The sequence below is a fragment of the Camelina sativa genome, chromosome 4 (genome assembly GCF_030686135.1).
Source record: "Camelina sativa cultivar CO46 ecotype springtype chromosome 4, ASM3068613v1".
In the NCBI taxonomy this organism is placed as follows: Eukaryota; Viridiplantae; Streptophyta; class Magnoliopsida; order Brassicales; family Brassicaceae; genus Camelina; species Camelina sativa.
Genome location: NC_141883.1, coordinates 3210503 through 3351600, shown reverse-complemented (window position 1 = coordinate 3351600; position 141098 = coordinate 3210503). Strand labels below are relative to the sequence as shown.

General features: G+C 35.3%; 14 protein-coding genes, 4 long non-coding RNA genes, 1 other non-coding gene and 9 pseudogenes across 29 annotated transcripts; 16 read left to right on the top strand and 12 right to left on the bottom strand.

The window, feature by feature from the left end:
* Positions 1–4626: 4626 nt before the first annotated feature.
* On the top strand, positions 4627–10715 carry LOC147945286 (protein neprosin-like). 2 transcript variants are annotated; one of them, XM_087509833.1, is made up of 6 exons: positions 4627–4844; positions 5152–5245; positions 7766–7936; positions 8024–8077; positions 8956–9083; positions 10468–10715. In XM_087509833.1, exons 2-6 carry the CDS (start codon positions 5201–5203, stop codon positions 10475–10477), a joined length of 408 nt encoding a protein of 135 aa, XP_087365959.1. In that variant the 5' UTR covers positions 4627–4844; positions 5152–5200; the 3' UTR covers positions 10478–10715. The 2 variants fall into 2 exon arrangements, with proteins under 2 accessions (XP_087365959.1, XP_087365958.1); XM_087509832.1 differs by having other exon boundaries at positions 10407–10715.
* Positions 10716–23861: 13146 nt separating this feature from the next.
* LOC109132623 (putative defensin-like protein 60) lies at positions 23862–24342 on the bottom strand (annotated as a pseudogene). Its single transcript, XR_015596139.1, has 2 exons — positions 24254–24342; positions 23862–24113 (listed from the first exon to the last, which is right to left on the bottom strand). The product of XR_015596139.1 is annotated as a putative defensin-like protein 60 (transcript).
* A 15201-nt stretch (positions 24343–39543) lies between these two features.
* Positions 39544–40302, top strand: LOC104779711 (uncharacterized). Its single transcript, XR_015596479.1, has 2 exons — positions 39544–39720; positions 39861–40302. It is a non-coding gene; the product is annotated as an uncharacterized LOC104779711 (long non-coding RNA).
* Positions 40303–42881: 2579 nt separating this feature from the next.
* On the bottom strand, positions 42882–43120 carry LOC109132432 (putative defensin-like protein 56 pseudogene; annotated as a pseudogene).
* Positions 43121–49303: 6183 nt separating this feature from the next.
* LOC104779709 (phosphatidylinositol 4-kinase gamma 7) lies at positions 49304–52457 on the bottom strand. Its single transcript, XM_010504107.3, has 2 exons — positions 52033–52457; positions 49304–51877 (listed from the first exon to the last, which is right to left on the bottom strand). The coding sequence occupies exon 2, from the start codon at positions 51608–51610 to the stop codon at positions 49658–49660; it is 1953 nt and encodes a 650-aa protein (XP_010502409.2). The 5' UTR covers positions 51611–51877; positions 52033–52457; the 3' UTR covers positions 49304–49657.
* Positions 52458–53954: 1497 nt separating this feature from the next.
* LOC104779708 (pentatricopeptide repeat-containing protein At2g03880, mitochondrial pseudogene) lies at positions 53955–56147 on the bottom strand (annotated as a pseudogene). Its single transcript, XR_015596483.1, has one exon. The product of XR_015596483.1 is annotated as a pentatricopeptide repeat-containing protein At2g03880, mitochondrial pseudogene (transcript).
* Positions 56148–56242: 95 nt separating this feature from the next.
* LOC104779707 (sm-like protein LSM7) lies at positions 56243–58123 on the bottom strand. Its single transcript, XM_010504105.3, has 6 exons — positions 57788–58123; positions 57441–57480; positions 57261–57342; positions 57082–57153; positions 56621–56673; positions 56243–56472 (listed from the first exon to the last, which is right to left on the bottom strand). Exons 2-6 carry the CDS (start codon positions 57441–57443, stop codon positions 56383–56385), a joined length of 300 nt encoding a protein of 99 aa, XP_010502407.1. The 5' UTR covers positions 57444–57480; positions 57788–58123; the 3' UTR covers positions 56243–56382.
* Positions 58029–60625, bottom strand: LOC104779706 (protein COLD-REGULATED 15B, chloroplastic-like). The gene is made up of 2 exons (XM_010504104.3): positions 59841–60625; positions 58029–58516 (listed from the first exon to the last, which is right to left on the bottom strand). Exons 1-2 carry the CDS (start codon positions 60053–60055, stop codon positions 58159–58161), a joined length of 573 nt encoding a protein of 190 aa, XP_010502406.1. The 5' UTR covers positions 60056–60625; the 3' UTR covers positions 58029–58158.
* A 604-nt stretch (positions 60626–61229) lies between these two features.
* On the bottom strand, positions 61230–62961 carry LOC104779705 (uncharacterized). Of its 4 annotated transcripts, none has more exons than XR_766524.3 (4): positions 62634–62961; positions 61977–62511; positions 61627–61735; positions 61230–61536 (listed from the first exon to the last, which is right to left on the bottom strand). It is a non-coding gene; the product is annotated as an uncharacterized LOC104779705 (long non-coding RNA). The 4 variants fall into 4 exon arrangements; XR_002037649.2 differs by having other exon boundaries at positions 61977–62177; XR_015596482.1 differs by having other exon boundaries at positions 61977–62182; positions 62634–62917.
* Positions 62962–65046: 2085 nt separating this feature from the next.
* Positions 65047–66176, bottom strand: LOC147945285 (tetraspanin-13-like). Its single transcript, XM_087509050.1, has 2 exons — positions 65616–66176; positions 65047–65439 (listed from the first exon to the last, which is right to left on the bottom strand). The coding sequence occupies exons 1-2, from the start codon at positions 66174–66176 to the stop codon at positions 65152–65154; spliced, it is 849 nt and encodes a 282-aa protein (XP_087365176.1). The 3' UTR covers positions 65047–65151.
* A 473-nt stretch (positions 66177–66649) lies between these two features.
* Positions 66650–68111, bottom strand: LOC104779703 (protein GOLVEN 6-like). Its single transcript, XM_010504102.3, has 4 exons — positions 67688–68111; positions 67461–67531; positions 67311–67368; positions 66650–67013 (listed from the first exon to the last, which is right to left on the bottom strand). The coding sequence occupies exons 1-4, from the start codon at positions 67794–67796 to the stop codon at positions 66871–66873; spliced, it is 381 nt and encodes a 126-aa protein (XP_010502404.2). The 5' UTR covers positions 67797–68111; the 3' UTR covers positions 66650–66870.
* A 7248-nt stretch (positions 68112–75359) lies between these two features.
* On the top strand, positions 75360–75460 carry LOC147945284 (small nucleolar RNA R71; annotated as a pseudogene).
* A 3832-nt stretch (positions 75461–79292) lies between these two features.
* LOC104779702 (uncharacterized) lies at positions 79293–81081 on the top strand. The gene has a single exon (XM_010504100.3). It carries the CDS (start codon positions 79293–79295, stop codon positions 80838–80840), a length of 1548 nt encoding a protein of 515 aa, XP_010502402.1. The 3' UTR covers positions 80841–81081.
* Positions 81071–85349, bottom strand: LOC104783501 (uncharacterized). Of its 3 annotated transcripts, XM_087509830.1 has the most exons (6): positions 84840–85349; positions 84166–84224; positions 83035–83123; positions 82031–82929; positions 81598–81944; positions 81071–81505 (listed from the first exon to the last, which is right to left on the bottom strand). In XM_087509830.1, exons 3-6 carry the CDS (start codon positions 83042–83044, stop codon positions 81400–81402), a joined length of 1362 nt encoding a protein of 453 aa, XP_087365956.1. In that variant the 5' UTR covers positions 83045–83123; positions 84166–84224; positions 84840–85349; the 3' UTR covers positions 81071–81399. The 3 variants fall into 3 exon arrangements, with proteins under 3 accessions (XP_087365956.1, XP_087365957.1, XP_087365955.1); XM_087509831.1 differs by lacking the exon at positions 84166–84224 and having other exon boundaries at positions 84840–85306; XM_087509829.1 differs by lacking the exon at positions 84840–85349 and having other exon boundaries at positions 84166–84833.
* Positions 84914–86382, top strand: LOC147945283 (uncharacterized). Its single transcript, XR_015596481.1, has 2 exons — positions 84914–85048; positions 85885–86382. It is a non-coding gene; the product is annotated as an uncharacterized LOC147945283 (long non-coding RNA).
* A 296-nt stretch (positions 86383–86678) lies between these two features.
* On the top strand, positions 86679–91749 carry LOC147945282 (uncharacterized; annotated as a pseudogene).
* A 1830-nt stretch (positions 91750–93579) lies between these two features.
* On the bottom strand, positions 93580–95970 carry LOC104779701 (D-aminoacyl-tRNA deacylase). The gene is made up of 9 exons (XM_010504099.3): positions 95626–95970; positions 95372–95552; positions 95154–95296; positions 95000–95063; positions 94778–94830; positions 94453–94508; positions 94288–94362; positions 94013–94201; positions 93580–93927 (listed from the first exon to the last, which is right to left on the bottom strand). The coding sequence occupies exons 1-9, from the start codon at positions 95860–95862 to the stop codon at positions 93840–93842; spliced, it is 1086 nt and encodes a 361-aa protein (XP_010502401.2). The 5' UTR covers positions 95863–95970; the 3' UTR covers positions 93580–93839.
* A 550-nt stretch (positions 95971–96520) lies between these two features.
* On the top strand, positions 96521–98670 carry LOC104779700 (uncharacterized). The gene is made up of 7 exons (XM_010504098.3): positions 96521–96911; positions 97008–97114; positions 97400–97479; positions 97578–97719; positions 97811–97960; positions 98064–98265; positions 98349–98670. The coding sequence occupies exons 1-7, from the start codon at positions 96830–96832 to the stop codon at positions 98444–98446; spliced, it is 861 nt and encodes a 286-aa protein (XP_010502400.1). The 5' UTR covers positions 96521–96829; the 3' UTR covers positions 98447–98670.
* Positions 96652–96724, bottom strand: TRNAV-UAC (transfer RNA valine (anticodon UAC)). The gene has a single exon. It is a non-coding gene; the product is annotated as a tRNA-Val (tRNA).
* A 200-nt stretch (positions 98671–98870) lies between the features above and the next one.
* Positions 98871–100128, top strand: LOC104779698 (cytosolic sulfotransferase 13 pseudogene; annotated as a pseudogene). The gene has a single exon (XR_015596480.1). The product of XR_015596480.1 is annotated as a cytosolic sulfotransferase 13 pseudogene (transcript).
* Positions 100129–101197: 1069 nt separating this feature from the next.
* On the top strand, positions 101198–102433 carry LOC104783500 (cytosolic sulfotransferase 12 pseudogene; annotated as a pseudogene).
* Positions 102434–103328: 895 nt separating this feature from the next.
* LOC104779697 (cytosolic sulfotransferase 12 pseudogene) lies at positions 103329–104529 on the top strand (annotated as a pseudogene). Its single transcript, XR_015596478.1, has one exon. The product of XR_015596478.1 is annotated as a cytosolic sulfotransferase 12 pseudogene (transcript).
* Positions 104530–106831: 2302 nt separating this feature from the next.
* LOC147945281 (uncharacterized) lies at positions 106832–107914 on the top strand. Its single transcript, XM_087509184.1, has one exon. The coding sequence runs from the start codon at positions 106832–106834 to the stop codon at positions 107912–107914; it is 1083 nt and encodes a 360-aa protein (XP_087365310.1).
* Positions 107915–108282: 368 nt separating this feature from the next.
* On the top strand, positions 108283–108801 carry LOC104783499 (uncharacterized). The gene has a single exon (XM_010508647.1). It carries the CDS (start codon positions 108283–108285, stop codon positions 108799–108801), a length of 519 nt encoding a protein of 172 aa, XP_010506949.1.
* Positions 108802–112535: 3734 nt separating this feature from the next.
* LOC104783498 (cytosolic sulfotransferase 11 pseudogene) lies at positions 112536–113072 on the top strand (annotated as a pseudogene).
* An 8659-nt stretch (positions 113073–121731) lies between these two features.
* LOC104779695 (protein COLD-REGULATED 15B, chloroplastic-like) lies at positions 121732–122956 on the top strand. Its single transcript, XM_010504094.2, has 2 exons — positions 121732–122050; positions 122431–122956. Exons 1-2 carry the CDS (start codon positions 121842–121844, stop codon positions 122750–122752), a joined length of 531 nt encoding a protein of 176 aa, XP_010502396.2. The 5' UTR covers positions 121732–121841; the 3' UTR covers positions 122753–122956.
* Positions 122957–131303: 8347 nt separating this feature from the next.
* LOC104779692 (ACT domain-containing protein ACR5) lies at positions 131304–134044 on the top strand. Its single transcript, XM_010504093.3, has 8 exons — positions 131304–131464; positions 131627–131765; positions 132039–132111; positions 132200–132245; positions 132322–132504; positions 132594–133220; positions 133319–133423; positions 133518–134044. Exons 2-8 carry the CDS (start codon positions 131762–131764, stop codon positions 133848–133850), a joined length of 1371 nt encoding a protein of 456 aa, XP_010502395.1. The 5' UTR covers positions 131304–131464; positions 131627–131761; the 3' UTR covers positions 133851–134044.
* A 2532-nt stretch (positions 134045–136576) lies between these two features.
* LOC147945280 (uncharacterized) lies at positions 136577–138324 on the top strand. The gene is made up of 2 exons (XR_015596108.1): positions 136577–136860; positions 137105–138324. It is a non-coding gene; the product is annotated as an uncharacterized LOC147945280 (long non-coding RNA).
* Positions 138325–141098: the final 2774 nt, after the last annotated feature.

Genomic DNA, 141098 nt, shown 5'->3' with positions numbered 1-141098 from the left:
ATAAGTAATCTTATCGTCTCAATTCTAGCTACTGGTGCAAAGACCTCCTCGAAATCAACTCCATACTTTTGTACATAGCCTTTTGCAACAAGTCGAGCCTTGTATTTATTGATGCTTCCATCTAAGTTTCTTTTGAGCTTAAAAACCCACTTCAACCCAATCGGCTTTGCTCATATTGGCAGGTCAACGAGATCCCAAGTATTGAGTTTCTTAATGGAAGTTATCTCTTCTTTACACGCATTTGTTCATTCTTTAGTTTCTTTAGCCTCCCAGAAATGTCTTAGTTCGTTATTTAAGCAAAGTAAGAGTACTTCTCCTTCTTCTACTGCAAGGAGAGCGTAATCTTGAAGATATTTTGGTGGATTACTTTGTCTCTGTGATCTTCTAAGAACAGGTGGTGATGCTTCATGATTCTTTTCACCACCATGCTCAGGTTCTTCTTCCTCGTGAACATCCTGATCTCCATTATTTCCAGATTCATGATCTTCATTATCACCTGATTCAACTTCACTTACTGTATGTCTCATATCACCCTCGTGATTCCCTTCTCTCTCTTGAAGACCAAGGTTTCCGAAACTATGAAGTTTGATTCTAAAGCTTCCATCACCATCTTGCTCAGAGTTGCTATGATTCCAGTTCAATCCCTATGTTTCATCGAAGACAATATCGCGGATCACTACTATCTTTCTTGTTTGTGGATCAAGTAAGCGATAAGCTTTGGAACATGGTTCTGTTCCTAGATGAACAAGTTCTCTCGATCTGTCATCTAGCTTCTTCAGAGTTGGACCCTCAATTTTAGCATGTGCCACACAACCAAATACCCGAATGTGATCAATATTTGGTTTCTTACTGCAAAAGATTTCGTATGCTGTCTCATTCTTAAGAGTTCGTGTCACCATTCTATTCAAGATGTATGTAGAGTGTCTTATCGCTTCTCCCCACAAGTAATTAGGCATACACATGTGCTTTAGGATACTTCTCGCCATCTCCATCATGGTCCGATTACGTCGTTCAACCACACCATTTTCCTAAGGAGTGTATGGTGCAGTGAGGTGACGTTTGATACCAGTCCTTTCACAGAACTCGTTAAACTCCAAGGACACAAATTCTCCTCCTCTATATGTTCTGAAGGTCTGTATTCTTGCAGATGACTCTTGTTCAACCATTGTTTTAAAGTTCTTGAACTTTTGAAATGCATATCCTTTCTCTTTAAGCAAGATTGTCCAAATATAGCTAGAGTAGTCGTCGATGAGAACGAAAATATATATGTTTCCTGCACCCGTACTCGGTGTTATAGGTCCGCAAAGATCTCCATGTATGAGTTCGAGCTTCTTTGATGCACGGTTAGCGGTAGATTGTGGGAATGCTTGTCTTGTTTTTTTCCAAGCAAGCATGAGCTACATACCTCCTTTTCGACAACAATTTTGGAATCCCTTGCACAAGCTCCTTTTCTATCATTAATTTCATGGTTCCATAGTTCACATGTCCCCATCTCGCATGCAATTTGCTTGATTCACTGATGCTTGTAGTATATAACAGTCGTGAATTGTCTCTTAAACCCATTCAAACTTTGTATAGTCGATTCTTGGACATTGGTGCCTTAGCAAGCAACTTTCCATTCTGATTGCGCATGATCAAGAATTCTCCTCGTAGTCTTATATCACATCCTGCCTCTGTACCTTGTCCAAAACTTATAATGTTGTTTTTCAAGTTTGGGATGTAGTAAACATCCTTTATTACTCGAGCTTCTCCATTTAGGTCCATGAAATCAATGGTGCCTTTCCCTTTAATGTCAACTTGTGAATCATCCCCAAATCTTACATTTCCAGAAACAGAATCATCAATTTTATCAAAATATCTTCGATCACCAGTCATATGATTTCTAGCTCAATTGTCAAGATACCAGATATTGTCTCCATCGTTGTTTGTTTCAAATTCACTTAGAACACAATGTTTCTCATTGAGATAGACCACTTCGTGCATCATTAGTCCGTCTGCTTTCTGAGTGTCAGTGTCATTAATTTCTTGAGCTTCCTACAGTTTGAGCATTCTATCAAGACAATTAAACACGAAATGACCTAGCTTGTCGCATCTAAAGCATGTAATCCTTGAAGCATCTCTCACAACATTAGAACATCCACAACCTCTTCCTTTGTAACCTGATCGTCCTCCTCGCCCTCTGTTTCCACTAAAAACTGATTTTGATTCTCAAAATTTGCATACATTAATTTTCTTTGATCATCTTGAACTTCTTCTTCCTGGGCAAGTCATTCTTCGTAGGCTTTAAGACGACCTATGATATCTTTGAAAGTCGTGGTATTAAGATCTAAAACTTGTTTAAGAGAGGCGACAATATGTATGTATTTCGTCCGGGGAAGACACTGCAGGAACTTCTTTACCAGTTTTGACTCTTCGATATTGACTTCTAGGGCTGAGGATTTTGACGCAATTTCAGAAAGCTTACCGGTGAAGTCATCAAATTTTTTGGTGTCTTTCATCTTTAGCTTCTCAAACTCTGACATTAGTCTTTGTAGTCGGTCGTCTTTGACTCTTTCTGCTCCAACATGTCTTGATTGTATTGCTTCCCATATCTTCTTTGCCGAGTCTAGTGTCCCAATCTGGTGAACAAGATTGTCTTGTATTGATTGGAGCAATAACGCAACGGCAACATTGTTTTTCTCTTCATCGTGTGTGTCTGCTTCAACAACTTCCCACACCTTATTAGCTCTCAAAGCTCTCCTCATCTTTATTGCCCACACCGTGTAATTTGTTGAGTTTAGCATAGGAAACGTAGTGGAAGCGAACGAACCAGAGTTGGAAGCGCCGTTGATGTAGATCGGAAGCGTCGGTGGTATAGATCTGAGAAAGAAGACGAAGGTTCCAATAACCACTCTATTGTGCCTATTATTTGTTTAGTCATTTTCTTCCCGTCTTAGCTTAGTTATATCCTAAATGGTTAATTCTAAGACAAGTCTAATGTAGTTTAAATTAAATCATAGTGGTCAAGGACTAAACAAATGTTACAAACCACTAAATTGATGATTGATTTTTTCCTTTCAACGCTTATTTTTAATAAGTTTTTTATACAAACAAAAAAAATATAACTCAAATGTTGTTTTAAACAATAATATAATTTATGATATTATTGTTAGTTAAACCAATTTGGAACTAAAGATTGATATTATGAATAGATTTGTAAATCAAAGAGCTTGATAATAGATTTTTTTATTGTGTTGTACTTTTTTTTATTGAATTAGTAACTGATTCAATAATAAATATGTATTATTATAATTTTATTTTCAATAAAATTTTGATATTTTTTAAATTCAGAAATTAAAATATATATTTATTAGTACAAAACAAATAAAAATATGTACTTATACTAGTTATTAATAAAATAATATGAAATCCGCAATGCCAATTGTTTTTCACCAATTAAACATTATTTTATACCACTTACTTTGCATTAACCCCACTTGTCCCGCAAATACATTTGTCCCGCAAATACATTTGTCCTGCATGTACTGCAGTTAGACCGTACTCCACTATCAAATCGTTTGTCCCCCATTGCTAAATCCGCGGTTACCATTCGGACCCTAAACATCAGGTGTTTTTTGAAAATAAAATAACAATATCTGGTTACTTGTTTCTTTCAGTTTTAATTTCGTTTACCATCTCGTCTTAGTATGCCCTATCTTTTGCTTTTAAAATTAAATAAAACTTTGTTTACATGATTAATAACTGAACTGAAAGTATCCAAAATTATTTGAAAACATTCAAAAATTCATAATATCCAAAAATACCCAAAAATATCCAAAAATAACCAAAATTTTCTAACATATTCAGATTTTTTTCTGTAATAACCGAAACCGAAATATACATTAAAATATTTTTGTTCTAGATTGGTTTTCCGTTCAAGATTTAAAACCGAAAGAATCCAGCCAATTCTAAAAAAAATCGAATGGATATTACATTCAAGATCCGAAAAATCAAAAAAAACAAAAGTATTGAACCGATAAATAATCGAAGATCCAAATGTCCAATGCTATAATGCACCAACTTTAAATCGTCATTAATTTTTTTTTGTATATAACACTTGCCGTATTTAGCTATGTAGGCTCAGTAAAGTTTAACAGTACTACTATTTTGCAAAAGCTAGCATTTACCAACTAACCTATTCAGTTAAAAGAAATAAATAATGGTTTTCTTTCATATAAATGAAGGGTCCACCAAATAATAGAAGAGTGTCCGCAGGTTTCTATTTTTGGATATGTTCTGAAATTATAAAAGAATGAAGAGTGTCCGCATGTATTCAACGTAATAAAGAACGTCACAAATTTCGAAAAACATTCTTGTTTTTGGGTTGTGAAAGTGAATTCTACTATTTTATGTCTCCTTCTTCGCATGGGTAACCAAGAAAAAAATAAAACAAAATTCGTAGCATCACCAAAACCAAGAATGACATTAATATTCGCATGAGATACAATCATATATTTTCCTTTCAATATATAACTAAAATCATTTCGTTTCTTCCCTAATCAAAGCAGTCTCCTCTCAAATCTAATAACCACAACTAGTTTGCCCTAAAAGGACAAAAAAACAAAACTCAAAAGAACGAATAGCTAATGTATGTGTGTGTGTGTGTGTGTGTGAGAGAGAGAGAGAGAGAGAGAGAGAGAGAGAGAGAGAGAGAAGGAGGAAGGAGACGGACAGAGAGAGAGAGAGAAGGAGGAAGGAGACGGACAGAGAAAGAGAGAGAGAGGAAGGAGACGGACAGAGAGAGAGAAGGAGGATGGAGACGGAGAGATTTTTAGTGGGAAGTTCATAGATCTCTAAGATCTGAGGTGGGTTTAGCGAGTCATATCTCTTAAGTTCTTTCTTTTTTTTGTGAGTCAGAACATTTTCGTTTCAAATTTTTGATATAAAGAGCGTAATCTTCGCAATTTGATGTAGAAACAAGATCCGATTTTACAAGGTTAGATTTTAGCACTAGAGAGAGTCTTTATATTAGTTAACTCAACTAAGCTTTATTCTCAATTTAGGGTTTGCATTTTATATTAGTTAACGACGTATGATTCTGTTCATAGACGTTACTATGTAGTTGATATGCATTGCCTCAAATGGAAATATAATGTTCATTTTATTTTCCAGACTTTCTTCCAGGCAGTACTGTTGAAGAGAAGAAAAAAGCAAAATCGGGATGTCTTTGATTAGATGGATCGTAGTTTTTTTAGTCGTCATTAAGGTAAATGTTTTTTTTAGATATAATTCATCAAAAATAATCTTAATTTATAGTTCTTTACGTATATTTTTGCTGTTAATTTTTTTAAATTAAATTCCAAATTTGCGGGAAAAAGAATATAAGAATGAGATATGGTATTATAATTTTTTTTTTAAAACTGGGCCTGAGAATATATTATATACATTTGAGATCTAGAAACGAATCTTTAAAGGGAAAAAAGCTTAAAAATATTTTATTTGTTTTTATTTTGGACAAAAAATGCCTTATTTTTTTCGATTGGAAAAATAATACCTCATTTAATTAATTGATGTTGATTAATACCTCAAATTTTAAATATTGTAAGTTTGATACCTAACACATGTATTATTATTTGAAAATTATAATTTTATCCTTAAAAAAATTATGTTTTTATTTGTTTTAATTAAAACTGAAGAAAATAATTGAAACAAAAAAAAAAAAGTAAAAAAAAAAACAAAAAGGACCACGATTACATCGGGAGTTGACTCGGTCATTCTCCATTGATGCTCTCTTCCTCTCTCTCTCTCTCTCAAATCGGAAGTAGCTGACTCGACGGTGGTGGCTAGGTCTTGTACAAACATCCCCTTGATCAGATTTTCGACAATCACGTTTTATCCCCTTGGTAGTGAAGGTGAAGAGGCTTGAATCTAACTTGTTTCTAGAGTCATCATCACCAGTCACCGACAAAAACAAAAACCCAAAAGAATTGAGTTTCATGATTTGCTTTCATTAAGACCCTCAGACAACAAAACCATGATCCAAATCGGACAATTGGGAACACCCATACAACAAAACCTTTAATCCAAATCAGACAAATCGCTAGTTCATATATATCTATTGTTTTGTTTTTACTTGTTAGATCTGTAATTTTTAGTTTTCTACTTCGTGTTCATGTTTTTTATAAAAATTTGAGAGAAAACAGACCTTTAATTTTTTTTATGAAATCTAATTAGGGTTTTTGGTGAAGAAATTGAATTCGAATCTATAAATCGGTTCTTAGAAAAGTGGAGAGGATGAAGACGAACTTCTCAGTTTTTTTTTTTACTTTTTTTCAATTATTTTCTTCAGTTTTATTTAAAACAAATAGAAACATAATTTTTTTAAGGATAAAATTGTAATTTTCAAATAATAATACACGTGCTAAGTATTAAACTTACAACATTTAAAAATTGAGGTATTAATCAACATCAATTAATTAAACAAAGTGTTATTTTTTTAATAAAAAAAGATGAAATATTTTTTGTCCAAAATAAAAATAGATGAGATATTTTTAAGTTTTTTTCCCGTCTCATACCTAAAAATAATGATTATGAAAAACGAACTGTTGTATTAATCACTTTTCACTTATGTCTTTAAATATAATATGTAGTTAAAAACTTAAATATATATATGGGAGAGTTACTATAATGATAAAACTTTGATTTTTTTATATATGGTTTTGTCTTAAAAGTTAAATCATACAGTTACAATTTTTATATTTAAATGTCATAACTGTTTAAGATTTATTTTTCTTTCAGAAATTTAGATGTTTTAATTTTCTGTGTGTAGTTATTGCTTCATAGTTCATAGTTTACCCCCATAACATTAGTACATTACTAACAATTTTAAATATGTGTGAAAATCATAAAATATTAAATAACAAAAAACAGAGAGAGTGTTCATTTTTTTTTTTTTTTGATGAGACCGAGTAGACATAAGAAGCATGCATATCCATTTTTATTGTCTGTTTCTGTAATTATTGATATTATGACTTGGAAATACAGTAAAACCTCTATAAATTAATAATGTTGAGACTAAGACATTTTATTAATTTATAGTGATATTAATTTATCTATAAATTAATAATTATTATTTTATAGTGTAAATTAATAATTATTAATTTATAGATATATTTTTAATTGTTTATTTTTTTAAAAATTATGAATTGGAACAACTATAGTAAAATAAGATTAAACTTTCGGATGTTATAAATTTTATGGTTTAGGAATTGAACTTGTAATATTTAGAAAGCACTATTTACAATAAATTACAAATATTATAGACAAATTGACTTATACACATGAGACACATAAATTCAAATCTATGAATAATAATATCAATTCTCCTATTTTAATAATCTGTCAAATTATCAAATTGTAAATGATGCATATCTAAAAATTAAAACTTTAAATTTAATTATTTGTATGACATGTTATAAAATATTTTAGAGATATCATTATAGGTTGAAAATACAACATTACAATTGTTCTATAGAATTGAGCTTTAGGAGAAACATACACTATTATATCAGTATATATATATATATAAAAAAATTTACATAATTATTAATTTATGATATTATTGGGACCATATTTTATAAGGAGATTTCGAAAAAATTATTATCTTATTATCTTATCGAATATTGTTAATTTTTACACTGGCCCGACTTGGGACCAGCAAAATTTATTAATTTATAGTGTTTATTAATTTATAAAGTATTAATTTATAGAGGTTTTACTGTAATAGCATGCGGTCGTAAAGGCAAAAACACCGCTGAAACTATATGGAGCAAAATGTACGATGAACGTGTGGAACCCAACCATAGAATCAGAAGGCGAGTTCAGCTTGTCTCAAATTTGGATAACTTCAGGAAGTTACGAGACAAACGATATTAACAGCATTGAAGTTGGTTGGCATGTAAGTTCAAAATTTATGATTTTTTTTTTTTTAAAGAAAATACCTACACAATGAATAATCTGTTTTATAACATTTTTTTGTGTGTAGGTTTTACCAGATTTGTATCAAGACAATAAGCCAAGACTGTTCATCTATTGGACGGTAAGTAGCTAAATATGGTTTATAAAAAAAACTTGATTTTCAATTTTATTTCATCTGTTTTACATTAAAAATAAGAATTATTTTTATTATTCTAAAATTTAATTAATGTTTTTAAAGTTTTTTAAAGTTTTTTAAACCATTTTGTATGAACTATAGAGTAATACTATACCTTCCTACGTTTTATATACAAACACTATTAGGCCTTGTTCATGTATTCATTTGGATGGACCATCTAAATGAATCATTCAGGTATTGTTCATTTTTGTCAAAAAAAAAGAGCATGATCCAGAATCATTCACATGGATCATCTGAATGGGTTTTAAAATTTTAGGAAAAAAATTGAAACTCATTTAGATAATTCTAGTTGGACCATTTGGATGAAAATGGTTCATAAAAAAATAACAGGAGAATTATTGATTGACCATCCAAATAAACTATTTTTTATCTTGTTTGTTGGGCCATTTGCCATTGAAATGAATCATTTAGATGTATCATTTAAATAGATCATCTAGATGGAAATAGTAAATGATGAAACGAACATGGCCTTATTGTATCTGGATAATCTCAGTGTGTATACTACATAAATAAAGTCCCCTTTTTAAGTAAAACTTAGTGGATTTCAAAAAGAAAAATGTGCATTCAAATACAGTAAAAGAAATCAAATTAAGTATATAAGTATATAGATAAATATTTTATCTGACACTAGCTTTTTTTATTATTATTATTAAGATATGAAAACATCTCATGTTTGGCTATCTGCCTATCTTTTACATAAATTTTCTTTTTAATGCATATAAAATAAAGAGTGTTAGTGCATTGCTTCTTTATAAATATTTAATTATAACTTTACTAATAAAAATGATATCATTTTTATTCAGAGCGACACATACAATTTAACTGGATGCTATAACCTTCAGTGTCCGGGGTTTATACAAATTAGTAACAAAATTATTCTTGGAGGAGCAATTACCCCTGTATCTGCATTTGAGGGCAAACAGTTTGGAAGGTTAGTTCATTTCTTGTTAAAACTTTTTAATGTTACGTAACAAATTTTACATTTCCAAAAAATAATTAAATATTAGAATAAAGTTGATGGTATATCGTGAATTTTATCAAGAATTTGAAATATATGATAGTTTAAAGAATTTGAAATCTACTTTCTATATTTTTTTTAAATGACACTTTGTCCTTAATTCATAACAAAAAAAAATAGAAAACAATTTAAATTTATTTGGTTACTTAATTTTTAAATATTAATCAAAAATTAGAATTAAGATTTCAAGATTTAATTAATATTATTAAACAATGAATTATTTTATGTTTCGTTCAATTTTTAAATGTATAAGAAAAAAACCTATTTTATTTTAGGTTTTCACTTAATAATTATTTTATAAATATATTTAACACATAATATTTATTTTTAAATGGATTACGAATACAAATTATAAATTTATAAATTTAGTTTTAGTTATTCTGATATTAATTACTTTAGTTTTTGTTCACGAAAGTGTCTTCAATACATCATGATCTCACATGTGACATGTTGCTAGCTACCTTCTTTCTTCCAGTTTCTATGGACATATTTTCAAATATTTTTGCTTACCCTATCTTTCTTATCTATGTTGTGCTCCAAAATTTTATATTTTCATTTTATCCTTATTTTGATTTAAATGAATGAAATCAAGGCCATGAATGGATGCTATTTTTAAATTCAGTTTTTGGATTTAGTTTTTAGTTTTTAAATTTTAGATTTTGTTTTAAATTTTGCAATTAGTTTTTTAATGAAAAATCTCAAAAAAATGGTTTTTGGTTTTTGAGAAAAAAATTTCGATTGTGTATAAGATTAACCAAAATATATGCCAACTGTAAAATGCGATATAAATGAAATATAAGTCAATAGTTCAAAAAATCTATATTTTTAAGAAGTTAGATTAAATTGAAATAAGTTTACTATGAAACAACAAATAATTTTTTTACTAAGTTGAAAAATATGTATAAATCTATATTAACTTAGTAAATCTAAAGAGGATTTATTAACGAACTTAGTAAATTTAAATAAATATATAACATTTAATAGGGAAAATTACTAGTTTGACCAAAATTGAGCAGTTAATTGCTAGATTAGCTCCTAAAATTTGAGGGTCAGTTGGGTTAGTTTCATACCGAAAATACCCTTTTTTGCTTTGTTAGGAAAAAAAGTCAATATTACCCTTGGTTAAAAATTTCTTCAATTTCGTTTTTTTTTAATATAAAAGTCTGTCATACAAGTAATGGCAGATTAATTTGTAAGTGGCATATTTATTGTCGATGACAGTTTTTTTTTTGGCAGAATTATTTTAGATGGCAGATTAATTTGCAGAGTTTGATGGCAGATTTGTTTTCTATGGCAGATTTATTTGAAGTGTGTAACGACAGATTTTTTGTGAACAGCAGATTTTCTTAACGCGACAGACTTATTTATAAAGTCATGACAGATTTTCATTGTTTTAGTCAAATTTTTTGGAATTTTGTGGCAGATTTTTTATGATTGTTGTAACAGTTTTATTTTTCACTTAAAAAATCTGTCACATTGCGACAGATTTATAAACGTAAAAATAATTGCTAGTTTGACATCTAGTGGTGACAGATTTTTTAAAAGTTATGACTGATTTTTGGATTGAAGGAAAAATCTGTTGTTTGATAACAGATTTTCGAAAGTCTTTTTAAAATTGTTATATTGACCCACATGCACAATATACGTTATGGCAGATTTTCTTATGTTATGACAAAATTTTTTTTCTTACTAAAAAATCTGTTACTTGATAACAGATTTATTATATATGAATACAATGATAACAGATTTGTTTTTTTGTTGATATAGTAACAGCAAATTTATTATCTGTAATGACAAATCTATTATTACGAGTTTGATAACATATTTTTTTATAACAGATTTTTTTAAGGGTAATGACAGATTTATTAGTGCCTTTTGTGACAGATTTTTTTTTAAGTTAAGCGACAGACTTTTGTAGCAGTTGCCATATATGGCGAGAATCTAGGGTTTACCTTATTTTTTCTCTTTTGTATCGTGCCTCCCCTCCCCCCATATCGACTGAAATTTTTTTTCTCTTTTGGGTTCATCTTATTTTTCCATAAATTCCTTCTTCCTCCTCTCCAACGTGGATTTAATCATGCTTTCTTTCCTTTTGGGGTTCATAATCGACTTCTCTATTATTTTCCTTTTAAGGTGGTTTTTTTTTCATCCTTTCCTTCACGTTTTAGAGTGATTGTTACACAACCAAGAGAATATGAAGCAGGTGATTCTCGTTTGTGGTAATTGGATCTTTGACAACAACAAATGGTTTTTTGTTGTTGATAATGAAAGGGGTTCACGAATTCTACAATGTAACGATCAAAGCAGATTTGATGATTGCATTGAAATAGTATATGAGGATTACATGCTGGATAACAAGGTATTTGATGTTGTCTTGAGTTACAAGATCTCGAAGAGGTTATTGCAGGATTTACCCAGTGATACACCACCAATTATTATCGATAATTCTCGTCAGTTGCACACTTTTCTGGGACAATTGGAAAGGCTTACAGGTCGACTTTGTGTTGAAGTGAAGAAGAAAATACAGACTGATTTGAATCACAAAGGTAAGAAACGAGGAAGAGATGAAAATGATCAGGCTGGAGAAGAGTATCTTGATATGGCCAGCGACACAAATGAAGAAGAGATGGATGAAGATGATAGTAGATTCGATTATTGTGATGATTCTGACGGAACAGATTCTGATGATGAGAATTTTACCGTGTATGGAATTCCACCAGAAGAAGAGGATCATAAATTGCCAATGAAGAAAAGGTGTTCATCTTTTTATATTGAAGAAAATAAGGAACCTGTTGATGTCTCAAAGGTAGACTTGTCTTCTGTGAATTTGGCTGTTGGGCAAATGTATGATACAAAGGAGCACCTAGAAACACAGTTGAAGATACTAACCTTGGTACAAAGGTTTGATTATTTTGTTTACAAATCGAGACCAACACTATTGATTGTCAAGTGTTGGGTTAAAGGATGCAAGTGGAGGGTAAGAGCTGCAACATTAAATCACTTTCCAAAGTTTGAGGTGCGTGTGTTTATTTCAGCACATACATGTTCTGTAACAGAGCGCTCTACACGTGTCCGACAAGCAGATCATCATATTCTAGGAGAGTTGTACAAAGATTTTGTTGGTGGAGTTGGTCCCAAAGTACTGCCAATGCATGTTGCTGAAGCGTTAAATAAACGCTTTCAAATCAAGGTATAATTTTTCCATTTATTTAGCATTATTTCGATTATTTTGTTTAGCTTTAGCATTATTCCGTTTTTATTTCACAACAATGAAAAAAAATATTTGCTGATGATAGATGGATTATTGGAAAGCATATCGAACGTTAAGGCATGCTCGTGAGTTGGTCAGGAGTAGTCCAGAGAGTGGTTATGAGCAGCTTCCTACATATTTGTATATCATATAAAGGGCAAATCCTGGAACTTTTACACAGCTTGCTGTTGATGAAGCTCAAAGATTTAAGTACTGTTTTCTAGCATTTGGTGCAAGCATACATGGATTTCCGTTTTTGAGGAAAGTGGTTGTTGTGGATGGTACTTTTTTACAGGGAAAATACTTAGGGACACTACTGACAGCAACAACTCAAGATGGCAATTTTAGAATTTATCCAATTGCTTTCGCCGTGGTTGATACAGAGAATGATGAATCATGGGAATGGTTTTTCAAGCAACTCAGCTGTGTGATACCTGATGATGACAGCATTTCCATTATTTCTGATAGGCACAAATCAATTGGGAAAGCTATTAAAAAGGTTTATCTGAAGTCTAGTAGGGGAATATGCACATACCATATGTACAAGAATATTTTGGTTCGGTTTAAGGTTAAAAAGGCGGCAAATGCTTTTAGACTTATCGACTTTCAAACCACATTTGATCAACATCAAAGTTCTCTAAAGGGTCAAATGCATCACAATTTAACCTTGTTATCTCAGCAAACTCATTTAAAGAAAATCTAATTGGCCTATTATCGATCAAAGACCAAACCTCATGAATGTTGTTGATTCTCAGCTGATGTGTGAGTAGAAAGTGAACTCTCTGTGCAGCCCAGGTGTATTCCAATTCAGCAAACTTTATAAACACTCCAAGAGATGAGTCCTTGAGTTTATCCCACACGTCCACCCCTAATCTTTCTCTCAAAATTCCAATTTTGGACACAAAACAATTGTGGTTCATGCTCCTATGTTGGAGAGGCGATTTCCCTTCTTCATAAAGTAGAGGAGGATATTTGATGATATTGCTTGATGATGCCATTCCTAAACATACAAAAAAAAAAACAGTTAGGATAAAACTAAATCATTCACAAGTTGGCAGTTTTAAAAAGAAACAAACACACACAATACTTATATAATATGAAAGAAGCTAAAACATAAGAGGAAGTAACGAAAGGGGACCCAAAAAAGTACAATGCATCATTCACAATGTGAGTTCTTATTATATATTACCGATGAAAACAATCAGAAAAGTACAACATACCAAATAAAAAGCTAAATGAACCTAAAAGAAGCTGGACGAATACTAAACTGGGTTTCCTTTAAATTGTGCTTGGAACTGAAGATCTGAATCATCAAAAATACAATAGAGAAATTAAACAGTGAAGACAAACACTTATCATGTTCACTGGACCAAGCCTATCATGTCTCTGTTATGTTTTTGAAAATAGATTTGACGAAAAGCAAACTATTCGAACTGTTGACTTCAAGATTACTAGAAAACCAAACAATTCAAAATTTTAGTACTACTAGGTAAAATAAGTCGGGTTGATGGACTCATCCGTATTCAATCCAACAATAGAAAAGAAATCAGTGTGGGTCTAAGCGGAATTAACCGAAAGAATTGGCGCCTCCTATGGGCGCTCTAAGTTTTGAATAAACAGCTATGATGAATGAAACAGGGGGAGGAGGGAGAGAACTGAAAACATACCGGATTTATGAAGAACCACTGACCAAAGCTATTGGTTCCACGACAAAATCAAATCAGACTTCAAAAAACGAGCTTGAAGTGGAAACCAAAACTATTGAATAACAAGACCCAAAACAAAATCAAGGTTAATGTACAATTTCAATCAACTGAGTAATCGGTCTATAAAGGAAAAAACATAACACTTACCGCCGGACAAAATCGAACGCCACCGGAACCGAAAACGGTTCTTATTTCGCCGGCGGAAAACGAGAGCCAACTACTCTCCAAAATCAACCACCCACCGAATCCGAATATCAACAACCACCGAATCCGAAAATCAATCACCCAAAGTGGCCGAATTTTGAAGAATACGGTATAATAGTCGTTAATATAAAATTATGTAGGATCAAAACTCGGGAAACTGGTGGCTAAGTTTGGGATCCAACCATTCATTGGTTGGATATTGGCCAGCTGCGATTTTCGCAAATTTAGCATATGCAAGTGACGTTCAGTGGGGTGATGAGATCGTCAATTCAAAAAGTTTCGGTCGACACACTGCAACACAGATGGGATCGGGTCACTTCCCCGATGAAGGCTTCGGCAAAGTTAGCTACATTCGCAACTTGGAGATCGTAGACAACAACAGATTCCAGCCAGTTCAAGACGTAACAGTAAAAGTAACCGACCCTAAGTTCTATAACGTCAGAGACATGTTTAGAGATGATTGGGTACATACATTTCATTTGGAGGGCTAGGGACGCATTCAGGAGTTGCTTCTCTAGCATTTAGTTCATTTTCCTTTTACTTTAGTTTCATCATTTTTTTTATCATCTAGATTATTTTCATATTTTTATTTTCGATTTAACATTAAGTTGTAAAATAAATGTTGTATATATTTAATTTGAATCATGAATTAATTTTAACTGAGTGAAGCTAAATTTGGTAACATTGTTGACAATTTGGTGATCTCTTTTCAAATGTTGATTTCTTTCTTCAAACTTATGGTTAAGGGACGTCAACAGAATACCCTGAGCGTGAGGGGATTTAGGAGAAGAGAACACAATGTTTATGAGCTGATCAAAGCACCAAAAACATATTCTTTGATAAAAAAGAAATGATTTATTTCTTATCTTCCAAATTAGTTAGGCCTCCATCGCACAGTTACAGAGATTGCTTATACAGAGAATTAAAAAGTAGAATCAGATCTATTAAACTCCGATTAACCGCAAAAATCAAAGGTATGATGGGGGAGAGATGAAGCTTGAAGAAGAGAGAAATGTGATTCACATTAAACTCAAAATAAAGTTTGTTACAAAGTTTAATTAGAAATAAATGTGATTTTAGTCTTTATACTTAGACTAATTATATGAGCTAGGTAATTGGATTAAACCAATACTAGATAACCAGTAATCTCAACCAAACCATGATTTAATATGTTCCTCTTAAATCTTTATCCTCAAAGTGTCTGGTTTGGAAGATAAAGATTTGACAAAAACATCTTCTGTATTAAGCTATGGAACGGTCATGATTGTAGAGGCTTGGTAAGGACGTCAGCAAGTTGTTTTCCTGTTGGAACATGAAGGGCTTTAAGAATACCTGCTTTTAGATGATCACAAACCGTGTGGCAGTCAATCTCTATATGCCTCGTCTCTTTACATGTTGCCCAATCTGCATCTAAGAAACCAATCAAGAAAATTTCTGAATTCGCTGGATAAATTAAACCTTGTCTTGGATTTGCCTTGAGATAACGCAAAACCTAGTGTGCAGCTTGTAGATGAATATCAGTTGGAGCTGAGATAAACTGACTAAACTGATGTACTGAAAACGTGATATCAGGTCTAGTAATAGTCAAAGAGAGCAAACGACCACTAAGCTCTCTATAGGATGTAGGACTAGGCAATAATGTTCCCATATCTTTTGTAAGATGCATGTTCAGATTCATAGGTACTGAACTTGGTTTACAACCAAGTAGACCCGCGTCTTCAAGAAGATTTTGAGCATATTTTCGTTGACAAACTGAGATCCCTTCTGATGATCTTGATATTTCCAAACCAAAGAAAAATCTAGCCGGACCTAGATCTTTGATCTTAAACTCAGACTTCAGTAATTCTCTTAAAACTTCTAAAGCAGCATCATTATTACCTCAATAATGCTCTTAAAGCTTCTACAACAGCATCATGTATAGTTTTAACACCAAATCATGTATATTTCATAGGTTCATGGATTTGATATGATGAGCATTTTTTGAAATTAATACGTGATTGTATAAATTTATAAAGAAAAAGTTATACAAAATAATATGTACTAAGGGTCAATCCCTAGGTTTAATACAAAATCATTGTATTTATATCACATATTGTAACATCCGTGTTTCGAGATTATATTTTGGGTTGTGTTTATTAAAACCAAAAGATTGGATTTTAATTAATTTCGGTTTAATTAAATCCTCATTTAAAGCCCTAGCATTCTTTGTGACGCCTCCTTCTCTTTTTTGTGAATTTTCGACATTGGAGTCTCAGAGAAAGAGAGAGAGTAGCCATGGGCATATTATCCGAACCCAAAACCCAAACCCGATCCGAAGTAGGTGGTTCGGTTCGGGTTCGGGTAGTGTGTAAAACCCGATCGGGTTTAGTACTTCTGAAGTTCGGATACCCGATCGGGTTCGGGTAATATCCAAACCCGAAGTAAGTCCCGAACTAATCCAAATTAAATGTAAAAACGCATTTTAGAGGATTCGAACCCTCTACCTTGAGCATTTAAGAGTGCATCTTAAACCACTATATCATCTTAGTTTCTTTAACTTAACATAAAATGTAAAATATATATATATATGTGTTCTAAAATATATAAAAAAGATAATTTTTTTTTGTTCATGGTTTGATTGAATTCGGGTATACCCGAATTATCCGAACTCGAATGGATAAAACCCAAACCTAACCTGATAGTATAAAAAACCCGAATGAGTTCTATATGTCTAAACCTGAAAACCTGATCAGGTTCGGGAACCCGAATGCCTAGGACTAAGAGAGAGAGAGATCCTTGCTCGATTTGGTTTGAAGGAGAAGGAGAAAGAGATCAACAAAGTTTTATCTTAGAGCGAAGGAGAAGGAGCAGAATTGTTAGAGTTTGGTAGAAAACAGTTTCGACATATTAAATCGTTGTCAAAGTTTTGTGAGACATGTTTTCTCATACGCGAGTTGGGACCATCAGGGATTGTAACTGAGATCGTGATCTCCTATGGTTTCTGATAGGCACGAGATTTTGTGAGAAGCTTCGTGACGTCTCGGGCTAGCTTTTTATCAGAGGGATTTGATAGTTAACGGATGTTTCTGGACTGTTACAGACGCAATGAGAGTTTCTCCTGGTTTGTTTTTGTTGTTAGAATCAGCTTGATAAGGTGAGTGCGGGACCATGAGCTTATCTAAGCGATTGTGTTGTATGACTTTTTTTGTGTGATGATGTGTAGGTGTGGTGAATGTGTTATCTGGTTTTCTATTTAATGATTGGTTTGTTATATTTTATTTGTGGTTGTACTCCTAATTTGCTTGTGTGTATAGCTCGTAGATGGGAAGATCGCTTCACTAGGTATTTCTTGTAATACTCATGCATCTCGTTGTGTTTGTGGTGCACGTAATGTGTAGCGTGGAATCATGGCGATGAAGAGGAAGATGATTTAGGGTCTTGGTTGTTGTGTTTTGTTTATGTTATTTTGTTGTTGGAACCTTGTTAGAAGTATGCTAGGTTGCTGGTTTATATTGGTTAGGATGCTAGTTTGGTTTATATGTTTCCGTTGTGCATGTTGATGTTTGCTTTATATTAATTTGCTGTTGGTTAATTGTTTGGGTTGTAATTAAATATTATGATGTATTTAATTAGATTATTATTATTAGAAAAACAGATCGGATCGTTTCAGTTTGGTATCAGAGCCCTTACGGTTCTAGGGAGGTTAAGTGGATTGGTGTTAGAGTGGTTTATGGGAATTTAATTGATGGAATTGTTTTGCTGTTGCTTGGTGCATGATATTGTGAATCGTTGTAGTGTGATGGAAATTGATTATGAGTAGTTAGTCAATTTGAGTGAGTATGAAGTCCTACAATCATCCTCTTTGAGCCTTCAATGAGATTCCACGGTAAGTTGTTTTAAGTGTTGTTAGTTGTGTAGTGTTTTTAGCTCACGAGAAGTGCAGTTGGCTATTGAAAGTATTAGAAAGAGGTGGATCGGGAAATACCGTTAGCAGTGACTTGTGAAAGTGGATGTGTTGCTAATGGATTTCCGAGAAGTTAAAATGGAGATTTATTATGGATTCTTTTGGGACTTGTGTGTCATGTGGAAAAGAAAATAGCTCGGATTTCTATACATGGAAAGTTCCCATAAATAGAAAGTTTCTAAAAATGGAAAGTTATATGGGAGTTAGAGCTTGGCTATTTATGGAAAGTACGGTTGCAAACAAATAGAAAGTTCTATAAATAGTTAGAACTTCTCTATTTTTGGAAAAGGTGTATGTAAACACCCGAGTAATTGAGATGTTTTAGAGTTGGCCTGAAGAGTGGTCATTGTGGTGGTGATATTCCAGTGAGAGAATATGGTGGTTAGTAGGACACTTGCTATGTTTTACGCAAACCACGAGAGGTATTTCCGATCGGGAGATGCTTATAGACGTTATGACTTGTTTGCTCATGAGGGGATGATTAGTTCTCCTGGTGCACCACGGGCTTGAGAGGTTGTGACCCTGAGAGCAGCAGAAGAGATGATTAGTTCTCTTAGGGGATGGTTAGTTCTCCATAGGGGATGAGTAGTTCCCCTGGTACCGAGATCTCGAGGGTGACGATCCGAGAGTGAGATAGTATGGCTCGAAGACGACGGTCTGGGAATTCCGGCGATGCAGTTCGAAGGTTGCGAGCTGAGAATGTATGAGTGAGGGAGCAAACAATGTCTAGAACGTGGATATGAGCATAGTGACGGGTGTAGACCTCAAAATTCGGGAGTGATATCGAGTTTTAATGGAATATATATTGTTGTACATATAAAATATATTGGATGCTAATATTTAATTTAAGTGTATAGTAAACTAATAGCAATAACTTTGGAGTGGGTTTATACCCCTGTTCAAAAACGCGGCCGCGGAGGCCGCTTAGGCGCCGGTTAAACGCTCAGTGGCGGACCTCCGCCGCGATATTGCCCAAATTGGAGTCAAAATCGGAAAACAAAAAAAAGGAAGAAATTTTGTCTTTTTAGCCTAGAACTATGCTATATCTCAGATCTACAACTTAGTAATCAAAACCAGTTGAATTAAAAGTGAATATAGTCAAAAACAAGTTAACAAAATGACCAGCGACCATGGAATAAGTTACAGGTTTTGCTGAGGTCGAATAGGGAAGATGATTTTGAAATGACTATTTTGCCCTTCATTAACAAAATTGCCTATAAGTACCAACTAAAACCGCTGGACTAAGCTTGAAACTTTGTTATTTGTTACACTTTTAGCATTTTATAGATATATCGAAATAAAACCCTTAAAACTAGTCCCCGATTTAAATCCGATTTTTCGATTAATCGTTAGGCCCTCACGTCCTCACTCACCATCCGACTAACGCCTAGCGATTTTCAAAACAGGGTTTATACTATTATAGTACACCACGGATACACCGCGGATATATGTTTCTAGCATTATGTATATGATATTTCGTTATTAATTAGATAGTACTGTCTATAGTAGTCGGTTTGTCGTTCGGTATTGAAGCCAAGTTCAAAGTACATATTATATAGGGCTGGGCGTATCTGAATACCCAACTTGGAATCCGATCCAAAAATACAGGTTCAGGTTAGGTACATATATTCTAAATAACTCTATTGGATTTTATACTGCTAAACTCATGGGTTTGAGTTCAGATTAGGATAATACCCACTACTCAAACACGGACCTATAAAACCTAAAATACAGAAATATCCACAGTATTAATCATATTTATCATTGATGTAATTTCATTATCCAAAGTTATAATTATAATTATTATTTTGGATATATCTAAAGTTTTATACCTAAATACCCAAAATAATAAAAATATCCAAAAAATATTTTATGTGATATGTAAAAATTTAGAAAATTTTATTTAAGTTTATCAAATTTTTATGGATTTTTTTTCGATTATCCAGAAGTTTGGGTAGTAATCGAGTTCTAAAAATTGTAGCCCAAACTGACCCGCGGTATATTTTTTTCTTTTTTTTGTTAGAGATGTTATATTTGTTAATGTTTGGTCATTTATGTTTAGATTAAATTGTAAAATAAAGTTTTTTAAATATTTTGTGATTTATTGAATGAAAATCAAATACATATATATTTTTTTGTTTGGTTTGATACACGGTATTGACGCATATCACACTTTCTTATATTGATATATTGTTTTGTTTGTTTTTTTTGTTCAATCTGTTTGTGTGGATTATGTGTCAAACGGATCAGCCTGCATTCATTTGGACTTGTCTGCGAAATTTGCAACCCACATTGCCTTGCTACTACTCGCATATGCTTGCCCGCTATTTCTGCTACCCGCATCGGCTTGTCCGCTAAAAGCCACAACCCACGTAGACTGGTTTGTGAGACCCTTTTTCAACTGGTTGAGAATAAAAAATATTAATTTTTTTTTTATTGTTATATCCAAGCTCGCTTCGTTAAGTCTAACAGGTTAGCGGGAAAACCTATAAAGTAAATTATAAAATAATGAAAAGAAATGAATTTTTAAAAAATATAAATTAACTGTTTGATTTTTTTATGAATTAATTGTGTATTGTTTTGAATATAAGAACTCATAATCTCTTAGTTAAATTTATCTTCTCTAATGGTAGGTTCTAATTTTGGGTATATTATTTTTGAAAATATTGTTTTTTGAAATTTAAAAAATTTAAATAGAATAGAAGTGGTATAGAATATCAAGGATTACATTTATACGAGGAAAAAATCAATATAATTTAGTATTCTACTACATAACATTTACAAGAAATTTACAACATATTGTAAAAAAAGAAAGAAAAAAAACTAAAGTTGTTGATTCTGGTTAACCATTCTCAATAATCCACAAACAAAGCAGTCATGTCTCTCAACCTCTTCTCTTCACACAAAATATAAATCAACCAGCAAAAAGAAGGAACTCTGAAACTGGTTTTAGGGTTGAATTTGGCGTAAGAGAACTGGATTTTCGAACTAGCAGAGAAGAAGTGAAGACGGATGCGGGAGAATGTAGTGACGAGAGAGGAGAGACTGTAGTAAATGCAATCCACAGGGCAAATCTTTGTAGAGAAGACGATTTGAAAATTTACAAGAGTAAGAAGAGTGTAAAAGACAGAGGAGACTCTCCCTGTAGTGGATTACAAATCTTCAGGAGCATAATATAAGGTTGTGTAGCATAACGAAGACAGTTACAGAGCAAGAGCAACACAAATCTACAGGCTCAGTAACTTAAAAACCAGCTCCTCGACTAAGATCAACAATTCACAAACTGAGGAGCATGTTCAATTAGGATGCAAGCTACTTAGGCAAGGGATTCACTAATGTCCGATTAGGATGCAAGCTACGTAGTCACCTATTTATATAGAGGAATCAAAGAAAACAGAAGAGTCTAGGGTGAAATGCAAACCAGTTTGTTAGATACAAATGAGGTTAATTCAGCATCCCAGAGACTCAGAAAACAAGCTATAAACCAGTTTGTTAAGAGGATCCATATTGGTATCATATGCTGAAATTTATTCAAATGAGAGAAGAATACCTCGAGAATCTTGGGATCGCAGAGCAAGAATGATTCCTACAAAACAAACAAAAAAGACAGGACGCTGTTGCAGAACCATTCACACCACAAAAACGTACTTGCAACAAAAATCAGTACACATTATTGATAGAAAAAAAAAAAAAACTGATTCCCAGCAGTAGCAACTAACCTCTGCCATAGCAAGCACTTCAACTGCATCGGAATACATTTCCATTTCTATTAAACTTTTTGCTTTAGTGTGTAACATAAGACCCATCATTGCAGCACTGTGGAACAAAAAAAACAAAAAGACTTCATTAGCATTCATGTTTGCCTAGCAATTCCGTTTCTCAACCTGATTGAGCAATACCTCTGATCAGTCTCAGTTCCAAACTGTACTTTATGACCTCCCTGATCTTCCAGCTCAATGTTATAGTCTTCAATCGGTAATGAACCATCAGCATGTCTCTTGGATAAAGCAGTCGCTGCAGCTCTACAACATTCACATAGACAGTCACCAATCATTAGTACCAAATCAGACTAAACATACTCATTGACATAAGAAAATTAAGACTTTATACTGCGCATGGCCAAAGAACTAAAGACACAGATGATCATTACACTATGAATCAGAATACAATAAAACAAATCTTGCTCAAGTCTAGTCAAAAATCAGAATTGGCAAATTGGGTTCTTGCAAAAAGACACATGAAGTTTAAAAATTCAGACTTTATAACAAAAGATGATCAAGAGACTCACTTGACGCCAGAGAGACGACGAGACCTTTCTTCCTCGTCCACGATCGATTTACCATCTTCGGGTGCAGCGCCACGAGTAGAGAGGATCTTGGAGTTTTCTTTAATACCCAATTGCGCAAGCGTGAGAGTAGCATCGCCGTCGTCTTTGAGGAATTTTCCGGCGCAAATTAGTTTGATTGAGTCAGGATCGAGACCTGATCGCTTAGCGACTTCGACTTCATCCGATTGAGAGATTCACGACAAAGAGAGAGAGGGAGAGGAAGAAAAAGAACACAAGCGGGTAAAAAATCAATGGACCATCTCCGCCAATTCAATGTCCTCTGATTCACATCTCCGCCGACCCGAATCTCCTCTGATTCCATTGATTTCATCTCCTTCGATTGTCAATTCGCGAGTTCGAGAGAGAGAGACAGAGAAGAGGAAGAAAAAAAACCAGTCGCCCATCAAAAAAACTTATATCTCCTCGCCCAACCATTTGGTGACACGTAGAGTGTCTTAGAACAAAGATGAGTATACTATATAACACCTTCCCTTAGAATATTATATTAATTTATAAGTATATAATTGCTTTTATATAAGTAAGCAATTTAAATGTTATTTTATAAGTTTTTATAATTTGTAAAATGATTATAAATATTATTTCACTATATCTTTATTCTAAGAACACCATAATTAGTTTTCCCATTTTTTTTACCTATGATCTTAACAACTGATCTAACATTATTTTCACTATATATTTAATCTAAGAACACAAAAAAAGTTCTCCTATTAATGATGCCCTTATTCATTTGAACAAAGATCTACATGACATGATCTCGTATGCCATCGTCTTCTTCATTTGAATATCCCACATCACATTGAATTCTCTTCATGTCAGATCACATAATCAAAGATATTAGAGAAATATTAAAAAAGATATTTGTGATCAAATTGTACCAAAATTTATTCTTTTTATAAGATTTACATTCATTGGTTGACTTATTATTTTCCTAATAAGATTCAATATATGGCTTTAAGTTAGGTAGATAGATTTTAGGAAATTTGAATTAATATTATCAAATAAGGAATCATTTTGTTTGGTTACAGGAATAATTAGAATAATGTTAATCCAAGTGTACCCTTAATGAGTTGAGTTTTTAGTCTTTAAAGCAATGACAACTTTAGTAAATATCTTAAATATTTTTGGACATTTTCAAAATATACTTCAATTTTAATAATAATATTAAAATTCTGTTTCGTTACTTATCACTTTGACTAAGTGCAAATTCATTAGTGAAAGTTCCAAAAATAAGAATCAGTCGAAGCGACAATATAATAAATTAATAATTTAGTTTTATTTCATAGACAAGCCATACATAAATTTGAGGCTACAAAGACATATTTCAACTGGTCGAATCGTTGATCGGATTTTTATTATTTTTTGCAACAACATCGTCCATTTACACACCCTCCATCATGGTACCTCTTGTGAGTACAGTCAAACCAACATTCATACTCTCCGTACCTTGTTGTACATGGAATAAAGCAAACATCATTTTTTGATGTTTCCATCACTGTAACACATGAGACACGACAACTTAGACAAAATATAGTCATTAAAATAGGTTTTCCAGTTTTTTCTTTTCTTTAAGTAAAATGTTCAATAATTAATTTGAAACTGACAAAAACAGTTGGACATACGATAACAATATACCTGGTGAGGCCAAAACGTCAGAGTTGGACAATGAGTTTGTTAGTATCACTTAAAGAAAAAAAAATCACAGAAGTTTTGGTGATATTCATTTTTTTTCTCACTATTAATTCTCTGTTGTAAGAAAAAAAAAGAAGAAGAAGAGAGTCTATATTTATATCATTCTTTGCCAAGAAAAGTCTTAATTTCAACCTAGTTATTTTTTTTTTCCCATAAATGAATCGAGCATATATGTTGATAACATTATTTTGGTGGTAGATATGGCATGATTCCAATGGTACCAAATCATGGAAATATATACAGTCAACAATATTATTTTGTAATTAAGTAATAATATACTGTAGATGATTTTGAAATTAAGGGAGATATATGAGAAAAATGGAAATTCTGCTTTTCAAAGAAAATATTACACAATTCCTATCATTCAATACATCAGATTCAATGCAGGATCTGAGTGCATAAATTTGTGTAAGAAAAAATGAACTGAAAATTATTATTTTTGGGTCAACATTAGCATATATATATGTGTATGTATATTTGCATTTATGGCATGATTCTATAGATTTTTGGTACCAAATCATTGAAATATGGTCAAAACTTCTTCTGGTAGGTGGTAACCATTTTAGTATAACAAAAATACATAAGGAGTAGAATCATAATTTTTTTGAAAAAAGGTATGAGTTGGACAGCACACAAAAAAAACAAATAATAAATAGTGAAAATACACAAATTTGACACAAATTTGGCAATTTTTTTTAACGTCTATTTTTATTTCTTCGAAATCGAGTTTACAAAGTTAGAGAGAATATCCACACATGGATAAATAAACAATAAACTAAGGAACGATACAACTTAAGAAGCTAATTACAAGATACATAAACTGATAATAATAATTACTAATACTATAATCTACAGACTTCAATCTTCACTCCAATATCGAGTTTTATCTTCAGTCTTCTTAGCCTTCAACTTACGTTTCCAATTGGTGGATAAATTATCTATGATGATGATTTTGGGATCCCATTCTCATCAAACCAGTGGAAACGACCACGCTTGAATGATATGGGAATAGCCACCATTGCAAAGCATCATCACGAATAGTCACTATGAGACTCCACCAACAATTTCGCTTGAGGAAGCCACCGTGGATGTGTGTCAAAGCCGCTGCGTGCCTGTGTCGCAAGGAAACCACCATCGCACTCAAGACAAACAATATCACTCAATTTTTGTAAGGATGACTGAAGACAAACTAGAGAAAATATTAAAAACCCAGTCCGGATTGAAGAAGATGAAGAGACATATGTGTAGATACATAATTACAAATATGAAAACAGGACATGGTACCGACACAATAGATGCATCGGCCACCGGCCAGATTGAATCGGAAAGAAAACGCTCAGAACCAGGCAATTACGTAATCGTCTGTTTCCTATCTTTTTTTTTTGTTTTTTTTGCTAAATTAACACTTCATCCTATCTAATTACTAAAATAACACAATTTTTATGTAGAAAGACTAACAAATCACAATTTTTTTTATTTCAGTTTCAGAAAAAAAAAACACGAAAAACAGAAAATTATAATGTTTAAAAATATGATTAATGAAAATTATAATGAATAAAAAATATGATGTTTAAAAAAAAGTTTCAAAATATAATGTACAAAAATAATATTCAAAAATTGTTTATAAAAATATTATGTATACCAACAAATCAACCATCAATAAACTCCTGTGGGAAATCTGTCTATAATTATTGACATATTTATTTTACCGACGCTCTAGAACTAGCAGACGTTTTCATCTGTGATTTGTCGGTAATAGGTGTTTCCAATGGCTAACTAACGGATATGCTTGTGAGTTCTAAGCTGATTTCTTGTAGTGAAAACATACATCATTTTTCGATCTCTCGATCAACGGCGGACTCAAGTAGAAGCTAGGGGGTCAACTGAACTGGGTAAAATCTTAAAAACATTGTTTTGCATGTAAATAATTCAAGTCTCATTAGCTTAGTTGGTTTTCTTCAATCTGCTGATACTCCCAAACCCAAGTTCAACACTCCCTTTCTACATTAATATTTTCTTTTTTTCTATTTTAAATATTTAATTGTGTAAAAATAAAAATTTTGACCTGGGTAAAAAATTTCATGGGTCCGCCCGTGCTCTCGATCACTAAACACATATACAACTTATGTTAGTATAGTACTTTATTCTTTATTCGATAATTTGATCATTAATTACTAATATTGATTTGGAGTTTGACTATGATTATGCTTATTGACTACTCCATATTTTTAATATTTGGAAATGGAGTTTAAATATAAATATACAGTATTTATTAATTTGGAGTTTGACTATGATTATACTTAATGACTATCATTAATTTGGAGTTTCACAACCAATAAAAATTAAATACTAGTACAGTCAGGGGGTGTATTCAACTTGAAATTTTACGTGATTTGTGTGAAATTTACAAATCCTATGTTATTCAATCATGGATTTTAAAAACTCTGTTAAAATCCACTGTTATTGAACTGATGGTTTAAAAATCTACTTTAAAATCCACTGTTATTCAAAACAGTTTTGTGGATTTGGATTTTAGTGGGGTGTATTGAACTGAAGATTTTAGGAGATTTGCTGGGATTTTAATATTTCAGAATTTTAGGAGATTTGAGTGTAATTTTAGGAGATTTGATTAGAATCTATAGAATTTGAGATTTGGGTTTTGGGATTTGGTGAGATTTGATTATAGAATTTTAGGTGATTTGGGTTTTGAGAGGAACTTGATTCAACATGTGAAGAAGCTTGATCTCTTGGTTCAGTTGTCGGCACCTTCTACAAGCTCCCCCAACTGATTCTTCCACAAGATGTGTAATTGTAAACAGAAATGTTGATGTATTCTTAACAGAGTTTTACAACAAGATGAAAAGAAAAAGAAAAAGACATTTATGAAAGGCAAAGATGAAGATGAAGTTGTTGATGCAATCGCTGCATTAGTTCAGAGTACTACAAGAAGTAGTTCAACGAAGCAAATAAGATGGAGCTGAAATAAGGAAATCAGCTAAGGCGATTAATATTCAAACCATGAAAGTTATGAAGACTAGAAGCTTGGAGAAGAGTCTAGAAGCATGAAGAGTTTCCTTTTTAGTAGAAAAACATGAGGCAGTAATGTCACATGTGAAGAAGCTTGATGTTCAGGTTGCACAGACTGCTGAAGCCGTGAAAAGAACTCCTGGGACTCTGCCCGGAAAAGGGGAAGCAAACCCGCGGAATGAGTATGTCACATGTGATTGAGCTAAGGGGAGGAAAGAAGTTACCCCCTAGAGAAGCACCATCCGCTAGGATTGACAAGGGCAAGGGTATTGCTGAAGAATACCTTCCTCAACATGCTGCTGAGACTCCACCGTTGAGTCAAAAAGAAGCCGAAGCATCCGGCGAGCATGTGCTCCCATCCAGCGAGCACGTGCTCCCGACTCCCGATCAGACCGTTCCTACTGAGGTACCTCCTGCACGCGTGTACACCCCTAAGGTTCCTTACCCTGTCCCTCCTAAGAAATCTCGCAAGGATTTGGAGGATGCAAAGTGCAAGGAGATGTTGAGAGAATTGACGGTAAAACTACCCCTAGCTGTTGCTGTTCAGATGATACCTGCTTTGAAGAGATATGTGAAAGGGTTAGTTTCTGGGAGAGTGTCAGAGGAAGAGAACGTGATGATGGTTTCAAGAGAGTGCAGTGCTGTGCTGCAAAACAAAGTGCTAAAGAAGAGAGATGATCCAGGGCGATTTGTCTTATCCGTGAGAATCGGTAAAACGATTTTTGCAAACTCCCTCTGTGATCTAGGTTCCAGTGTGAACCTTATGCCATATTCAGTGGCTAAAAGGCTGGGATACACGAAGTTCAAGTCTACACGGATTTCGTTAGTATTCGCTGATAGATCCACCAAGCGCCCCATAGGAGTGTTGGAGGATTTACATGTCCAGATAGGGGACACGCTTATACCAGCAGACTTTGTGGTTCTGGAACTTGAAGAAGAACCACGTGACCCCCTGATCTTAGGTAGATCATTCTTATGCACAGCTGGTGCGATTATAGATGTGCAAGGGGGAGCGATCGATCTCCATCTGGGGGATATGATCGCAAGGTTTGAGATGAATAAGCTGCTCAAGAAACCTATGATAGATGGTCAGACTTTTGTGGTTGATGATGGTTCAGAGGTTGCACATGAGGTCACCGATGAAGTTCTCACTCTCGACCCGCTGGAGGTTGCCTTGACAAAGGCAGAGGGTAAGTATGGATTCTTGAATGAGGAAGCTGATGGTTTTACACGCATTTTGGATGCAGGTACACGGTTCCATCAACTGGTAGCTTACGCCAGCCTAGACGATGAGAACCAATCAGGGGAGGAATCCACCGAGGGAGCACCTGCTCCGGATTCCGGAGCACATGCTCCGGTAAAGTCAGCGGATGGTCCTTGGAGCGAGTTAAGAGCTCCAAAGGTAGAGCTAAAACCACTTCCAGCCGGGCTAAGGTACGCGTTCCTAGGTCCTAACTCTACATATCCCGTGATAGTGAATTCTGAACTAAACAATGTAGAGACCGCTTTGCTCCTTTGTGAACTTAGGAAGTATAGAAATGCTCTAGGGTATTCACTAGATGACATCCCAGGAATCTCACCAGAACTTTGCATGCATAGGATACATCTAGAAGATGAATCAATGACTTCGGTAGAACATCAGAGGAGGTTGAACCCGAATCTAAAGGATGTTGTTAAGAAAGAGATAATGAAACTTCTAGATGCGGGTGTAATTTATGCTATTTCTGATAGTTCCTGGATTAGTCCAGTTCATGTAGTCCCTAAGAAAGGTGGAATTACAGTGGTTAAGAATGATAAGGATGAGTTGATTCCTACTAGGACAGTTACGGGACATCGCATGTGCATAGACTATAGAAAACTTAATGCTGCGACCCGTAAGGATCATTTTCCTTTGCCGTTTATTGATCAAATGCTTGAGAGATTGGCTAACCATCCTTATTACTGTTTCTTAGATGGCTATTCAGGTTTCTTTCAGATCCCAATCCATCCCGACGATCAAGAGAAGACCACATTCACATGTCCTTACGGCACCTTTGCTTACCGCAGAATGCCGTTTGGCTTGTGCAATGCACCATCGACCTTCCAACGATGCATGATGTCCATTTTCACTGACCTGATTGAGGATATAATGGAAGTTTTCATGGACGATTTCTCCGTCTATGGGAGCTCCTTTTCCGTTTGTTTGTCTAATTTGTGCAGGGTGTTGCAGCGGTGTGAAGACAAACATCTGGTGCTGAATTGGGAGAAATGCCACTTCATGGTCAGAGATGGAATAGTGCTGGGACACAAGATTTCTGAAAAGGGGATTGAGGTTGACAAAGCCAAGGTTGAGGTGATGATGAGTTTACAACCGCCTATTTCGGTAAAAGGGATCCGCAGTTTCCTTGGCCACGCCGGTTTCTACAGACGGTTCATTAAGGATTTCTCCAAGATAGCAAGACCACTTACCCAGCTGTTGTGTAAGGAAGTGAAGTTTGATTTCGATTCTGCTTGCTTGGAGGCCTTTCACACGATCAAAGGAGCTTTGGTTAGCACTCCGATTGTACAACCGCCAGATTGGGACCTTCCCTTTGAGGTCATGACTGATGCGAGTGATTATGCCGTGGGAGCGGTTCTGGGACAGAGAAAAGACAAGAAGCTGCACGTGATATACTATGCCAGCCGCACCTTGGATGAGGCTCAGTGCAAGTACGCTACAACCGAGAAAGAACTTTTAGCGGTTGTGTTTGCTTTTGAGAAGTTTCGATCATACCTTGTTGGTTCCAAAGTGGTTGTTCACACTGATCATGCAGCATTGAGGTATCTACTGACCAAGAAGGATGCAAAACCAAGGCTACTCCGTTGGATTTTGTTGCTTCAAGAGTTTGACTTGGAGATTAAAGACAAGAAGGGTATTGAGAACGGAGTTGCAGATCACTTGTCAAGAATGAGGATAGAAGAAGAGCTACCCCTGGATGATAGCCTTCCTGAAGAACATGTTTACTCGATCGGCACCTTTGCTCCTAATGATCAAGTCTTGTTGTTCAACTCTAGGCTGAAACTGTTTCCCGGAAAGCTAAGATCACGATGGTCCGGACCCTTCACCATCAAGGAGATTAGACCATATGGGGCTGTTGTGTTGCTGGACACAAAAGGAGGAGAATTTGTGGTGAATGGACAGAGGCTGAAACCATATCTTGCCGCCTCTGAGCACGCAAGGGGTGAAACCTTCGCCCTAGGCGACCCTCCTATCGCCTAAGGAGCTTTCGAGTCAAGCTAATGACCTAAAACAAGCGCTGGGTGGGAGGCAACCCACCAGGTATATATTGCTGAGTTTTTCTTTTTCTTTTTAGGATTTGTTTCTTCTCTTTTCGGTATCAGGAATGTTGGAAGAAGACGCGGAGCACATGCTCGCCGGACGCGAGCAACCCGATGCACATGCTCGGCGAACTGAAAAAAAAAAAGGGGAAAAAGGGGGAAGATGCGGAGCACATGCTCGCCGGACGCGAGCAACCCGATGCACATGCTCGGCAAACTGAAAACAAAAGAAGAAACAGAGAAGAGCGATTGGGCCAGGTAAGTTTAATGAATTTCAGGCCCAGGCCCACCAGGCCCACCAGGCCCAGGTAACCCACCAAATCGCAAACCCTTCTCTCTTTTCTTCTTCCTTCTTTCTTCTTTTCTCCTCGTCGCAGCCGAAGAACAACAGCTTGATGCGGAGGATCCTGACGACACTATCTCGCGGTTGCTGCCACCACACCACCACCGCCGCCGACCCTAGCCCACCGGTGAGACCACAACGTCGAAGGCGCCACCTTGCCCGTTCGGAGAGCGAGAGCCCAGATGATTCCGACGTCTGATCACGGTTACACACACCATCATTGTTCTATCCGCCTTATTTTCTTTTCATTTTTGTTGCTATCTTTATTTTTCTTCTTGTCTAGGTCTCTCTTTGGCTTATTTTCACACCGGAGACGGTGTGAAGTGAGTCCGGGGGAGGGTCACCTATGACATTTGTTTTCTTTATTTTTCTTTTTATTGAGTCAGTTTGTCATGTGAGTCGAACCAAAACTTGTGGGAATTAGGACCGAAATCTGTGATGTTTTTAACCATTTGTGAGTTTGACCGTTTTTTCTAGTGACCATTGTTGCAGAACTAAGAATACAGAGACGAGCTAATACCTCTTCACATTCGGACCCTTCTCCTGGCCAGAAAAGCTTCATCCCATTAAGGTTTCACCGGAAAGACTTAGACTCTACTTTATTGGAACCTAACCGGATTTAAATTCTTCTCATTTTGGGCATTAGGATAGGGAACGTGTCACATATTCAGGACTTCTTATTCATTTTGCCAATCTTGCTGATCCTGAATAGTTAGCTCATTTTAAGTTAGTACCCACCCCGAGCCTAACCTCTTTTCAAACCACTTGCACTTGTATTTTTGTTTTCTCATTCTGTGCAGCTATGTGCAAAACGGTCAGGGAGAGCAAGACTGACACAATCTCTAACTCGCTCTTGCTGGAGAACCAAAGAGGAAAGAGCCGGACGGACAGAGCACGTGCTCCAACCCAGCGAGCACCTGCTCCGAAATTATATACATCCGAGTCCGCGAGTTGTTTTGAGCAGAGAGAGAGCCTAGGATATGGTCCGCATGCTCCAGGGGGCAATATCAGAAGAAGATCCCCCATCATCCTTCATTGCTGGAGAAGTTTTTGGTATAGCTTGTTCTAACACATGTGGTCTGCAGGTCATGATCTACTCACGGTTTCTGAGATTTTTGCGAGTTCCCACCTTGGCTCTCTTGGCGCTTGGTTTGAGTTTGTTTGAGGACAAACAAAGATCTAAGTCCGGGGGAGTTGATATGTTACGGTTTTGACTCACTTTGACCCCGTTTATTTGATAGTTTTGTAGTTGTTTGAGTCATTTTCAGGTTATAATACGAGGCTAGGAAGCTAAAAGCAAGGATTGGAACAGCAGGAGCAATCAGAGCAGAAAGGAGTTGAATCGGAGCAGAAAAGCTGATTTTAGACCCAGGAGCACATGCTCCCGAATTCCGAGCACATGCTCCCAACTCTATGGTTTCATGACGACACGTGGCAAGCATCTAGGCGCCGATTCCCTACCTAATTCCCCTTATTTTAGGCGATCCTTTGTGAGAGAAAGAGGGAGGAGATCGATTTTTAATAGGAAGATTTGAATTTGAATTATTTCCTTATTTTTCTCTACTTGTATGCTATTTAACCTAGGGTTTTTAGGGGAGAGAATATACCTTTTCTTTTGTTTTTTGAGCGACGTTTTTGTGAGAGGGAGAAGAACGGCTACCTTGTGAAGCATTCTCTGAACCCTTTTTATTTTTATGTCATTGAATTTCTCATCTTTTGCTATGATTCATTTCTCTATGTCTGAGTAGTTTTCTTTGCTAGATTAGGGGTTTCAAAAGGGGTTTCATGGGTTAGCAACAGAACACAAATAGGGCTTCATATAATCGATTGTCTTCACTATTGTTAGACTTAATGCTTAGGTTGATTTGATCACCCAATCTATGATTCTAGGTTTATCTATTCATCAAAAGTGTAATAGGTTGCTAGAAAAGACATTAGTGGGAAAATTATCCTAGACCTGCGAAAGTTGATGTGTAGGTGATTTGTGAACCTATCATTCCTGTTCTTTAATGCTTGTCTGCGATTCTGGGCTCAAACGACAGTTTAGGCTTTATGGACCGCCGAGCATGTGCTCCGGATGTCTGAGCACGTGCTCCGCGTTTCCGCACAGAATCGATCAGATAGAGTTATTGATACCACGACAGTGGATCAATTTACATTTATGTTTGAGTTCTAGACTGGTACTTAATCTATGCCCTGAATAGTTGTTTGGTTGCTATCTCTGAAATTCCCGAGGATTACCCCCTGATCTAGTGTTTTGCTTACTGCCTTTTTATATCGTTTTAATCACGTTACTGTTACCAAACAAACCCAACTTTGAATTGTCTTAGCTTGAAATTGAACCAATAGAACCATAGAGTAAAACTTGGTCTTCGTGGGATTCGACCCCTAAGTACTACTTCTTTGCTGTCCACTTGCAGTAGGAAAATAGGGTTTAAAACTCTGTGTATCACTCACAAGCAGGGGGAGAAGAAGATGATTTTAGATCTTCAGTTCTTTGCTGGAATTATATTGTGCTTGAGAGACACACAAAGTTAAAAAGGGAGAGATGACATAATACAACAAAGTGATGCGGATGTAAAACAAAGAATGACATTCTCATCTAAGCATTAAGTATGTGTTTTGGTTCTAAAACTCAATCATCAAGGGGGAGATTGTTGGTGTTAGGAAGAACGAGTTTTAGATGCTGCAGAGATATTTACTTGGAGATTAAGGGAGAGTTTGGAGATCATCAAAGTAGTAGTTGAAGCTTATGTTGTGTGAAGCTTGGATTGTAAAACTCAATAAGAAAGGGAGAGATTGTTGATGTATTCTTAACTGAGTTTTACAACAAGATGAAAAGAAAAAGAAAAAGACATTTATGAAAGGCAAAGATGAAGATGAAGATGTTGATGCAGTCGCTGCATTAGTTCAGAGTACTACAAGAAGTATTTCAACGAAGCAGATAAGATGGAGCTGAAATAAGGAAATCAGCTAAGGTGATTAATATTCAAACCATGAAAGTTATGAAGACTAGAAGCTTGAAGAAGAGTCTAGAAGCATGAAGAGTTTCCTTTTTAGTAGAAAAGGAAACATGAAAAAGACTTTCCTATTCTATAAAAGAAAAGAAAATTTGCAAAGAGATTTGGCAATTTCTATTAGGATTAGAATTGGAATTTAAGCCTTGTATGACCACGACCTATTGCATATAAATAGGGAGTCAAAGCCTTTGTAGAGGTTAGCACAAAAGAGCAAGATAATTCTTAGACATTAAGGTTATGTGGATTCTTGTAGGAAATCATAACGCTTAAGGGGACTAAGAGGTTTGTCTTGAGAGGTTCTTGGATTGTGTATAGATCCATGAACATGAGAGATTAGATAATTGATTGAGTAAAATTTTTTCCATACATATCAATAGCTTTTCCGTTTTCAAGAAACACTTTGCCTTGGACTCTAAATAATTTCTCTAATTAATTACGAAAACAAGACCGTGGCTTATGTAGCCTTACAATAGCAGTTCCTAAAAAGACTCAATAAAAACAGAACAACTGCACACTACTACATGACTCAATCAAACCACTAAGCACTACCATAAGACTCGGACTTACATTGACTCAACACCAACACCAACACCAACTAAGACACACGACTGCTTCAATACTCATCTCCTTTGTTTTTGGTCTGATTTGCTCCAACAAGATGATGATGAGAAAGCCATATGTCCATGTATTTGATTATTGGATGTGTTGGTTAACGCATCGTAAGCAGACCGAAAGTACCATCTATCTATTAGAGATTATCATCACTTTAGAATAGATTCATAAAATTCAGGTAAGTGTCGTCTTATTATTCTACGAGGAACTCATTTTTTTATTATTACAAGGTATTTCATCTTTAAACAATGGTAAGGGCTAATTAGCATACAATCAGTGGCTGAGCAGGTATGAAGCTCCTTTTCACTTGGATTTGGAGAATTATAATTAGCATACAGAGACATCTTCAGTGATCCTATGGTGCAGAATTATCTTGGTAAGTATGTGTTCGGGAAGGTGATGTGTGGATTGGTTGAAAAAACACAATTTCTAATTCTAAGAACTTTACGCAACAAATCTGCAGTTTTTTTTTTTTTTTGGGTTTTTTGATATCCAAAGAAACAGAGTTTGCAAAATCAAAAGTACCTAAAACGATTTGATGCTTTGCTCAAGAATCAAGAAACAAGACAGTTTACCTTGTCTATGATGAATTTGGAGAATGCTTACTACCCATTTCAACAACAACGACAAGACTCACCTTAGCGCATCATCATGGATAATCCAAGAAAAATTTGTCTTCTCTAGCGATCAGCAACTAATAATGGGATATATTACACATCAACAAATGTTTTTAGGATTTTTCCAGAGTAAAGAGAGAAAAAGAGAACGAGAGAAAGAGAGAAAGAGAGAGAGATAGTTCGCAAAAAAAATTGTTACTAGTGTCGAAAAAGTTTTTTTAAACAGATTTTTTAAAGTTTCACATTTAAAGGTGTGATTTTGTAAGACATTATTTTTAACTAAAAATGTTGGAAAAGTCTTCTAGAATCACATTCTGGAGATTTTTAAAAAAAAATTGTGATTTTTTGAATAACAATAGATTTGGGTGAGATTTATAAATTATTGATTGAATAACAAGAGATTGTAAATGATTTTTACAAATTTCACATTCAATAACATATGATTTCAGATGATTTTTAAAAATCACTAATTGAATAACATGAGATTTAAAAATACCCCAAAATCTCTTAAAATCCTCAGTTCAATACACCCCCTTAATGATTTTTAGGATTCTGGAGGATTTGAGAGGATTTGTTTAGTTAAAAATACCGAAATCTAAATTTCATGATTTTATGTGGGATTTGAAAGAATTTTACAGAACCATTAATGAGAGTAAAAAGAATGATGTGGAGTTTGACTGAAATTTATTACTCCTCACTGATTAATTTTCTTCTTTTACAAAACAAACGAGGCTTTGACAAAAATCTTGTAAGGGATGAGAACCAAAACAAAACCCTTGAATGACTCATTCGCTACACTGCACACTCGCCCCTTTCTCTCTTGCTGGTTAGACCGATCAAATTGTTTCTGGTTTTTTTAAATTACTAGATATTCACCAACAGTATACCGCGAGCTATTTTTTAATAAAAATTATAATTTGTTTTATAGATTAACTATATATATATATATATAGATATAACTAATGTTTAATTTGTATTTTTTTAATATGTACAACCTTAAATATAGATATATTAGTTATTATAGAAATTTGAAAGTATTTTGTTTGAGGTTTATCGTTTTCTATTACAGTATAACATACAGTTAAATCAGAAGTGATTTATATACAGAAGGAATATACTGTGTTTTTTCTTGATTTACAGATAGTAGTATTTTTATTATTTAATTTTTTTTAAATATATGTACAGGATAATTTTGTATTGTAGTTTTGTATGTTTTATATATAAAGAATCAGTTAACTTTAGTATATATAGTTTTGTTGTGAAATGCAAATAAAAGTAACAGTTATTTGTTTGACATGAATTTCATATTATTTTTCTTTTAATAAACTTTTGTTATTAAAATAGACCCAAGATGTGTGTATATAATTTGTTAGAAATGGGAAAATAACTATTTGAACAAAAAAAAATTAGTATACTAATTACTTACAGATAAATATTACGTAATTGACTTTTGTATTAAAGTAAACTAATATTGGTCTTTTTTTGTTTTGTCTAGACCGACACAATTGTTTTTATCTGACAAAACAAATCTATCATCTTTTGTCTTTGTTTCATCCCGTCCATTGCGACATCTCCGCCCATCTTGATTTTTAGTCAATCGATTTCATTATCCTTATTTGTCATGATTCGTCTACGAAAGAGTGTTTAAGTTTTCTGATGAAAAAATAAGAGACATTATTATTAAGTTTCGATTTTTGGCATATCTAGAACACGAAAGAGTGTATATATAAGTTTTCTGGTAAGCTTTGTGTAATTCAGTAATTGTGATTGCTGATGTATAATCAAGGTTTAGGTGTAGAGTATTTATACACTGATCATTTAGGTCGACTAAAAAAACCTGTGCACACAATAAATATTCGATTAAGCAACTAATTGGGGAGAAATGAGGCGTAATCTGTTTAATTTTTGGAATATGATATTGTTTGGGCAAATTTTAACCGATTCGTTCGTGAACAGTTCTACGGAATGAAGGCAAAGAGATCTTTATTGATTAACGCTCAAAATTACAATAAATCAGTATCAACACCCATTGTGGGATGACCTTATAAACCATGAATCTTCCTTCCTAAATAATATTGACTCCTCGTTAGATCTAGTCACTTGATAGGGTTATTCTTGGGTTCTTGACCTCCCCCTTCTTTTATTCTAGGGCCTTTACATTTATAGTTGTCATCAAACCCTAATTCTACTTGGATTGGGTTTAGTATAGTCGGTTTAGGCTTAACCAAAGTTAACCGAGAGTGGATTTATTTGTTCCCAACAGTTTGCCCCCTACTCTTTATTTTCTAATCTAGAATTTGGAGAGTAGCATGTCTATTAGATACGCTTGATTCAGTCGTTATTATGAACGTCTTTTGACTGAATAGTGTCATTTCTACATGAGGCAGCTTTTGATTGATTGCTCATTCTAGCCACCTTTTTGCGTTGGAGAAGAGCACTATGTGAGTTGACATACCGTTATGTCTTGTTTTGCAGCATGGCAATACGTAACATAACCACGAACCTTCTTTTGTAGTTCGCACATTATCTTGCCTTTTTGTATTTTTTTCCCCCCGACGTTGGCTTCTAGTGATAAGCAAACGCTTTTAAGCCAAATATATAGCATGGAGCGATGACATTTGGTGTCGTGTGTCCAGCTTCTGGAGCTTCGAGGAAAATTATTTTCACTCGTGTATCTTAAGTCTCTCATTGACTTTTAAGATAATGATTTTGCCCCAGCCACAAATTAAAGATATTTCTTATCTTCTTTCGTGTAACGTCTACTTTTAGGGAATCATTTTCTCAATGAACCAAACTAAATTGGCACAAGCTTTTATTAAATAATGGTACAGTCGATATCACTTGGCTTCTGTAGATGTCATTGTTTTCCATTTATTGTCTTCCTAGCCATAGTATTCCCTGCGATGTAGTTTTGAAGTTGTATACACCTTGTTGGTGATGTGTGATTCTTCGCATAAGGGGTATGTTTTTCCACAGAACAATAGTCATCTCTTTTTGTCGAGTGAGTTTTGTAGATGTTTGTGGCTTTCTATGTGTCAAGCACCTTTAGAGGCCTTGGAGACTTCAGTAGCAAGCGTTTAGATGACTTCTCTTTTCTGCACGTGAATGTCAAGCTCTTGTAGAAAAACGCTTCGATACTAAACCTTTAGGGTGCTTCTCACATGTTGTTGTGACCGATATTTTAGCTACGTCTTTGTGCGACAAACTCAATTGACTTTTGGCGTCATTGGTCATATCTTAACGTCTTGAGGCTCCTTTGATTATTATTAATAACTTGCAAAACCATGACTCTCATCAGTGCAGCCTACATGATCTTAGCAATTGAAACGATCGCTTATAAGCGATCTATATGATGTTTATTAGCGATTATTGGTGACCTTCACTATAACATATACAATTGAGATTTGACTCACGCAACCATGGTTGTCTAAACTCGTACGTGAATGATTGTTATAAGGACTTCTAAAATTTTCAGAGGCTTTGCCTTCTATTTTTCAAGCATCGCTGTTTGTTTACTTGTGTTATGAGCTTACTCATCCTCTTACCAAATCTAGGAGGTGCTACAACATCGGTGTCTAAGATCGTCAAAAAGTAACACCTGCCGTCACTTATTTGTCACAGTGACGTTGGTTGCCGCTTTTGTTTATGGAGGTCATGCCTCTGAAATTTTTGTAATGAGCATTCGATGCTTCTTGCTTCTTAGTAGGCTTCGCGTGACCACAAACCCATTATTTCTTTGGTGCGTAGCTGTCGCCAGTGATCTTTTTGGGAGGTGATTTCTCCGGAGATTTTCTAGTATCCGTTTGTTACTATTTCTTTTAAGCTATGTGACCGTAGCCATCTGATTTTACATCAGAGAGCTTTTGTCTCTTTAATAATTTTGTGTAGTTTTCTTCACTACCTTTGTCCATTCTTACCAAACAACCACAATTATTATTTATAGCGGTGATTGTACGTACTCATCGTTTTTATTGGCTAATGACCGTAGTCACTGCCCTTATAAGTGAGCTTTTTGTCTCTTTAATTTTGAAACAATAGTGGTATAGTTGCTTTTCCATAAGAGACTGTGCCCCTACTTTGCTTTGTAGTGATCCTTGTTACTTTGCTTTATGTAAACGACAAGGCTCATCATGACTCAGTTTTACTGTGATCATGCATGCCATGCGACCATTATTGGCGTTCATTTATACTAAGGTTTTGCCTCTTATTATAATAAATGGCTGGTCACTATTACATCATTTGATGAGGGTGTGCCCCTTACTTTTTTGAGCGCCCATTTTTGGTGCTTTTTATAATGAGGGTTGTCCCTTCTATTTTTTGCTGCGACCAATGTCTGGTGCTTTTTATTATGAGGCATCTCTCTTATTTGATTTGTACTGACCATGGTCATTGCACACTATGGATTTTCCAATTATGTTTTAGTATTTGGCATCGTGACCACTTCATGTAAGGAAGTTTTTCCTCACTGCAATTTGAAGTCTGCTTCCTCCATGGGTAAGCTACTTTTATTTTGTTAGAGTGTACTTCCTCAACGGGTAAGTACATTTTTATTTAATGGAGTTTGCTTCCTCAATGGGTAAGCAACTATATATTCGAATATGCTTTCTCAATGAGTAAACATCTTTGTGTCTCAGAGTCTGCTATCTCGATGGATCAGCAACTACCAAGTTTATGTATTCTTAAGTTTGCTCTCTCGATGGGTAAGCAACTTCTAGTTTATCAGCGTATGCTTCCTCGTCACTTATCGTTGTTGGGAGACATGGCCTCTGATTTCTTATACCTTACGAGGCTTTTCCTGAGCTTTTGTTTTAAGTGATCATCATCACTTTTTCTTTGTTTGGAGGCATTGCACCCTAGTTTATTTATTTGTGATGAGCATTATATGCTCTGAAGAGACTTTCTCTTCTGTTTTATTTTAGTGACTATTGTCACTTTCTATAATGGGAGACATTGCCTCCAAACTTTAAGAGTGAGCATTCTATGCTTCTTATATTTTAGGAGGCTTTGCGCCTTTGTGTAATTTTTAGCAACCGTAGTTACTTTATTTCCACTAAGTTTGTGATTTTTGTCTGGCAATGACATCCATCGCAGTCATCTAGAAACATATTGCTTCAAGTTACTAGAGCTGCTTAGACCTCTGATACAAGGCACTTAGCCTTTACCGTAGATGAACGTAGTCTTCTAGACTATTTTAGATGAGCACGTAGCTTCTGTTACCTTTAGAGACACATCTATATTTATTTATTGTAGATGCTTATTGCTAAACCTTGTGTGATCTTACGGATCCCTTGTGCTCAAGAACTTATTTCTTTTATCAAATTCTTCCACAATACACGTACACCAATATATTTCCAATGTGCATGCATGCTTAGTTCTTAATATATAGTTTTTATACGATACAAGTAGCTAAGCAACTAGTTACTTATTAGTGACAAGGGGGTGACTTATCTACTTATCTTGTGACTTAACGTTAATTACGTTAATTACAGCTTCTCTTGTGACTTCATGTTGTTTTGCAATGCTTGCATAGTTGCATCATTGCTAAACCGCTGTTGCTTACGATTGTGAGAATATATGAAGCTGCATCAAATAGTTATTAACTTGATGTGTGTTTTCGTTAAATAAAAATCAAAACATCTTTCAATGAAAATTAACTTATCTTCTTTTGGTGATTTTTCTTCTTCAAAATTTCTTCCTTAGTAGCTTACGTTGCTCGACAATTGTTATTGAATCAGGTTGTATGAAACTCCAACGTGAATTTTCTTCTTGTTAGACATTCCAATGATTAGGCTCCGGTGCGGTGCTTGATTTTCATATAGTCGTGACCAAATTGAAAAACCCCAAATCTTTGGGTTGTGTTCTTTTCAATTTCAGGACTCAAAGAAATCGATCGGATAACTTCTCCATATGTCAAGCCACCGTCAATATACTCAAAGGCTTTAGTGTGATCCACCATGCTTCATGGTAGTGCACTAGTGTTTACCATTAGTCGAACGATAAAGCGTTGGTAGCTCGATCTGCCCCCAATTATTTTTTGAAGTTTCCTTCCTTTTAATAACAAGTGCTGGTGATCTTATAGCGTTGGTAGATCTGCCCCCAATCATTAGATTTTTTCCAGCGTCGTAGTAGATCCATGAGTTGATCAAATTATCTTCCATCTCATATTCACTGATCCCGTCAATAAATCACCTCCCGCATTTCTTCATACTCACCTAGTTAAAACTGTCCCTCCTTCTAGCACCAATTGTTTGGGCAAATTTTAACTGATTCGTTCGTGAACAGTTCTACGGAATGAAGACAAAGAGATCTTTATTGATTAACGCTCAAAATTACAATAAATCAGTATCAACACCCATTGTGGGATGACCTTATAAACAACGACTCTTCCTTCCTAAATAATATTGACTCCTTGTTAGATCTAGTTGCTTGATAGGGTTATTCTTGGGTTCTTGACCTCCCCCCTTCTTTTATTCTAGGGCCTCTACACTTATAGTCGTCATCAAACCCTAATTCTACTTGGATTGGGTTTAGTATAGCCGGTTTAGGCTTAACCGAAGTTAACCGAGAGTGGATTTATTTTTTCCTAACAGATATATTTTAGCATTTAAATTTTATTTGTTTTGAACATATATATTAAGGGAAAATAATTGGATATCAATGCAGATCAAAAATCTTGGCCACAGATCCTCCTCCAAGATTGAAAATCAATTCGTTTATTGATTAGGCCGATTGTTTAGGAAATGTCTATATGGAGAAAGTATTGTTTTGTAAAATTGGAAACTTAATATTAATTAAATTAATTATAAACTTAATACTTAAATGGTTAAAGGGAGTGGTTCCTATTGTTTTGGAAATTTTATTAGAATAGGAAATCTTGTTTCCAAAAATCAAAACTTAATATTAATTAATTAAAGAAAAATAAATTAATAATTAATGTTAATGGTATGTTTGTAAATAGGTTTGAACTTCATGATTTATTTCATAAATGTCTCCGAAAATGTATATATAGATAGTTATCATACATTATTACATGAAGTGTTAATTTCAATAATCATTTTTTGGGCATTTGCATCACACACAAAATTAATTATTTTGTTTTATAAACAAAAGCAAGTAATTAAGATAATATAATAAAATTAATTTTATTTCATTTGACGGCTCTTGGAAAGCGACAGATGTTTTTGCCAGTGCAGGATGGTGTTGTATTTCATCCGAAGGATCGCCCCCAGTGCTTGGAGCGACAAATTTCCGGCGAAGTTTATCCTCATTACATGCAGAAGTTGAAGCCTTCATCTGGGCAATGCGATGTATGATTAGACATGACTTCCGGGATGTGGCTTTTCTTACCGACTGCTCCGACTTGGTGAAGATGGTGTCTTCCCCAATTGATTGGCCAGCTTTTGCAACATATTTAGACGACATTCGGATCGACAAGGAGGAGTTTTCTTCTTTCTCTTTGATTTATGTTTCTCGTAATGCTAATGTACGAGCGGATTCTTTAGCACGCCAAGCGCGTGTGTCTCCGCATCATGTTTTGTTTGTAGACAATTTTCCTCCTAATTGGCTCGTCTGAGTTGATTCTTTTGTTGAAAAAAAAATATATATATATATCTACGCTAGTAAAAACATAATTCAGTTTAAAATCTGATCGATTTCTATCCTTTTGTGCAACAACATCGTCCATGGACACAATTTCCATCACGGTACATCTTGAGAATACAGTCATGAAAGCATTCAAATGTTCCGTACCTAATCGTGCATGGTACAAAACATACATCATTTTTTGATGTCTCGATCACTGAAATACATGTAAGTTTTTTGTTACAAAACATACATCATTTTTTGTTAGTATCACTACAAGGAAAATAATCACATAAGCTTCTGTGATGTTCATTTTTTGTTTTCGTACTGTAAATTCTGTGGTGTAAAAAAAAAATAGTCTCGTTTTCAAATAGAAAAGGAAAGAAAAAAGAAGAAGATGCGGATACTTCTCTAGTTCTGTAGAGAAACGTTTTATATATAGGATTTGTTAGTCGAGAAAAGTCATAATTTTTCAACCTAGTTATTTATTTAGTTTGACCATATGAATCTTCCATATATGCTGATAATAATATTTTGGTGGTAAGAATATATTAACATATAATTGTTATAGGAAATATACAGTCTTTTTTTTTGGACAAACAGGAAATATACAGTCAAAAAACAAAATTTGGTAACTATAAGTAATGTTTTGATGAGTAAAACTTTTTTTTTTTTTGAAAAATAAATGAGTAAAATATATTTATAAAACTAAAAAGCAAGTCAATTTTAATATGAAAATATATAAATATTTATCTGACCCTCGCTATTGGATAACTATATATTACAGATTTACAATATTACTATGTTTATATTAGGTGGATTTTTATGAAAATTATTGGGTTCACCCTTGATCACCTCCCTTATTCATACCATATTAGTTAACCAATTAAAATACAACAATGTATCATGTAATACTCTATTTAAAAAAAAAAATCAAAATTTAGATAATACTCCCTCTGTTTCATTTTAAGTGTCGTTTTAAGATTTCTCACACATATTAAGAAAATCATTAAATATATTCTTTTAGCCTTTTTTAATATATTATACAATTTTTTCTATTGGTCAATATATTAAATTAGTAGGGATAAAATTGGAAAATTTAGCAAACATCTACATTGAAAATATAAAATGACACTTATTTTGAAACAAAGTTTTCAGTGTAAAATGACATTTAATGTTGACCAAAAAAAAATGACATTTAATATAAAACAGAAAGAGTAAGGAGTTTACAAATGATTATCAATAGAACAGTTTTCTTTACTAGTACTGCTTGAAAGAAAATAGTAATTCTAATTTTTATCAATTTTCATATTCTAAAATAAACTCCATATATATAAAAAATTTGTTGGTTGACTACCATTTTTGAATAATATTTATAATTTTTGCAACTTCTTAACAACTTTAATATATTTTTAACAATCTTCTATTACTTAAAATATATTAAAAACATAATTTTTTTATAAAAAACTAAGTATATATTATATTATATCCTGCAAACCGTATCGAATCAACATATTATTTTAAGTAATTTCACTATGGGATTGTTCATTTTACAAATTTGATTTCTGCAAGTTTTTATTCTGTAATTTATATGTGATTATGCAATTACGCATAGTTACCAATCAGAACCAAAGAGTTCCAATGCATTGCTTCTATTGAAATACTAAATTAGAATATTGTACAATAAGATGATTTTGATAGGTTTAGTGGTTTATTAATAAAATAATATAAATTTTATTCAGATCGACACATACAATGTAACTGGCTGCTACAACCTCAGGTGTCCCAGCTTCATACAAACAAGTAGCAACACTATTCTTGGAGGCACTATTACCCCGTCTCTGCATTTGAGGGCAACCAGTTTGAGATCACAGTATCAGTTTGGAAGGTTAGTTTTTTTTTTTTTTTTTTTTTTCAGTTTGGAAGGTTAGTTATTTTGTTACTGAATAACTTTTAATTTTGCCTACCAAATTTGACATTTGCAAAGTAATATTTAGTTATTATCGTTGATAAATAATTATGCAGGATCAAAAGTCCCGAAACTGGTGGCTGTGTTTGGGATCTAACCATTCATTGCTTGGTTACTGGCCAGCTGAAATTGTTGCAAATCTAGCTTATGCAACAGAGGTGCAATGGGGAGGCGAGATCGTGAACTCGCAAAGTTTTGGTCGACACACCGCAACGGAAAGGGAATTTGGTCATTTTCCGGATGAAGGTTTCGGCAGAGTTAGCTACCGCAGATGCTTCAAGGGGATCCAAATTTGTTGGGGACTCCTCCACTGCACCAAGAATCTTTAAATTCTGAACTGTGAAATAACGATGGAAAAAGGTGAATGTATCAACTTTGGGCAAAAGTGGAACTGTTTTACCATATATAATACTTTTCTTTTACGTTAGTGGAAACACAAAAACTTTAAAAAGGTAATGAACTTACAAGAATGAAATTTTGATTATTTGATGAGAATATTAATATAGCTTTACTTATATATTGCTTATGTTTTGCTTATAGTTTGCTTATGTTTTACCTTATAAATTTTAACGCATGTAATTTTAAGTTGACACACAAAACTTGAAAATTGAGCTTATACGATAAATTTTGATTACTTGATGAGAGTTTTAAATAAGCTCACCAGTTGGACTCGATCCCTTATACATTTTGTTTACTTAGTTACTTGTCCAATAAATGAATAATCTTCGCTTATTGTCCTATACAAACTCGGTGAAATTTTCAAATACTATAAATGTATTACGGTATTAGCCATTATGCCTTTTAATCACAACATTACACCAAATGTACGTAACCAAAACAATCAATTTCAAACAGGAATTCAGGGAAAAAAACGAAAAAAAGGAAGAAAAAGAATAAGATAGGGCTGATGCGACGAAGAAGACATAAAATAGTCTTTCACACAACCAAAAAACAATAATGTTTTCCGAAATTTGTAACGTTCTTCATCATGTTGAATGCACAGACTATAAATAGAAATATTCATTCTTTTCATAATTTCATAACGTATCCAAAATAGAAACCCGCGGATACTCTTTTTGCAGTAATTTGGTAGAGTTTCATTTTACGTGAAAACCAAACAATACATTATTATAAAACAAGAAAATAAATTTGTATACATTATTATAAAATTAAAAACTTAAATTTTTTATAAACCCAAACCGATATATAATCTCATTCTGATTGTAAAATCTAAACTTTAACATTTCATTTGTAAACGCAAACTCACATATAATTTCTAACTAATTGTAAAATCTAAACTCTAACCATCTTATTTGTAAACTCAAACCGACAAATAATTTCGTTGTAATTGTAATATCTAAACCCTAACTATCTCATTTGTAAACCCAAACCGACAAATAATTTTGTTGTAATTGTAAAATCTAAACTCTAACCATCTCATTTGTAAACTCAAACCGACATATAATTTTGTTCTGATTGTAAAATCTAAATCCTAACTATCTCATTTGTAAATCCAAACCGACATATAATTTCATTCTAATTAGAAAATCTAAACACTAACCTTCTCATTTGTAAACCAAAACCGACATATAATTTTGTTCTAATTATAAAATCTAAATCCTAACCACTTCATTTGTAAATTCAAAACGATATATAATTTCATTTTAGTTGTAAAATCCAAACTCTAATCACCTTATTTGTAAACTCAAACCGACACATAATTTTATTCTAATTGTAAAATCTAAACCAAGCCAATATTTAATTTTCCTTAATCAAAAGTATACAGAATTTGTTTCATCTTTTTGCATTTTAATTTAATATTGATTTATCTTTTTAATAAAATAAGATATATAAATAAAATAAGATATAGAAGATTCACCCTAAGTATTTTTAGTGAAAACCGTTATTGATTTCCATTAACTGAATAGGTTTCATTGGCAAATACTAACTTTTGCAAAATAGTACTACTGTTAAACTTAGTGAACCTACGTACGTAGGTTATACTAGACATTCAGATATTATAGGCTTGGTATTGGTTCAGTACTTTTGGTTTTTGGTTATATTTAGATTGTTGGTTCTGTTTTGGTTTGGTTAAATTTCTTTTGATTTGGTTTTGGATCCGAAACCAATCTTGATCCTAAATATTTTTAGGTATATTTTCGTTTAGGTTCTGATTGATAAAAAGGATATTTTCAAATATTTTAGGAGTTTTCGGATGTTTTCAGATATTTTTGGATACTTTTAATTCGGTTATTCAAGTATTTTTTTAGTGTTTTGGATATTCTTGGATTTTTAATTTAGTTAACCGGATATTTTTGGTTTTTCAGATTTTTCAGATATCTATTCGGTTTTCGGTATGGTATAATTTGTTTTCGGTTCTTTAATTTAGTATATATTTTTTAGTACGTCAATTTTGGTTAGGTGTCTGTGCTTTTCGCTTATATTTGGTTCACTTTCACGGTCATCCGGATCGGATTTTTTGTCCATGACTATTTTGGTTATCATTCTAAAATTTAGGTTACATGTAAAAAAAAAAATATCTAGAATATATTTAGTCCATGGTATAACATGTGTACTTTTGTTTGCATGTCTAAACTAGGGTGTATTAATTTTAGATTAAATTGAGTTTAAACGAGGTTTTATATGATTTTGATGATTTAGTGAAGTTGATATGATTTATTATAAAATGCTTTTAAATCCCACATATAAAACTATGAGATTAAGATTTTTATAATTTTAACCAATCTAATTTAAATCTTCTCAGCTCCTTTAAAATCATTAAAAACAAAATTTCATGGGCAATTCTCAGAAATACCACTAAAATGAGTTTTTTTATTTAAATATCACTTTTAGTTTTTTTTTTCTAGAAATACCACCAAAATGTTTTTTCCAAAAATACCACAAAATTGAACTAAAAATTTATACTAAAAACTAATCCCTAAATCCTTAACACTAAACTCTACCCCTAAAAACTATACCCTAAATCTAAATTTGTCAACCCAAACCTAAAATAAAAATCCTACCCAATGAAAAACTAAGTTTTTGTGTTTGTGGTATTTTTGGAAAAAAAAAATTGTGGTATTTTTTTTAAGAATAACTAAGTGTGGTATTTTGGAAAAAAAAAACTTAAATTGTGGTATTTTGAAACTTAACTAAACTAAACCAGCTATATACCCTCTAATAATCATAGAATAAATCAAATGAAACCATCACACGATATGCATTTTTGTAAGATTCACTGAGTGATGATGTTGGTCTGCTTATCACAACCAGGTCAAATCATACACCAAACGATGAACAAGTTGCCCATAAATCATATCCATATCGAAAAAAAAAGACATCATGATATGTCCATTTTTTTTATTGTATTGGTAAGACAAACGTTAATCTTACTCATTTAAAATAGTTTACATAGCCTTTATATATGAGCGTCACTGCGAAATTATAAATATAAAGATATCAATCACAAATAGTAAAACGATACATAGGCAAATAGTGAATATATTAATTTTTAAAGATTTACCATCAAACTATATATATAGATATATGTCTTTGGTTTTGCATGGAACAACTCCCTCTTAACCTTAAGCAATAATTGTGAACGATTTACAAAAATAAGTGAACTGAGAAAACTATAGAATCGCAAGTAAGACGAACGGAGAATTACAATGTTTAAAAAAAAAAAAAAATGAGAAAAGCTTCGAAGCATAAACTCATAAAAGAAGGAATTTAGAAGTAATTCACATCTAATAAATAAATAAATTCTCTTAGTATGGAACCCAATCATATGAATTTTATTGTAAACAAAACTTATTGGTCATATTTTGGCTATATGGTTTCATCATGTTGATCATATCTAGTAACTAGTTTCTTTTAATTAAATGTATATGACTAATATAGTAATAAATTGGTTTGTTTTTAGTTGTAATACATATATTTCGAGTAAGATATTATGTAAAAAAAATTACGTTAAAAATAATAATCCGTGACTAGTTTCAAATATGAGAAAAATATCATTGATCGAAACATTCAAAACTTTATGATCGATGTAAATAGTGTTGCCTCTTGATAGTACACATAAAAGTACTACACAAGAAGAAGAAGAAGAAGAAGAAGAAGAAGAAGAAAAAAGGACATCAAATGAATATTACGTTAGATTGATGTTGTCTTTGTCGAGAGGAAGGATATAAAAATGATGACCCCTACACCCACAAATGGGGTCCCACTTCAATATCATCGTTTTGTTGCGTCGAAATTTGGTATGATTCTTTGAACTTTTGACAACTTTGGACATTACCTGATGGGATGATGAGATGATAAATAATGGATAATGGGTCGATGCCCCCATTTCGCTTTCTTTGCAGCTGTCTTTGGGACCATCACGCTTACACTTTTATCACTTTCTCTTGTCTCTCTCTCTGTAACACTCATCAAACCTCATTGGTTTGGCTCAAAACTTAAGCTATGAATGGTGAAATGTGGTTTATGGACGGTTCTGATCATTGTACCGACGATCAGAACATAAAGTGAAAGAAGACTATTATTATTTATAAGACAAGGCCAAGCTACAAGGACATACCAAAGAAAAAGAAAAAACAAGAGAAGGTGATAAAAGGGGCAAAAGAACAAAAAAAAACAAACAAAGAAGATCACAACGAGGTAAAAGAAATATTTACAAAGCAGTTAAAAAAAGAAAATCAAGCAAAACCCCTTTTCATCACCTTGTCGCTTGTCATAAGCCAAACCTTCCAAAAGTAAACTATTTTTTTTACTACCACAGAACTGAAGAAGAAGCCTTCAGTATCATACTCCATACTGTAGATCGTGTCTCGTTTAACTTTCTCTCTCTCGAGTTTTTTTTACTTTCTACTATATGATTTCTCAAAACTGGCATGAAGTGCCAAGTCTCTGTCTCTTACTCAACGTTGCGGTTTTGCGTTTCGCGAAAGCCGGTCCAAGTAACTCTTGGAACCTCTCCAAGAACAGAGCCCACTCGTCTTCTTTCATGTCTGCTACTTTCACGAAGCTTGCACTCATTGGAAGCTGTTCGTTTGCGCTTTTGTGACCAGACGATGTGTTCTCGGATCTGCCTCTGGTTAAGGGTTTTGGGTGTTTCCGTGCTGCGTCGCTAAGATGTGTGTTCTTCATTGAAGTGGAAAGCTTTGAAAGAGATGGAGCTTTGTCACGAAAAGCAGCTGAACTAAAAAAACTGTCTTTCATAATGATCATAGGGACAGCATTTTCAGTTTTGTCCTCTTCTTCTTCTTCATCTTCTTCTTCTTCCTTAATGCTTTCTTCAAGCTTCCCGAGCGAAGAACGTCCGTTTGAAAAGGGGTTTTTGGTAAAGTAGTCATCGGTTAGTTGTATCTTGGAAGCGTAGACTGATTCTAAATCATCACAGTCTAGATCAAACTGAAACTCTGCTTCTCCTACTACATCTGACCTTGGAGATAAAACATCTCGTTCAATGACTGATCTCTTGGCTTCAATACACACAACCTCGAGTTCACTCGGCTCCTCTTCTCCTGGTCGGAATTCCCGAGTCATCATCTCGCCAATCTCGGCAAGACACATACCATAAGCAGCAGCTTCTTTAAGGAAAATAGTACAGAGAACAAGAACCCTAAGACACGCCTCTCTAATCATTGGAAGTTCTCTTCTAAGCATGTCACAATCCTTCAATGGATCAAGACTCTGTATGTACTCAAGCTCTACATCAGAGAAAGGTAACGATGCCTGTGGCCAATGAATCCACTCAAAATAAGGATCCTCTAGGGTTTCTGGCAAGCATAGGCCATGGTCTATTGGAATAAGCTCTACGTGACCAAACATTCCGTCTCCATCGAGCTTCTTCACCAAAAGATTCCCACCATGACGGTCTGTGTTAAAGATCCTTATGTCCAAAATACCAATGCGGTGCACAGAAGCTACAGGGAAGCTTGAAGTGCCATGATCGCTTGCATCGAAATCATGAGCCACAAACTTCTGGAAAGAAGCAATCTTACTAACCAGCTTCTTCTCCCGAGGCTTGTTCCCCTTCACCCCATCGTTGACATTGAATACAGAATGAGTTATCTTCACAAGAGCAGTGGGAGGGACATTAGCAAAGCGGCCATAATCAAGAAGATAAGCTGCAACTTCTCTAAACCCAGTTTCCCCCACTCGTACTGAAGACTTCAAGCCAGGTTGCCCAAGGGCTTTCCCAACAAAGCCTTTAGGATTGTTAGGTGCAAATGGCTCTTCATCAGTCGGCTTAACAATCGCAACACTCTCACCTCTTTTGTTCCTAAAATAGTATGCACCTCCAAGCCCGCTATGAACAGGAAGCGGTTCAACACCCATCTTCATCGCCTTAACAATGTCCTTCACCATATGTTTGACAATGGAAAAGCAATCCGAGTGGCCAAGTATCTCAATCGGACCACTTCGATCTTTCTGTTGCAGATCCTTCCCAGTAGGTGAAAGACAAGGAGTAGAAGAGCTTCTATGCATAAAGTTACGTTTCAGCAGAAGCGGAGAATCATTCCTCACAGCACTCAGATCATTCGTAAGCACCATATCTCCATAAGTCAAAGAGCTTTCCTCAGTAGGGAAATTAAGAGCAATCTGAAGCCTCCTCTTGACAGTATGAACATTATCACTACGATCCAACTCCATCCCCAAAACACAACCAGTTTCAGTCTGCACAAAAACCCTCCTCCCGGAGGATTGCCTCTGAAGATGCTGATGCTTATGATGCTGCTTCCCATCCATACTAGTCGCCCCACTAAGAGGGGTCTTAAACACTGCCACAGCCATTTGAGTCTGAACAGGACTGTCTAAGTTCCTCGACATGAAACGAAAGAAGAAACCAAAAAAGGCCTTCTCTTTTGGTGGTGAACAGCAGAAGCAGTAGCCGAAGAAGAGAGACCTTCTAGAGCAGTGCCTATGTCTGAAACCAACACGAGCCGGATAAAGCAGATACCTAAACCGATCATGAAACGAAAGAGAACCACACAAAAACAGAGCTTCTTCTATAAAAAACAGATATATAAAGGAGCCAGCTTTGAGAATGAATTTGATCCAAAATCACTACATCAGGTAAGCCATGGTTGAAGAAATCTGCAAAAAACAAACAAGATCACACAACATCACTAATCTAGGCAGATCTATCAAATATAACTTATCATTCTCAACATCTCTTAATCTTATCCACCAATTTAAGATCTTGAACAAATCAAATCAATGAGCTTTTTTCAAGAAAAGCGAAAACTCACCGGGAAAAAAGGGCAAGATCTGATACAAAAAAAAAAAATCAAAACGCAGGCGAAACAATTCGTACGGATTCAATCCAAAGACATCAGCATCATCATCGTCATCGTCGTCTTCAAAAAAACGCACATGGATGAGAGGAGAATCTAAAAGAAGAAGAAGAAGAGGGGTTCAATGGAGGCAAGGAATCAAAAGGAAAAAAGAAAGTGAGTGAAGGAAGCAGTAGTCGGATCCCTAGCCGCCTCTTTCTCAGAGTGTGTGTTGTCTCCTTCGTTGATTCACCTCTCTCGAACTCAAAGGAACGCTTTTTAACTCACTCTGATCTGAGAGTCTCTCTCTCCTCTGGTTAAATCTCTTAACCATGGTTTAGAGTAATTTTTTTATTTGGATAAAATTATTTAATTTCTATCCTTACGAGTTATGACACGTCATCGTATTATTTTGATTTTTTATTCTTATTACTACTGAAAAAAAAAAACATTTTGTTTAAGTTTGTTTTCTTTCGTTTATTTTTTTTGCCACTAGTTATGATTTTGGTTGTTGTAGTAGTTTTTACTCTCTTTTTATATATATATCATGAGAAGCAAATATATCTATTTTAAAACTTCTATTAATTTACACTTTACCTCTTCTTTTTATATATTTTATGTTTGTTGGCAAGATTTTCATAAAACCCATTTTTTAGTCTTATTTTTTTTCTTTTTTCCTCCCATTTTATATCAAAATGAAAAAAAAAAAAAAACTCTCTCCAGATTCATATATTTATAGAAATTTTCTTCAATTTTTATTTTTACTTTATGAGCAACGATTTCTCACTATATTATATTTTAAATTGTGTAGTTTTAGAAAATAAATAAACATTACTTGGAATATAATTATTACACATACTTCAAGGGTACAAAATAATGAGAAATATCTTAATTTATATAATTATGATAATTTATATCTTAATTCATGATGTTCCCTTGATATTTTTTTTTTATGAATCACTACGGAAAAGACGTGCGATCTCACCAATAAAGAGTTGAAAAATTAAAATATCTCATTTTAGCATCAATATATATAAATAAATAAATAAACACATTAAAACTTGTAACATTAAAGGGAAAAATATAACGAAGTAAATAGAGTCATAAATTGGCAGGTAAAATAGTTAAAAAAAAAAAACTATAAAAAGAAACTTTTATCATCGTCCCCATCTTTGGAAGTGTCTAGAACAGGTCAAGAGAGCCGTTCGATTATAGATTCTTATGGAATCCTTGATCGTCCGATATGGGACTGGTACGTGGCAATGGATGAGAATGCCGACGTGGATTTTAATAACATCTAGTTATGACATGGACGTACGAAATTGGGCCTTATAACTTAAAAGCCCATATTAATATGAAGTTAAAATTAGCTAGTATAACTTACCAAAATAGATAAAGTGTAACTTACCATACACTTTTAACTTTTAAGTTATACTATAGCTAGTAAATAAATTTTCTCTTAACATATACTTTTTAAGTATAACTTAATTCACATAAAAGTTTTTTTTTAGGTTCATTTAAGATAATACATTGATAAATTGAAGAATTAAACAATGAACAAAAAAAATTAACTCAAATACTTAATTAAAAAGTCTGCAAAAACAATACCAATTTAATTATGAAGTCCATTAGGTGTAATCGAATGAATAAAGCGACTACGATGCCACTTTTAAGTCCACATGAGCAATAGTGAATCATAATATATAATGAGATTAAACCACTTTGGACATTATAAAGATCTTGTCTCCATGCTGCAAAATTCAGCTTTGAACACTTTTGGTTATTATAATGCTTTTAATTTAATAAAATAATAAAGAGAGATTAAGCATAAATTATATTGCATGATCCATATCCATGTGCAGTAGTGTCTTCCCATTAACTCAACTATAGCACAATAATTAAAAATAAGTATTTTTCCTTTTCACAAATTAGTCTTTTGAGTCTCCAATCTTCAATATTGCAAATGTAAAATGTTACAGAATCCTATCAAAATTTTTGGCATATCAATAAGCTTCACAAGCAAAACATAATTCACTAATCTAAAATTTGATTAAGAAAGCTCACAGAGAAAACCATATGATTGTTACCAGTAGTCACCACAAGAACACTTGCCATCCTGGAAATGATGGTAACGGATCGGATCTCTTATAACGATACTGCGGTTTTCAAGCTTCGATACGAGCTTGCAGAACACATGACAGTCCCCACATATCCTCAGATTCTTTCTGATCCTAATGACTTTCTCACTAGGTAATGTCATCAAGCCAAAGACCAGAGCCAGTTTCTCACTGTGATGTCTAAGAGAATCTTCCATCTGTTCTCCTTCAAGATCTTGTAGCACAAAGTTTGTTTCAGAAACATAACCAATACCAATGAGTCTATGGATCAATTGGTTCAGCTCCCTCTTGACTTGAATTATCTGTGGGTGAGAATCATCTCCAATGATAAAAGCATGAATCTTTTTGTTTACTTCAACCCAGCTACATCCAGGTTCTTTCTTGATTCCTTTGTCTCTCATGCGTGTCCGGATTTCTTCAACACTATCCCATTTCTGAGAGTTTGCATATATGTTAGACAACACTGTGTAAGTTCCTGCATCCTCAGGATCGAGTTCAATGACCTTTTTAGCTGCATACTCAGCCAGCACCATGTTTCCTTGAACCCTACAAGCACCAAGTAGAGTTCTCCATGTAACAGCATCTGGCTCACACTCCATTTCATTTAACAGCTTCACTGCATCGTCGAGCTTTCCAGCTTTTCCTAACAGATCAATCATGCAGCCGTAATGTTCCCTCACTGGATCAATCCCATAAAGTTTCTTCATTGATCTGAAGTAATACCAACCATCTTCAAGAAGTCCCGCGTGGCTGCAAGCAAAGAGAACTCCAACAATCGTAACATAGTTTGGCTTCGTCCCAGAAGATTTCATGGATTCAAACAACTTCAATGCCTCCTGGCTATAACCATTCTGTGCCAACCCTGAAATCATAGTGCTCCAAGTAATCACATCTCTCTCCTTCATCTGGCTGAACACACGTCGAGCATCCTCCAAGCTCCCACATTTGCAATACATGTCCACTAGTGCGTTGTTGAGTATCAAGTCTTGGTCATATTTCACGATATGAACATGAGCTTGCATGCCAAGCTCTAAAAGAGCCAAACCAATACAAGCCCTCAATACACTAGTCAATGTAGCCTGCTCCGCAATGAAACCAGCTCTCTTCATCCTCTTAAAAAGTTCCAAAGCTACATCACTTTTACTATTCTGAGCAAACCCACCAATGATCGAATTCCAAATAATGGCATCACCAGTAACCATTTCATCGAAAACCGAAAGAGCATCCTCAGGCTCACCCAGTTTAGCAAACACATCAATCAAAGCACTCCTAACGTAAACATCAGACTCCAAACCCTCCTTGATAATCCCACAATGAAGCATTCTTACATCAAACATCCCGTTGCAAGCTCTCAACACAGAAGAATAAGTATACACATTAGGCCTCACACCATCTCTCAACATCAAAACCAAAAGCTCTAACGCCTTTTGATGAAGCTTGAACTTAGAATAAGCAGAGATCATTGTAGTCCAAGAAATAACATTCCTTTGACGCATTTGATCGAACAGTTGGTGAGCATCATTCAAAAGATTGAACTTTACATACATATTGATCAGAACATTAACCAGAAATATCATTGGTTGATTACCATTGAAGTATAAATGACGACAAATGAGATTCCCTTCATGAAAAGCTCTATGAGATAAACAACACTTGATAAGCTCAGAATAAGTTGCAGAGTCTGCCCAAAGACCATGCCTTTGTAACGAATCCATTACTTTCAGAGCTCTGGGAAGGTCCCTCTGGTAACAGAGTCTGGTAAATTCGTTAACAAGAAGAACTTGATCGGTGGTGGAGCTGTAAGAACAACGTAAAGTGAGAACTGGTCCAAGGAGTTTGAGCTTTGCCGTTACTGACTTCATTGTCTCCACTCCACCATAAACTATCCAAGCAACTCCGGGAGCCTCAAAACAAACTTGGACATTTGATTTTCCGGTTTACTTCGAATCTGGTTTTGGAATTTTGGTAAACCGAATTTATACCGTGGGATGATGTCAGAAGACTGAAATGAGATTTAACAAAGCTACTAAATTCAAGTTTGGTAAAACAGAGACGAGAAGAAGTATCTATGACTATGATGTTCCAAATAGTTTAAATTGAACGAACATATATGTTTCCAACATCACACCAGATAGTCAGATACAAAATACTCTCTCTAAATGGCCAAGTTCAAACTAATAGAGAGACATAATGTTTGGGAAGAAATTATTTAAACAGCTTCTGGTTGACCAAATGGGTTAGCGATTTCTTCAGTGCCATCGGTTGGTGAGACGAGCATGACCGCTGTTCCACGGCAAACCTAAAAAACCCGACAAAACATACCACGGTGATTCAGAATCTAAACTACGAAACTCTATTACTATCAACAAGATGCCAGAATGTAACCAGAAGCATTATATTGGAATTACACTTATTAGCACTGAAAAAAGAAGGTAAAGGAGTCATACAATTAAACCAAGGCGTCTTGTCTGGTCGGTAGTCTTCAAAGGATCATCGTGGTCTGAATCAAACATAAGACGAAGGGTCATAATATAGAATCCATAAAAAATATGATCCCACTCCTAGTTTTAACATAGCTAAGAGAATGTTATTATCCCATTCATATCACAGCATAACACGATTAAGCAATCAAACAACCTCTCTTCCAGTTCCCACCTATCTAATCAAAATTTATGTTTCTACCAATTGCATCATGGAGATATTTGTACGCAGCAGAGTAATGGAATCAAATGAGGTACAGAGATTCTCGTATTTGTTGGCAGGTTCCACTAGCAATAGATACACATGGATCCAGATGATGTAAACTAACTCATTTCATGCTATGCAATGATCATAAATAAAGAAAGCAAAATAACATCCTAACAAGATTGATGCAGCAGATATAGCTGTGAAGAACAGTAGTTGATACCTCTAACGAATTCTACTGCTTCATCAAGAACAAGATTGAGCAATTGATCGTAGCCTTTAAGAGTTCCAGTGACTGAAAAAGAAAACACATTTGCAACCATCAATCAAATCTCAAGAGAAACATAGTGAAAAAAAAAAAAGAAACACATCTTTGCATAACCCATAAGAACTCCATCTTACCTTGTCTACCACCAGTAAGCTTAACTTGCACACCCTTATCAACAAACTTAGCCAAATCCAAAACCGTTTCTTTCCTTCCAGACTGCATAAAACAAACTCTGAACTAAGCCTCTTGTGATCTAACTAAGAATGAACTCGAATCATAAAACACTGATCCTACTAAACATCATTAAAATTTACCATGTTAGAGCAGAGTCTTCAACAAAAACTCCCTAAAAATCTGCAAAGAAACAAAAAAAAACGAACTTCACAGTAAGTATGAATGCAGGACAAATAAGAAGCAAACTCAGATTTTTAGGGTTTTTGCTATACAATTTAAAACTAGGGTTTTGCAAAATCGGAATCGAAAAGTTTCAAAATTGAAGTAATCGAAATCCAAATTGGAAGAAACCAAGAAAGGGAAGAAAACAAAAGTTCAGAAATCAAGAAAACTATAATCATAGAACCCAAAATCAATGGAACGGAGCTTCACAAAACCGAACTAAGATTTGACTAATCATATATACAAACGGATGAAGAAACCTCACCGGAAAAGCAAAGATCTGACAACTCAGAAATCTCGCAGATTCAAACAAGAGTCAAAATAATAATCCTGTGATTGATTTGATCCCAAGAGTCGCCGCCTCTCTCTCTCTGTCTTTAGTGACGCTTCTATATAAAAAACTCCACCGATCGCGTTGAGAACGGACTCCGGTTCAATTCTCTAACCAATGGTTTGAGTCAATTGAATCCTAAACCGATTGATAAATTGAAAAGAACTAAACCGAATATCAAAATTCAAACTTAACCGTTTTATTATAACAGTTTTTATTACATATCTCGCATAAATAATACATTTTTTTTTTTCTTGCTACATTACTCTTAATTGTTTAGGGCAGTATCAAATGTGTATGTATACTTAAGGTTTTGGAGGCGTTATAGCTTCTTTAACCTCCTTCGCTCTATCTCCAACGTACTTAGCTGTTTTCTTGCTCACATCCGTCGCTATATCTATGGCTTCACCTGCTTTCTCAACGAAGAAGTCTTTGGCTTTCTCCGATAAAGAAGCAGTTTCTTTCTTCGTCTCTTTGCCTTTTGCCGTCACAAAATCCGAAACAAACTGAGCAATTTCAGCCACTTCGTCGATTGCTTCACTAGCTTTCTCAGCCATATAGTACTTTGCTCTCTCTATATGATCATTAACCTCTTGTCCTTTCTGAGCTGACAGATGTCCCACTTCGCTTCCCTTCTCCTTCACGTACTCGGAAACTTTATGTCTTTTTGTTTTGTGTATGTGTGTATGTGTGTGACAATTTAACAAATGAGATTAAAATTGGGTTAGATTTTTAGATAAAGCTAGCTATATCAGTATATATCTATATTATATATTATATGCAATATATATTGTGTTAACATATTCTTCAGTTACTTATGTCATAGGAAAATTGTATACTCGTTGAAAAATGCTTGCGGGTCAACCTCTTTTATTCATCCCCTATTAATTAACCAATCAAAATACAACAAAACGTCGTGTCATATCATATTTATAAAATAAATCAAAATTAAATAAAAAGACAAAACAGATTTAGAAAACAAATTATGTAGATTTTTTAATAAGGAAATTATGTCGGTTTGGTTCATAAAGGAATGATTAGAGTGTAGTTTTTATAATTAAACAAAATTATATGTCGGTTTGGGTTTACAAAATAGTGATTTGTTTTAAATTTTACAATTAAACGAAATTATATGTCGGTTTGGGTTTACAAAATAGTTGTTAGGGTTTAGATTTTATAATTAAACAAAATTCTGTCGGTTTGGGTTTACAAAAAAGTGGTTAGTGTTTAGGGTTTAGACTTTATAATTAAACAAAATTATATGTCGGTTTGGGTTTATAAAAGAGTGGTTAGGGTTTAGGGCTTAGATTTTACAATCAAAAAAATTTATATGTCCGTTTGGATTTATAAAAGAGTTGTTAGGGTTTAGATTTTACAATTAAACAAAATTGTATTTCAATTTGGATTTATAAAAGAGTGGTTAGGAATTAAATTACACAATTAAATAAAATATATCTCGATTTGGATTTATAAAAATAGAATTTGGATTTAGATGTTATAATTAAAAACTATAATATAATGTTTATAATTAAAATTGAATTATAAACAGATTTTGTTTCTTTAATTAATAATTTGTTTCCTCAATTAAAAGGGGGTGAATAAGAGCGGTTCATCCCTAAGAATGAACCCAAAAATTGTCCTTTACTCATTAATGTTTCAATTTCATTGAAACCATATTTAATGTGTTATAAATTTATACCCCACAAAAAATCTAAAGAGGATGAAATTTCCAAAATGAATCGTTTTCTCTATTTCTAAACAATTAACAAAACAAAATGACAAATTCAAAATTCAAAAAAACAAAAATCTATATCATAATGTATATCAAATTTCAACTCTAATATATCTTTTAATAGTATTAGAAAAATCAGTATTCACCACATGATATCATCGTCTACGATTTGTTCATGTCGTATAAATATAGTAGTTTTGGTTTTCACTTAGCCGATCTCAAAGTAACTCCAAACAATTTAAATAGACGACTTACGAGGCCTCATCGAGCCATTTGGGGTCGATCTTTGAGTTTCCATCGCCTTTGACGGCTGTCGGGATCCACGACTTCTTCCGCTGAGGTGCAATTATCAAATTCTTGCGGCCAACTCTCATATCTAAACCACTATGGACGCCGCTTCTCTTGCCTCCGCTGATCAAGAACGAAGAACCTAAACCAGTAAGAGCAGCTCCGGAGATCGATATCGCCATGAGATTATCTTGTCTTTCCTCTCTAGCTCTTAGAGGTAAAAAAAATGTGTTTTGGGAACAAGAAGAATCAAAGGGAAGAGTTTTATTTTTTTAGAGGGACAAAATGAGAATCTTGTATACGGAACCTCAAAAGCTGACGTGCATTAGTTTCTATCCAATCAGAATCAGTGACATTCCTTAGTTAGTTCTTAGTTCGTCCAATGTTACCTTAAAAAAGAAACACGTCGGACAACAACTTAAAAACAGAAGTATTAAAGTTAACATGCTTGCACGAAACGAATACAATGTTTATGATCAGCATGTGAAAAAAGTATGTAGAAAACATAAGTCCTTCAAGTGTATTGTCACAAACGTACGGGTATACGAAACTGACATGTTGAATAAGCATTAATAACCGTGTGACTTAACATTAAGATTAACGTACGTGCTTGCAAGAATAAACATAATATTTAAGAACTCAACTAAGATTGTAAGCGTTGAGAGAGTGAGTTTAATCATTTTTTTTTTGTTATAAAATTTAAACTAGTACAAGAAAATAGATGGGGGTGAAAGCATGGTGTTTATAAGGTCGATCGAATGTTTGGGGGAGAGTGGAAAGATATATGCATGAGAAATATAACATGTCGGTCACATGTTACCCATAGTAAACTCGTATCCCATGTTATTCCTAACTCATATCCTTCTTTTTTTCCTTTCTAACTCATCGTATTGTCCTCTAATCGTTTTAAAAAAAAAAGGTAAAATAATAAACAAAACAGAGAATGGTGTTTTAGCCATTGGAAGGTTGGAAGTTTAAGACAGAAGGGAAACGGAAGTGCGTACATGCCGGTCGCGTGTTTCTCTATGCATGGTTAGAGCATCTCCATTGGTTGCATTTAAGCAAAGTTGCTAAAAACATTAATTTTGAATAAAAGTGAATAAAAGTGAAGTTAACAAACTTATTAAAAAACTTTCTATTTTTATGGTTCATTTGTAGTATCTAAAAATGTGGTCCTTAATTTAAATTTGTTATTTTGGAAATTATTATAGTATAATAAATTTTGTTATATATTTTTAATATTGTATATATTTAAAAACTTGAAAATGAATATATTTCATAATTTTGTATATATTTAAAAACTTGTAGATATACTTTTGTTGTCATTGATCTTCGGATGTGGTTACTACTCTTTAATTGTTTCAACTCTTTATTTGTTTTTACTATCCTATAACGTGAACATGCTTCTTCAACAATGGAAGAATCTGTTTCCATGGATTAGGTACAAAGAAGCTTGTAAGAAACCAACAAAGTACATTTTAGGCTAATCTCATCAAAGACTAAATGTTGAATTCTTGGTGTAAGTGTAACCGAGAAAATAACCTGGTCTTGGAAGTAGAACATGTTAAACCATCAAAGACTAAATGTTGAATTCCGATTACTAAGAATATGGAGCATCTGTATGAAGGCAACTGAAATGTGCAAATATGCAGTATTTCCGAACCTGTAGAAAGGAGTAAACATAAACTTAAGAGACAATTTAGACATCAGGTATGACAAGTGTAACTGTAAACGCTAAGAGTATAGTATGTACCTTGAAAACCTGAATAAGAAGGAAGGCCACAAAATCCAGAAAATCCCATATGGATAATTGTCAACGTTAGATGAAGTGGAAAATTGAAGTATTTTGGAGATAGAACCCACTGCATAAACAACAAACGGCTATAGTCACTAACAAAGACTATGAATGAGTACTGCCAAACACTAAGGTTTCATTTCATATACACACAGAATTAGATTCAAACCTCAACTGTACATTCTACTTTCAGAGATACAACCTATAGCATGTAAAAACAAAATCCAACAGCTACACATGCACATCCTATATGAAGATCTGCATAAACGCTATGCTAAAGAGAGTAAAGTAGGCTCAGCAAAAATCACCTTGTTGTATAGTAGGAATCCAGAAGAGAGTATACGACATTGATAGGTGCAAAGGCTGGAGATCAACATAAAATCTTCCAACATTGATACAAAACTCCCAGATATCTTTGAGGTGAGCTTTATACCCTAGCTTTTGCTCTTTCCTTTGCTTTCACTGAATCCTTGTCCCATTTTGGTCGATCTTGAATGTCTATTATCCCGCTGCACTAAACAAATATTTGATCTTAAAAGTAGCCATTGTTTAATCATCTATAGAAGTTCATGTTGTTTCCTAATTCTGCAGCTGGAGCCAGCTTTTGAAGAAGAATTTGCAGAGGGTGAGCTGAGAGATGATCAGGTTGAAAGGCAGCGTTTTGATGAAACTGAGTCCAAGCAGGAATGCAGTGGCAATTCAACACCTGAGCGACGACGAAGATCTACCAGGTTTGCGAATTTGGGATTGTTCTCTCATATTCTAATTTTGTTAACATCAATTCGCAATTAACAATTCCCAATCGACTAAACAATTTCCAATTCCCAATTAGCAATTCCTAATCTTAACCAAACAGATCAAAACAAAAGAGTAAACAAACAGTAGAGAGATCACTTTCAAAGATCTATTTTTTTTTCAAATCAAACGTTGATTGACAAGAGAGAAGTGTAGAAATTGGATCATACCTCGTTAAGATCGATTAGACTCCTGCTTGGGTTTCCCGAATAGTCGATTCATGATAGTGCTCAATTTCACCGAAACACAATTCGCCAAGAACACAGGCCACTAAAAATTTCAGATTTGGGCACCATACTGATATATACAAGCCAAAAATCTTCCTAAATCAAGCCAAAAAATTCAGATATTGATCTAGATGGATGTATGATGAGTTTCTTCCTCCATCAAGATGAAACTCTTCTTCGATGACGAAAAGAGAAAAGACGACAGAGATAAACAAAAAAAGAAAAACACCGCTTTTTTTTTTGTTCCTAAACTTTTACTCAAAAGGCTGACACGTGTTAGCTAAGCATAGTTTGTTTCTAAAATGTCTAAGCTAAAGATTGATTGTTAGTTAATTAAGATTTTTGATTTATTTTTTTAGCTTTTTAAGCTAACAATTTTGCTTAAATGCAACCAATGGAAATAGATGCTCTTAGCTAAATCTAAAAATGGACTATATATGGATGTTGCACTAAAAGAAAAATGATTATATATAAATTAAATACATTTAATTTCATCGTACAGATTGGATAAAATTTAGGGTTTGTTAGTTTTTTTAGTACTTTTTTAAAACTTAATTAGAATTATAGTCACTTTACTATTTACAATTAGAAAAAACATTCTGTTTTGCACTGTTACACTAATAGAATGAATTGTGTAATAGAGTTTTGAGTGTGTTGTGTAAATTACCAAAAAGGATTTTTGTGTTTCTCTCTCCCATCTATCTCTCGTTTCTCTTTCCATGGGATCTCTGCATTTTCATTTTCTCTCACCATCTATCTCTTTTTCTCTCTTATTAAATCTCTCTCTCCATCTATCTCTCTTTTTTTTTCTCTCTCCTAGAACATCCGACAATGATTCTAGATTTATATTCTGATAATTCAGATTATTATCTATTTCAGTTTAAACTTGATAGAAGCCGATCATTGAAGCAGACTAAGATCTCAACTTATTTGCCAATTTTCTAGGGATTTTATTTTCATAATAGTGATTATAATCTATGAATAAAAACTAGAAAATTGAAAGGAACAAAAAAAATTACAATTAGCAGCGTTAGGTTTCTTGTGGGGAAGAAGAAGTCAAATCAAAATTACAAATTTACCCCTTTGATTTAATTAAAAGGGATAAAAAGGAGGTAATGTTGTTTGAATCCAAGTGGATGGAGAACAAACCAAGCCACATTTACCACTATGCTATAATACTTTTCATATATTATTAACGACTATGACTTTATATAACTTATTTACGGATAGAAAATCATGAATTTATTCTTTAACGCTTAGTTCCCGGTTTAATGTAATGAGAAATAAGATGCATAATCATAATTAAGATAATTTGTAACAAAGTTTAATTAACTATTTTATCTTTTGTCTAGTAATTTTTGTGTACGGTTTAAACTATTCAGCATGTTGGATAGATTTACACATTCCAGCAATATTTGTGTACGGTTAAAACCATCCAGCATATTAGATAGATTCAAACCGTACACCAAAACTATCCAGCATGTTGGATAGATTCACACCTTCCAGCAATATTTGTGTACGGTTTAAACCATCCAGCATGTTGGATAGATTCACACCTTCCAGCAATATTTGTGTACGGTTTAAACCATCCAGCATGGTGGATAGAATCACACCTTCCAGCAATATTTGTGTACGGTTTAAACCTTCCAGCATATTGAATATATTCAAGTCTTCCAACAATATTGGTGTACGTTTTAAACCATCCAGCAATTTGGATAGATTCAAACCATCCAACAGTATTTGTGTACGGTTTAAACAATCCAGTATTTTGGATAGAATCAAACCGTCCAGTAGTATTTGTATACAATTTAAGATCATCAAACTACATATTAGTAAATAATATATTTCTATAACGGCGGATTTTAATCATACACATTTTTGGTTGGACGAATATGTCTATTTTCATATTTTGCCAATTGTAAATAGTAAACGTACTACTTTTCAAAATATGTTTTAAAAACGTATGTATTTTTCAATTATCTCTGAAATTTATTGGTTTGGATTGTTTTACTGCAATAATTTGATTTTTTATTTATTTATTTATATAGTTTTCGATTTGTTGGATTTGTATAGTAACCATTTAATATATTTATTGAATCATATATTGATTAACAAAAAAAAAAGACTTCAGATTAAAGTATGTTAGATGAGTTTTTGTTGGTGTTGAATATCCTAAACAAGACCTCATCTCATACCATGAAATCCCGAGGAAAGTTGAAGAAGGCCCATATTTGGCGTCGTCTATAAAAAAAAGATACATATGTGTGTAACTTTCTAACTCCAAAGTGCAAAGTCAGATATGGCAAGTGATGAACAGTCCAAATCCTACTGAGTAAACAAAGGGTTACTAGGAGGATTACAACCGTTTGTTTTCCACTCGGGTTTAAAATTGATTATATATATACATGTGTTATAAAAAAATGAAAAAAATATTTAATTTTACAATATATGTGTTATAAATCTATTTCTGAGTTTCTCGAAGGATCCTTAACCAGGCAAACCAACCGGTAATGCCGATGGAAAGACTAAGGGTGATATTAAGAACGTTAGCTGTGACGGAAAAAGAATTATTATGTAAATCTGCAAGAATCCCAGCTTTACACGAATTGCAATCGAAGCATAATGTATCTGCAGAATTGTTCCATCTCTTGCAATCATCTTCAAAATTGTTATAATATCTTGAAACTGTCCAAATATTTGGTTTTTCGTATTTCAATCCACATGAAAGTGGTGGTTTGCAGCAACCCGACTGTTAAAAAAAAAAATAATAATAATTAGAATGATACAAACCGGAATCAAAATTAAACCACTTCATACTAGATTCGGTTAATGTGACTTAGGTTTAATAATTCTTTCTAAACCAAAATTGTATTTATCATATATATAGCGTACTTGTATCTATTTATAGCTTACGTTCTTACGTACCTGTATAGGAGTTAGATTCATCTGATAAAACTCAGAAGCTGATATGTTTTGGTTTAACTTGTTACAAACATGGTCCTTAACAAGACATCTCCTAGTACGATACCAGTCATCGTCTTTGATGACCAACCTACGAACCCATCCTGAGTAATCCTCGAACCTATACTCACCGATCGCGGTCCCAGGAAACAACCTAGAACCGGTCTCCTTATGTAGAAAAGTGAAGAAGGCGGCTTTCGCCACGATCACAAACATCCACAAGAAGAAGATAAAGAAGTGGATTCGGAAGAGACAATCGGATTTTAAGTAAGCTGCGTAGAATCCAGAGAGGGACATGACGAGCAATGAGAAGCTTATGAAGATTCCGGGAGTTGTGACGGACCGGTTACACTCATCGGTCCTGTAATGCAATATTATGACGGTAACAAACCAGAACACCGCTGTGACGAGGAAGATTGCGTTTGAGATCAAGAAAATGGTATTGCATGGGAATGAGATCTTCTTGAAACACGATAATGAAGAAGGTTTCTCATTGTTTAATTGTTCTTCACTATCTTTAGCCATTATTGTGTTATAATGCCGAAAACTTTGTCAAAGAGAAAAAGTGGTCAAATCTATTAAGAAGCTATAATGAAGAAGGAACAAAGAGTTCGATGCTGACCTGTTGCAAAAGATAAGTTTAGGGTTTGTAGCTTGTAATTTAAGGAAACACACATGAAACCAGAAGACATAAAAACTAACAATAAAAAGCTTGCCTGTGTTTTTTTATTTGTTGTTACTTGTTAGTTTGTTGTTGACCCGGTTCGGTAAAATATTCCTTAACTAAAAATATGTTTTTTTGACCAAAATATTAGTCGTTGACATAAGAAAAAAAAGCGGTTGAAATAGAACTAATTCTGTAAAATTGTAAACTACAGCTTGATTAGTTTTGTTGATTATAAAAATCAAAACCAATACAACCACCATGTTACAGTGCGTGAAACGAAGAGCAAATAAGCTCAAACCCCAAACCAGAGTTTTAGTGTTTTGCTCCATCATTGTCGGCCATTAAGATTAATTAAAACTATATAATAAAAAATAACAACACGAACATGTTCCGTTAATTACAATAATATCGCCAAAACTTGTTTCCTCAGTGCTCCCAAAGAAACTAAACTACGTTACTACTATAACCAATTAACCAATAACCATCCAAACAAAATATTAATTAATCTAGCTAAAACCTTTTTATTAGTTATTTTGAAACAATATAATGTTTTCATGGACTTAGAGGTAAAGACTTGTTGTGAACTGGCCGTCTTCTTCTAAACGTACGATAATCCATCGATAGATATTTCGATAGAGCCTTCTTCTCTTCTTCTTCTTCACTTAGTGCTTTCTTCTCTTCATCCTTAGATTTTCCTGTGAAATAATAAAAAGATGAACTAGATTTAATACAAATCATCTCATCATAGAATCCTAGAGAGGTTTCGAATCTTTTCGTTTAATTTTACTTGCAACTAAAAACAAAATTCTAAGATAAAAATAGACATTGATAAACTTTTTCTTCTGACATAGTCAAATATTCACATGGTTGACTACAGAAGTGTGCTTAAGATATTAGATATGTCAGTTTGCTAATTACCTATTTCTAAATAAATGTCTAAATAACTTATATACTATTTAACAAAAACGATCATTTCCAAATGATTGATTTACCTGATGAGGTGACTCGAAGTTGTTCGCTTGAACCTTCATGAACTGTTGATGTCATCACCTATTCATTTGCAAAGGACAAAATTTGATTAGAAACTTGGAGTCTTGAGGAGATAAAATACATATACACGTGCATGTACACTAATCTCTTACATTGTCATGTTCACTAGAGATGATCATTAGCTTCCGCGACACCGTTTTAATAATGGTCTCTTCCCTTAAACCTGTAATGTTGTTACTAAAGTCAGTTAATTCAATCGGTTAGAAAAAACATAGTAAAACTACGCAAGACTTCGTCTAAAGAAAAACTCCTAAATTTTCATAGACTTGATATTCAAAACTTTGTGGTTTTAAGAAATAGAAAGAAGCAACTTAATCACCTTGGCTAGGAGATGAGTAGAGAGGGTTGATTTGTAGAGATGAAGTTGGAGTTAGAAGCAATAAAATGGCTAGTGCACAAAGCAAGAAGGTGACTTTAATTAGCTTCATATTCTTCAAAGTGATTTTAGATGTGATAAGCTTTTTTGTGCTATCTTTCTTCTTCTTCTCTTCTTTTATATCAACCAAAAGGAACTAACACACATATATTGTATCTATCTGTCTATATATAATATATTAATGTGTCTTGTGAGATAGAGAGTGCACGAAACACAAAAGTGAGAGTTTCAAAAAAAGGTTGAAGATACTGTTTATTAAAAAATATATATAAAAGATTTGATCATGTCAAGGTTTAAAAAGGGGTTCACGCCATTGAGGCTCGTTCTCGGGGTTGTTTACTTGTTTGTATTGGGACAAACACAAGTTTGGCATCACACTTCATCAAACCCAATTTGTCGAGTCTTCGCCTTTCTGTCTTTTTTTGTCCCTATCTATTATATCCCACGTTCTTTGTATACTATTTTCCATCACCTTTTCGTGAAAAATATTCCTTTATATTACCATCTTATACAAGATATATGTATAAAGAGAAAGATATAGACCCAACACTGAATCATCTTTTAGAAGTTGGAAACCCTTCACCATTCATGTAAATTAACTTGATGTATATATAGTTTTAGACAATCGATGTATATATGTTGAATCTCATGATGATCACAATCAATTGAGATGCTAGATATCAAATAATACTTGTATAAGTTGATTATGTTAAGTGCATGCACAATTATGATCCTAAAGATTAGTATGTTTATCTATGTATTTTCGATAACGTACGTGTTTATTTCTTGAAATAGTTGATGTCTTTTTCTTTATATAGATTTATTTTTTCAAAGATTTAAGTTCAAGTTATATTGACATATGGTTTATATAATAATTTATGCGTGCTTCTCTTTACGAGTAGGTAAGAACAAACAAAGTTGTTGAGATTATCACATCATATGTGCCTAAACCTTTTGCTCGTTTTCTCTTATCTTTTCTCTCACTTTTTGGACATTCACACGCCTAAGTTACTTGCTTAAAACTGCTACGTACCCAAATAGGTGAAGATGAGAACATCACTTTTAGTATAGTTTGTTACAAAACACATTTGCTAATGGCATCATTGAACATTGATCTTATCACGTCCAAAACTTTCCCAACTCCAATATAGTCAACTAACCAAAAAAACGTGTGTGGCCCAATGGTTTGTGCAAGTGAATTATATGGTTATGACTTATGACTATTTCTTGACATAGTAGATATATTATTAAATCTAAATATAAAAGAAAAACTTAATTAATTCATCATAGTATATAAGTAAAAATAGTAACAGCAGCGAGACAACGGTCTTGAAATCGCTGAGAGTCAAGACACATGTCTTGGAACATGGAAAAGAGGTTGACCCCAAGTCGCTGAAATGTTTGACCAAATGACATTGAACTTGTGGAAATTACTTGAAACTATAAATGATATATTACAAGTTTATTAACAAAGTGTACTATAGTTAATTGTAATATTTTTCTAGGAATGATCATGTAGCTATTTTGCCTATCTAGTGGGTATAAGGAAAATATGGAACATGAATTTACAGTTGTGGATTTGAATTAAAACAATGTTGCTCGTGAGTAAATTATTGAGTTCTTTTTTATTAAGTTAGGGTGACAAATTCTTAAATTATTATATGTTAATGATGTGAGTGTGGATTTTTTCTTAAAACAGTTTGGTGCTCATTCTTGATTTGCTATTATGGTATTCAGACACATTGTTGTGAGCTTATGATACATTGTTTTTAGCATCTTTGAGAGTTGAGAACTGTGCTAAATCCTTGTGATTGATTAAAAATTACGAGTTGGATCAATGTTTAAATAGGATTTTCAATGCAAGATTTGTTTAGTTTTCTTAGCTGGACATATTAGAAATCTGGAGATTTATCCTCAAAAAGAGTTTTATTCTATTTATAATGGTAAAAAAAACAGCTGACAGTAAATTTACAAGACTTGATTGGTAAACTATTTTACCATTAGGATAACAAATTTACCATTGCCTTATCGTAAGTTCGAAATCAAGCATTGATATGCTCAAATTAATCCTTAGAGATATTCTCTCAAATTAAGAGATCACTACAGTACTTAGGGGTCGAATTCCACAAGGACTCAAGACTACACAATAAATTATAGAGTTTTATGATTACGCTAAACAGATTAAGTTGAATTAAATAAAAAAAACAATACAAAATATTAAAAATAAAACTGTTGTAAATTCAGAGGATCAAAAAGTTAGGCCTAGAGAATTTTTCAAGAAATTATGAAATATTATATTAATAATTAAATAGGATTCAAGCAATTAAAAATCAGATCAAGAACTCTAAACACAATTTATAAAATAAATCAGTTCTCACTGCAAATATTATCTAAATTTAAAACCAGAAAATCCAAATATTTTTGTAAAATTCTAGGTTAAAAAACAGTTTTAAATTCAGGTTTAGATAAGTTCACAAAATTACTAAATCAAATCTCTTTGCAGAAAGTAATTTTGCTCATCAAAGCTTTTAATCAGGAAAATCAATTATATTCTCATATCAATTTATTTTCCTAGGTTATTAATTTTCCAGAAAATCAAAATATCTTTGTAAAATTCTAGGTTAAAAATAAGCTTTAAATTCAGGTTTAGATAAGTTCACAAAATTACTAAATCAAATCTCTTTACAGAAAGTAATTTTGCTCATCAAAGATTTTAATCAGGAAAATCAATTATATTCTCATATCAATTTATTTTCCTAGGTTATTAATTCTAGGTGATTAAGCAAGAATTAATATGAAGAACTACCTATGATGAAGATCTAGAAAGATAATGAATCCTAAATAAACAGATCTAATAAATCATAAAATCCCTGTGAACCTAACAAGCAAACTACTCAGACATATTCAATGAAGAACAAATCATAATTCTGAATAATAAGCAATTGAAATTAAAAGAGTAAAAGGGAGTTCAAGAATTCTTCTTCTACAAAGCAAATCTCTCTCTCTCTCTCCAAAGCTCTCAAAATCTCACATGGTTGCAGGAAAATAAAACTTGCTAGAAAATAACTTAAGGGTTTCTAAAACCTAAAAATACTAAATATATGTCCTAAAACACGTCAAGGAACTAATGATGCAAATATGGAAAAGTTCGGGCAAATTTGTAAACTTCCAAAACTTGCTTCTCTCTCGACTAAAACAGGGTGTCGATCGATGCTAATGCATTGTCGATCGACACCATCACTCTGAATCGAATCCAGCTTCTCTTCCTTGATGAATTGCTCCAAAATCTATCTAATTTCTCCATTTTGCTCCTTTCATGCCAAATTCCTATAAAACCTGTAAAGACTCTCAAAGAACCTAAAAGCACATCAAAAGACTCTAAAAGACTTCTTATACCATGGTTAAAAACCATAAAAACAATGATATATCAACTCCCCCAGATTTAGCATTTGCTTGCCCTCAAGCAAAACATAAGTTTAGACCTGTGAAAAAGGTTTGGATACTGGGAACTCACTCAACTGCATGATGATTCTTATTCGCACTTTTCATTTACCTGACTCAAGAACTTAATTCTTATACTTAACCATGACAAGCATCAACATTCCTTACTCAAATCTCACAATCCTTTGGAATCTCTGAAATCTCCATTGTCATCTCATTAATCAATATTAAAGCACAAATAAGGTGAATTCTTACCAAGGGAATATCGATCAATGGCATATGGACTCTCTTCAGGCCAAGACATTCTTCATACATTTCCTTTCCTCTCCCTTTTCTCACTTCCAATGGGTTGATTTTTTTTTTCAAACATTTTCTCTTTTTTTTTTTCTGAATTAAAGGTGTAAGCGAATACCGGGGTCATTGGTAATTTACCTACCCCTCGTTTCCAAACTTTGTGTGATCATTTGACTCAAAAGTAGAATAATGAGGTCACAAGTAATTTACCTACCCCTCTAAACTGATCAAAATCATCTCATATTTTGTTCTTCTCTCTTCTAATTGCACAGTCTTGTATGGCCCGAAGAAGAAGTCTAGTCCACTGATTTCCAACTCCCTAGGCAGGAGAATTAAGTCCAATTAAATCCTTATAAAATTTGAGACAATGTTAGATCAATCAGATATCCATTGAATAAGGGCTTTCGAGATTGTTGATAAGGCTCATAGTCTTTCTAAGCTTCAATTCTGAGATCAAGCATAAACAAGTAATCATTAGAGTGTTAGTCAAATAAGAGAAATCATTAATCAAGATCATAATTTCCAAAGACAAAAAGAAAAATTTTGAAAATTTTGACTCAAACTTTATGGTTTTGACTGACACAACTGAAACTCAAAAACAAAAATGTAGTTAGTAGACAACCTCCCCCAGACTTAAACAACACTGACTCCAGTGTTATCAAGTAAGAAGAAAGCTAAAAGAAACAAAAATATATGGAAATTGTAATGAAAAGATGAACTGATTCTCGGGTTACCCATTGGTGTCGACCGACACCATTGCAGTGTCGATCGACACCCTTGGCGAATGGTGAATTCATGGCCGAAACTCCTTGTTAGTTGTAGTTAGTTGTGTTGATGTGTTGTTAGATCAATCCTTGGATGATTATTCTGTTAAGAAACATTCAAACACAAGTTAAAAGCAACATGATAAATAGATAGTTCATAATTTCAAACAAAATTCAAACAAAAACTGACTCAATGCAAAAAGAAAAATGACTCAAAAGGAAAAAAAAAACCTAGAAGTGGGTTGCCTCCCACTAAGCGCTTGTTTTCAGTCATTAGCTTGACTGTTTTGAAGCTCAGGCGTCCGGTGGATCGGAAAGTGGCAATGAATGATGCCGAGAGGAATGTCTCATCATCCAAGGTGGTGTATAAGCTTTAGAAGAGTGAGGTCTACCAAGGACATGAGGAACATGACCAAGCCACGAGATTGTTGTAGAGCGTTTGTTTCTAGGTTTGGGTAAAGAAGATGCATACCTTTGCCTTACCTGAGGACTCTGGAGTGTGGAGTGGGGGGGGGCTTTCTGTTTGGGAACAACTTTATGATTTGGAGCATCAGTTTTAGACAAGATCTATCTCGGATGTGGAGGGGTGTCGACCGATGCTAATATGGTGTCGGTCGACACTGAGCCTGATGCTCGTGTATTTGCTTCTTTGCAGCTTATCTCAGCAATCTTCTCAACAGAAAATGTATGTCCATCAATGGTAGGAGCTCTCCTCAGCTTATGCATCTCAAAGTTCACACTTAAACCATCCACATTCAGTGTTATGTGTCTTTTCTGCACATCTATGATGGCACCAGCTGTAGCCAAGAAAGATCTTCCTAAGATGAGAGGGCCTTTAGGCTCTTTATCATACTTCAGCACCACAAAGTCAGTGGGAATCATGAACTTTCCAACCTTAATTGGAATATCCTCTTAGACACCTTCAGGAATTCTCTGAGATCTATCAGCGAAGATAAGAAATAATCTAGTTGGCCTGAATTCTGTCATCCCAAGTTTCACAACAACAGAATGTGGCATCAAGTTAATACTAGAGCCTAGATCACAAAGTGAGTGAGCAAACCGTTCTGCAGAGATAGAACAATCAAGTACAAAGCTTCCATGATCTAGTAATTTCTCTGCAGTCCTACACTGAATCATTGCGCTCATTTTCTTAGAAACAACCACCTCTTGCTTCTTCTCTTTCTTTTTCTGTGGAGGCTGGTTCAAAAGAATTGCACTGACATCCTTGGTAAGTAGTGCTCCTTCTTCAGGGCTCAAACCATTGGACACCATTCTCTTCACATACCGCTTAAGTGGTGGTGAAAGCTTTACTGCATCAATCAAAGACATCTCAATCATCACCTTGTCCATCATTTCCTTGCATCTAGCTTCCTCCATCTCCTGCTTAGACCTTCTTGGCTTAGGAAAAGGAATCTTCGGTCTGTACACCCTCTCAACAGCTGCTGGAACCTGAGATTTTGTGTTTTCCAATGATGTCTGAGAAGGGTATCATCTGAAGTCGAGAGTTTGGTCGATTTCTCCCCTTGTTCTGCAGACAAAATTTCATCACCATTTTCATCTCTCACTGATATGGCATTGCAAGCATGTTTAGGGTTTGACTCAGTTCTTCCAGGGAGAAAACCCTCTTGCTTTTTAACAGATCCAGCAGTTTGTGCCACTTGACTCTCCAGCTTTTTAACATGAACATTTAGTGCATCAATCCTCCCAGTAAGCTCATTGTAGACATTGTCGATTTTTCCATTGAATGTCACTATCATATTCTCCTATCCCTGAAGAAGCTGCTCAAGCATGACCTCCATTCTACTCTCCAAAGGAGTTTGTGGAGGTGGAGACTGATAGGAAGAGTTCCCATAAGTCCTTGTGAAGTTGTTCCCTTATTGCTGCTTTTGAAAATCAGGCTTAGGAGTGTAGCCCAAAGAGTTCCCACTGTAAGGCTTGTTGCTTTGCTGATTACCGAATCTCTGACCCTGATTTCCATAGACAAAGTTGACATTTGTTTCTTTATTCCATGTCTCAGGTGGTGGCTCAAATGTCTCAAGTTCAGCAGCAAAGTGAACTGATTTCTTTCCCACAAGAAGATTATGCATTGAATCTAGTTTAGCATTGACTGAAGCTAACTGGTTTGTCGATTTTTCCATTGAATGTCACTATCATATTCTCCTATCCCTGAAGAAGCTGCTCAAGCATGACCTCCATTCTACTCTCCAAAGGAGTTTGTGGAGGTGGAGACTGATAGGAAGAGTTCCCATAAGTCCTTGTGAAGTTGTTCCCTTATTGCTGCTTTTGAAAATCAGGCTTAGGAGTGTAGCCCAAAGAGTTCCCACTGTAAGGCTTGTTGCTTTGCTGATTACCGAATCTCTGACCCTGATTTCCATAGACAAAGTTGACATTTGTTTCTTTATTCCCTGTCTCAGGTGGTGGCTCAAATGTCTCAAGTTCAGCAGCAAAGTGAACTGATTTCTTTCCCACAAGAAGATTATGCATTGAATCTAGTTTAGCATTGACTGAAGCTAACTGGTTTGTCGATTTTTCCATTGAATGTCACTATCATATTCTCCTATCCCTGAAGAAGCTGCTCAAGCATGACCTCCATTCTACTCTCCAAAGGAGTTTGTGGAGGTGGAGACTGATAGGAAGAGTTCCCATAAGTCCTTGTGAAGTTGTTCCCTTATTGCTGCTTTTGAAAATCAGGCTTAGGAGTGTAGCCTAAAGAGTTCCCACTGTAAGGCTTGTTGCTTTGCTGATTACCGAATCTCTGACCCTGATTTCCATAGACAAAGTTGACATTTGTTTCTTTATTCCCTGTCTCAGGTGGTGGCTCAAATGTCTCAAGTTCAGCAGCAAAGTGAACTGATTTCTTTCCCACAAGAAGATTATGCATTGAATCTAGTTTAGCATTGACTGAAGCTAACTGGTTTGAATCAAATCCTCCATGCAATCTCTTCCTTTCAGCATCAGTTCTCTTAGTACTATTACTGGAGGCCAAATTCTCAATCAAAACTTCAGCATCTTCTAGATATCTTGTCTTGAAGTTGCCATGGCTTGCAGCATCCAAAGCCAACTGATACTCCCAGTCACATCCTCTGAAGAAGATACTCAACAGTTGTACCCTTGAGAAACCATGGTGTGGGCAATCCCTCTGATAATCTTTGAATCTCACCCAAGCTGCTTTGAAGGCTTCATCTGGTCTCTGCTTGAAAGAGGACAGCTTGACTCTCAACTCATCTGACATTGCATCATCATAGAAGTAGTTGAGGAAAGCCACCTTGATGTCATGCCAATTTGTCAATGATCCAGCTGGTAACTGCTTCAACCACTGAGATGCCTCTCCTACAAGTGAGTAAGGAAAGATTTTGCAGTAGATGTAATCCTCAGTCACTCCATTAGCCTTGATACTGGTAACAAGGTCCTCAAAATGCTCAATGTGGTCCAAAGGCTTCTCATTGGACAGGTTAGAGAAAGGTCTCTGCCCAACTAGTTGAAAGTAAGTTGGTTTCAACTCAAAATCATTCCTCTGGAATGGAGGAGGAACAATAGCAGACCGGTTCTCATATACAAGATCAGCATGGTTGTAGTCAGCAATGGTCCTGATCAAGTCTCGGTTGTTCTCCTGTCTTCGAACCAGATTATTAACGTGGTTTGCAGCTCCACGTCCGTCTGCAGGAAGGGGGTGTCGATCGATACCCTGTTGGTGTCGATCGACACCATCGACAACAGCAGCTTGCTCGTCGCCAACAACAACTTCAGCAATAACATTCCCTTCTGCATCAAGCTTTTGGCCCTGCTCGTTACGTAAGTGGCCCTCTTGATCCCTCAAAGCACCATCCTCATCACGCATCAGAATGACTGTGTTAACCATCTTCAAGGATTTGGCTGATTTTCAGTTTTCACGCTCTAGCTTTCCCAACTCTTGGTTTGTAAGCTTCACAGTAGGACCAATCTTGTTGCTCCTTGTGTTAGGCTTATTAGGCATATACCTGAAACACCAAAGAGAAGAAAAACAAAAACGTGTAAGTAGAAAATAAAAACAAAAATTTAGACGAAATTAAAAACTCATATCTAATGGTAGATCAAAGAGTCCCCGGCAACGGCGCCAAAATTTGATATGCTCAAATTAATCCCTAGAGCTACTCTCTCAAATTAAGAGATCACTACAGTACTTAGGCGTCGAATTCCACAAGGACTCAATACTACACAATAAATTATAGAGTTTTATGATTACGCTAAACAGATTAAGTTGAATTAAATAAGATGCAAAATATTAAAAATAAAACTGTTGTAAATTCAGAGGATCAAAAAGCTAGGACTAGGGAATTTCTCAGGAAATTATGAAATATTAAATCAATAATTAAATAGGATTCAAGCAATTAAAAATCAGATCTAGAACTCTAAACACAATTTGTAAAATAAATCAGTTCTCACTGCAAATATTATCTAAGTTTAAAACCAGAAAATCCAAATCTCTTTGTAAAATTCTAGGTTAAAAATCAGCTTTAAATTTAGGTTTAGATAAGTTCACAAAATTACTAAATCAAACCTCTTTGCAGAAAGTAATTTTGCTCATCAAAGGTTTTAATCAGGAAAATCAATTATATTCTCATATCAATTTATTTTCCTAGGTTATTAATTCTAGGTGATCAATCAAGAATTAGTATGAAAAACAACCTATAATGAAGATCTAGAAAGATAATGAATCCTAAATAAACAGATCTAATAAATCATAAAATCTCTGTAAAAAACCTTGAACCTAACAAGCAAACTAATCAGACATATTCAATGAAGAACAAATCATAATTCTGAATAATAAGCAATTGAAATTAAAAGAGTAAAAGCGAGTTTAAAAATTCTTCTTCTACAAAGCAGATCTCTCTCTCTCTCCAAAGCTCTCAAAATCTCACAGGGTTGCAGGAAAATAAAATTTGCTAGAAAATAACTTCAGGGTTTCTAAAACCTAAAAATACTATATATATATGTCCTAAAACACGTCCAGGGACTAATGATGCAAATATGGAAAATTTCGGGCAAATTTGTAAACTTCCAAAACTTGCTTCTCTCTCGGCTAAAACAGGGTGTCGATCAATGCTATGGCAGTGTCGATCGACACCATCACTCTGAATCGAATCCAGCTTCTCTTCCTTGATGAATTGCTCCAAAATCTCTCTAATTGCTTCATTTTGCTCATTACATGCCAAATTCCTATAAAACCTGTAAAGACTCTCAAAGAACCTAAAAACACATCAAAAGACTCTAAAAGACTTCTTATACCATGGTTAAAAACCACAAAAACCATGATATATCAACTCCCCCAGACTTAGCCTTTGCTTGCCCTCAAACAAAACATAAGTTTAGACCTGTGAAAGAGGTTTGGAAACTGGGAACTCACTCAACTGCATGATGATTCTTATTCGCACTCTTCATTTACTTGACTCAAGATCTTACTTCTTATACTTAACCATGACAAGCATCAACATTCCTTACTCAAATCCCACAATCCTTTGGAATCTCTGAAATCTCCATTGTCATCTCATTAGTCAATATTAAAGCACAAATAAGGTGAATTCTTACCAAGGGAATATCGATCAATGGCATATGGACTCTCTTCAAGCCAAGACATTCTTCATACATCTCCTTTCCTCTCCCTTTTCTCACTTCCAAGGGGTTGATTTTTTTTTTTCAAACATTTTTTTTTCTGAATTAAAGGTGTAAGCGAATACCGAGGTCATTGGTAATTTACCTACCCCTCGCTTCCAAGCTTTGTGTGATCATTTGATTCAAGAGTAGAATAATGAGGTCACAAATAATTTACCTACCCCTCTAAACTGATCAAAATCATCTCATCTTTTGTTCTCCTCTCTTCTTTTATTTTCTGATCTTTTTTTTTAAAGTACTGAAGGGAAGAGAGAGAGAAGACATACTTTGAAAAATTGCACAGTCTTGTATGGCCCGAAGAAGAAGTCTAGTCCACTGATTTCCAACTCCCTAGACAAGAGAATTAAGTCCAATTAAAATCCTGATAAAAGTTGAGACAACGTTAGATCAATCAGATATCCATTGAATAATGACTTTCGAAATTGTTGATAAGGCTCATAATCTTTCTAAGTTTCAGTTCTGAGATCAAGCATAAACAAGTAATCATTAGAGTGTTAGCCAAATAAGAGAAATTACGATTTAAGTTCATAACAGTAAATTTAAAGCGAAAACTAAACAAAACGATATCCCATCAAAATGGTTCTAATTTTTGAAATGGTATAATTTTATTTTTTGGTCTCATTTTGTTTTATTCGCCATATTCTTTTTTTTTTTGTCGACTCTGCTTAATATCTCTTGTATTTTTTGTTATTTTGCTTTATTCGTGTATATTCTATTTTTTTGTGTTGATTCTTGTATTGTTGCATTATTTCATAATTCTTAATCATTTTTTTTTTACTATTCTAAAATAATTATCGTTTTTTTATCATCAGTCAAATTCATAATAGAAAAATGTCAACAAATTTACAATGAATCATAGTAAAAATATGAATTTAAATAATACTAATATTTATTATCTCTATAATATTTTAATTTCTTATCCAACTCTCAAAGAACTCAAAAAGTGTATTAGTGGTTAAGTTTCTTAAATTCTTATTAACGATTTAATCTACAGTCATCACCGGCGGATTTTAAATTAACTAGAGTCAGTTGAATCATATATATACACATTATTTAGTCAGCATTTTATTTTTCTAACAATTTAGGGTTTTGTGAAAAAAAAACCTTAACCGCCTCTTCACCAGCGCCGCCTTGGCTCTTCTCAAAACTCCGATTTGTTCTTCTCAGGTAAGCAAGCTTCTTCGATCCTCATCCTTTCCTTTTTTTTTTTCATTTCTTCCTTCTCTAAGGTTCGTATCAAAATCCTCGTAGAAACTTTTAATCGGAATCAATTTGTTTTCATCGTGTTCGCTGTTGTGTAGAAATCTCTAATTCCGATTCAGATCTCTAGATATTGATGTTTCCGTTATCGAATCTGTTGCTCATCGCGTATTTGATTTTGATGTTTTAGAGAAGAAGAGATGTCAGTAATGGATGAATCAGGCATGTTCAAGGTTCAGCAAACCATCGGAAGTGTATTGTGTTGCAAGTGTGGTGTTCCCATGCCACCAAACGCAGCCAACATGTGTGTGAATTGTCTTCGTTCCGAAGTCGATATCACTGAAGGTTTGCAGAAGAGTATTCAGATCTTCTATTGCCCTGAGTGCACTTGTTACTTGCAGCCACCAAAGACTTGGATCAAAGCTCAGTGGGAATCTAAAGAGCTTTTGACCTTTTGTATCAAAAGGTTGAAGAATCTCAATAAAGTGAAGCTTAAGAACGCTGAATTCGTTTGGACTGAGCCTCATTCCAAGAGGATTAAGGTTAAGTTGACTGTTCAAGCTGAGGTTCTTAACGGTGCTGTTCTTGAGCAGTCTTATCCTGTTGAGTATACGGTTAGAGATAATCTGTGTGAGTCTTGCTCTAGGTTTCAGGCTAATCCTGATCAGTGGGTTGCTTCTGTTCAGCTTAGGCAGCATGTTTCTCATAGGAGGACTTTCTTTTATCTGGAACAGTTGATTCTTAGGCATGATGCTGCTTCACGAGCCATTAGGATCCAGCAGGTTGATCAGGGGATTGATTTCTTCTTTGGGAATAAAAGTCATGCTAATAGCTTTGTGGAGTTTCTTAGGAAAGTTGTCCCTATTGAGTATCGCCAGGACCAACAGCTGGTGTCTCATGATGTCAAGAGCAGTTTGTACAACTATAAGTACACTTACTCTGTTAAGATCTGTCCTGTTTGCCGTGAGGATCTTGTATGCTTGCCTTCGAAAGTTGCTAGCGGCTTGGGAAACCTTGGTCCACTTGTGGTGTGCACTAAAGTATCTGATAACATCACTCTACTTGATCCGAGAACTCTAAGGTGTGCCTTCTTGGATGCGAGACAGTACTGGAGATCTGGATTTCGATCTGCGCTCACCAGCAGACAGCTTGTGAAGTACTTTGTGTTTGATGTTGAATCGCCCGTTGGTGAGGCGACTGTTGGAGGGCAAAAGTACGCTCTATCCTATGTCCAAATAGCCCGTGAATCAGACATTGGTAAGATGTTTTATGTCCAAACCCATCTAGGACACATTCTGAAACCGGGGGATCAAGCTCTGGGCTATGACATCTATGGAGCTAATGTGAACGACAATGAAATGGAGAAATACCGTCTGAGTGTGAAGAATGGGCTTCCTGAAGCGATTCTGATCAAGAAATGTTACGAGGAGCAGAGAGAGAGGAAGCAGAAGAAACCCCGTAACTGGAAGCTCAAGTCGCTTCCAATGGAAATGGATGATTCAAGAGGCAGGGTTGATCCGGAGAAGACAGACAAGGAATACGAAGAGTTTTTGAGGGATCTTGAAGAAAACCCTGAGCTAAGGTTCAACATATCCTTGTACAAGGACAAGGATTACCAAGCTTCTGAGACTGCCTCAATGACAGATGGAGAAGGTGCACCAACTGTGCCTATTGAAGAATTGCTTGCTGATCTTGACCTCAGTGAGGAGGAAGAAGATGATGATGACGAGGAGAACATGGCCGAGTAACAACTTCCTTTCTCCGATGCTCAAAAAGGTTTTAAGTTTGATCCCAAAACTTTTCTATGGTACTCTTGTGTTTCAAGTTTTGCCTTTTAGCTATTATTTGTCCAAGTTTTGTTTTGAATGTAAGCTCAACCGTTTCTTGTTCTGGCTACTCCATGTGTTGAAAATTTCTGGCTGTTGTACTTGGTTTGAAATTTTGATTTTGGATATTCGTAATTTTTACATAACAGAAGTTAATCTAAAAGACTCTTCATTGTAAAAATTATAATAAACGCATCGGTTACACATAAACCAACATTCTGAAACCAAAACTTATAGCCCCTAAACTGTTAACCAAAATAGTAACTACCAAAATGCCAATTACACACACCATGGCATGACTATAAATCACTCACCCATAAAAAAAAAAAGAAAAAAAAAAAAGAGAAAAAAATTATTTACTTTCAGTACTGAAAAAAAAGCACTCCAAATTTAAGGAAATATTGTAAATTTAGTAGATCTTTCTTCTTCTTCTGTGCTTCAAAGTGAGAAGCTTTAGGACTAAAATTGTAGAGGAGAGGCATCAAGAAAATCTACAGCAGAGAAGAGTGTGTCTCCATCCTCCTTTTTGTCTTCTCTTGTCAGCTTTTGCCATTCTTACAGGGCTACTGTTCCATTCTGATTGCAATCTGCAACATAAAAAAATCATCAAAACTTCAGCAAAGAGGTTATATGTTTTGTAAGTCTCATAAAGTGATGAGATGAAGAATCAAAAAAATACATAGGGAAAGCGAAGGATCTTCCGCTCGTTGTGCTTGCATCGGATCGAACAGAGAGGCTTCCAGAGTATGCAATTGGTCCTGAGTATGTTATGTGACCTGAAATAGAAACTGATTCTGCTGCAGAGAAACTTGTCTCTCCAAATCTGCTCGAGGAAAGGTTATCATCTTCGTGAGAGTTTTCCACTAAGCGGTTTTGCTGATGATTCTCAGTTTCAGGCTTGTCAGGGTCGTTGCAAGTTTTGTTTGGTTCTTGAGAGGTTGTTGTAGAAGCAGTGGAAAGCTTCTCCTCTGTTTTTTCAGGCTCTGATTCGAGACCAGTGGTTTCTAAGCTTCTGTTTTCCTTGTCCTGCAGTCACACATCAGCAAGTTAGAAACTTTTGGATTAGATAACTAAAACTTCATTTGATGGTTTAGATTGATGAAATGTATTGCCTGAAGTTGAGGAGGAGAATGTTCTTCATGTCTGTTGCCATTGAGAGATTTTTGCTCATCTTCCCTTGATAGAATATCTCCCAAGGTCAACGATTCCGCTAAGACATTCTCCGATGAAACAGCCACTCCGTCCTTCAAATTCTCTTCAGATTCAACTTCAGGAGAAATTTCAGATGGATTTGAAGCAAGCATGGGCGAGTCCTTGGTTTCATCTGTCACAATCAAATGCTCTTGATCGTAATTGCTAGAACCTTCAGCATCAGCAAAATCTTCTCTTGAAGATTCTTCAGCATCTTGGACTGTCTTAGTACCATTACAAACCTCAGAAACATCAACCTTACTATTGCTGTCTTCCAAGGACTTTGTTTCTGTAGGATTCACATTTGTTTTGTCTGCTTTCTTCAATTCCTCTGAGGCACACTGGTTTGAGTTAGAGCTGGACTTTACAGAATCCTTCTCGCCAAATAAGAACTTCTCTTGAACAGGAACACCTTCATCGACACATATATTTTTGACGACATGGTAACCATTCTCCTTGTAACAAACAACAATCTCAGGTAAATCACAAGCGGTAACATTCTTGTCCATATAGAAAACTGGATCAAGTTTCTCAGGAGAATCCCCTTTAGCAGCAACACAATCATGACTAGCATCTCGAATTTGCTTCCTAGCCTCATCGGAGTCTGCACAAGAATGAGGTTCCAATATGTTTCCATCGTTCTCTTTATCCCATTCGTCGCCGCTTCTTGTATCATAGAACAACTCACAAACATTGCTGTTGGTCTTCCCATTATCCGAAATCTTTAGCTCTGCATCTTTCCAGTTCTCTTTAGGGAGTTGATGAGGCTTAGTTTCATCTTTGCAACTCTCCACCGAGTTACCAAGCGCGTGATCATTATCTGAAAACAGAAAGAACAAAATTTAATTCCATAGCATTTCAAACACCATAAAAGCATCGTAAAGCTACAAAGCAGTTAAATATCAGAAACTAAAAGACTCTATACCTGCTCTCATCGTTCAAGAGAGTAAATCTTGCATAAAGAGAAGAGTTCTTCAACAAAGCAGAGCTATATCTTCAAACACCAGCCGCGATCTACACGTCCAAGAGAATAAACTCTATCAAGCAGGATCCATAGAATGTAAGTTGCAAAGAGAGGACAAGTATAAGATTACTTCATCCTAGAGGATAGAATCTATCTATCTATCTATCTAGATAATCTCAAGGTTAGATACAGAAGCAACCTACATATGAGAGTTGTTCAACGAAGCAATGGGCCATGAAGATTGTGACAGAAACAAACCGTAAGGCAAAATTCATACATAACTTAAACATATTGGTCAGTCACACATACATGTGAAAGATTCGTTTCTTTATTTCTTCAAGTCCAAAACCGAAACCATCATGAGGTTTAAACAGATAATAAAAACAGCAAAAAGATGCAATCAACCACTACAATGACCACTTTTCCAACTTTTTGCTAATAAAAAGAAAAAGACATTTAGATAAAAAAAAAAAGCTGAAACACACACCACAATAATAACACGCAAGGAAAAAAAAATTCAAAACTAGCTTAATCTAGATTACTTGTAACTATAAGAATGATGATTTGTAGCAACAATTTGCAATCAATGATAAGGATAAAAATCATGGTTACACAAATGTGGCAAAGTTTTTAATCTAATAAGCAAGGAATGAAGAATCTTTTCACACTGTCATAAGAAAGAGAGAAATCAAAAAAGGGACAAAAAGAAGAAAGCTTTATTTTTTTTTTTCTTCTTCACAAAGCTTACACAAGCTTTTGTTTCAAAACAGCTGCAATGCAATCAAATCAATCAAATTTATAATTTTTTTTATTAACATTAGAATTTTCTCTTTCACAGGAATATCAAATAAACAATTGGAATTTGCAGAGAAAGAAGAATCTGGAACTGAAAAAAAAATCCAAGTTGGATCTAACAAAACAAAACAAATAAAAAAAAACAAAACTAGAGGAATATAAACAGATCTAACAACAAGAATCCAAATGTGAAAAAAAAAAAAAAGTCTAAACATGAATCAAAAGATAAAAACTTTAAGAAGAATCTTATCATAGAACAGTGAGGGAACAAATCACAAACTACAAAAGAAGACTTACTTGATTAGTAAAATACACAGACTCAGCCTTCTTCCTCCATTAACAAGGGAACAAAAACCCTAAGAACAGAAGATTCCGAATCACTTGTAAGAACTAAAAAAAATCAAACCTTTTGAATAGAGAAAAAAAAAAAAGCCAGATACTTTTTGGCTGTTAATAAAAAAAAAACTCGAAAACAAAGTAAAAAAGGGATGTTCAAAGGTCAATTAAAAAATCACTATGTCTGCAATAAATAAGAAGAACACAGAGAGAAGAGAAGAAAGAGAGAACAAAAACTTAATAAGTCTAGTAGTAAAAAGGGAGAGAGGGTACACAATCTCTTTCTTCTTTTAATGCCTCTCCCCTCCCCTCTTTTGGTTTTCAAACATTAAATTACAAAACCAAACCAAACCCTTTCATCATCATAATAATCGAAATTCCTCAGCCATGGAAAACAACATTTAATGCCCACCATTTTTAATTCGAAACCAAAAAAAAACAAAAATATATTAGCGGAAAAAAAATGAAAACTTTCTTGAATCATTCACTTACCTATACACTAGAACCTCTTCATTTTCTACGGAGGGAGAAAAGGAAAAAAAAAATGAAACTTTTCTAGGAAAATATTGAAAGGTCTCTTCATAATCATGAGATCATCAGCAATAATAATAAAAAAAAAAATTAAAAAATCGTACCTTTTCTCTGCCTCTGTCTCTCTATCGAGTGTATGAACTATTAGTGGAAAAGATTGAAACTTTTTTTTTTTTTTCTTGGAGAAAAGGGAAAAAAAGATTGGATTTTTTTTGGTTTTGATTTTCCCGGAAAATAAAGAGGCGGTTCAAAAGGGAGAAGAAGAAGAAGAGAAAGCTTTAGAGAGCTTTGGAGAAATCGGATCTGTGAAACGGTGTACTACTACTCCTCCTCCAAAGAGAGTATTTTTCTCTTTAAGGATTTGACTTTTTATTTTGTTTTGTTTGGAAGATTCAGGTTTATATATAATAGACAAATGAAATATATAAAGTTTTTGGGATTTATAGAGAAAACAAATAAAAAGTCAACTATCTGCCAAAAGAATTTGGTTTAAGCGGTTCATATTTTTGTCTCTTCTTCTCTTCTCTCCATTTTATTTTATTATCTGTTTTAAAAATAATTAGTTCTTCACATTGTGTTTCTTTTTTATTCTTTGATAATTTCGAATTTTGTGTGTTATTATTATTATGAGTACTTTTAGTCCTAATGGAAAGCGTTGTACAATTTGCTGTTTTTATTTTTTTTCAAACAAAAAAAAAAAAATCTTTACTTTAATATAATTATTAATGGTAGTTAGTTAGTGGTTCATATAATATCCATGAAAATGATATAGACGTGAGTTCTAAGTCACACCAATCCTTTAGTTTCTCATAAATTTCTTATTGCCACATATTTATTATATATGGTTCTTTAGATACATGTGTAAATGAAAGCAGTTAAAAAATAATAATACTGTAGTATCCAAAACCTCTGTTCTAGTGAAATATTTATTTAAAATGGTTTTTTTTTTTAATTATGTTAAAGCCTATATTATATCTAAGCTTTGTAGCCTAAACCATAGATTAAGCGACATATACAAGAACAACTAGTTTTAGTTTATTTATGCATTAAACCGAGGATGTAGATTATCTTTGTTACGGTACGTCGTCGTGTTACAACACTCGATAAACGTAGTTTTTTACTAACATTTTGTTAACTATAATTGTTTAGGGATTGGGGAAAGAGGATGATTCTCGAAGGTGAAAACCGCCACAGTTGAAGTGACGCGTGTGCACCAGATATTACCTGTGCAGGCAGCTAAAACTAATGTAATAGTATTAGATTAGTAGTACTAGTAAAAGCTTACTTCGTCGTGCTGTGTTGCGTACGTGGAAGAGGGGAGGTGTTTAGTTTTTAAAATATAGTCGCACAGAGCCACAGCTAATGAGTACCGTACGATCTGTGCGTGTGCCAGCGAGTTTATTAACTGCTCTTTTGCTTATCGACGGCTATGTTTCATTGGCTTACGCTAAAATGGCCCTACGTTTCATCTTCGTTTTAGCTAACCTATATATAATTACTATAATTTCAAAATTATTATGTTATGCATTTCCAAGGCTTGCTTAGTTTTTAATAGTACTAGTTGTAGTTGATTTCTTCTTGCGAGTGATATCTATGTAGCAATGTAATGTTTTTGATAAACCATATTTTTGGTTTCTTTTGATATATGAATATTACGGATCGAAAATATATAATCTATTTATTTTTTTATAGATTTAATATTGTAGAGTTTTTATAGGATCATCGACTAGATTAGAATAAATATGTAGCCGAATAAGCACCAGTGGTCTAATGGTAGAATAGTCCTTTGATAAGCATTGGACCCGGGTTCGAATCCTGGCTATGTGCATAAGCATGTGAGCTATAATGAAAGTAAATTGAGTTGTGGAGTCGTCGAAAATCGAGCTCTGCTGACATGGCAAGGGTGAAAAAACAAGCGATTAGGGTTTACTTTCAGGCTACGGATGCTGCCGTCGGCGGCTTCGCCAAGCCTTTCTAGGGCTTCCGAGGTCGGAGATGGTCTAGAAGTTGGTGGTTCTAATAATGAAGTGATGGGGTTGCGATCCATGGAGCAGGGAGATGGTGTAAAACCTCTGGTGGAGGAAGTGTCAGATGTTTCGGCTATGGAAGTCTCTTCGTCACTGTCGCCCGTGTCTGGGGGCCAGCACATGAAAAGATATTTCTTGCAGGTTGCTGCGAAGCAGGTTCTAACTCATCAGAAGTTGACGGTAAGGCCAAAGTTGTAGTTCCAAAGGAGGTGTTTGTTGGTGCAAAGCCGATCTGGGAAGATTTTGTGGTGGGGCGTTTTCTAAATGCTAAAGCCCCTCATGTTGGTAAAATTCACATGATTGTGAATAAAATGTGGCGGTTGGGGGATAAATCATCTCTCATTGATGTGCTTGGGGTCAATGACTCCACAGTCAAGTTCCATATTCGGCAAGAAGGCATGCGGCATCATGTTTTGAACAGGGGAATGTGGAATATTATGGATATTCCTATGATCGTTTCTAAATGGTCTCCCTTTGTGGAAGAAACTCAACCTGCAATGAAATCCATCCCTTTGTGGATTAAGCTACGGAATGTCCCGCCTACATTGTTCACTGACAAGGGACTAGGGTTTTTGGCTAGTGCAGTGGGAAAGCCTATCCGGCTTCACCCAAAAACAGAGGCATGCGAAAGTTTTAATGAAGCACAAGTATTGGTGGAGGCGGATCTAACCAAAGAATTACCCAAGGAGTTTAACTTAATGGGGGAGGAGGAAGGGGAGATTGATACAGTTGTGGTGTACTCATACCCTTGGTTGCCACCTCGGTGTAGTTGTTGTAACAAGTGGGGGCATCTGGTTTCTACATGTCGGTCAGTGAAAAGAGTTTGTCAGCTCCGGTCACAGTCGAAGTGCCTGTGCATGCAGCTGTTCCTCAACAAATGGATACCACTGTGGTGTTCACGGAGGAAAAGGACTGTAACAATGTTGAGGGAAAAGTCAATGGTACAGAGGAGGAGGGGTGGACAACTCCAAAGTCTGGCCGAAGTAGTCCAGGAAAACGTATTGGTGATCTAAATTCGGAGTCGATATCCCTTCTCTCTAACTCATATGCTGTTTTGGGGGAGGAAGAGGACATTGCAGAAATCATGATCCCATTGTGGAGAAGGAGGCAACATCCAAAGCTTGTTCTGATGTCGGGGATAAGGGTGATCCTACTCTCCCTACACAACAACTTGGTGTTTGGCCTGTGGGGAAACCTCGTGGTACTCGTCCAGAGGTAAAACTGCGGCCGTCTTTGCCTTGCCAATCAAAAACAGCCCATAAAGTCGTTTCCAACCTTCCTCCTCCGACAGATTTGAGTGGGAAGCCTCCTTTGAAACCTTAATGTCGGGTTTCTCATGGAATGTTCGTGGTTTAAATAAATGTTCAAAAAATTCCGTGATTAAGCAATGGGTAGAGGGAAGTGCTTTTCAGTTTGGATGCTTGTTGGAGACAAGAGTCAGGGAGAGTAAGGCGATGAGGTTGCAGAATCGCTTGTTTCGAGACTGGTCGGTTATGACGAATTATGAGGATAATACGCGAGTCGTATTTGGGTTCTATGGCGGGCAGACGTGTGGCTTACTCCATTCTATAAAAGTCAGCAAGTGATAACTTGCTCTGTTCGACTGCCAGAACAGGAGGAAGAGTTTTTTTGTTTATTTGTTTACGCATTAAACACGGTGGAGAAGCGTAAGGTTCTTTGGCAAGAACTAAGAGATCACTATGATTCTCCAATTGTTCAAACCAAACCCTGGATTATCCTAGGAGAATTTAATGAATTTTTGGACCTGGAAGAGCATTCCCACGTTGATGATCATCTTTTTCTTATGAATGGCATGAAAGATTTCCAGGATGTGGTCAATTATTGTTCCCTTTCGGATATGGCTTACCACGACCCCCTTTTTACATGGTGTAACAAGAGGGAGACTGGTCTGATCTCTAAAAAGCTTGATCGTGTTCTCATTAATGATGCTTGGTTGAGAACTTTTTCGCCTATGGGGTTTTTGAAGCTGGTGGCTGCTCTGATCATGTGCATTCTCGTGTCGTGTTGAGGGATGTAGCCGGTGGTTCTTTTCCACGCAAACCTTTCAAGTTTGTTAACGCATTAACTGAGATGGAGGATTTCTTACCATTTGTTGAGAGGTACTGGCGAAATACACAGCCGCTTTTTCTGTCCACTTCGACCTTGCTTCGGTTTTCAAAAAAGTTGAAAGGTTTGAAACCAACGCTTCGACAGCTAGCAAAGGAGAGATTAGGTAATCTAGTCAAGAAAACGAAAGAGGCTTATGTCACATTGTGTTAGAAACAGCAGGACAACTTGGATCACCCTACTGTCCAAGCAATGGAGGATGAAAATGTTGCCTATGCTCGATGGGATTTTTTAGCCACACATGAGGAGAAAATTTTAAAACAGAGATCTAAGCTGCATTGGTTGCAGGTGGGAGACAGAAATAATAAGATATATCATCGTGCCATCATAACTCGTAAAGCTAAAAACACCATTAAGGAGATTGCCTGTCCGGATGGTCGAAGGGCAGTGTCTGGGACTGAGATTAAGTCAGAAGCAGAGAGACATTTCAGGGAGTTCTTGCAGTTCATCCCGAGTGATTTTGAGGGAAGTACAGTGGATGAACTTGAGCTTTTATTACCTTTTAGGTGTTCAGAATTGGATACTCAATAGCTCACACGAACTATAACGGGGGCAGAAATTAAGAAGGTTTTATTTTCTATGCCGAATGACAAATTATCAGGACCCGATGGCTTTACTGCTGAATTTTATAAGTCTACGGGGGGTTGATACGCGCGGAATTTATTCTGGCAGTTCAACCTTTTTTGCTAAAGGCTTTTTGCCTAAGGGTATTAATTCTACTATTATTGCTCTCATCCCAAAGAAAACTGAGGCTCAAGAAATGAAAGATTATAGACCAATCTCCTGTTGTAATGTATTATACAAGGTTATCTCCAAGATCATTGCAAACCGACTAAAGCTAGTCCTACCAAATTTCATTTCTGGCAATCAATCGGCATTTTTCCAGGACCGGCTTCTGATTGAGAATATATTGTTAGCTACTGAACTGGTGAGGGATTACCATAAGGATTATGTTTCTAGACGGTGTGTCATCAAGATTGATATCTCGAAGGCTTCTGATTCGATTCAATGGTCTTTCTTATCTAAAGTCCTCACCGCAATGTGTTTTCCACCTACTTTTGTACAGTGGATCATGTTGTGTGTTACTACGGCTTCCTTCTCGGTACAGGTGAATGGTGAACTAGTTGGTTTTTTTAGGAGCTCTCGTGGTCTTCGTCAGGGTTGCTCCCTTTCTCCATATCTGTTTGTTATTTGTATGGAAGTTCTCACCAAACTGTTAGAAAAAGCTGCTGGTGCACGTCGTTTTGGCTATTACCCGCGTTATAAGACCATGGGACTCACCCACTTAAGTTTTGCGGATGATCTAATGCTCCTTTCAGATGGCAAGGTACGATCTGTTGAGGGTATTGTGGAGGTTTTCGATGCATTTGCTAAACTTTCTGGCTTGAAAATTAGTATGGAGAAGTCAACACTTTACTTGGTTGAGGTTCCTTTAACCACTACTGAACAAATTTCTGCTCGCTTCCCTTTTGCTCAGGGACAGTTCCCTATCCGCTATCTCGGACTACCTTTGATAACAACCAAACTTTCCACTCGGGACTTTGCACCTCTTCTTGAACAACTGCGGAAGCGTATTAATTCTTGGACTGTCCGTTACCTCTCTTTTGCGGGTCAATTAAATCTAATTTCCTCTGTTCTTTGGAGCACCTGCAACTTTTGGATGTCAGCCTACAGATTACCGAACGCTTATCTCGTGGAGATTGGTTCGCTCTGCTCTGCTTTTTTTGTGGTCTGGTGCAGAAATGAGTAGTCATAAAGCAAAGGTGTCGTGGGATTATGTGTGTAAGCCGAAAGCTGAAGGAGGTTTGGGTTTGAGATCTGTTAAAGAAGCTAATATCGTTGGCTGTTTAAAGCTGGTGTGGAGACTTGCGTCTAATGGTAGTTCCCTCTGGGTCCGTTGGGTACACCTCAATCTGTTGCAGAATCAGTCCTTCTGGTCGGTGAAAGACACTACCACTCGAGGGTCATGGCTATGGCGAAAACTATTGAAATATCGAGACAGAGCTAAGCCGCTCTGTAAGATGGACGTCGGTAATGGTCAGCGAACTTCTTTTTGGTATGACAATTGGTCTTCCATGAGTCCGCTTATTGATGTTGTGGGAGAAAGGGGAGTAATTGATATGGGGATCCCAAAACAGGGCACCTTGGCGGAAGCTTGGACTACACGTCAAAGAAGACGACATAGAACCACTCATCTTAATGATATGGAAGATGCTTTACATACTCAGTGGCTGAAACGCAGCAATACGGATGACATGCTACAGTGGAAGGGGAAAAATGATACGTACCGTTCAAGCTTCTCCACAAGGGACACATGGAATCACATTAGGACAACCTCCAATGTAGTTGTGTGGCATAAAGGTGTATGGTTTTCTCACGGGGTGCCAAAATACTTTTTTGTGTTTGGTTAGCTGCTCTAAATAAATTATCAACAGGGGATCACATGTTGCAGTGGAATAGCGGTGTGGATGGGACATGTGTTCTCTGCCAGACTAATATGGAAACTCGAAATCATCTCTTCTTTTCTTGTGGATACGCTACTGCAGTCTGGGAGGCTCTAACGAATGGACTATTCAGAACACAATATACAACCGAATGGGAAGCTCTTCTAACGTCTATCTCGAGTCAGCAACAATCAAGGGTAGAAGGTTTTCTGCGCAGATACGTCTTCCAAGTGGCCGTGTATACTACTCTTTGGCGAGAACGCAATCGTCGCAGGCATGGAGAAGCTGCCAATCCAACTCACTATCTCATTGAATGGGCCGATAAACAAGTAAAGGATCAACTGACTGCAATTGGAAAACTGGAGGATTGTCGCTACGATGAAGCATACCAACATTGGCTGAAGTCTCGAATTTGATAATTTTAGTCTGCTCTTAAGTTGGTTTTTTTGTTTCTAAAATTATTTCAAAAATGTTGCACTAGTTGTAAAAATGTTTATTTTTTTTTTGAATATAATTTAACAATATTTTTTAAAAAAATTATATGTAGCCGAAGCTCGAATTCATTATAATTTTATTCTTTTAAATTATGGCTTTGGATTCTACCGGTTTAAACTATCTCATTTGCGAATAGAAGAGTTGATATCATGATAGTTTGAGTGATATGCTATTTTATGAAAAGAAAATGAAAGGTTTTAGTTTTTAGTTTTTACAATATAGATCAAGAAGAAAACAATTTTTTTTGTCGGGGCTATAGTATGAATGCTTGTTCATATTTCAAAACTATATTATCTCCTCAAACTTTAGGTTGGGGGAGGGTTCTGGATTTTAATAAAATAAACATGACAATACTAATTAATAGGTGCATGCACTAGATCATGTCATGTGTTATTATATATTCTCTATAAAATGCGCAGAGGTCACGTTATTTTCAATTCCCCAGATTCTACGTGTTCTATATAACTTATCGGAAATTCATATATACAAGTTCCTTAGAATCGATGATTTTGTAAGTTTTTTTTTGTTAACAAAAGAATCAGCTTAAAAGAGCCAATTGGAAGAAAAATTGTTACAAACAACATGATGCGGAGATAAGTGCGCTTGGCGTGCCAAAGAACCCGCTTTAACATTTGCATTACGAGGAATATGACATAAAGAAAAAGAAAAAAACTCCTCTCGAGGAATATGATTTTGTAAGTTCTTATTTCAAAACACATAGTGCAAACTATAAAACCATAAGAAAATTATATGATATATCATGATAATACTATTGAACCACATACCAAGGTACCAAAGTGGAGGAAATGATATACTTTCCCATCTTCTTCGAGGAAAGAAGAAGAAGAAATTGAATCGAGAAAGAAGAACTCGACTTTCTTGGTCTCGAGGAAGAAGAAGAAGAGAAGAGAAGAAGAATAAACCCTAATTTCAATTTTTCCCCAAATCAATTTGGTTTTATGGGTAAAGAAAACAATTTCGGGTCTAATATTTTTAGTCGGGTTAAGCCAATCACGGTACAGTAATCGCGAATTATCAATTTTGAAACGCAAAACGTTGATTTATTACAACTTAATTAATTTTGGTTAATTAGATAGAAATAAATTAATATTGGTGGAATTGGGAAGAATATATGTTGTATAGGGGGAAATAGATAGAGCCTTAAAGTACAGGGGTACACGAGTTGAAACCCTATTTGACACGGTGAAGATTATAATTGATGCTTGATTGATGTTTTTTTTTTTGGGTGAAGATTGATGCTGATCAGTGGATGTAAATGAATGAAATGTTATTGTTTATTTTGGGTTAATCCTTCAGATTTTTTTTTCAAGTTGAACATTAATTTGTAAAAAAAAGCCTATGAAATCGAATTCAATGAGCAATATAACTTTTATGTGTATCTTCAGAGAGTTTGTACAGTCACATTCATTGGTGTTTTTAAAACTTTTATGTGTAACTTTTATATTGCGCTTTAAATTAGATTTTTGGGGTTAATATACTTTTTTTTAAGTTAAGGGTAAACTTACATAAAATAAAAGATATTTGGAGGGTTTTTTTTAATAGAAATCCCTTTAATTTTCCTTACTTTTTGCCAGATTTTCAAAACAATTTGTAAAACTTCAATTGTTTATCTAAATACAATAATTTTGATATTGGAATTTTGTGAATCTTCAGACAACGTTAGGAACCATAAAACTCAAAAAGAATTTTCAATCTAAAACTCAAGTAAAGTCAACCATGCCACTGACTAATAGAGATAAAAGTGACCCATTTCTTTTCTTTCCAAGTTCTCAAAAGTCTCTCAACTATGAAAAGAGACAAAAACAAAACTCAACTCAGCAGCTTCTGTTGATTCTACATTTATACTGTTTTTGTCTTTTCATGTTTTTATTCTTCTTCTATCTAAAATTGAACTATAAAAAGAGCTTACAGATGAATATTAATCTCAACTTAGTCAAATGAGAGATTCTGAATAAACCATAACTCAGATTTTAAATATGGATCTCACAGTTCATGTGAAATCGTTTGGCTTCCCAACACTGATGCTCTCTTCTGCCAAGAACTCTGTAATGGCCTTCCTTTGCCATCCTTTGAAGCTCCTGTAATAAAGAAAACAAAACCTTCACTCATAATCCATTTTGAAGTATCAAACAATGTTAGGAGGAGAATGAATTCAGACTTTACTTTTGGTCAAGATGAGCCAAGATCTCGCCTCCGGGGAATGCTGCTTTAGTAGCTTCAAATGCTGCCTTAATTGATTGTCTCCAATTTCCACCAATTTGATTCTCTCCAGGATTTGGTTTGGTTTGAGTTGGCTCTTCCATTGGTAATGAGTATCCAGAAAGCAAATGGCCTACCCAAATATCTTCTTTCCTGATGAACGCAGAATTAAAACAATCAGACAAAGAACTGATTCAATGTTGTGATCGCACAAAGCAGATTTCTTGACGACAACTTACAAAACTATATCCATGTGACGAGGAGCATAATGTCCACCTCCAATCCCTAAAAGAACCTTCCTCTTTCCAGTTTCACTGTTCCACCAAAAACAATCCACATTAGTTTCGATCGATACTACATTTTTTCCTTATGTCGAGGTAACGGTCAAGCTACTATAGATATACCTGTTCCAGTTCCCCACTGCATCACCGCCTCCTAGACCAAGTCCTTCCCACATTAACTGAATCACCAAACACAATTGCTATTTACTAAACACAATTGCTTATAGATATTTGCAACAACATTAACGTATGCGCAGCTCATGAAGAAAAGATATAGACTAAAATCTACTGGCAAGTGATGAGCCTCAAAATTGTTGTAATCAGTCTTGTTAACACAATGATGACTATAAAGCAAACTTTAAAACCCCAAAGAGGTATTATATAATCCACATGAACCAAAACGAAACAAGAACAGTGACCTTATTGTTTCAAAACTTTTTACACTTACAAGAGCCATGACTTGAGCTGCGTCTTGTCTCTTCCAGTATTCCTCTGTACTTCCTACATATACACAATAAGCAATGATTAATCAGAGCCTCGAATACTCAACAACCACGCTTTATCGCGTTAATCAATCTCAGAGATCAATTCAGACACATGAAAACGGCTATTTCAAGAAAGAATAGAGCTTTTCAATTCAGACAAAAGGAACAAAGCAGAGAGCTCTAACCAATCTCCAAGAACATCGTTGGCTTGTTAGTTATTGGTCCATGATGAGTGGCCTCCAATGTAATCTACATCCACACAAAGCAATTTGCATTCTCATCACCTTAAGCCAAACTTCAATTTCAATCATAAGCAAACTCATGAAGAGACACAAATACCTCAAACTCAGGAACTAAACCATGAGCTTCAGCCATTTTCTTCAAAAGACGAAACCATGGACCAATTCTAGGGTTTGGCAACGCCGCCCATCCAGGCTTCCCACCCTGAGGCGGTGATTCACCATCCTTTAGATGAAGCACTCCTACACTTACCAGCCAAAACATCCTTCAGAACAAAAATCATAAACCCAATTCGAAAGTTTGGATTTTTTACATACCAATCGGATGAACAGTTAAAGCAGGACGATTCGAAACGGCGGTGTGACGGCTGAGGAAGATGACTTCATCAATAACTTCACCTGTAGCTTCTTCCCAACGTAAATCGAGATCGTCTTCTTTAACTATAGATCCATCGTGTTGAATCACTCTCGCTTGCTTGTTTGTGAAACTCTTGATGTCCTGCAAACAGAACATAATCAGACGACGGGATAAAGGTTGAGACTTTACCGGCGGAGAAAGATTGAAACTTTACCAGCGGCAAGGTAGGTCCGGCGGTCCAACCGGGCATGGCGAGAAGCGCCGCCGCGGGATTGATCGACGCAGGATCGGACGTGGTGGCTACGATCAGTGTCACCATGTTTCGAGTTGTTACTGTAACGCGACAATTGGCGTTTAGAAGCGATTGGACAGGAGTTGTGTTTGTTCTGAATCTGTTGTTGTGCGTGTGGAGGAAGCGTATAACGTTTCGGCCGCTTATTTTCAAAATCATGAATTGAAAACTTTTTAGCTTTTTTAACTTTTGGAAAGGTGTTTTAAATAGATTTTACTTCTTTATTTTGTTTGGTCAACAAGCTAAAGCTATTACTCAGCTCGATTCGTAATCAAGTTTAAAGGAAGCAACTAAATATGAATTCGTGGTCTAGCCAAATAAACACTCAACTTTCTAGAATTTGTGAAAAAAATATGAATTTTTGGTCTAGTCAAATAAACTCTCAATTTTTATTTACTTTCAAATATAATAACAAACTTTTGATTGACTTGTCAAATCAACACGCTATTTATAAAGTTAACAGAAAATTTAAATGTCATTAACAACAAGTTTACTGTCTAGGCAAAATTTTTGAAACTAACAACACGTTTATTGTTGGGGTTAATTTATACGACATCGTTTTGAAATTCTTAGTTTTTTAAAAAATGCATCATAAATACATAAGAGAGGATTTTACCACTGAACCAATAACAACTTTCAAATATTAATGCAATATACTTGTTTTTATTATATGAGTACACGGAATTAAAAAAAGAGAAATCAGATTTTATCGACTTTACCCAAAATCAATCTTTCTCGTCCTGAACACAGATTTGAAAAAAGAGAAGAAGACCGTAAAGTCGATTTTTTATATGGTTTCAATCAAATTAATTTTCTTGAATTTCACCTACAATGTCCAAAATCTTATTCACAACATTCTTGGTGCCAATGAAAAACCATAGAAGAAAATGACTCAATCATTTTTCACGTTAAAAGAAAGGGAAAAAAGTGACAAAATTGGGATTCGGATGGTGCTGCCCAGGATCGAACTGGAGACCTTTTGCGTGTAAGGCAAACGTGATAACCACTACACCACAGCACCTGATGTCATTTATGGTCTCATTTAATGTTTAAGTATAGACTAAAAGTATCACGCACAAAATAAACCCCTTCAACTTCGAGAGCGAGCATCGGAGAAAGCAGACAGATGTTGAGTTGTTCATCGGCGTTCCAAAGAGTAGCCTTTATGCTCATGGCTCCCAAATTAAAACCTCAGCGACTCCATCAAAGTATGTACCTTCCACACTCCTGCATTTATTTCATGATTTTGCATGTTAAGAATAGATTCGTAACTAAGGGTTTTGGGAATTTTTTTGTTTGTGTAGTTGCAGAGACTGGTGCTGAACAATTGGTTAAGAAAGCTAGGACGATGACTACTGAATCCTCCATGAAAGATGCTTTCTCTACCTACGCTGATTATCTTAATAACTTCGTAAGTGATATGTTTTCCTCTTTTTTCAAATTCTCCCTACAAATCTCGATGTTGTCTGGGTCTATAATGTTAAAAAGATTGAAACTTGCGTCATGGGATTGAGTATTTTAGGGAAGGTTTGTGAGGTAGACAGTCAAAGAAGTGATCTTTCTTATTGCAACTTTGATTCTTCTGTTATTTTGAGTCGAGGGTAGGTTTTGTGTATCGTCCTGTAGTGAATTTGGAACTTTGAGTCCTTGACTATGATGAAATTGAGTATAAAGGAGATTGCTTTTATCTTTGTAGAATGAGAAACGAGAAAGAGTGGTGAAGGCAAGTCGTGATATCACAATGAATAGTAAAAAAGTTATCTTTCAGGTTCACAGGTAAAAAAATACATCAAAGCCTCTGTTGTTTTGGTTTGGTGTTTATCAAAGATTCTGATTGTTTGTTTTTGGTTTTACAATGTTATGTTATGTGGCAGACTCAGTAAAGACAACAAAGAGGAAGTTTTGGAGAAAGCAGGGAAAGATTTGGAAGCTGTGAGGGATCAACATTTTGCCCGGCTAATGAGAGAGCTGCAAGGGACTGATTTTTGGAAGCTGAGACGAGCTTATTCCCCAGGGGTCTGTAAATATATATAGATCATTGTTCTTTTGAAAACCATTTTGGCTTATGATTTTGACTGATGTGTTTTGGTTTTGGGTTACTTTACAGGTGCAAGAATATGTTGAAGCTGCAACGTTTTATAAGTTCTGTTTGTCTGGGACGCTATGTACTCTCGATGATATTAATGCAACGCTTGTACCGCTTAGTGACCCTTCTTTAGAGCCGTTGCAGATCAATATCCTTGACTATATTCTTGGGGTATTTGAGGCTCTCTTGAATTATTATGGTTACTGTTAGGGATTTTTAGCTATAGCTTGGATTTCTAAGTTGTGTTTGATTATTGATTTTTATACTTGCACAGCTAGCTGATTTGACTGGAGAGCTAATGCGAATGGCGATTGGTCGAATATCAGATGGTGAAATCGAATTTGCGCAGCGGATTTGTCAGTTTGTTAGACAGATTCATAGGGAACTTATGCTAGTTGTGCCAAAGATGGATGACAGTTACGACATGAAGTCCAAGATGGAAGTGATGCTTCAGAGTGTGATCAAAATCGAGAACGGTATGCACACATTTCATATCCGCACATTTATAGGTACCAATCAATGTTGTTTTTGTAATTCTTTATTGTTTGTTTATTATCAGCTTGCTTTAGCGTTCACGTGAGAGGATCAGAGTATATTCCACTGCTTGGAGATGATGCGCCAACATCGTACTTATTGGGAGCTGCTGATATCGAATGATTTAAAGTGAGTGTTCATCTCTCAGGACCATTTCTAGTTATTAAGGTTGGTATGTTTGTGACGAGTAGAATCATTTTTAGTATGGACTATCTTCAGAGAATTTTAGCCACTTCTTTCTTTTGAGGAACTTCAAATCTCTCTGTTGCAAGACTTTGAAAAATGAATGGTTAGAACAAAGATGTAGAATTTTTCTGTTGTTGAATGGAAAGCTTATTATAAATTAATTACATTTGGAGCTAAAGTCTAATGAATCTAGCAATACTTTATCATTCAAGTGAAATAAGCTTTTCCCGATCTTTCGCAATCCAGAAAGTACATTTTTTTTGGTTCTTGTTGTTTGTTTGTGCTTAATGGGGAAAGACACAGATTCTTATCTTATTATAATTTGACATTTGCTAGGAGAAGCCATAAATATTCTTTTGGAGGAAAATAATTAAAGTAGAGAGATTGAGTTTTTTTTATAAAAAGTCTCCTATTTTAAGATATTCATAATCTAGTTATAAATAGAGTTATATGTGTTTGTAAGCATTCTGTGAAAACAACGTTATAATCTATGACAAAATCCAAAACCACTCTTTCAAAGTTATTGGCAGAAGCTAAATTTAGCCAAGAATGTGAGGAGTTGCTGTCTTCTCTTCCTAAAGACAGAAGCTTCTTTGCAGAGTATCTCTATCAATACCAAGGGTTTTGGTACCCACCAAATCTCTTAGAAGGTGTTCTATACAGCCAGAAGCATTTTCAGGCCAGAGATTCAGACATCATCCTCGTAAGCAGTCCTAAGTCAGGTGCAACTTGGTTGAAAGCGCTTGTCTTTGCTCTGATTCACAGACATGAATTCCTAACCCCTCTAGAATCCCATCCTCTGCTCGATAACAACCCGCATTCTCTCGTGTCCTTTATCGAAGGTTTCCAGTTTCACACTCAAGATACTTCTCCTAGGATCTTCTCCACACACGTTCCTCTGAGGTCACTCCCTGAGTCCATTAAGGACTCGTCCTGTAAAGTTGTGTACTGCTGCAGGAACCCAAAAGATGCTTTTGTCTCGCTTTGGCATTTCGTGAAAAGTCTGATGCTCAAGGAGATGGTTGGATGCACAATGGAGGAAATGGTCAGTGGGTTTTGCAGAGGCTCAAGTGTTTATGGACCCTTTTGGGATCATGCATTAGAGTACTGGAAAGAGAGCCAAGAAAACCCGGACAAGGTTCTGTTTGTTATGTATGAAGAGATGAGAGAGCAGCCTCGGGATTGGGTGATGCGGATGGCTGAGTTCTTGGGATGTTCTTTTACAGAAGAAGAGATAGATAACGGAGTTTTGGACAGTATCGTAAAGCTGTGTAGTCTTGAGAATCTGAGTAAATTGGAGGTTAATGAGAAAGGCAAGCTAGTGAATGGAATGGCGACTAAGGCATTTTTTAGGAAAGGTTAGATTGCTGGATGGAGTGATACTTTAACTCCTTTATTAGCAGAGGAAATTGATAAAACCACTGACCAGAAATTAATTGGTTCTGGTTTTAGATTCTTTTGCTAAGAATCTGCTTTAGTTCAACTCATTTCTCAATGTATTGATTTAGACTTTAGTTGGTTTAACATGCATCAATACAACAAATAAGGTTGTTGAGTTATTGTAATTGACCGAACTGGTCTGTTGACAAATAAAACTGACTTAAATTTTTTTTTATAAAGTTAATAGTAAAATATTACGTTATTTAAAAAAATATTTGACTAAATAAATAGTTTGGTGTTTATTTTTTGTAATAAATAATTTTGACTAAAAAGGACGTTATTAAGTTAAAAAACAAAATTCGGTGTTTATTTTAGAGTCTCCTTCTTTCACGTGAATGATGTGTTTTGACTTTTGAGTGTGATCATTCCACCGAAAATAATATCTTGTTTATTTTAGAGTCTCCTTCTTTCATTTCACGATTTTTGTTGAAGACAAAGTGAAGATCACCTTTCATTGGTTGAAAGCACTATCACCTTTCATTGGTTGAAAGCACTGTTTTAGAAATTGATGTCGAACGGTTAGGATGGATCTAACGCTTTACCAAAAAAGTGAAGATTAAATGAGAATTAATTAGGGACTAGTTTTAAAGTTATTTTATTAAATTAGTAATAATATATATATATAGTACTAAATATACGTATAATTCTGTTTATGTTAAAAAAAAAATATTAAATAAAATATAAAACTATAGTATTGTTTTTAAAGTTATGATAAAAAAATAACTTTAAAAAAAGAATTTATGATTTTCATTAAAAATTTGTATATTATTTATTGTAAAACATCGTAAAATCTTAATTTAAATGTCTAAATATATAGAAAAATACATATTGGATTTATATTTGGCTCCAAAAATAATCAATACAAAATTATGTGGAAAGCCAAATATAAATATATAAAATTATGTGGAAAATAATCAGATTAAAAAGATTATAATTAGATTAGACATGTATAATTGGATAATAAATGATAGGCGGAAATTAGTACTTAATCAAGATGGAGAGAATGGGCTTACCGATTTTTCAAAGCCGGGAATTTTTTAAACAGGGTCTTTGAACGAAGTCTTTTGAAGATAAAATATTTATCTCAATCAATGATGGAAATTTGTGTGGCATAAGATCCACCCATGATTAAAACACGTGGAAAAAAAACACGTGCAAAAGCCCTAAAGACTTGTCTATGAAATAAGCATACATATGTAAACTTGTGAAGCCGAATGATTCAAAGCATCCAAAAAAAAAAACTCTTAATTGAAAGCATTATAAAACAACAAAAGCTTTATCCTCATACTTGCAACAATTTTCAAGATTTGATTGATCTCTTAACAATGTCATCATCAGTTCATGCATTCTTGGGAGATAAGCTGCTGACACAAGAAACAAGAGATCTGATCTCTTCTCTTCCAAGAGAGAAAGGTTGGTTAGGGAGTGAACTGTATCAATTCCAAGGATATTGGCACACACAAGCTCTGTTACAAGGACTCTTGACTTGTCAAAAACGCTTTGAAGCCAAAGATTCCGACATTATCCTCATCACCAGTCCTAAATCAGGTACCACTTGGTTAAAAGCTCTTGTCTTTTCTCTCGTTAACCGACACAAGTTTCCAGTTCCTTCTTCTGGTAATCATCCTCTTCTGTTTACCAATCCGCACCTTCTCCTGCCCTTCTTGGAAGGAGTTTACTACGTATCCCCAGAATTCGATTTCACCGGGTTGCCTTTTCCAAGACTGATGAATACGCACATATCGCATCGTTCGCTGCCCGAATCCGTTAAGAGCTCGTCTTGTAAGATTGTATAGTGTTGTAGGAACCCTAAGGACATGTTTGTGTCCTTTTGGCATTTTGGGAAAACGCTAGCTCGTGAGGAAACCACAGACGCAGAGTATCCGATTGAAAAAGCAGTAGAAGCGTTTTGCAATGGGAAGTCTATGAGTGGACCCTTTTGGGATCATATATTAGAGTATTGGTACGCAAGCCGCGAGAATCCAAATAAGGTATTTTTTGTAACTTATGAGGAGCTCAAGAAGCAGCCCGGAGTTGTGATTAGGCGACTCGCTGAGTTCTTGGGATGTGGTTTCTGACGAAGAAAAAGTGCAAGGAAAAGTAGAGGAGATTGTGAACTTGTGTAGTTTTGAGAGTTTAAGTAATTTAGAAGTTAATAGACAAGGGAAACTACCAAATGGAACAGAGTCGAAAACTTTCTTTAGAAAAGGAGAGATTGGAGGATGGAGAGATACTTTGAGTGAGTCCTTGGCAGCGGAAATTGATCGAACCATTGAAGAGAAGTTTCATGGTTCTGGTCTGAAATTTTCTTCTTGAATCAATCTTTTAAACTTGTTCTTGTTCAATTGTTTTCTTGAATGCTGTAAGTTTTTGTTGTTCGGTGTCAATGTTTTCCTTCTTGTTGTTGTTTGGTGTCAATGTTTTCTAGTTGTTGTTTTTTGTATGAATAAAATGAATCGTGTGTGTGTGTGTGTTTGTCTTTTACCTACCATTTTAGTTCGGATTATGCTATTCTTGTAAAGTGGTATTTACATTTTCTTTAATATATGGAAAATAAACGTTAGTAAGCCTATAAATAGTCTCACTCCTTTATATGCTCTAAGACCAAGAACATATAATTTACCGAAGTGTTTACAATACACTTTTAGAATCCACAATATGTTTAGCCAATAGACTCCCTTGTACTCTATCCGCCACTCGATATAACCGAAACCAAGATTTAAAGGTTTAATAATCAAATTATTGAAATCTCAAACCGAATCCGCTTGGTTTATATTTCACGATCTCATTATGGATTTTTGCCATGTATGGAGTGAAATGATTTTTCCAATCTACGACATAATCAGTAAATCACTCAAATTATGATATTGAATGCAAAACCTAAACAATAATTTCGTAAAATAAATAGCTGCTGGACTCACTTCCTTGGAAAATATCAAAAGACAAAGACTGTTGAAGATAAGATAAATTACATATGTAAATTTGTAAGGCCGAATTATTCAAAGCGTCAAAAAAAAAACTCATACATCTTCACCTTTTTTTAACACAAAGCGGTTTAAAACTATACAAATTTATTCAGCAAAAATAATTTAATCAATAATGAAATGTTTGTATTTAATACAGAAGGTTAGTTTTAAAGATTGAATTGAAATTGTTGATCAAAAAAAAAAAAAAAATCGAAATTCTGAAATCGCTCATGCAACTCGCAAGTCATGTCATGTTGGTTTCTCTTTTTGACTAGTTATATTAAGACATTAAGAGTCGTGATTCTCCTTCTTTCATTTTTATACTATTCTACGTGCTCTTCAAGTAAATGATGTGTTGACCACTCCACCCAAAATAATATATTTGGACCAAAACAGAAATTGGAAGTATTGTCCGATTTACTTGTAGAGCAAACTTCTCATACATGTATAAAAGCACATAAGCATTATCCTCATAGATGCAATAGAGTTTAAGAAATAACTCTAAACAATGTCATCATCATCAGTTCCTGCTTACTTGGGAGATGAAGATCTGACTCAAGAAACAAGAGATCTTATCTATTCTCTTCCAAAGGAAAAAGGTTGGTTAGTGAGTGAAATGTATCAATACCAAGGACGTTGGAACACACAAGCTCTGTTGCAAGGAATCTTGATCTGTCAAAAACGCTTTGAAGCCAAAGATTCCGACATTATCCTCGTCACTAATCCTAAATCAGGTACCACTTGGTTAAAAGCTCTTGTCTTTGCTCTCCTTAACCGACACAAGTTTCCAGTTTCTTCTTCTGGTAACCATCCTCTTCTGGTTACCAATCCGCACCTTCTCGTGCCATTCTTGGAAGGAGTTTACTATGAATCCCCAGATTCCGATTTCTCCGGGTTGCCTTCTCCAAGACTCATGAACACGCACATTTCGCATCTTTCACTACCGGAATCTGTTAAGAGCTCGTCTTGTAAGATTGTGTATTGTTGTAGGAACCCTAAGGACATGTTTGTGTCCTTATGGCATTTTGGAAAGAAGCTAGCTCCTGAAGAAACCGCAGCTTATCCGATCGAAAAAGCGGTTGAAGCGTTTTGTGAAGGGAAGTTTATAGGTGGACCCTTTTGGGATCATATATTGGAGTACTGGTACGCAAGCCGCGAGAATCCGAACAAGGTCTTGTTTGTTACTTACGAGGACCTCAAGAAGCAGACCGGAACTGAGATGTAGCGAATCGCTGAGTTCTTGGGATGTGGTTTTATTGAAGAAGAAGAAGTGAGAGAGATTGTGAAGTTGTGTAGTTTTGAGAGTTTAAGTAATTTGGAAGTTAATAGACATGGGAAACTACCAAATGGAATGGAGACTAAAACTTTCTTTAGAAAAGGAGAGATTGGAGGATGGAGAGATACTTTGAGTGAGTCCTTGGCAGCGGAAATTGATCGAACCATCGAAGAGAAGTTTCATGGTTCTGGTCTGATCTTTTCTTCTTGAATCGATCTTTTAAACTTATTATAATGTCTTTGTTGTGCTTAAGTTATGTTTTTGTTGTGCTTATTATAATGTTTTGTTTGTGTTTGTTGTTTTTCTTTTATGAATAAAATAAATCATGTATTCATGTTTGTGTTTTCTTTATATATAAATTAAATTTGTTTTTTTTTGTCGCACCCCATCACTGTTAGATTCGGATTAGGACACGGCACATGCACTGTTAGTAGTAATTAGTATACTCGTCAGCTACAGGTTGGAGTCAATTTTATCAATCTTGTATAAAGTTCTATTTTATTCCAACTAGCTAGTTGTAGAGAGAGCCATGCCTTCCCTTTGGACAAATGCCCAAAGCTACCAAAAAAACAAAACTAAAATTCTAGACCATATTTTTATACAAAAAAATAAGCTTATTAACTGAATATAATATATTTTATTGATATATCTATATTTTACCTCTGCTTGCTTAACATGTATTTGTCATGCATTTAGCTAGTATAACTAGTTGTTTTGCATCATTTTCTAGCATTTATCATACACTATGCATGTTTAGGTAGTTCTTGCATCATCTTTGCATACATTGTGCATTTTGAAGTATTTTAGGTATCCAGGAGATGTCGGAAACACAACCGTTCGAGCCCCAGTCGAGCCACCAACCGAGCCATGATGAGATTGCATTCCACTCGACGCGCACTGACTCGATCACATATGTCAGGAAGGAAGACGCTTGGTCTCACACGCTTCGAGAGATTCCCAAACCGACTATTTACCTTGTCGTTTTATGTTTTAGGACTTTCCATATTGGACTATATATACATTTTGTTAAGTCTTTGCCGAGACATCTTTTATCTCGTTTTGTTCTTTTTCTTAAGGTTTTACCTAGCCACCAAAAACGCTTGAGACTTTGTAATCCAGATAGTTTTGATTTTATTGAGTTTTTGCATTGGATTTCTTATACAAAGTTGTTCATCTCATTTTTGTCTATCCGATCATGCTTGAATCAATGTTTTCTGAGTTTGTATCGTTGATGATGATTTCTAGATCCGAGTAGTGTGACAGTTCTTGAGGATGTGATAGATTAGGTGGAGGATTTTAGTATGTAGGGTGTTTAAGCTTAGATTCGTATGATTCCCTTCTGGACTAGAGTTTGAATTACTAGTTTCTCTCTGATCAATTGGTACTAGGTCTTAGACATTTCCGCACCCAAAATGTGTTTGATGAAATGTCTGACTAACTAGTGCCAGAGACTTACATTCCTAGCCTAAGAGATTAGTTTTCTAGGATGTTTGTTGACGTGAATGAACTTGTTTGTCATGCCTGCTTGATCATGTTTCTCTAGCTAGAGCTAGGTTTGGAAGTGGTTGAGTCTGAGTAGCTTCTATCAAGAGATTGGATTAGCTAAGTCGTGATGTTCATTGTTTAGGGATAGTTTGCTTGTGGCATGTTAAACACTCTGTAGACTAGGATACTCCACCGACTTCAATTACTCTCATCCTTAGGACTTCTATCTTTTGATTGATATTACATTACTGAGACTGTTTCGGTTCTTGTTATCTAGTTCATGCTTAGAATCTTTTTCGGTTTCACTTATTCTTGTTCACTTCTTGTCATACATTTTCGTTTCTAGTTCTGTGACTCATTTCCGTTTTGCATTCTGATCACTCTAGGATTGTTAGACATAAAACCACTCTTGAATTGGGTTGACTTGTGATTTCTTGATTGCATCTCAATTGTTAGTAAAGTTTCCCAACTGGATTGACACTTTAAGTACTACAACTGCATAAGTTTAGTTGAGACATGCTAGGATAATGACACAAAAACTCTAGTATCATTTCTATAATGAAAAATTTTCACTAAAAATTATATTCTTAAAAATGCTATAAATTTTATTGAGATTTTCTTATCTTGAAAATAAATTCATTACTAATATATAACAACAAAGTCCAAAAAAATATTAAAACAAAAACAACTAAAAGTAGTACATCTGGAAAATTAGTATAGGACATTTTGAGATAACAAAAATTATTTTAGTTTTATATTTAAATTATTGGTTTTAATTACTTACATTTATTTTTATTTAGTGTTAAAATAATTTTCTAATAAATATTACAAAATATATTTTAAAAAAAAATTGAAAAAGATGAAAAAAAAAACGGAATGTGGAAGGCGATTTGGCATCTCTCTTGGTGGTTGAATCTCGTCTCTCCGGAGACGGTTACTGGCAGTTTCGTCGACGCTGTGGGGATATCCCCTCTCTGCAATCGTGCGACGGTTATCTCCACAAAGTGGTTTCTTCTTCGTGATGCACTTTTGACGGTTTCCATGAAGAATTTATTCTATAAATACTGATCCTCTGACTGGTGTTGTTTCCATCTCTCTGCTTTGTTTACTTCTGCGCTTCTCTTCTTCTACCACTTTTGCTCAACACTCCAAAGAATGGCTGACAATTTACGAAGAGCAGTTCAAGATATCAACCTAGGCGCTGATGATGCCCCTCTGGCAATACCGGAAGTTGTGGTGGCCAATGCAGCGGCGGAAAACCGATTCATTCTCATCGGTCGTCCAGTCATGCCTCGTCTTCAAAATGTGTGTTCAATCATTGCATCCATGCCAATAATTTTGGGTCAGGCCGGCATCGTCCATGGCCGTATCGTTGGTGGTAATCACTTCCAATTCATCTTTCCCACTAAAGGTGAAATGGAGTTGGTTCTTCGGCGTGGTCCTTGGTCGTTTAATGATCGTATGTTGATCCTCCAACGCTGGCATCCAAATGACAATCCGCCTCTCATTGACTTTATCTCGTTCTGGGTGCAAATCCGAGGAATACCCTTTCAACTTCTTAACCTTGAAGTAATCTCCTACATTGGACGTGCTATTGGTACTCTGCTGGATGTTGATTATGATGCAGAGGCTGCTGCAAGAGTTGAATTCGTTCGTGTCCAAATCCACTGGGACATCCAACTCCCACTCCGCTTCCAGAGGCAAATTCAGTTCCAACAAGGTGTCAATACACTGCTGCGCTTCCGCTTTGAACGTCTCAGAGGCTTTTGCGAGGTTTGTGGTATGCTTACTCATGATACCGGTGCTTGCATCCTGCAAAATGGAGGTGAAGAACACGTTGATGATCCTGATGAAGATGAAGATCCTGGCCATCCCGAGAACATTGCTAACCATGGTGTTGTCATTCGTGAACTGGCAAAGGACGATCCAATCTCTGTCGCTGCCCAAGTGATACTTATCCCGGATGTTCGCACACCAGAGGAACCACTTGGAGACAATCCTATCAACAATCCTATTGACAATCCTATCAATCATAACACAATGCGTGGTGAGACTGATACTGATATGAATGCTAGAGGCAAACGTAAGAGGGATGACATCAATGATCCTTCTGCAAGGATTGAGGGCTCCAAAGCTATGGTCTATGAAGTCGGTGAAGGTAGCTACTCCGGGGAGATCTGCATTCCCCATGATCTTGACAGAGGCGCGATGGGCCCTATACCACCACCTTCTCCATGAGGACAGCCGCTTGGAACTGTAGAGGACTAGGCAATGACCTCGCAATTCGACGTCTAAAGGAGATTAAGAAGACTTTCTCTCCAGGCATCATTTGCCTCTTTGAAAGAAAACAAGGAGATGACACTGTTAGAGATGTAGGTGCTGAACTAGGATACGATCGTGTTGTAATAGTGCCTCATACTGGTTTAGGTGGTGGAGTAGCTTTATTCTAGAATAGCAATATCTCTGTTTCCGTTCTGTATCAGTCCCCAAACCTTGTAGATACTCATGTTTAAATTAATGGATTTGGTTTTTACTTGTCTTGTGTCTACGGTAATCCAAATCAATCTTTAAGACACTTGGTTTGGGAAAGATTAGAATGGATTGCAATGAGTAGGAATGGTCCATGGATGTCTATTGGCGACTTCAGCGAAATCAAGAACAACTCAGAGAAAAGAGGAGGACCCTCACGTCCTGAGAGCTCGTTCACTGACTTTAGAAGAATGATACAAGTCTGTGATTTTCAAGATTTAAAACATACTAGGGATCCATTCTCCTGGATGGGAAAAAGATACAGTCATGATGTTGCTTGTTGCTTAGACTGGACAATGGTGAATTCCAAATGGATAGCAAAATTTCCAGCCTCTCAAGCTGAGTTTTTGGAGCTCATTGAATCAGACCATAGACCGGTCATCACCACCATTACTAATGATTTCTCCCCTCGCAAAGGACATTTCTACTTTGATTCACGTATGGTAAACAGAGAAGGTTTAGCGATGCTGTATCTAAAGGTTGGACAATCCGAAGATCAGGTCAAGCGATGTGTCTCAGCTCCCGTTTGCGTGAATGTAGAAGATCCATATCCATTTGGAAAAAAGCAAACAGAACAAATGCTCAAGAAGAAATAGGCATTTTAAAGAAGTTAATTGATCAAGTTCATTCTAATGGTTCTACTACACAACACATCCGAGATCTCAGAAGCAAGCTTAGTTGTGCTTATCATAGCGAAGAAGAGTTTTGGAGAATAAAGAGTCGTAAGACCTGGTTATCAAGTGGTGATCGTAACACAAGATACTTTTTTGCCACTGCAAAAAGTCATACATCTTGGAATAAACTATACTCCATACTGGATGATGAGAGCCATGAGCATCATGGTGACAGTCAGATGGGAAAGGTTGCAGAAACTTATTTCACCAATTTATTCAAAAATGAATTGTATGTCCAAAACAATCACTACCATGTTTTCCGGGACTTCCAACAGCGAGTCACAACAGAGATGAATGAAGACCTAGTGAAGCTTGTAACTGAAGAAGAAATCAAAGTTGCCGTGTTTGCCATTGGAGCAACTAAAGCCCCGGGTCCAGATGGTTTCACAGGAGCTTTTTACCAAAACTATTGGGAAACAACAAAAGAAGCAGTAATTCAGGAAGTTTGTAGCTTCTTTGATCAAGGTGTTTCCGACAAAGCTCTAAACCACACAAACATCTGTCTAATTCCAAAGACTACTGATGTGAGGCATATGAGTGAATTTCGTCCAATTGCATTGTGCAACGTTAGCTATAAGATAATCTCCATAGTGTTGGTTGGAAGACTACAACAACATCTGCATCGCATCATCTCTGAAGAACAAGCCGCTTTCATCCCAGAAAGAAACATTACAGACAATGTCCTTATAGCACATGAACTCATCCATACGCTTAAAGTTAAAAGACGCTGTGCAAACTCTTATATGGCGATAAAAACTGATATTACGAAGGCATATGACTGTTTGGAGTGGGACTTTCTGCAGGAAACGATGTTTAAATTTGGCTTCGATCCCAAATGGGTGCAATGGATAATGACCTAAGTTAGGACACCAACATTCTCAGTCAACATCAACGGTAATCCCCAAGGTTTTATCCAGCCGGAACGTGGTATAAGGCAAGGTGATCCACTCTCACCTTACTTATTTATCCTATATGCTGAAGTCTTAAGTCACATGGTGAAGTGAGCAGAAGCACAAGGCACAATCAAAGGAATCAAGATAAGTAATGCTAGTCCTTCAGTGAGCCATTTACTCTTTACAAATGATTCCTTGTTTTTCCAGTCAAGCAAATATAAGATCATGCACAACTATAAAGGATATCCTCACACAATATGAAAGAGCTTCTGATCAGCAAATCAACACAAAAAAGTCTGCCCTAACCTTTGGAAAGCGAGTTCCTGCCACAACCAAAACGCAGATTCGACGGGTTCTACAGATTCACAATGACGGTGGATGCGGTAAATACTTGGGGCTCTCTGAGCAGTTTGGTAGGAAAAAGAAAGAGATGTTTCAATATATTATGGAGAAATTCAAAAACAAAGCAAAAGGATGGAGTAATAAGTTCTTATCTCAAGGCGGTAAAAAGATTTTATTGAAAGCAATAGCCCTTGCAATGCCTGTTTATACAATGAACTGTTTCAAGATTCCAAAAGGGATATGCGAAGAGATAGAAAAGATTATAGCAAACTTCTGGTGAAACACTCAACAAACTGGTAATGGAGTTCATTGGATAGCTTGGGATCGACTGAAGTATATGAAAAAAGAAGGTGGCCTCAGTTTTAGAGATATAGAGCGCTTTAATGATGCTCTACTTGCCAAACAAGCATGGAGAATAATACAACACCCAACCAGTCTTCTATCACGTATTCTCAAAGGCAAATACTTCTCAGACTCAAATATTCTCGAAGCTTCAAGAGGAACTCAACCTTTATTTGGTTGGCAATCAATTCTTCATGGTCGTGACCTCTTAAAAAAAGGCATGCGATTTACAGTTGGCGACGTCACTGCATTAAAACATGGACTGTTCCTTGGCTCCCAGTCCATCCACCACGGTCACCTCGGCAAGCAATAGAGCATCAATATGATACTCTCACTGTCGATAGTCTTCTGCTCCCAGATAGAAGCAATTGGAATGAAAGGCTAATACGGGAAAGAGTTCATCGAGATGATATCAATCACATTCTGAGAATCAAAGTAAGCCATTGACAGCATCAAGACTATCTAGGATTGCACTACACTGAGAATGGAATTTATTCTGTTAAGTCTGACTACTGGTTTGCTACTCATCTTCCTAATCAAGAATTCCATATCAGACCTCCATACGGAAACCTACAAACAAAAACATAAATCTGGAAAACAAAACTCCCGCCAAAGTTCAAACATTTCTTGTAGCGATTATCATCAAGAGCGTTAGCTACAAGAGCTGAGTTAGAGTGAAGACATATCTCTACAAACTCTTTCTGCAAACGTTGTGTCTTTGAAGTTGAAACGCCTGAACATCTGTTCTTTACCTGTCCTCATTCGATGCAGATTTGGCGTGGTTCACATCTTCCAATTAGAGGTATTCTCAACTTGAATGAATCCATTGATACCAAGATTAAAACAATTTTAGAGTTTCATAAACAGAGGAGGATATATGATAGACTTTCCATACTTCCATTTTGGATTCTATGGAAAATCTGGACAAGTCGCAACAAACTCACATTCCAGAAGATCAACCACAGTTGGCAAAGAGTCCTAAGAGAAGCGAAACAAGAGTCTGATGAATGGTTAGATATTCTTCCTCCAATTACAGAGCACATATGCCGAGACTCAAACAATACATGTAATAGCAGAGGAGACAGAGCTAACTGGATAAAACCACCTCCTGCGCTGGGTTAAATGTAACTACGATGGTAGTTTTATCAATGGTGACACCCAAGCTACATCAGATTGGTTAATTCGTGATGATCAAGGCCATTTTAAAGAAGCAGGTCAAGCCACTGGTCTCTTTGTTATGTCCGCTATTGAAGCTGAATGTCAAATTCTAATTTACGCAATGCAACAAGCATGGCGTAGCGGACACACAAGCATAATATTTGAGGGTGACTGTCAATCGCTGATCAATGCAATCAACAAACGATCCCTACGTTTTGTTCTCTACAACTGGCTACAAAAAATACAAGGTTGGACAACAAGATTTGAAAACATAATCTTCCGCTGGACGTCACGTCTTTCAAACAAATTAGCATATAAACTGACCAAAGACCAAAGGAATAGAAGATCTCATTTAACTATCTATCATTCTGTATCCCTATGTATCATGTCTAATGTAAACAATGCTTTTGTTAATTGTTAATATAAATGTAGTTCAAGGGTTAAAAAAAAAAAAAAAAAAAAAAAAAAAAAAAATTGGCCTTCAGTCTAAGTGTGAGCACCGCATTGATTGTAGATAAATACTTGTCAATCATGGGTTTATCTTAAACCACACATGAAAGCTAAGTAGCTAGGAGTAGTAAATATTTAGTTGTCCAAATCAACAAAACATACCTGCTTAGTTAAAGTAAATATAAATGGCTTTTTAATTACTCCTTGTGTTTCAATTTAAGTGATGTTTTAGCACAAAGTCTATTGAAGATAAGATTCTTATCCTAATGTAGGAAATTTGTGTGGCTTAAGATCCACCCTTGATTAAAACACGTGCAAAAGTCCTAAACACATGTCTATGAAATAAATATATACCATATGTAAACTTATGAAGCTGAATGATTCAAAGCATCCAAAAAAAAAAAACTTATATCTTTACCTTTTATCACTCTCCTCTCTTTGTTTTCACATAGAGAAAAATAATTTATCACAATGGAGCCTGTTCACCTTCCAAACTTCATGAAAGACAACCAAGTTAGTCAAGAAACCAAGAACTTGATCTCTTCCTTACCTTCAGACAAAGATTTTACTGGTAATGGTCTCTATAACCACAAAGGTTGTTGGTACTATCCAAACATACTCCAAGCCGTTCTTGACGTCCAAAAACATTTCAAGCCACGAGATACTGATATAATCATTGCTTCTATGCCCAAAGGTGGAACCACTTGGCTCAAATCCCTAGTTTTCGCTGTTGTGCATCAAGATGAATACCGTGAAAACCCCCAAATCCATCCTTTGCTTTCACAAAACCCTCATGACCTTGTCCCATTTCTTGAGATTGAGTTATATGCTAATAGCCAAACTCCAAATCTCACAAAATTTCCTTCTCCTATGATCTTTTCTACCCATATGCACTTACAAGCATTGCGTGAGGCCACCAAAAAGGCTTCCCACCTTGCAAAATCGTGTATGTGTGTAGAGGTATCAAAGACACGTTTATTTCCGGTTGGCATTTTAGAAGCATGTTAGTATGTTACATCGCACCAAGATGGATAAAGCCGATTTTGAGCTCATGTGTGATGCAATTTGCAGAGGAGTTGTCGCCAGGGCCAGTCCTTGAATTTTGGTGACCTAAAACATAGAATAATAATTTTGTGTATGATATAAAATTAATATTTTTTCACTATAATACTAAAATATAATTAAAAAATATGGAAAAAATGTAACAACAATCTAAAATTTAATTTTTCTAACTTTTATTATAGCAAATACTCGGTAGACATCATTGCTAATCAAAAGTAGTTGGTAATAATGTATAATTATAATAAAATAAAGATTAAGAAGAAGAAGTAATATCGATGTTCTTATATAAAATTTTAGTTTTGTTTGAATATTATAATATCTTGTAGTCAAGTTAATTCAAATTTTTGAGTATTTAATATTAAAAACGGAAATAAAACCAAAAAGTAATAAATAAAAAGCAAAAGAAAAAGAAAAACTGTAAACGAACCTGCAAAGTTGAAGGCTTGAACCCTAGACATGCCACATAATTAAGATTAAAAGTAGTTGGTAATAATGTATAATTATAATAAAATAAAGATTAAGAAGAAGAAGTAATATCGATGTTCTTATATAAAATTTTAGTTTTGTTTGAATATTATAATATCTTGTAGTCAAGTTAATTCAAATTTTTGAGTATTTAATATTAAAAACGGAAATAAAACCAAAAAGTAATAAATAAAAAGCAAAAGAAAAAGAAAAACTGTAAACGAACCTGCAAAGTTGAAGGCTTGAACCCTAGATATGCCACATAATTGCATGATATAGACCCAACAGACCTGCCTAATTTCTCAAATATGTGTCACTAAAAATTTACTATATCATGTGGCCTAAAGCAGCTGCTTTGCCTGCTTTAGGGGTGGGCCGGCACTGGTTGTCGCTGTAGAGAATATGAGTTGTGTGTATTAACATAGGTTTGTACAGAGATATATATACAAGAATGTTATAGGAGGATACTCTAGGTAATCTAATTACAGAACATTCCTAAAGCTAATCAATCAAAGGTTGTGTCTTGATTGCATATCTCGATCATATCGTTGACGGTGATTGCGTATCTGTATCATATCTCTAACACACCCCTCAAGATGGAGGGGCTTGTGTCACTCCAATCTTGTGTCGGAGCTCAAGGAACCGTGCTCGAGGAAGTGGTTTGGTGAGGGCATCGACCAGTTTATCTTTAGTAGTGACGTGAGAGACGCGTAAAGCCCCTTGTTGTACCTAACCACGGACGAAGTGATAGTCGATTGCAATATGCTTCATCCGAGAGTAAAAAACAGGGTTTGCGCAGAGAAGCGTGGCTCCTACGTTGTCACAATAAACCACCGGTGGCGACGAGATACTTATTCCAAGTTCGGTAAGCAGATTGCAGACCCAGTTTAGCTCAGCAGAAGTGTTGGTGACAGCTCGATATTCAGCCTCCGTTGATGATCAAGCGATGCCTTTCTGTTTCTTTGATGTCCAAGAGATTGGATGTCAACCAAGATAGACTACATATGCATTGGTGGAGACATAATCATCTGAATCTCCGGCCCAGTCAGCATCTGAGAAAGCGTGGAGAATGAGTTTGTTCGTTGCGGAGAAGAAGATGCCATGTGTGAGCGTACCAGCCAAATATCGGAGGATGCGCTTGGCAGCTTGCCAATGGGCCTCTGTTGGTTTGTGCATGAACTGTGAGAGTCTGTTGACAGCATAGGCAATGTCTAAACGGGTGAAGGCAAGGTATTGTAAGCCGCTTATGAGTTGACGGTACTTGGTGGGATCGGCTAACAGAGCACCGGTTGTGAGAGTCAGCTTTGGAGAGGAAGCCATCGGTGTCATCACAGGTTTGGCATTTGTCATGTCGTAACGATGGAGGAGATCAAGGATATACTTCCGTTGGCAGAGATGGAGGCCTTCCGACGTTCGACGAGCTTCAATACCAAGGAAGTAGTTCAAGTCCTCTGCGTCTTTTACGGAGAAACGTTCAGCTAACAAATGAAGGATCTGTCGGATGCCCGCTTGACTGCTTCCTGTGACAAGAATGTCATCAACATAGACAAGGAGGTAAATGAATTCATGACCAACTTGGAGCACATAGAGAGATGTGTCGGACAAAGAGTTGCGGAATCCAAGGCTAATGAGAAAATTGCGAAGTTCGTTGTACCACGCACGTGGTGCTTGTTTAAGTCCGAAGATGGCTTTCCGAAGGCAACAAACATGATCCGGGTAGTCAGAGTCGATGAATCATGATGGTTGTTCCATGTAGACCTCTTCATCGAGAGTTCCTTGGAGGAAGGCGTTATTGACGTCGAGTTGTTGAATGGGCCATGATCTGGTGACGGCAACATCAAGGACGAACCGAATCGTTGTGGATTTGATGACATGACTGAAGGTGTCAGTGTAGTCTCGACCGTACTTCTGGTTATATCCTTTGGCAACAAGACGTGCTTTACACCTGTGATGGGATCATCAGAGTTAAATTTGTTTTTAAAAAGCCACTTACAACTAACGACATTGAAGTGGGATTGACGAGGTACGAGCTCCATGGTCTGATTGTGGGAAAAGGCATTAATTTCTTCGGAGAGAGCACCTCGCCACTTCTTATCCTCAAGAGCTTGTTTGACAGTTTGGGGTTCAGCCGATATACTTCGGGAGAGAGCAGCTGCATAGTTATATTTTGGATTTGGTTTTGAAATCTGGTTCTTCCGACGAGTGACCACCAGGTGGTGATTTGCCGGCGGTGGGTCAACGACGGGTATTGGAGCCGGCTGTGGTGTCGAGGTCGTAGATGGAGAGGTCGTGGATGGGGACTGATCCACTTGCGCTGTTGGGCTTGGTGGAGGTCCAATATTGTTATGGGCCGAACATGGGCCTGAATCGGAATCTGAAACTGAAGTCGTGGCCACGGGTGACGAAGGAAAAATCGAGTCTGCCGTGGAAGTCGATGTTGAGTCCGGTATTGACAGGTGGGAATCCGAGTTCGCGGGTCCCGGTGACGGTGGCTGTATGAGAGGCGAGGGTGGTGGTGTTTCTGGGATTGGTGAGGTTGTTGTGGTCGGTGTTGGCTGTTGAGAAAGTGGTATGGTGGTGATTAGCGGAGAGGGTGACAGAGGTGTCGGGTCGGAAGTGAGAGCCGGTGGAAGGGGAAGGAATGTTCATCGAATTTGACATGGCGTGTAACATAGATCCGATTGGAGCTTGGTTGAAGGCACAAGTAGGCGTTTTGAGATTGAGAGTAGCCGATGACCACACAAGGTGTTGAACGATCTTCGAGTTTGTGGTTGTTGTATGGTCTCAGCCACGGGAAACAGAGGCACCCATAGACACAATATTTGGAGTAGTTAAGGGAGGTGCCAAATAGAAGCTTGAACGGTGACTCCATGTTGAGAACCGGTGTTGGGAGATGGTTGATTAGATAGACTGCGGTGGGAAACGCGTAAGACCAGTATGGTTTTGGCATGCCGGCATGGGTGAGGAGCGTGAGTCCCGTTTCGACGATGTGACGGTGTTTACGCTCTGAGAGTCCATTGTGTTCTGGTGTGTGCGGTGGAGAGGTAAGATGAGAGATGCCCGTGTCAGCAAGGAATGAGTGAAGAGCAATGAACTCACCGCCATTGTCAGAGTAGAGAGTCCCAATTTTTGCATTAAATTTGTTTTCAACCAAGGCTTTGAAGGTTTTGAAGGTTTCACGGACATGGGATTTGAGTTTGAGAGGGTAGAGCCAGGTGTAACGGGTATAGTAATCAACAAGGACAAGGTAGTATTTGTAATTGTCCACAGAGAGTATAGGAGAGCTCCATAGGTCGGTAAAGATGTATTCAAGGGGACGGGAAGAGGTGATAGAGATTTGGGAAAATGGTAATTTGTGAGTTTTATTAATGGCACAGTCTGAACATAGAGAAGAGTGTGAGATTGATTGAGTACAAGGTAGAGAAAAACTGGAAACAGTTTTATTGATAATTGAAAGAGAGGGAAGGCTGAGGCGGTGGTGCCAATCGGTCATGGGTATTGTTGGTATGGTGGAGGCAAAGAAGGATTGTATGGTAGATGGGGATAGAGACCACTCATACAGCTCATCCTTGGTCTTGCCTTGGAGCAATGGGACCCCCGAGCTGAGATCCTTCACTTGAAAATAAGCAGGAAAAAATTCAACAGAAACTTTATTAGCATTGCAGAATCTGTAAACGGATGCGGATATGAGGTACACATAAGACACTTGTGAGAGATGAAGGACGAGATGAATATGTGTGATATGAATACCCGAACCATCACCAAGAAGAACCGCGTAGTCCACTTGATATGGTTGATGCACAGCCAAGTTGGCAAAGTCACTGGTCATATGATGTGTAACACCACTGTCCATCAACCATGGGGTGGAGTTGTTGGATGGCATGACAGACATGTTTGCTCGAGGCTGCCAGGGACGAAATGTAGTTGGAAGCAGACCATTAGTTACGACTTGTTGGTGTTGCTGGAGAAAGGTGCAACGTTTGGCACTGTGGCCGAAGACACCACACAGTTGACAGCGACCCTGGTACCCTTTCGAGAGACGATTGTCGTAGCGTTGTGGCTGAGAGTGATGTTGGCTTTTGCCGGTGTTCCAGTGTGTTTGGTGGCGAGGATTGGACTTGTCTTGATGTGAGCGGGAGCGGATTGCAGCAACGTTCGCTGTGATGGGGACAACACTGGTGAGGGACTTGTTCATGGCTAGCATTTTTGCCTCCTTGTTCAGGAGTTTCTCATGAACCTCTGTGATGGTGGGTGGCGTGTCACGACCCTCCATTTGGTCGATGACGGACTTGTACTCGTCAGGGAGACCATCAAGAAGAAACTCGATCTGAGCTTCATGTTCAACAGGCTTGCCAAGCAGAGCGAGTTGATCAAATCTGGTGGTGAGGCCTTGTAAGTATACATCAATCGATTGATCACCTTTGGTGTAGTGTTTTAGTTGGATTCGGAGTTGTTGGATGTGTCCCCAACTCGGACTGGCATAGGTAGCATTGATTTTCTTCCACATCTCGGCAGCAGATGTGGTTTTGGAGACGACTGAGTGAATGGAGGAAGAGAGAGTACCAAGGAGGGCACTGTAAATGAGCTTGTCCTGGCGTCGCCACTTTGCATAGGCTGGATTCGGGGTTGGTTGCTCATTGACGACGGTGGTATGATCGGGTGGAACAGAGGATCCATCAAAAAAGCCAGCGAGATCGTAACCATTTAGGTGTGAGTGGACTTGAAGACTCCAAGTCATGTAGTTGGTAGCTGTTAGTTTGGTGATATTCACCATGTTGATGTTGAGGAGAGATGAGGTTGAGTCGACTGTTTCAGCAGCCATGGCGGAAGAGGAGGATGTAGAGAGAGAGAAAGAGAAATCTGAGGAGAAGCGAAGGAGACGATGGAGAAAAAAAAGGAGATGATTGAGGAGCCTCGAGTTCAAGTCAAGAGACTCACCGAGTTCTTGAATTGTCCATTCACCAAGTGGATTGGTGGAAGAGATCTTAAAGCTGTGTGGTTTCCGAAATTTAAGCAATTTAGAAGTTAATAAAACTGGGGAAATAAGAGTTGGTGTAGATTCTCACGCATTTTTTAGGAAAGGTGAAGTTGGTGACTGGAAGAATCATCTTACTCCTCATATGGCCAAAAAACCTTTGATGAGATTTTTGAAAACAAACTGCGAGGTTTCGGTTTGAAATTTCAATAAGGTTGTGTCTTTTTCATGTGTCTTTCTCTATGAACTTTGTTGATTTGATTTCGTTCAAATAATATTTGATACTCTATATGTTTTACTTTTTTTTTTTTTTTTTTTTTTTTTTTGAATTTTCATATGTTTTACTTTCAAGAACAATAGAACGAAATATATATTTTTATTTTAGTAACTTGTGGGCTTTTTGAAAGTCTTAACGGGTCGATAACTTGTACTAATCGTTTAGGCCGAAATATGTTTTTTGAGTAAAGAGCATTCTAGTCGAATGTCCATATACTATTTGTGAAATTTTTATGCATAACGCATTGGGAGACTGGTTTTTAAAAGTTCTTTGGTATTGAACCTTTAGCAACGACAATATTATCCTGGCGTGGCTATTAGAACATTTTGATTTGCAAGTTACTTAAAGTTCAAGCTAAAGAAATGTTTGGTCTATATTTTATGGACATTCGTGGAAAACATGTTTGGCTGATTTTATGGGGGCAGATGAAGATTCGTGGATTATATATAGCCATCATGATTCATGCATATTTTACTTTATAAATACGTTAGTGGAAATAATATATATTATATGGAAAACAATATGATTAGTACGTGGTTTGGATATTGACAGTTCAACTATATATATATACTTTTTAACATTATAAAAAGTTAATTGTAGAAAGGAATCTGACTTTTGGGTTTTTAATACATATATAATTAATATGAAATATATGTATAGTTGCATGCCATCTGAAATTTATGGCGACAAAGTTTGCTTTGAGTGTTATTATTGCACCTGTGTATTTTAGTGTCTTTTGTGAACAAAAATAACTCTCGATATTTGGATAGAACATCGAAGGTTTACTTGAAATATCTACATGACTAGAAAATTAATTTTACCTGAAATCCAAAATGACATTATTATGTTCATGTCCATGTGCAGACCTACACGTTTTACCAAGATTGTTGTGACCATCAATAATTCTACAACTGTAGTGGAAAAAATACCTGAACCTGCATATCTTCAATATCTTTTTCTCTTTAACACGCTCTTTGTGTCTAACAAATGTTAAGATTCAAAAGCAGATATTTTCCTTTTCTTTTTTTTTTTTCAGCCAGACGATTACATAATGAAAATAGAAATTAAAGAAATTTGTATTTAAATTGGTAATTATTTCGCCCGAGTCCTAGCCAAGTAGAAGGAGCCAATGATATAAACTTTTTATGGATTTTAAACTGTTATATACAATTATATTTTATATTTAGGTTTTTTGGGACATAAAGCTGATGTGGATCGAACAGATGTGTATATATCTTTAAAGATCCTTCAGTCACGTTCACGTACTCCCTAAGCCAATTATAGTTGAGCCATCGGATCACGTACGGTTTTCTTAAATTAAATGGTTCTCTAACTAATCGAATTCTATTTTTTGGTAATCCGAAAAAGCCATATAAGTTTTACATTTAAATATTAATTAGTATTCTTGATATGCATCTTAATCAACGAGTTAATTTAGTCAAATTTGGTCGACAGGACTAATATCCGGAGAGGCGGAGAACAATTTTTTCTTTTAGTGTTTAGTGCTCGGTGGGTTCAAAAGTTGTTGAGATTTGATGTTTATATGAAAATAGCTGGAAATAGAAACAAAAGCTTGGAAATATTGGTGGGCCAATTACGAAATTTCTTGATTATTTTGCTTCATTCGTTACTCTACCATCCATATTGAGTGAGTCTACCATTCCATATTGATATTATCATGCAATACATTGATATGATAGAAAAAAACAAGATAACCAAATATATAGATTTATTTATCTTTATTAGAAGACCACAAGATAGCTCTCTCAAAATCAAGGAAACCCTAAATGTAGACGTCACAACAAATTAGAGTTCCCGTTATTTCAATTTTCATTGAAGAGGAAGAAATGTAAAACCTTATAGCAATGTCGTTGATGACTCGTTTCTATGAAGACAAGAAGTGGCGTGAAGTGAGCCTTATAGGGATCCCATTAAATTTAAAGAAACTTGATTGGATGATATATCTAATCTACATTCATTTTTTTTTGGAACAATTTATCGGAACCACATTGTTTTTCTAAGACCCCAAACAGATGGTAATTAACCAGTAAAATCAGTAACTACGTGTATGTATTTTAATATTTGCTAACCATACAGAAACATGCGACCTGCATGGCCCCTACTTCTACGAACTTCTCTTTCAACTATATCCTAAACATGCGAACACACCATTCTTTATTTTCATCTTCTTCTTATTTTGTTTATATATTACTTTGCTATCGTGTTTTAATGTTTTATATATTCATAGAGGAAGGTATTAGGAAGTAACATGCGACCTGCGTGGCCCTCTTTTTACGCATTCTAAGAACACAAACATCTTCTCCTTTCTTTATTCCATTAATTTTGTCATTAGTAAGAATATTTTTATGATTTAGTATTAATTTTTCAAACTCAATCGGCACACAGTGTTTTGTAAATTTTAGTTGTTTAGTCTTGCAAGCATGAAAACATTTGAATGTTTAACTAAACAAAGGGATGTACTTGATTGTAATTGTTTAGAAACTCAAAGGCCTAAAGTTGATTGTAATTTTCCTTGATTGTAATTGTCCTTGATTATAATTGTTCCGACCGATAAGCTCAAAGGTCTAAAAGCATTTAAAAACCAATCTTTAACCAGTGAATTCATGTAAGGCACGTAGTGAAGCATAAGTCTAGTACAATATATATGAATTAATGTTCGATTACATTGGTACCGAAAAGGCGAAAACTGATGTCTAGGTTAATTTTTTTTTTTTTTTTGTTAATTAACCTGCATCATGTACGTACGTGCATGTCATGTGTTTCTTTTTGTGATAAAAGTGAATACACGTGGCGAGCTATGATGTAACAAAGGAACGCCATTGATTCTCATTGGTTAGAAACTAATTCACGCCAGCCTCTGATGAGGTTCCTTATAATAGACTCATGTCACTTTGTTCCTCTAACAAACTAAACTAGCTAATCTCTTTCCTTCGTTTCTGTTTGCTCCTAAAACACACATTTTACACATCTTAGAGATATGTCGATCTCCGGAGCTGTGCTTAGTGGGTTGGGTTCTTCTTCGTTCTTGATCAACGGAAGCAAGAGAAGCAGCGTTGGCGGTGGAGCTATGAGAGCTGGCCGGAAGAATGTGATCACTGCACCTCAGCGCAAGAAGTCGTGGGTCCCGACGGCCGTAAAAGGTTCTAGCAACTCCAATAACGATCCCAAATGGCTTGATAATGCCTCGTAAGTCTATGCATGTCTTTGAACATACTTGAGATCGTACGATCATCGACATATATAGATATGTTTGTTTTCTTGTGGAAAAGTTTATTCTTAATTCTCATGATATTGGTTGGGTATATGACTATGAAATATAACACCTAAATTTGATATCAATTAAACTTTTAAAACTAAGTAATTAAAGGATATAATTACTTGTTTTTAAGCTTAATTAATATATATATATATATATATGAACTTGTTAACACAAGTTACACAATATAGAGATAAAAATATATATCGAAAAGCCAATGTTAAAAAAAACAAAAATTCATTTTGTTTCTTGTAATAATTTGGAGTAATTGTCTCTCTCTCTCTCTCTCACACACACACACAAATAATAGAGAGAAAGTTTCGGAGTACGTGAAGGAGAAGGGAAGTGAAATGGGACAAGTGTCTGCTGAAAAGGGACAAGAACTTCAAAATCATATGGAGAGAGCAAAAGACTACATTTTCGGGAAAGCTGGTGAAGCGATGGACGCAGTGGCTGAAAATGCAAAGAGAGCTTCGGAGTATGTGACGGATAAAGGCAAAGAGACGAAGGAGGAAGCTGCTTCAATGACGGAGAACGCCAAAGACTTTATCGTTGAAAAAGCAGGTGACGTGAAAGATTCAGCGACGGATATAAAAAATAAAACGGCTAAGTACGTCGGAGATAAAGCATGAGAGGCTAAAGAAGCAATATTGCCTCCAAAAACTGATGTATAGATTAATGTGTTGGTAATTAAATTACATGTGCTCATATTTCGAGCCCTAATTAAACATACTGAGGCAATGTAGAAATTACTAGATATGTTTTTTTTGTGATTATAACTGTTATTAACAAAAGGATTAAAAGAGCGGTTAACTATTCCGTTTATTCGGATGAAACTCTTTACTTCTAATATATTTACATAAGGTAAAGAGTATAAATTTATATTTCTATATTTATGAAATCTATATTTCTACATAAGATCATCTAGATTTGATCTAATTCAACCATGAACACTTTCTCAGAGAAGTAGAAACACTAACCTTGATCCATTAATATTGCTTTCTAATTCAACCACCGCAATATTGTTTTCTCTATGCTTGATGATGGATCCAAGTCTTCAATAATTGATTTTCTCTTCCCTTACTCCTTATTGTTTTTACTTGATTTTTGATGAAGAAGATCAATAATCTCTTTTCTGGTGTTTGTTTGGTTTGGTAGTGTTTCTCACGTTATGAGAACACAACCGTTGCAGTAAGAATTCAACAGCCACACATATATATACATGTATATACCGTCATCTTTTAAAGAGTTGTACTGGTTCATAATAGCACCATTTAATAATGCATAGACTTAACATATACACGTATATATATTACTTATGTAATATAATTAAGAGAAGGGAAAAGGGTTATCAATACACCCAAATTCTAATACATTAATCGAACCCGATTCATCATGGTGTTGTCTTTAATATTAGAATCTATAATATTAAATATAAACTTGAACTTTATTATTAAACTGTAAAATACATAGACCACATAGAATATAAAATATTATTACATTGAGGTATAAGACAATGCATGGTCATATATATAAAGAGGGTAAAAGAAACGTAAAAATAATTCAACTTTGATATAGTGTAAACGTTTTTCACCTTTATAAGACAACGGTCATATAATGTGTTACCAACTATATTATTATAAAGTGTTATTCGAATATTATTTTTACAAGCAATATTTTTTTTGTAATTAACATTATGTCAATACTTCATTTTTTGTAAAAGTATACCTTTCAGTCTCTTTCATACGGTTTGAAATAAATTCAACTCAAGAGTGAACATCCATAAAGAGACTTCAATTTCCTACGTGCCATACAAAGACCAACAAATAAAACTTGATATAGAAAATTGTTTGATACTATTTGGCTTAGGGTTTGTATCGAAATACAGTATTTGTCTACAGTGTCACATTGAAGACTTCGAACCAAAATATTTCTTTATTTCTTTTGTAAAATTTGGTCTATTCAACTAAATTAAATAACAAATTAACAATGCTTGATATTTAATTAAAATAAAATCATATATGTTGATATGTTTTGAATCTGATCATACATTGTTTGCGGTAGCATGGGTTCACGCTTAGGTTTCCAACTTATGTTTTCTATTTAAGGTTCAAGGCTATGGTTAAATAATTAGAATCATACTCATATTTTTGTCTTCCCTTTGCCTATTGTATTTTGGGCAATATACTTCCCCTAATAATATATTTTTTTGTTTGATGCATGTGAATATAACTGACACACCGTCGGTGAACCACACTAAATGTGTTTTGTTCTTTTGCTTTTTAGTGTTGTTTATTCATTTTTAGGTTGTACCACAACAGTAATAACGATATCTATATATACATATTTATTATTCATTTTACGTTTTAGGTTTAGTCTATTTTAAGAAGATAATTTTTCTAACATACCACTTTTATGTTATGAAAATCAAATTTAATTTTCTTAAGATTTAATTTCTTAAAAATACGAAATTTGTTTTAAAGGGGTTATGGGAGATGTGGAACCATAATTTTATTTACATGATTAGGACTCGTGGAAAGTTTAACCCTTTCCAACTTGTTCTGTATTATATTTTTAAAGGTTGTTCTAGATTATATTATTTCAAAGATATGTATTATATAAAAAGTTTTGAAAGACCAATATTAGGTATAATATAGAGAAGGTATAATTGTAGAAAGAAGAAGAGAATGAGCAACGAAGAGCCACATGCGGCCGGCACGGTCCCTCCCTCCTTATGCGCATTTCTATTTGCCCCCAAAACATTTGACCTTCGAAAACGCATGCTTTTCCCCTTCTTTATTATTTCTTTTATCATTTTATATTTCATTATGTTGTTTTAAAATAGAAATATAATCACTAATCAAACCCAACCAGAGTTTTTGTAATGTAAATTGTTATCTTAATTATTTTATGTTTTTATCCAGCATGTCAACGAGGTACGGTTTTTGTGCGGCGTGATTCTGTTATCTCACACTGGTAAGAAATTATGAAAAATTCACCAAAATCAATGGGAATTTTTTTAGCATGACATGTGATACATTTTTCCTAAGATTGTGGTCCTTGTCAAGTGCATAAGTGTTCATGTTCTTTACATTCTAAACATCCAAAATTTTTGGAGTGTATTAATGCATGACAATATGACATATTCGGCCAATTGATCAAGAAAATTTGGAAAAGGAGTTCAAAAAGAAATTATTTATGTACAGAAAATTATAATACAACCCATTTAACTTGATTTTTACACTTTTTAATTGGGTTACGATTTCTAAGATATATTTTTCAAATATATTAAATATCATCAACTTTGAATTACCAAACAATCCATGTATTGTTTTCAAATTCTACCACCAAAATCATAAAATTCCAAAGATACTACCATAAACTTCAGATTTCTGAACTTTTTCTCAAATTTTTTATTGGATCTATTGGATTATTGTTACTACATTTTTTTTTAAAATATATATTTTTGTTAATTTGGGTATTGCATAACTAGTTTGGTTTGGCTTGACACTACCATATCTTTATCCACTACAAGAAAACATGCAATTTACGACTGCACTTATAGTCGTTTAGTAGTCGCTAATTCATATACTACGACTACATTACGACTAATCACTGTTGTCGTAAAACGTTAGTCGGTAAGAAACTCAGTCATAAATTAGTCGGTAAATAGCGACTCCTTTACGACTAATCCACGTAGTCGTAATGTTGTCGTAAATTTTTATGACTGTTTAGTGACGATGTTACGATTAATAAAAATGTGAGCAATAGTAGTGTACGTGTAGTCGTAAAGTAGTCGGTAACCATTTACGACTATTTGATGACAGTTTAATGATTAATGCGATGTGAAGGAGATTAGTTTGAGAATAGTTGTGATTTAGTCGTTAAATGTAGCGACTATGTGATGACTATTTGACGACTGTGTTGCGATTATTTGACGACTGTGTTGCGACTATGTAAAACCAGATTTAATGACTATTTGAAGACTATAGGGATTAAAAACAAGAATCTTTTCTTTTTTTTTGTTTTGTTTATAATTCGAATTTATAATAAAAGAAAGCCCTAATATTTGCATTTTTAATAACCAAAAGAGCAATAATTAACCATAATTGTAATAAGTACACCACATTAGCAATAACAAAAGAGAGAACCATATTTAAAACAACCAAAAGAGAGAACCAGAATGATCAATCCTAAAACTATGATTCTCTTAAGTGACAAGGAACAACACATCATCCCAAATTTTCAAGTTCATTAGAGTAAGAAATAGAGAGAGATAAGTAGCCTAAGAATTAACCTAAGGAGGAGATGCTCTTTATGTTGGAGGGTCGATGGATGGATCACTTGATTCAGACTCATGGAATTCGACAAAGGCCGGATCAAGTTTGTGCATGAACTTTTCCAAGTGCTATATTTTCTTCTGTTGCTCAACCACAACTTTGGAATGTTCTGCTTCACGAGCAGCAATCTCAGCATCACGTTTTGTATTATAGGAAACTTGTTCTTCAATGATACGATGAGCTTCCTTCATTTGCTCTTGCAATGCTACAAACGATGACGACTGTCCTTGTTGATGATAGTTGTTGCTATTGAGAAGATCCTGAAGATGATCCTTGAGGCTTCCGAGCCCAAAAATATTACCTCGTGAATCCTTCTCAGTGGACTGAGAAAAGAAAAGGTGAAACTGTAAATAGAGAATATGAAAGTTAAAGACTCTTTAAATATAGATTGTGAGAAATGTAACTTTACCTGAAGAAAGATGGTCGTATAATCTTCTGCTGTGAGCTCCTGAACTCGTGCACCACAAAACAGACATTTATCTTCCTTTTCGTCATCTTTACAAAATATCATACAATTGTTAATACAAACATCAATTGTATGATATACATCAATTGTATGATATGGGAGGCCTAAATTGCGCATCAATTTTTCTGTCTCATAATGTGAACCAGTAGCCTGGTTTCCTTCTGGTAAATAATCAGTCAACATTTCACAAACCGAATCCACTAACTTTTCACTCATATTATAATCTGTCTTATTTTGCATGACTCTAGCAGCTAGGGATAATTGTGAGTGACCTTCATGACAACCATCATATAATGGATTTTTTGCACCTTCTAAAAAGTCGTAGAATTTCTTGGAATGGTTAAGTATCGGTTCCTCTACATTCTGATAACTACCATCTTGATGATAATTATCATCTAAACTTATGTTATAACAAAATGCATCATTCACCATATCCACATATCTATCTCCTACCACATTACCCACTTCTTCATTCCCACTTATAAACGTCGGATCTACATAACTCGTTCCTATGCCCATATTAATTTCTTCCCCATGTTTATACCAAACATAATATTCTGGCATAAACCCATAGCAAAAAAGATGATTCCAAATTCACTACAACAAATTTGGGTTTTGGTAGTAGTTCTTTGTAGCACTAATTCAGTAATTGCTACTAAAAGTGCCAAAATAGATTGTGAGCTCTATTGTAGCATTGGATTAGTGCTGGGGAAAATTTTCAATAAGCGGGAACCTAAAAATCACTACAATAGCTGAAAAATCATTTGGAGGCAAAACACTTAGCCAAAACTTTGTTTTTTCCGCCACTCTCTCTCACTCGGACTAAACACTTAAAAAAACATTTGGCAAAAAAAAAAAATCTCATTTTCTCAGAAAATCGATTCCCATCCTCCATCGCCTCTCAACCTCCGTCGCCACCACCACGGAGACAACAACACACCAACAAACCTTTGTCGCCTTTCGAACACCGATGACAGAGTGAAAACAAAACCACCGATGTCGCTTCTGCTTCCCTCCGATTCAGATTCTGGATCTGAGACTGATTCCGATGACTTCTTACAGGGCCTCCACGCCTTCTTCTTCCCTTCTCTCTCACGGTTCTCTCTCTCTCTCTTCTCAAGGAAACAAAGTTAGAGTCTTTTTTTTTTATCTCGGTGGTGATTCTGTGAAATGGAAGCTTCGTGTGTACCTTTCTTTTTTTCATCTTGGTGATTCGGTTCTAGGGTTAAATACTTAGCCTTTAATAGTTCCTCTAGGTGAATGTTTCTCCTTTGACATTTTTCTGAATCTTATTCAACGGATTTAAGTCCTACTACTTTTTGCTTTTTATGCCTTCATTGTTGTGTGGATTCTTATGTTTGAATTATTATTGATTTTGTTTGTATGGTATACAGAGGCTGGAGCTGGAGAAGAAAAGGTAGGCTTGTTTTTGTTGTTTTTACTCATATTAGTACCTTAGCTAGGATTAGTATTTGTACAAGGTTCTGCTGGGTTTTAGATGAAGAGTATGAATGTTAAAAGTCTGAATCTTTCTACATTTAATTGGGGCTGATTTGTGCAGTTTGTTATGTTTCTTCTTTAGCAATGTGTCTATTGCAGTTGACAACTCGCTAAGCCCAGCTCACACCCTCATTCAAGGGAGTGACAGAACAGACGTAACCTTCTCAAGGTACTTACTACTGATGAAAATACTGCTCCGCCATGTAAATGTTTTGTACAACTCTCTACCTTTTCCATCTATGTTGTTTAACTGTGTTCTTACAAATATTTTTTGGGTGGAGGAAGTTGCTACAATGGGGACTGTAAGTCCTTAATTATTGTGGTGAGACTAAGTTTCTCGATAAACTGGAGATGGTGAGGATTAATGGCTGCAAGAAAGGTAACTAACTTCTCTCAATCCGGTGTGATGTTCTTCTATCAGCACTTTTTTTAGAACTCTAAAGTCATCAAGACATGTATAGTTTTTGTCTTGTATGTTTTATTACGTCATTTTTCTTCTACAGAGATTGAGATTAATTTGATAGTTGAATTCTAATGTTTGCAGGTGACTCTTCCAATATGATAGGAAGCCAAGTAGCCACCCTCGATGTATCAAGATCTTGGTTTCGGACTATATACCAAGTGTTCCCATCTGTTGGAGCTTGTTGAAGAATAATAAATCCTCAATTGCTGATTTTGATCCAAGGTAAAAAAGTGCTTTTATTTTTTTAAAGTTAAGATATTTAGGTGAAGTTAGTTTTTTTTCTGGGATCTCATTGTAGATTGTTAGGTCTGCTAATTCGCATATTACCAATTCAGTGACTCTTGGTTCCAAATTCGTTTTGGTGGTCATAGTCTTCTTTAGTTATGGTTTGGTTCTAAGCGAGTAAGAATCACTTTCCAATCTTCTCTGTTTTCTCTCTTGTGGTTATGTACCTCTTCACATCTGGAGTTTAGTTAGCTTTGTAGGAATCTGTACTCACATATGAATTCATTTGGCATTTGTTTTCACAGCTATTGATCGATAAGGGGGCCTGTTTTAGCTGCCATGAATTTATTATGCTGACACTCTTTTATTCTTCCACTTACAGTTACTATAAGGTGATCTGCTGATGGTATGAGTGGAGATCTACTAGGACTGCTTCGGTTTCTTTATTACTTGGTTTGGTGAAGAAATGTACTTGCCTTCTTTTTCTTTATGACTTGGTGATTCAAGCATTTGTATCTTTTGGGTATTTGATAGAATGATTTTATGTAAAATGTATGTTTTATAAATTTAATGTAATATTTATTTTATTTATGAATCAATTTGCAATTTATATTTTATGCACTATAGGTTTCAAATAATTGAAATATAGAACATAATAATATACATTACAGCAGCATTATCAAAATGAACAAAACAATAGTTTACAGCACGAAATGTTTGCTATAAAAACAAACATAATAGCACGAACTAAGCGCTAGTTAATAATATTAAATAGCGGAGTATTACCGCTATAATAGGTCAATTTATCATAGCGCGTAAAAATTGCTATGGTAGGAGGGGGGTCTACTATAGCTCCTCATTATACAACGTTTTCAAATGCGCTACGAAAGCCCTTTAGTAGCATTTTCCGTGTACTAATAATGTCCATATTTCTTGTAGTGATTGTACCCCCGGAAGACGCCTACCGTTTTTGCACTTATCACAAGGGCAGTGAAACTTACCACCATTATTTTGTGCTAAACGTTGGCTATTTGCAAAAGCCATGAACTCCTCTACCCTGGTGATGAACTCTTCCGTGAAATTTCCCGTCACTTCATCAAGCCTCTTATACATCCACTCATGAAAATGACTATAATTAGAACTTCTCGCCATTATTAAAGACCTCTCACTCTCGTTTTTTTTTTCTCTCGATTTTTTTTTCTCACTCTCGATTTTTTTTCTTACTCTCGATTTTTTTTTCTTATTAATGCTCTTGCTTGTGGTGTGAATGAAATAAGAAACGAAGGTGTGGTATATATAGAGGTTTTTGGCGACTACTTACCGACTATTTAGCGACCGTGATGTGACTCAAACTAACAGTCGCAAAAAAACAAAGCTTACCAACCCCACAAAAAAACAATTTGGCCGACATGTTTACGACTCGCCTCATTAGTCGGTCAGTAGTCGCCAAATTGCCGACTAACAGATGTAGTCGTATGGTAGTCGCCAAATTAACGACTCGCCGCAGTAGTCCCCATGTAGTCGCCAAATTAGCTACTCTTAAGTGATGATATTACTTTCTTGTCTTTCAGTCGTAAAGTCGTCGCTAATTAACGACTATTGAACCAACTACTCAATTCAGTTGGTAAAAAACGACTAACTTACGACTAATAATGAGCAGTTGTAAATTTGCGGTTACGCAGTCGGTATATAGTCACTAAATTTGGCGACTGCGTGTTTAGTCGCCAATCGTAGTCGTAAATGTCCTGTTTTCTTGTAGTAATTTACATAATAATTGCATTTATCTTTTCTGATGTCAATTGGTGTATTTTGAACTAGTTTAGTTGTCATTTATATAAATATATCCAATTAATCTCCATATATAAATTTATGTATATATATATATATATTATGTATTGATGAGTCAAAAACTTCATCAATTTAGCCAAAGATTGTATGCAAAAGTCAATATTCAACCAAATTCATAAATAAAAAAAATCTCCAAAACCGGAGATAAATTGATAATATTGTCTATAATCCCCTACCATTTTCAGAAAAGAAAAATCTCCAAAACCGGAGATAAATACTGAAATGTAATTGACTACCCAAAAAAAAAGAAAAACTAAACCGGTATGATAATCCTGTAAAAAAAGAAAAAAAAACAAGGGCGGCTACTAACGTGCGCATCGGGTATTTATTTATGAGAGAGTAAAGAAGAAAGAAAAGAGTCGTCCTCAAATCCTCATCATAACAAAATTGTTGGGTGTGTGTGTCTGTGTGGACTCTCTACTCCTTCTCCTTCTTCTTTGCAGGTTTTGAGGACAATCGTGTCGGCTGAACCTGTGTCAGACACACCACCACTCTCTTCTCAGTAATTTTTCTCATCTCTCTCTCTCTCTCTTGAGTTTTTTTTTGTTTTTTTTTCATTTTTTAATTATTTAATCTCTTTCTTCGTCTTCATATAGTATAAATTAAATTAACAAACTTTTCTTGTGGTTTCTTCTTCTTTCTCCTCCTCCTCTGGCAATTACAGTTGCAAAGTCTTCGTCTTTCGTCTCCCTCTTCCAGAGAGAGATACATCGATCATTAACAGAAAAGGGGAAAGGATTCAATTTTGCCCCCTTTTTTGATTCTCTGCTACACACAAATCACCAAACGAAAATCGAGAATGGGTTCGTTTCCTTGTCTCTGTTTCTGTTTATATGTTCCATTTTGATTCTTGATTTTTTTATCCGAATTCGTCTCTGATGATTAGTTTCCAGAACTGGGTTTTGTTCAATTTTAGGTCTTTTCTTGTTTTTGCTTCGTTTTTTTTTTTTGCTCTTTCTAGGGTTTTATAGTCTCTGTTTTGTTCCTTTTGAAAGGGGTCTTTGTTTTGTGATTCAATCTATTGGGTTTTGGATTAGTTGTGTTGATGATATCAGTTTTTTTGTTTTGTTTCTCAGATGTTTGTTTGAGCTATTCATATAATATGGATGATGAGATTGCAAAGTTCATCAAAAGAGTGAATCCACCAAGGTAACTTGACTTTGTTCTTCTTCTTCCATAAGTTATGATCTATCTTTTCAATTTTAGGCTGAGTTTCCATTTGATTATCATTTTTTAGGGTTGTGATCGATAATGAAGTTTGCAAGGATGTCACTGTCATTAAGGTAATCAAAATTTATCACCGGGTTAGGTTTTGATTTGAGTAGAATGGAAGAAATGAAGTATAAACATTTGTTATAGGTGGATAGTGCGAATAAACATGGAATACTTCTGGAGGTTGTTCAAGTTTTGACTGAGCTTAATCTCACCATTAAGAAAGCTTATATCTCCTCTGATGGTGGCTGGTTCATGGATGTTTTCAATGTTACTGATCATGAAGGGAACAAAGTCACCGATGATATGGTTCTTGAATATATTCGTACAGTAAGTAATAGCGATCGTTTGCTTGTTTTATATTTGTTAGTTTTGATGATATGGTTATTAACTCTTTTGTGTTGTGTGATTGTTGGCAGTCTCTTGGCCCTGATGAGTCTTCTTGCTTCAGTCCATCAATGAGATCATCTATTGGTGTCAAACAATCTGTCGACTTCACTGTGATTGAGCTTACAGGAACTGACAGACCTGGTTTGTTGTCGGAGCTTTGCGCTGTTCTGATGGATCTGCAGTGCAATGTGGTAAACGCTGAGATATGGACGCATAGAGCAAAAGCAGCAGCGGTTTTGCAAGTAACCGATGAAGAAACATGCTCTGCAATCACTGATCCAGAGAGGTTATCCAAAATCAGGAAACTTCTTGGTTATGTGCTTACAGGTGGATGCAGTGGCAGAAGATTCCGTGAACCTAAAACCACGGTTTCTTCTTCTCTCAATGAAACTCACACGGACCGTAAGCTTCATCAACTGATGTTTGCGGATAGAGATTACGATGAGTGGGAGAATAATGTTGATGATGGGGATAAATGTGGGAGAGTTGTGCCAGATGTGGATGTCTCCAACTTGCATGATTTGGATTACTCAATTGTGATGATCAAATGTAAAGATAGACCAAAGCTTCTTTTCGATACCGTCTTTACTTTGACGGATATGAAATATGTGGTTTCACATGCCAGCATTGATGCTGAAGGCCCCGAAGCTTATCAGGTACATATACATCTCTGCAAAATGTGCTTAAGCTCTGTATTTTAATTGAACACAAGTTAGTCTTTTATACTGTTATCTGAATTCTCGGGTTTTTGTAGGAATACTACATAAGACATACGGATGGATCTCCTGTCAAATCCGAGGCAGAAAGACAGCGAGTGATCAAATGTCTAAAAGCAGCAATCCAAAGAAGAGTCTCTGAGGTAATAAACTAATGTAATTAATTTACTTTATGGATAATCATAAGAACATTGTTTGTTGTGGCTTAACGTTTAGGTTCTTATCATATGTTTTCAGGGCTTGAAGCTTGAGCTTTGCACTTCAGATAGAGTAGGATTACTCTCAGATGTGACTCGGATATTCCGTGAAAACAGTCTTACAGTAACAAGAGCCGAAGTGAAGACAAAAGGAGACAAAGCTCTCAACACGTTCTATGTTAGAGACGCTTCTGGCTACCAAGTTGATGCTAAGACCATAGAATCCATTAGACAAGTCATTGGTCAGACGATACTTCAAGTGAAAGGCGGAAACACAGATGCCAAATCTAGTCCTCAAGATTCCCCAACAGGGTTTCTTTTCGGGGTATTCAAGTCGAGATCTTTCGTCAACTTCGGGTTGATCAGATCGTAATCCATGAAGGAGGGTACTGTTTCCTCTAATTGTAAATGACCATAAGTACATTGTGTGAATATGTAGATAAAAAAAAGCTTTTAGGACAGTAAAGTTTAGAATTCTTTTACAGGGTTTATTACATAGTATAGAATCTTGTGTAGGAAGGATTTGGTTTTATATTTGTGGATGTATATAAATTGGATTCTTCTTTACTTGTTACCTGTCACTTTCCAATCGCTGGTTTGGTAAATCTCATTAGATTTCATTTGACTGGTCCAGTTGAAACATCTTTTTCATAAGGTGATAGATTTTTTTTTGGAAACTGCTCATAATTGAAGTAAGTAGTACTAATCTTTAATAAAATAATTGGGTCATGTATTATATAATGCACACTTTTGCATAAAGTCATAAATACAAATGGGTCGTGATCCTTGTTGATTGGTGTGCCACATCTTTGACCATGACTGTTGCCATGTGTCACATGTTGTATCCATAAGTTTCACTATCGTTATATTCTTTTATTAATATGAATCATAATTGAGAAAAACTTGCACCCACGAAGAGTACGAGTATTTGTTTTTGTGTATAATATAATGATTTGTTGTGATGTGTCTATTGCTCTCATCACGATCGTTTACAATCTAATAGTATTGGACGGCAATATTGATCTAGTTTCGTATAAAAATAATCCCACAATGTTTCCACAGGCCCCGACAGAAACTAAAAGACATCACATCTGAAAGGGCTTTTACAGACTGAGCCAAACAAAAGCAGAAAATTCAGATAAGAGACAAAAGAGACAAACAATAAATAAAAGTTATAATCCAATTTTAATAAAGAAAGAATAGAGAGTTTCAGTTTTTTTCAAACACCAGTTTATGTTTTAATATGTTTATATAAACTTTTAAATCAGTTTTACAAGGCACAAAAGAGCGAGACAGACCAATCTCAGATTCTCAACCTATCATTCACGTACTAATATTATTGTCCCAATATGTATCCTAGATTCCTCCTAGTTGACATGCACGTACCAATATTACTGTCCTCATGAGTAGGTTTTAGACTTGTAGTTGAGGTTTTTTAGGTGAAACATAAGTTCCCAGGATTTCTGTTTTTTTTTTTTTGCAATTTTTAAAAATTATACGTCATATCATTATAACATCATCATCATGTTATCATAATACATCATGGCATCATCACATACAGAAACAAACAAAAAAGGACAAACTTCTCGTAAAGTTTCATCTTTTATCATTGAATGCAAATATAATTAAATTCATTGCCTTGCGGAATAATAATTAATAAACCAAATACGTTAAAATTTGTCTCAATTCCCCATCGAAATTTATGTATGAAGCATTTTATCCAAAAAAGTAATATCCATATTCGTCCTTAGTAAATTGTAGTACTACACACTCGTAATTTAAGATCTCCTCCTAGTAAATTGCACTGAAGTTTTAATTCATTCATCTTCTTAAAAACCGTCTGCCATCACATCCACAACTATAAAAATCACATGTAACAGTAACACTCACTCCCTCTCCAAAAGTAAAATAAAATCTGAAAATTGTGACAATCAAATACAGAATCTATCAAAATGGGCTACAAAGAACACATGTTGACATTTCTTCAAATCGGGGTGGCGGTCATAGGTTTCGTCGGAACTGTTGTCGGTTTCTTCTCCGGAATGGGCTCTGGCCTTGAGAGGAAGACCATGAAGGCACCAGGAAAGGATGCTCGAATTTTCAGGGATGTTTTCGAAAGCAACCCGAAAGGCTATTTTCGAAACCTGCGTAACAAATGAGTAATTTTAGTATGTAGCCATTAATATTTATGGGTTTCTATTTTATGATTATGATTAAATAAGAAGAAGAATAACAATACTAGCTAGGTTTCATGTGATATGTCATATGTACCGTGTTATGATTGTTTTGTTTTAATAAAAGCTTATCTTTTTACTCATTTTGTTGCTCAATATTCATTGATCGTGAGTTTTTACTATATATTGTGAGATATAGTCACTCTGAGGTTTATATAGATTCATCTCCAATTTTGATTAAGAAATACAAAAAGATACAATTTGACCAATTACGTACGGGGGAAGAGGAAGAGAGTACGTGTTGGTGACAGTGGTAATCAGATTTTATATATGATGGAAGGCAAAATCTAGCTATAACAAAATGCTCGATTTGAAAAGTGGATTGAACGTAACATATCACATAATAAAGCAATGTTACTTATATATGTATTGGACTCTATAAGTGGTGTCTTAAAATAAATAGGAGTATGAACTTTATTTTCCTAATACTAAGACTATAACTAAGACTATAAAAGCAAAGCCATTGGTTATCCTGTAGTGGGTGTCAAACTAATAAAAAACCAAAAAATAATAAAAAAATGATGGAAGAGTCTCTGCCGAGATTTGTAGAGACACCATCAGATATTCTTCTTACCAAATGTCATAACTTGACTGGTTGATTTTAAAAAAACAAATAAATTTTAAATTAAATAATATTATGATATTAAAATATTATTTTAGAATCCATTTTGAGGGGTTGACCGATAAAGATGTTTTAAGAGCATTTCCATAGGTATAATCGATGGGATGTCTTTTATATTTTAAATAATAAAACAAAATAAAAATAAAGTTTTAATTGTAAAAATACACAGATCTGTGTCTCTGCACTGATGAGTTTAGATACTCAGAGACACTAGATGTGGCATTAATCTAGTGGTTACTCTTTATTTTGTTTTATTTTATTTTATTTTCTTTTTCTTTTCTTTCGGTTGCTTCCCTCTCTCTCTCGATATCACTGAAACGAAGAAAGTTGAATCGATTTATCCAAATCGTCGAAATCAGAACAATAGAAGATTTGATTCCAGATCAAAAAGATCTCTCATCGTCATCATCCAAATCGACGTAATCAAAACAATTGAAGTTTTGATCAGTTTCCAGATCAGATAGATCTCTCGTCGTCTTCTTTTTCCTGAGATTTTTCCTTCTTGGTTTCACGAAACCTTGTATCAGGTATGGATCTCGATGTTCTAGTTTTAAAGTTTTTGTGGGACTATCTTTATTTGTTGTAAGATCTGTCTTTTAGTATTGGTGAATTTTGATTTTGTCGATTTGGATAAGTCGATTCATGTTTCTTCGTTTATGGTAGATTTGATGTCTATGTTCGTTTATGGTAGATTTGGGTATGTCTGTTCTAAGATGATATGAGGATTTAATTCTCTCTATTTGTTTTGTTTTATTGTTGGACGAGGAGAAGATGGATCCAATAAATGAGTCTCGGTTCGAATTTGATGTTTTCACTAAACACATTGAACCTTTTGAGTCAGTGTCTCGTGAAAAAGAAGATGAAAACTTTTCGAAAGAGTAGTATTGAATACAAGCAATGGCGGCGACAAGTGAGAAACAGAACAGCACAAAGCCTCCTCCTTCTTTTTCCCCTCTGCGCAATTCCAAGTTTTTTCAGGTACACAATCTTTATAAAATAAACTTCTGTAAAGATTTCAATTTTGCTGGCCTACTGATATGTATATATTTTACACTCTTTCATCATGCATTTCTCATTCATTCTCTTCTCTTAACTCATTGTTTTGCATTGTTTTTCGTCTCTTTTGCATAATATGCATATTTAGGTAGTCTTCGCATTGGTTTTGCATGCATCTTGCATATTGGTGTTATTTCAGGTGTTTTAGGAGATGTCCAAACCATCAAGAGCAAACAGAGAGCAGGAGGGCAGCCCAGCGACTCGATTTACACTACCCATCGCGACCCAACCTTCCAAGTCTTTGATCGAGTCGAGTGAAGATTTGACTTTGGGATTCAGCCTTTGACGAATTCATCAATGTTGTAGAGAATTGAGTCATGTTTCCAATGCCATTGATTTCAAGCCGTTTTAGTGGATGCACGTACGTTCTGAATTCCGACTCGACCCACACACAAAGAAGAGCTCCCACTCGATCGGACATGTCAGCAGCGACTCGACCAAGACGTCCTAGGAGGGCTCCTGAGCACCCTCTAGACGCGACTCGATCAGCAGCTCCCAGACAACACATTTCAAGCTGCCTCTCGATCGATGTTTCCAAGCTGCCTATCGATCGATGTTTTCAAGCTGCCTATCGATCGATGTTTTCAAGCTGCCTCTCGATCAACGATCTCAAGCTGCCATTCGATCAAATTTCCCAGACTCCCACTCGATCGACACTCTCACGATGCGACTCGATCGACGCTCTTAAACTGACGTCTTGGATTTGTTCTGAAGACGCGTCCGAGAAGGGTTTCCGAACCGACGTTCTATATTGTCGTTTTATGTTTTAGAGATTTCCATGTTTTACTATAAATATGTTTTGTGAAGTTTTTACTCAGACATCTTATCTTTTATCTCGTTTTTTTTCCTTAAGGTTTACCTAGCCACCAAAAACGCTTGAGACTTTGTAATCCAGATAGCTTTGATTTTATTGAGTTTTTGCATTTTATTTCTTCTACAAAGTTGTTCATTTCATTTTTGTCTATCTGATGATGCTTGATTCAACATTTTCTGAGATTGTATCCTTGATGATGATTTATAGATCCGAGTAGTGTGATAGTTCTTGAGGATGAGATAGATTAGATGGAAGATCTTAGTATGTAGGGTGTTTAAGTTTAGATTCGTGTGATTCCCTTCTGGACTAGAGTTAGAAATACTAGTTTCTCTCAGATCAATTGGAACTATGTCTTAGACATTTCGACACCCAAAAGGTGTTCGATGAAATGTCTGACCAACTAGTGCCAGAGACTTATATTCCTAGTCTAAGAGATTAGTTGTCTAGGGTGTTTGTTGACGTGAATGAACTTGTTTGTCATGCCTGCTTGATCATGTTTCTCTAGCGAGAGCTAGGTTTGGAAGTGTTTGAGTTTGAGTAGCTTCTGTCAAGAGATTGGATTAGCTAAGTCGTGATGTTCATTGTTTAGGGATAGCTTGCTTGTGGCATGTTAAACACTATGTAGATTAAGAGACTCCACCGACATCAATTACTCCCATCCTTAGGAATTCTATCTTATCTGATTGTTTCTGCATCTTTAAGCTTGTTCTTTATTTCTGTTCCAATAGCTTGCTCATTTGTCTCTGCTCGTTTAGCTTATTTTTGCTCTCTTAAGTTATTGCATTTTAGCTCTTGTTTTGCAAACTCGTTTTGTTCTTGCATCTCGTTCACTCTAGGTTGTTAGACAAAAACTCATTTTGAATCTGGCTTAACTTGTGACTGCTTGATTGCATCTCGATTGTTAGTAAAGTTTCCCATTTGGATTGACACCTTCTGTACTAACACTGCATAAGGTTAATTGAGACCTGCTAGGAGACACAAAAATCCTAGTATCACCTACATTGTGGGAGGAGTCTAGATCATTCTAGTTTTTTTACAGAATCAGATCTTGTGAAGGTTTTATTAGTTTGATCTGATTGGCTGTGATTAAAGGACTCTTATATAAGGTATATATGAGTTTAAAAGTTGCTTACTTTTGTTGTTGTTGTTTTGTCTAGTCCAAAATGAGGATCTTGATTTCTCAAGTCCAATATATAGATGTTACAGAGCCTTTGTTGATCGAGGTTGATAGGATTTATCATCTTGCTTGTCCTGCCTCTCCTATCTTTTGTGTAAGATATATTGTTCTTATGTCGCTTTAGTGATATATCATGGTTTTTAGGTGTTTTTAGCCATGATATAAGTCTTATTTATAGAGTTTTTTTGGGTATTTTTAGAGTCTTTATAGGATTTAGCATGGATGAGAGCATAATGGAGCTAAATAAGAAGATTTGGAGCATAATCAAGCATTGAGCCTGAGTTACGAAGTTGGAAGACAAGTTCAGACATAAGCATCGGTCGATGCAAGTGATGGTGTCGATCAATGCATAATCTAACAGAAGAATCTGAAGTTTTCTCACAAGTTTTGAAGATTTACAGAATCACTCCAAAATTTTCCATATTTGCATCATTAGTCCCCATTCGTGTTTTAGGAATATATATATAGGATTTTTATGGTCATTGTTTAGACCTAAGCTTTATTTTTCCCTGCAATCTTTTGAGAGAAAACCCTGAGAGATTTTTAGAGAGTCTTTGGAGAGAAGAATCAAGACTCCTTCGAGAGAAGATTCAGAACTCCTTTTCTTCTTCCTTTAATCTCTTAATGCTATCTATTTTATTCATGATTTGTGTTCTTATAATTATGTCTGAGTAGATCTGCTTGTTAGGTTTAGAGTTTCTCATTAGGGATTTCATGGATTGTTATATTGATTGATTGTTTGGATTCATTATCTTTCTTGTTCTTCACTATAGGTTGTTTTTAATGCTAGATCTTTGATTAGTCATCTGGATTTAAATCTTAGGATTATTAATTGATATGATAATATAATTGATTTTCCTGACAAAAACCTTTGGTGAGCAAAATTACTTCTTGCAAAGAGATTTGATTTAGTAATTTTGTGAACTTATCTATACTTGATTTTATTGCTGGTTTTTAACTTGAATTTTGCAAAGAGATTTGGATTTTTGGGTTTTAAAACTTAGATAATATTTGCAGTGAGAACTGATTTATTTTACAATTATGTTTAGAGTTCTAGAATAGTGCTTAATTATTGAATCCTGCTTGCTTAATTAATTGATTTGATTTTCCATGATTTCCTGAAAATTTCCCTAGACCTTGCGTTTTTAATTCCTGAATTTACTTCTCTTTTATTTTCTGTTTAATCTTGCAATTTAATTACAATATTTCTGTTTAGCGTAATTAAAAGATTATTAAATCTATTGTGTGAATTTAGAGTCTTTGTGGATTCGATCCCTAAGTACTACAATTGATCTCTTAATTTGAGAAAGTAACTCAGGGTTAAATTTGAGCATATCAACAGGTTCCAACTCTTTTGATTCACCATTAGATTAAAGTCTTTGATTTTGTCTAAATTTTTCTTTTCTTATTTTACTCACACGCTTTTGTTAAGCTTACAAACCAAGAGTTAGGACAACTAGAGTGTGAAAACACAAAAGCAGCCAAGTCAGTGAAGATGGTCAAAACACTCATATTGAGACATGATGAGGCTGGAGTTTTGAGAGATCAAAAGGGCAATCTGCGCAACGAACAAGGCCAGAAACTTGATGCTGAAGGACGAGTTATTCAGGAAGAACTCGTCGTGGTTGAGGATGATGAACGTGGCGTCGAGCGACGCAACGATGGCATCGATCGACGCAACCAAGAAGGCATCAACCGACACAACATTGGCGTCGATC

Coding starts and splice junctions, on each gene's coding strand:
- LOC147945286 (XM_087509832.1), top strand. CDS start 5,201: ATGTCTTTGATTAGATGGATCGTAGTTTTTTTAGTCGTCATTAAG. Junction 8,078..8,955: donor GACTGTTCATCTATTGGACG/GTAAGTAGCTAA, acceptor ATTTTTATTCAG/AGCGACACATACAATTTAAC. Junction 9,084..10,406: donor GAGGGCAAACAGTTTGGAAG/GTTAGTTCATTT, acceptor TTTTTTTGGCAG/AATTATTTTAGATGGCAGAT.
- LOC104779709 (XM_010504107.3), bottom strand. CDS start 51,610: ATGTCGAGGAACTTAGACAGTCCTGTTCAGACTCAAATGGCTGTGGCA.
- LOC104779707 (XM_010504105.3), bottom strand. Junction 57,154..57,260: donor GCTTACTGGTGGTAGACAAG/GTAAGATGGAGT, acceptor TTTCTTTTTCAG/TCACTGGAACTCTTAAAGGC. Junction 56,473..56,620: donor CAAGACGCCTTGGTTTAATT/GTATGACTCCTT, acceptor CGGGTTTTTTAG/GTTTGCCGTGGAACAGCGGT.
- LOC104779706 (XM_010504104.3), bottom strand. CDS start 60,055: ATGGCGATATCGATCTCCGGAGCTGCTCTTACTGGTTTAGGTTCTTCG. Junction 58,517..59,840: donor AAATGGCTCGATGAGGCCTC/GTAAGTCGTCTA, acceptor CAAAACAAAAAG/ACATAAAGTTTCCGAGTACG.
- LOC147945285 (XM_087509050.1), bottom strand. CDS start 66,176: ATGGCTAAAGATAGTGAAGAACAATTAAACAATGAGAAACCTTCTTCA. Junction 65,440..65,615: donor TGAATCTAACTCCTATACAG/GTACGTAAGAAC, acceptor TTTTTTTAACAG/TCGGGTTGCTGCAAACCACC.
- LOC104779703 (XM_010504102.3), bottom strand. CDS start 67,796: ATGAAGCTAATTAAAGTCACCTTCTTGCTTTGTGCACTAGCCATTTTA. Junction 67,369..67,460: donor TCTCTAGTGAACATGACAAT/GTAAGAGATTAG, acceptor GCAAATGAATAG/GTGATGACATCAACAGTTCA. Junction 67,014..67,310: donor ACTTCGAGTCACCTCATCAG/GTAAATCAATCA, acceptor ATTATTTCACAG/GAAAATCTAAGGATGAAGAG.
- LOC104779702 (XM_010504100.3), top strand. CDS start 79,293: ATGTCAGTAATGGATGAATCAGGCATGTTCAAGGTTCAGCAAACCATC.
- LOC104783501 (XM_087509830.1), bottom strand. Junction 81,945..82,030: donor ATTCTCCTCCTCAACTTCAG/GCAATACATTTC, acceptor GTGTGACTGCAG/GACAAGGAAAACAGAAGCTT. Junction 81,506..81,597: donor AGATCCTTCGCTTTCCCTAT/GTATTTTTTTGA, acceptor TTTATGTTGCAG/ATTGCAATCAGAATGGAACA.
- LOC104779701 (XM_010504099.3), bottom strand. CDS start 95,862: ATGATTTTGAAAATAAGCGGCCGAAACGTTATACGCTTCCTCCACACG. Junction 94,509..94,777: donor CAGCTCAAGTCATGGCTCTT/GTAAGTGTAAAA, acceptor TTGGTGATTCAG/TTAATGTGGGAAGGACTTGG. Junction 94,363..94,452: donor GCAGTGGGGAACTGGAACAG/GTATATCTATAG, acceptor TTGGTGGAACAG/TGAAACTGGAAAGAGGAAGG.
- LOC104779700 (XM_010504098.3), top strand. CDS start 96,830: ATGTTGAGTTGTTCATCGGCGTTCCAAAGAGTAGCCTTTATGCTCATG. Junction 96,912..97,007: donor ACCTCAGCGACTCCATCAAA/GTATGTACCTTC, acceptor TTGTTTGTGTAG/TTGCAGAGACTGGTGCTGAA. Junction 97,961..98,063: donor TCCTTGACTATATTCTTGGG/GTATTTGAGGCT, acceptor ATACTTGCACAG/CTAGCTGATTTGACTGGAGA.
- LOC147945281 (XM_087509184.1), top strand. CDS start 106,832: ATGGCTGACAATTTACGAAGAGCAGTTCAAGATATCAACCTAGGCGCT.
- LOC104783499 (XM_010508647.1), top strand. CDS start 108,283: ATGAGTAGGAATGGTCCATGGATGTCTATTGGCGACTTCAGCGAAATC.
- LOC104779695 (XM_010504094.2), top strand. CDS start 121,842: ATGTCGATCTCCGGAGCTGTGCTTAGTGGGTTGGGTTCTTCTTCGTTC. Junction 122,051..122,430: donor AAATGGCTTGATAATGCCTC/GTAAGTCTATGC, acceptor CACAAATAATAG/AGAGAAAGTTTCGGAGTACG.
- LOC104779692 (XM_010504093.3), top strand. Junction 132,112..132,199: donor AAAAGAGTGAATCCACCAAG/GTAACTTGACTT, acceptor ATCATTTTTTAG/GGTTGTGATCGATAATGAAG. Junction 132,246..132,321: donor AGGATGTCACTGTCATTAAG/GTAATCAAAATT, acceptor CATTTGTTATAG/GTGGATAGTGCGAATAAACA.